General features: G+C 47.1%; 5 protein-coding genes and 1 pseudogene across 7 annotated transcripts; 5 read left to right on the top strand and 1 right to left on the bottom strand.

The window, feature by feature from the left end:
* The first annotated feature begins 8,335 nt into the window (after nt 1-8,335).
* LOC138810765 (myelin protein zero-like protein 2) lies at nt 8,336-21,717 on the top strand. The gene is made up of 6 exons (XM_069997970.1): nt 8,336-8,573; nt 8,975-9,141; nt 9,268-9,478; nt 12,240-12,387; nt 17,368-17,443; nt 19,903-21,717. Exons 1-5 carry the CDS (start codon nt 8,516-8,518, stop codon nt 17,429-17,431), a joined length of 648 nt encoding a protein of 215 aa, XP_069854071.1. The 5' UTR covers nt 8,336-8,515; the 3' UTR covers nt 17,432-17,443; nt 19,903-21,717.
* Nucleotides 21,718-22,621: 904 nt separating this feature from the next.
* On the top strand, nt 22,622-44,198 carry LOC138810764 (myelin protein zero-like protein 3). Its single transcript, XM_069997969.1, has 6 exons — nt 22,622-22,748; nt 28,598-28,764; nt 34,601-34,811; nt 36,810-36,978; nt 39,157-39,220; nt 41,035-44,198. Exons 1-6 carry the CDS (start codon nt 22,676-22,678, stop codon nt 41,059-41,061), a joined length of 711 nt encoding a protein of 236 aa, XP_069854070.1. The 5' UTR covers nt 22,622-22,675; the 3' UTR covers nt 41,062-44,198.
* Nucleotides 44,199-45,598: 1,400 nt separating this feature from the next.
* On the top strand, nt 45,599-70,359 carry LOC138810763 (junctional adhesion molecule-like). 3 transcript variants are annotated; one of them, XM_069997968.1, is made up of 11 exons: nt 45,674-45,702; nt 51,506-51,647; nt 52,704-52,765; nt 55,850-56,004; nt 57,215-57,440; nt 60,229-60,341; nt 61,159-61,396; nt 64,260-64,383; nt 65,965-66,025; nt 67,809-67,892; nt 69,912-70,359. In XM_069997968.1, exons 3-11 carry the CDS (start codon nt 52,723-52,725, stop codon nt 70,002-70,004), a joined length of 1,137 nt encoding a protein of 378 aa, XP_069854069.1. In that variant the 5' UTR covers nt 45,674-45,702; nt 51,506-51,647; nt 52,704-52,722; the 3' UTR covers nt 70,005-70,359. The 3 variants fall into 3 exon arrangements, with proteins under 3 accessions (XP_069854067.1, XP_069854069.1, XP_069854068.1); XM_069997966.1 differs by lacking the exon at nt 51,506-51,647 and having other exon boundaries at nt 45,599-45,702; XM_069997967.1 differs by lacking the exons at nt 45,674-45,702; nt 51,506-51,647 and adding an exon at nt 49,014-49,052.
* Nucleotides 48,298-48,772, bottom strand: LOC138810798 (ubiquitin-conjugating enzyme E2 D3 pseudogene; annotated as a pseudogene).
* An 11,157-nt stretch (nt 70,360-81,516) lies between the features above and the next one.
* LOC138810762 (sodium channel regulatory subunit beta-2) lies at nt 81,517-94,830 on the top strand. Its single transcript, XM_069997964.1, has 4 exons — nt 81,517-81,788; nt 88,865-89,031; nt 89,549-89,759; nt 91,173-94,830. Exons 1-4 carry the CDS (start codon nt 81,719-81,721, stop codon nt 91,370-91,372), a joined length of 648 nt encoding a protein of 215 aa, XP_069854065.1. The 5' UTR covers nt 81,517-81,718; the 3' UTR covers nt 91,373-94,830.
* Nucleotides 94,831-103,966: 9,136 nt separating this feature from the next.
* Nucleotides 103,967-118,962, top strand: LOC138810761 (sodium channel subunit beta-4-like). Its single transcript, XM_069997963.1, has 5 exons — nt 103,967-104,171; nt 111,176-111,351; nt 112,178-112,406; nt 114,035-114,164; nt 115,919-118,962. Exons 1-5 carry the CDS (start codon nt 104,084-104,086, stop codon nt 116,010-116,012), a joined length of 717 nt encoding a protein of 238 aa, XP_069854064.1. The 5' UTR covers nt 103,967-104,083; the 3' UTR covers nt 116,013-118,962.
* The last annotated feature ends 1,812 nt before the right edge of the window (nt 118,963-120,774 follow it).

Raw genomic sequence — 120,774 nt, 5'->3', positions numbered from 1 at the left:
GTGCTAAGGGAATAATTACTCTGGCTCCAGGGATCAGGGAATACTTCATGGAATGTGAAAGGCAAATAAATATCAGATGGTCAACAAAGACAGATTAATATGTACAAATACATCACAAGCAAGTAGTTTGACATTAGAAAAGAATAAGATTCAAGGAACCTGAGAGATAGGAGAAGAGGGGCTGGATAAGTTGGCAGAGATTAGGTCACAAAAGTCTGAAATTTGTGAAAAGAGTGAATGAATGTCCACATCCAAAACTCAATTAGGAGGGATCTTAAAGTAACTATGGGGGTATATACATCCTTTGTCATAGTTATGCACAAAATACATTTCAAGGAACTTTATCTTGTGTGTGTGTGTGTGTGTGTGTGTGTGTGTGTGTGGTGTTGGTTTAAATTCAGTCTTGAAATGGCTAGCTTGGCACTTTACCTCTTGAGCCACATCCCCAGACCATGGGACTTTATCTTTTAGGATTTGATTATAGGCTTCACAAAGTCATCATGCTCTTGACTTGGTAATCAGTGTTATTTATTTATTTATTTATTTATTTTATTTTTTTGGTCGGTCGTGGGGCTTGAACTCTGGGCCTGGGCGCTGTCCCTCAGCTCTTCAGCTCAAGGCGAGGGCTCTACCACTTGAGCTACAGCGCCACTTCCGGTTTTCTGGTGGTTTATTGGAGATAGGAGTCTCACAGTCTCTCCTGCCCGGACTGGCTTTGAACCACGATCCTCAGATCTCAGCCTCCTGAGTAGCTAGTATTACAGGCGTGAGCCACCAGCACCCGGCTTAATCAGTGTTATTTAATCCCATACTTTTCTGCCTCCTTTGGATTTGTACGACTTTTAAATTTGCCCAGAAACCAAGCCGGCCCTTAAAAACATTGTGAAATAAAAAAAAAAAAAAAAGAAAGTTCTGCCAGTTATTACAGAACTATTTGAAAGAATGCCTGCATTGTTACAATAAATACCCAGGTGACAATTATATATATGTATATATGTGTATATATGTATATATTTCTTTTAAAACTCCCATTTCCTCTGGGTTACTGCCGGTGTTGCTCAGCAGACCTTGGTGCTGGGTGAGATTTTCCCAATTCCTCCCCTTCCTGAAGCTGGGGTGGACCCTCGTTTGCTTGGACAAGCAGCTGGCTCCCTTCCCAGCCAGAAGCATTCTGCGCTAACAAGTCCAACCTGCTTGCTACCCCGAAGGCCTCAGATCTCAAAGGGAAATGAGAGGCCGGAATGCTTGGGTGTACTCAGCACCTGGGCTGAGTGAGATACTGAAGTAAGCTAAGTGCTCATAAGGGCCGCAGGCTCTAAGGATTTCCAGTAATACTGGGTTTTAAGATTGAGAGGCATTTCTAGTCTGTGAAGCATTTTGAGTCAGAAGCATAGGCTTACAATGTAAAGGACTGGCAGAGTCTTTAGAAATCACTTGCTCCAGTCTCAGCTTATAGATATAGAAATGAGAAGCTGGGACTTGAAATAGGTAACTCCACATGGTATGTTTGCCTGGGAGAGCCATTCTACTGGATAAAAACCCCAAACCCCAGGCACCTTCCATGCAGTTGATTTGCACCCAACCACCCACCTCAACTCCTTAAGATGGACTTTTGATTGGCTAATCACCCTTTGTGTATGTGTGTGTGTGGTGCTGGAGCTGAACTCAGGGCTAGGATGCTCTCTCTTTCTGAGCTTTTCTGCTCAAGGCTGGCATAGCTCTACCCCTTGAGCCACAGCTCAACTTTGGGCTTTTTGCTAGTTAATTGGAGATAAGAGTCTTATAGACCCTCCTGCCTGTAGGGTGGCTGCACGGTGATTCTCAGACCTCAGTCTCCTGTGTAGGTAAGGCTGACAGTAATTTTAAAAAATTTAAAGTAAATTTTTAAAAATTTGTTGAGACAGGGTCTCACTATGGAACACAAGCTGGCCTCAAACTTGTGATTTTCTGCCTCAGTTTTCTAAGTGCTGAGATTACAGGTGTATGACGCCATATAATTACTTCCAGTTTTTATATTCATCTTCTTGAGGATAAGTGATAAGTTCCTGGGTAATCTGCAGACTATATTTGGAAATGTAATGCCTTGGGGTTTTCGTTTGGTTTTGTTTTTGTCTTTTTTGTTGTTGTTGTTTTTTGTTAACAAGGAAGTTCTGGAGAGATTCACAGAGTGTAAAAAGACCGGTTGGTTCCATGTTAACATACTATAAAGGTCTGGAGGAAGTACTACAGATAAAAGCAAACCAAACACAGTTGCATTTAGTTTAAACTAGTATTTCCTCTTATGGAGAGTCTTTATGTTGTTGTTAATCACGGGGCTTGAACTCGGAGCTGTTCCTAAGTGCTTTTGCTCAAGGCTAGCACTCAAGGCTATACCACTTGCAGCCACAACTCCACTTCTGGTTTTCTGGAGCTAAAAGTCTCATGGGCTTTCCTGCCTGGGCTGGCTTTGAACCGCAATCCTCAGATCTCAGCCTAGGATTATAGGCATGAGACACCTGGCTTTGGAGAGTCTCTTTATTCAATACTTACTAACCCTGGTGTTTGTCCTAAGCTTGGTTCAGGATGTGGGAATGTGGCAGGGCTCCCAGGGTTTGCTGAAGTTCTAAGAATGTTCCTGATGCTGGTTCTCTTGTCCACATCTACCCTGGGAGCCACCCCTCCTGCCCCACTGCCCGAATGACAGATGCATACTTTCCCCACCCATGATGCCAGCTGCCGTGGCAGAAGACCACGTGTGTGCAGCCCCTTGCCCCTGACGACTGTGGTAGAAAGAGCACAGAACAAGAGGAGCTCCAGCAAGTCCAAGACCCTGGACAATGCTGCTGAGGCCAAGGCCTGGAAAACAGAATTGCTGATTGCATGTAAGGTCTTGCCTGGAGTGCTAGCCTCGCTTCTAGTTGCGTTTATTCTAATTGCAAGTTCAGCTTTCCTCCCTAAGTTAATGTCTGTTCTCAGAGGTAAGTGCACTGTCTCCGTGGTGTTTATGGAGCAAAATATTTGATGGTGTTGGCAGAGATAAAGCGTTCCTTTTGCCTGGCCCGGTGCTGTTCTTGTAGATTCTATCTTCTAATTAACCAACAGATTTTCTTCCAACCCCTCTCAGTGTTTATTCAAGGAGTGCTTCGTGTAAACACTTTTGCTCGCCGATGCTTTAATTTTTAATGTGTGTATGTAGGTGTAAAACCCCATAACAATGCCTGTAGCCTTTAGAAAAGAAAAAGAGCGAAACTTCTTTAGTATTCCGGGTAGGTGTCCATTGCCTTTTTCCCCCCACTCTCATTTAAAATTTCCATTACTTATTAGTGTTTCCCCTAAACGACTAGAATTTAATGAAAAATTAGAGACAATTTTTCCCCCTCTATGGCTCCTTTGCCGCTGTTCTGCCTCTTGGTCAAAAGCTTGTTTTGTAGAGGAAGGATCACAGGCTGAGGATGAAGGCACAGCTCTTCTGCTTGGTGGCCAAGTGATGCTGAGCAGGTACTTAGTGTCCTCATCTGTAGCATGGAAGCCTTCACAAAGTCTTTCAGAAGGTTGTGAGATGTAAAGACATGGTTTGACAGTTGCTAGTTACTATGTTCCCAGGCTTGAGTACTTGACCTGGGCTCCTACAAGGCCTTGTTACTGCATTCTCCCTAACTCTAGGCCTTGGCCCCAGGACCCTGCTCTCTTGTCAGCTGGACACTTAAAGATTTGACCTCCAGACCCTCAACCCAGGACCCTCAGGGTGAGTTGATCTTTCTTGCTGCTACGTGTACTGGTAGCTACTTTACTATACATATCACCTAGAGGTGACTTGCTTGTTTGCCTGAGAACTCCTTGAGGGCTAAGATTTCTATCGTTTTTCCTCATTGAATTCCTGAAGACAGTGTTTGGCACCTGCTAGCTACTTAAAATTTTTTTCTTCTTCCTTCCTTCCTTCCTTCCTTCCTCCTCCTCCTCCTCCTCCTCCTCCTCCTCCTCATCCTCCTCCTCCTCCTCCTCCTCCTCCTCCTCTTCCTCCTCTCTTTTCTCCTCTTCCTCCTTCTTCTTCATAATAGGAAAAGAACAAAATATGAGATTCTGACACAAGCTAAACCTCATTTTAGATAAAATTTTTTTTCTAAATTTTTCCCCATCCAACCTTTTTTTTTCCCCTGGCAGGACACTCAAGGGAGGATACATAATGTTTATTTCATTTATTTTTGCACCAAAAAAAAACTTCTGGAAGAATAGGGCATGACAGAATGTATTGCTGGCCAAACAATGACCTGTGCATATACAATGACTGGCTGACTGCACACATAACTGGTAGAGTCTAACAGGGAAGGAAAATTGGTGTGGAAGAGAACAACGTTGGCTGTGAAGCTGACTTGTGAGTCTGGCAGGCCTGGTTTTGAATCTGACCGGGTCACTAGCAAGGTAACCATGGTTATGCTACTTGATCTCCGAGTCTTAAGAGTTTGGCCAGTTTTCTCTCTTGTTCTAGTTTGAGCTCCTCTCTCTTCAAGATATCTGCTCCACCCTTCTTTTCCTCACTCTAGGACAGTGACTGTTCTTTCCTGTTATAGAAATAGAGTTAAAAATGCTAGGTGGAACTGCCTCATGGAGGAAGAAAGTCCACACACACACACACACACACACACACACACACACACACACACACACACATACTCCTACAGATTTTATTATACATATTACCATCGATACAAATAGGGAAAAGCACATGGGAAAGTTCGGAGAATTTCCATGCCTTCACCGGTGCCCCATCAACTTATATATTAACTATGCCATCCGGGATGTTTTTGAGGGTAAAGTCCACATTGATTGAATGGCCAGGGAGGCATTGCCCACCGGTGTCCAGCCTCTCACCTGGCCTGCTTGCTCCTCCCAATGCTATAGGGCTTGGTGCTGATCTCTGTGTGTGCTAAATTCCCATTCACTTGCCCCCCAAGGGGGGGGGCTTTGTTTCTCTTTGCTCCTTTTAGAATTTCAATTTATGACTTAAAGATGGAATTTAAATTGGAAAGTCATAAAGATGATAATACATACCTTCCTCCTCTCTGTGTTCTTCCCAGGTAAAGAAATACCTTGTTGGGATAGAAAGGTGGCTCAGTGGAAAAGCACTTGCCTTGCATGCATGAGGCCCTGGGTTTGATTCCTCAGCACCATATAAACAGAAAAAGCCAGAAGTGGTGCTGTGGCTCAAGTGGTAGAGTGCTAGCCTTGAGATGAAGAGCTGAGGGACAGTGCCCAGGCCCAGAGTTCAAGCCCCATGTCTGACCCTCCAAAAAAAAAAAAAAAAAGAAAAAGAAATGACTTGTTTTTCCATGTGCAGTCCAATATATAACAAGCATTTAGTATTTTTTTTTCCCTAATAGGACTTAGGGACTTTTGAGTAAACAAATGCTTTGTCTGAACTACCTAAAAGCTAAATTATGGTTTTTTTTTGTCTGTTTCACAGAACTCTGATTTCATCTTGTAGTGAAAAAAGTATTTTTACTTAGGGGGTGGAAAAAGACAATTTTTAGAAATTGGAGTTGGACCTGACTTATGTAACTGTAACCCCTCTGTACATCATCTTTATAATAGTAATAAAAAATACAATAAAAACCTAAATTGTTCAGCACCTCAAAAAATGGAGTTGGGAGTTTTTACTGGAGAAGTTTAAGGAAAAAAATGATGTCTTGAGCGTTTCTCCTCCTCCTTTTTGTCAGTACCGAAGACTGAACTCAAAGCCTTGAGCTTGCTAGGTGGGCACTCTACCTCTTGAGGCATGCCTCCAACTCCTTTTTACATTGGTTATTTTCAAGGTAGGGTCTTGCTTTGTGTCTGGGCCTACCTAGGCTGTAATTCTCTAGCTTGGGCATCTCTATTAGAGAGGAGAGGAAAACACCAGTCCTTGTATTTCCCTCTTCGCTGGGTCAACTGGTGCTTGCATTGTGCCAGCCATTTGCTCTTGGGAATTTGTTTTTGCCTGGGTTTCCTTTGAACCGCAGTCTTGAGATCTCTACCTCCAAAGCAGCCAGGACTACAGGCTTGAGCCAATCAGTCCAGCACTTTTCCCTTCTTTTTATCTTCAAACCTTCTCTGTGTCTCTCTCTGTCTCTGTCTCTCTTTCTCTCTCATTTGCCTAGACATCCACCACTACTTAAGATTGTATTCCTTCAGTTTTGACATTTGGGGAATGCTGGGAGTTGGTGGTCTTTTTATTTAGCACGTTTTCTTAGCCCTTGCCTCCTTGCATATCCAGGGTGGGGAAGAGTGACTCAGAGCCGCTCCTGCTAACTGGAAGGAATTGGGTGTTGCTGAGTACAAAGCCAGGAACTTGACCTAGGCTGAGGAATGGGATCTGAGCAGCTGTCTCTCTCAAAATAGGGCTTGCAGCCAACTCTCAGGGAGTCTGGCGACTGGGGAAGAATTCTTCTGCTTCAACAACAGGCAGTCTGTTCTATTTCTTCCTGCCCCGGTTCTTCACCTGCTGAGTTTCACTGTATCCTTCAGCTCCGTGTAACTCTACCTCACCAATTTTCACGATTTGCTGCAGACTTCAAAACCCCAGGCTCTACTATTTCTACCTCTGGAGATGCATTTATCTACAAAGTTGAAAGATTAAGTTTCCTTTATTTATTCTTCTAGGTTTCTAGAGTTGACCTCCTTCTCACCTATATACCAGAAACGTACAATGTATTCAGAATGTGTTCTCCCCCCTCCCCTGCCTCTGTCAAGATGTTTGCACTTAGGGCCTTGTACTGGAAGACATGTTCTAGAGGCGTTGGACCACCTGAGCCATACTAGATCTGCTTTTCGATAGTTTTGAGATAGGGTTTCACAAACTTTTCTACTGAGGCTAGCCTTGAACCATTAGCCTTCATCCAATGCATGCTTACAGCATGAGCCACAGATGCCCAGCTAATCTTTCTTTTCCTTCCTTTCTTTCCTTCTTTCCTTCCTTCCTTTTCTTTCTTTCTTTCTTTCTTTCTTTCTTTCTTTCTTTCTTTCTTTCTTTCTTTTCTTTCTTTCTTTTCTTTCTTTCTTTCTTTCTTTCTTTCTTTCTTTCTTTCTTTCTTTCTTTCTTTCTTTCTTTCTTTCTTTCTTTCTTTCTTTCACTGCTGGCAACTAAACTTAAGGTTGCTAGGCAGGTGTTCTACCTTGAACTATATCTCCAGCCCCAGAAACATGATCTTACCATTATTTTAAAGGCTCCTTGAACATTCCAGTGTTCTGAATTTAGGTTGCACAGAGAGTCCTAGAAACTGACAAATGGGCCACTCTTTTTTCAGAAACACTCATTGCAACATGTTCATTCTAGCACTTAGCGACTTCCATTTGAGGCAGCTCCTGGGCTTCTCTGCTGGTGTCAACCTGGTTTTGCTGCATGATCACATCATCTTTCTTTTATGCCCTTAATTTTCAATTCCATATTCGTCTTCTCTTTTGGTGGAATTTGTTTCTTTAAACTTTCTTTTGTGTGTGTGTGTGGGGGGAGTGGAGACTGAATCCAGGACCTTATATATCCTAGACATGTGCTTTATTACTGTACTACATCCCCAGCCTGAGGTTTTATTCTTCTCCTCAGCCTGGTCCTTGCTCTGCCTCCTGGCACCTTCTCTGTTCCAGGGTTCAGTTGAGGTACTGGATGAATCACTAAAGAGGTTCTAGCCGGCTAATCCAGGGGTCAGGGCCGGTCACCCGTCCCCTCCTCCTGTCCTGTCACTGCTGGGGCTCTGACCCAGGCCTCTTCCCAGACGCCCCTTTTCTCACTTAAATCCCTCGACCTTTTTGACCTCTCAAATAGAAGGCTGCCTGAGACATGGCAGATGACGTCTGAGGCCCAGGAGAGGTGAAGGATACGGGAATCCTCTGCTTGTCCATGCCCGCAGATATTTTGTGGAAAGAGAGTCGGGAAGGTTCTGGCTTTAACCGCCTGCTGCCTGTTCCCTGCACATCGCCAGACCCGGTGGAGAGCGTTTCTGGAAATGCTTGGATGGAGGGGAGGCGCAGGCGGGCAGGGCGCGCCGAAAACTCCTCCAGAGACGGTGTCCCAGCCCGGCCTGGGCCTCCGGGAAATCCACCCACCCCGGGGCGAGCGGAGGCTCACGCTCGGGTTTTAGAGGGTTGCGGGGATCTGGGTGGAGGCGGCCGAGGGGCCGGGGGCGCCCACATTCGCTTTCCAAACCCGGCCTACGGCGGGCGGCGGGGGCCGGCGCCGCCTCCCCGGGCCGGGCCTGCGGGAGCCGCTGTGGAGAGGGCTGGAGTTTGGGACCTTTGTGCAGACCTGCGGGGAGGGTGGAGGCGGGAGGGTGGGAGGGGCGGGGTGGGGTGGGGAGGGCGCCCAGCCCGGGCAGCCCCACCTTTCATTCCAGTCGGGAACGCGGGCCGCGGGTGTGAGTCACTGGCTCGTGCTCCGGGCCCCTCGGTGAGCGACCCGACCGGTCCCCGGGAAGAGGGGTCTGCGCCCCCGCTCCCCCGGCCCGGCCTTGGCGGGGTGCTGGAGCTCCGGTCCGCCCGGTCTGGGAGCCAGGGCTGGGTTTCCCTCATGTATGGCCCGGGCCCGACGCGTGCGGCGCTGCTCCTCCTGGGCGTGCGGCTCTCAGGTAAGCGCAGGTGGGCGCCCGGCCCGGCCCCGGCCCCGCGCCGGCCCCCGGGTCCCCGGTCCCCGGTCCCCGGCCCCGGCCCCCGCCCCCGCCCCGCGGGCCGGACTTGGCGCGCGCTCTGCCGTCCGGGCGCCTTGCCCCGGACTGCGCTCCGGTCTCAGGTGGCTCCGTGGCGGGACCCGGCCTGGGGCCGGGAGAGTTCTGCGGGGAGATCGGCCTAGTCGGGGCTGGGCCGTGCTCCAGGTCCCGGGTCCCCCAGTTCCGCGCGCAGCAGTTCTGGGGTCTGGACTGCACCTCGGGGCGGCGTCGCCGCGCGGGGCCCGGGACGCGGGAGCCACGCCGCGGGCGGGCGGGCGGGACGAGGCCAGGCCAGGCCGGTACCGCTGCTCTCCTCGCCCCAGCGCTGTGGTCCGCGGCGGCCGTGGAGATCTACACGTCCGGGGCGCTGGAGGCGGTCAACGGCACCGACCTGCGGCTCAAGTGCACCTTCTCCAGCTTCGCGCCGGTGGGCGACGCGCTGACCGTGACGTGGAACTTCCGGCCTCGGGATGGGGGCCCCGAGCAGTTCGTAAGTCGGTAACTTGGGGTGCTTCGGGGGAGACCCGCGCGGAGCTCGGAGAAGACGGGGCTAGTGATCCGGGGTCCGGCGGGCCCCTTCCGTCCCCGCGCCCAGCGCCTCCTCCCGCCTCCCTAGGTATTCTACTACCACTTGGATCCCTTCACACCCAAGAGCGGGCGGTTCAAGGACCGCGTGGTCTGGGTCGGGAACCCCGAGCGGTATGACGCCTCCATTATGCTGTGGAAGCTGCAGTTTGATGACAATGGCACCTACACCTGCCAGGTGAAGAACCCACCCGATGTGGATGGGCTGGTGGGGACCATCCGGCTCAGTGTTGTGCAGACGGGTAGGTCACGCCGGGGGAGCCGGGCGGGAGCTGGGGGCCCCCGCAGTCCGCGAGGCTGGGGCGGGCTGGCGCTTGGGGGCTGCCCTGCCGGGGCGGGCGGAGGGGCCTGGCAGGAGAAGAGCAAGGCTTTGTTGGGAGAGCGAAGGGATCTGGGGGATTCTGTGACAAAAACAGCCTTGAGCTCCTCCGAGACGGAGAGGAAGCAGCTCTGATAAACGACTAACAATTGGCCTGTTCATTCCCTGTCTACCTGCTCTGGGCCGGCAGGGTCTGAAGTGCTTGGCCAGTACTATCTCATTTAACCCGATTCGCTACAGATCTCTTCACGCTGTTGATCATGTTGTTTTCCATTTTTACCAACAATATATGTGAACTGTTTTTTTGGTTTTGCTTTTTAATAAGAACTTCATAAATGGATATTGTCGTCTCTGTCTTACAAAGGAGGAATCTCAAGCTTCAAGAAAGTTTGCAAGTTAATAATGCCAAAACAGGACCTGGTCTTGGACTTGTAATCCTCCTGTTGCAGCCTCCCAAGTGGGTGGCGCGTAACCCTTACACACCACTCCAGAGGTTGGAGCCTGTCAAGTGGCATGGCCTCCTCCTTTCATTCACAGTACGGTTTGAAACAATCTTCTCAAGTCCCTACCAATAGAAAGCAGTGCAATCTGGAGAACTGATTGAAATTCTGGAAGTAATGTACTTTCGACCTCAGTTTCTTTTCTTTTTTCGGTCATGTGGCTTGAACTCAGGGCACTGTCCCTGAGCTCTTCAGCTCAAGGCTAGTGCCCTATCATTGAACCACAGCACCATGTCTAGTTTTCTGGTGGTTTATTTAAGAGTCTCAGGGACTTTCCTGCCCTGTCTGGCTTTAAATCATGATCCTCAGAACTCAGCCTCTTGAGTATCTAGGATCACAGGTGTGAGCCACCAGTGCCCAGCGCAACCTAAATTTCTTTTGACGAACAGGTTAGACAAGAAATGAATAGTTCTTAAACATATTGGAATTACTACTTCTTAAGAATCAAATGAAAATAATCTATTGAGTATCTATGGCCCTGTTTCCCACACACAAAAAATGGAGGTAGGGGCTGGGAAGGTGGCTCAGTGGTAGAGCGCTTGCCTTGCATGCCTGAGGCCCTGGGTTAGATTCCTCAGCACCACATAAGCAAAAAGAAAAAAGCCAGAAGTGGCGCTGTGGCTCAAGTGGTAGAGCACTAGCCTTGAGCTGAAGAGCTGAGGGACAGCGCCCAGGCCAGAGTTCAGGCCCCACGACCAGATCGCCCCCCCCCCCCCAAAATGGAGATATACCCAATGAGACATGGGAGTATGTAGGTTCATAGATCATCTCAATTCTTTGTCCTCCTCACCTTTATTGAGATAGGGTCTGGCTTTGTAGCTGAGGCTGACATTGAACATGTGATCCACCTGCCTCTCCTTCCCAAGTGCTGTCTTTATGAGTGTACACACCTGGCTTCTTTCCATCTGTCTTGGGGGAGATTCTAGGCTGGAAACTCCTAGGTTTGACATTCTTGAATATCTTTTCTGGCTCTGAGTGTTTATTGATTTATTTTTTTGTTGGTCGTGGGGCCTGAACTCTGGGCCTGGGCGCTGTCCCTCAGCTCTTCAGCTCAGGGCTAGCACCCTACCACTTGAGCCACAGCACCACTTCCAGCCTTTCTGCTTATGTGGTGCTGAGGAATTGAACTCGGCCTCATGCATGCATGGCAAGCACTCTACTGCTGAGCCACCTTCCCAGCCCTCTGAGCGTTTATTGAAGAGCAAATCAGAAATCAAATGAAAGGACAGAAGCAGGTGTTATAGACTTGAGTCTAGTTAGGGACCCTTCTTCCCTCTGGGTTCCTTGTTTACTTGTTTCCTAGACTGTAGTTACTGATTTAGTTATCTTCCTAAGGAACAAGAACTCCTTGAAAATAATTTTTGTTTTGGCTTTCCTTGGCTATCACAGTGCTGGAAAATAGTAGGCCCTTAATAAATCTGAGTAAATGACTGACTGACTGATAGAGATGGCACATAAGGAAGAAATGGCTGGGCACTAGGTCTGATTCAGTTAGTAGTAACACTGCCCTTCTAGGCAGTCATCGGACTCACTGGTTCTCTAAGTTTTAGTGTCATCTTGGTCACCTGAAAGACATGTTGAAGCATAGGCTGCTGGCCCCATTTGTAATCCAGTAGAGCTGGGCCTGAGATTTTTCATTTCAGTTTTCAAGTGCTACTATTGCTGATCCCTAGGATTATGTTTTAAGAGCCACTGCAGCAGTTCTGTGGGGCTGTCTGTTATAGAGTTTAACAGGGTAACATGATATTTTATACATAGAGGCAGGAAAAAAAAAGGTTCCATTTAATGATGTATGCTATTTGCCTTCAGATTTCATCATAGTTCTTTTGTGTGTGTGGTGTGTGTGTGTGTGTGTGTGTGTATAGGCGTATGTGCATGTGCATTGTGCGCATGCATGCATGCCATGCCAGTCCTTGGCCTCAAACTCAGTGCCTGGATGCTGTCCTTGAGTTTCCTTTGCTTCAGGCTGGTGGTCTACCACTTGAGCTACAGCTCCACTTCTGGCTTTTTTGTTGGAGATGAGAGTCTCACAGACTTTCCTGCCCAGGCTGGCTTTGAAAAATGATCCTGAGATCTCAGCTTCCTGAATAGCTAGGATTACAGGCATAAACAACCAGTGCCTGACTGTCATAGTTCTTTATGGAATCTTGAGTTGATTACCTGATCTTTTTTCCCCCCTTATAGTGACCTTCTCTGAGATCTATTTCCTGGCTCTGGCCATTGGCTGTGCCTGTGCGCTGATGATCATCATAGTAATCCTGGTCGTCCTCTTCCAGCACTTTCGGAAAAAGCGACGGGCTGAGAGAGCTCATAGAGTGATGGAGATAAAATCGTAAGGCTGGGCGCTGATGGGAAAGTCTTTAACACTTTCTTATGGTGACTCTTGGTATTGTGTGATGGGGCCATATTGTTGAACATGTTTTTCCCTTTGAGTAAAGCCTGTGTGAAAGAATGCTAATTCATAGGACAGATTAATTAAGGAGCAAAGAGTAACTCTGCAAAAGGTTTTTTTATTTTGCAAAAGATTTCAATGTATACTTTCTTTACAATGTGGAATTTGGTGCTATAAAATTTGCTTGTCAAGTTTTTCTAAAATACCCCATGCTTTTAAAGTGAAATACACATTTCTAAAGACAGAGCTAGGAAGTCAGCAGGGTGGCTAAGTATTAGTGATCTGCAAAGCCTATAGCCAATTGAGAAATGCTTGAAAGGCATTTCTAAATTGAGATAAACTTAAATACTACAAAATTTGCAGTTGTGCAACAACCTTTTAATGTTAACCTTTAACCTGCTCACTTTTCTAACATCCCTACCGTTCCAAGAAACTGCATTCCTTTTAGCTATTACTCCCTATTCCCCTCTCTCACCAACCCCAGACCCGCTTATCTATGGGAGCTTGCCTGTCCTGGACATTTCCTGTTACTAGAATCATAAAATATGTAGCCTATTATATTTAAGTTTTTTCATTTAATATTTTTAACATTCATTAATGTATATATTAGTACTTCAACAATACTTTTTTGTGTGTTTGTGTGCCAGTCCTGGGGCTTGAACTCAGGGCTTGGGTGCTGTCCTTATGCTTCTTTTGGTCAAGGCTAGTTTTACCACTTAAGCCAAAGCTCCACTTTTAGCTTTTTTTTTTTTTTGGGTCCGGTTGTGGGGCCTGAACTCTGGGTCTGGGCACTGTCCCTCAGCCCTTCAGCTCAAGGCTAGCACTCTACCACTTGAGCCAGAGCGCCACTTCCGAGCTTTTTTCTTTTTGCTAATGTGGTGCTGAGGAATCGAACCCAGGGCCTCAGGCATGCAAGGCAAGTGCTCTACCACTGAGCCACCTTCCCAGCCCACTTCTAGCTTTTTATTCTTTATTGGAGAGGAGTCTCATAGACTTCCCTGCCTGGGCTTGCTTAGAATTGTCATCCTCAGATCTCAGCCTCCTGAGTAGCTAGGATTACAGATGTGAGCCACCAACATCTGGCTCATTAATACTTAATGGCTGCATAATCTTCCAGTGTAATGAGTATACTTACTACATATTATTTATCTATTTGTCAACTGATGGGCATTTAGGGTTTTATTCCCCCTTCTCTTTGGCTATATAACTAATGCTGCTATCAACAGACACCTACAAGTTTTTGTGTAGACCTGTTTTCAACTCTTTTGAGTCTTATGGTAATTGTCTCATTTTTTGGAGGAATAATAGCCAGACTGTTTCCCCAAACAGTTATATTTTACATCCCTGTCAGCAATGTATGGGAATTCTAACTTCTCCATACCCTCACTAAACCTGGTTATTGTCTTAAAACATTTTTTTTTTTAAATTAAAGCCATCTAGTGGACATGAAGTAGTATCTGACGTTTTAATCTGCATTTTCATAATGATGGATTATGCTGAGCTTCCTGTTTGTGGCTCTCTGTACAGCTTACCCGCAGAACTATTCAGAGCCTGCTTGCCTTATAACTGGGTTGGTTAATGTGTTTTTATTGTTTAGTTGAGTTTTTTTTATGTATTTTCAATACCAATCCCTTATCAAATATATGATTTATAATTGGTTTTCCTATTCTGTTTTTTACTTCTTTTGTTCAATGTCCTTTAAGGCACAAGTCTTACGTTTTGTTTAAGTCCAACTTAATCTGTTTCTTTTGTTGCTGGCTCTTTTGTGCCTAATCCAATATCATGAATGTTACACATTTTCTTCTAAGAGATATATAGTTTTAGTTCTTACAGTCAGGGCTTTGATCCATTTTGAATTTAAAAATACAATTCTATTGTTATTATTAAGGTGTACAGAGAGATTACAGTTTCATAAGTCAAATAGTGAATACACTGCTTTTTGGATGTTAGCTCTCCTTTTGCTTCCCCCCAATTTCTCCCTCCCATCCCTGCCTTGAATTAGATTTGTCTGTTGTTGAGGTAAGAGTTCCAATTCTTTCTTAAATGGAAAGATTACTTCTTTTTCTGGTTATATAGCTGTGCTGGCACCATTTGTTTCTTTTCCTCAGTAAGTATTTACTGAAATAAATTTAATCAATTTAAAGAGTTTAAGAAACCAACCTCCTAAAGGAGGATACTCCTAGAAGGGGAACACAAAGGTGCAGTACCTCTGATCATATAAAACAATATTTATTAGCCGGGCGCTGGTGGCTCATGCCTGTAATCCTAGCTACTCAGGAGGCTGAGATCTGAGGATCGCGGTTCAAAGCCAGCCCAGGCAGGAGAGACCATGAGACTCCTATCTCCAATAAACCACCAGAAAACCAGAAGTGGCGCTGTAGCTCAAGTGGTAGAGCCCTCGCCTTGAGCTGAAGAGCTGAGGGACAGCGTCCAGGCCCAGAGTTCAAGCCCCATGACCGACCAAAAAAACAAAACAAAACAAAAAACAATATTTATTGAAATGAACTCCAGGAAATAGAAACAAGGGACAAGTTCCTTATATGCACATTTATTTACTACTATTTATACTAATGCATCAAAATCTCCATTTATTAGAGCTCAAATACTTGACAACCAGAAAATGTCAGTCATCTTTTCTACTCATTACCCAACACCTAAATCAGTATGGTTTACATGTCTTCAAATAACGACTTCACCTCTCCTAGACTTTAGAAAACAAATTATTGACATTGAAGTAGGAAGAGATATCCACAGGACCAAATAAAAAACAAAAAACTTGGGGCTGAGAAGGTGGCTCAGTGGTAGAGCACTTGCCTTGCATGCTCGAGGCCCTGGGTTCGATTCCTCAGCACCACATAAGAAAAAAGCTGGAAGTGGCGCTGTGGCTCAAGTGGTAGAGTGCTAACCTTGAGCTGAAGAGCTGAGGGACAGCACCCAGGCCCAGAGTTCAGGCCCCACGACCGGACCCAAAAAACAAACAAAAAAAACTTGTGGATGGGGACAGGAGAGAGCGAGGGAAGGGAAGGGGTGACATGGTCCAAAAAGAAGTGTACTCTCTACCTGACTTATAAATGTAGCCCCTCTGTATATCATCTTCATAATAACAATAAAAATTTTCAAAAAAGAAAGGAAAAAAAAACTCAAAAAGCTAGAAAACCAAATCACAGGACGCACAGGATCTTCAAAATTATTGGCATATAAAATCAGTGTCTTGTAGCATCCAGGAGCTTTGACAATAGGTTATATTTAATTATCAAGTGATTGACACCTGTCACTTACTAGGACTCTTTGCCATTATTAGCCCCTAATCTTGCATTTTCTGAAGGGTCCCTATCATTAGTCAAGCAGAAGCTGCAGGTACATTGGAATGGCCTTTCTTTAGTTGGAGAAGATCTCCAGTTTGCCAGCTTTCGACTCCTCTGCCTTAAGGTCAATCCATCTCTGTTGCTCTGGGCCAGCATTTCTGGCCTGCTAAGGGGTGCAAGGTCAGGGAGCTTGCTGAACACAAAGCTGTGACATACCGCCGCCATGCTTTATGAGAATTCTGAGAGAGGATGGTGAGGATGGTGGACCACCACACATGGAGTTGTCCTTGTGGGCCATCTGAGAGGGCATCTGGGTGGAGTTTCGCAGAAGCACTATGGTGGGGTTCTCTAGAAGCTCTTGAATTTGTGAAGATCTGTTTTTAAGGGCATATCTCAAGTGGGCCAGATTTTTTTCCTGCTCCAATAACACTCTCTGGATCCCAGCATTAGGAAAGGCAGCATCTGCCGGCTGTAAGAGCCTTTCTTTCCTGATGCTGAGGGCCGGGCTTGAACTGATTGAGGAGACAGGAGGCTGGTCCACGGGTGCAGAGTCAACCTCTGAAGGTCTGTTATTAAGGACGTTGAGGATTCTGGAAGAAGAGGAGTGGGCTCTGGTCCACTTGGGGAATTCTCTTCCTCATCCACCAGAACAGATTCTGGGGTCAGGCTTTGGTTAAGGGTGTCTGAGAGGCCCACTGGCAGCAGAGAAGTTGCTCCTGAGAAGGCCAGGAAAATTTGCAGTCTTGAAAAAGCCAAAGATTCAGAAAATGTCATGAGCCTAAAGTCTGAGCTCCTGTTTCCTCTTTAAGCTACCCAGAAGTCAGCCTGTTGTTTTTCTTTTCTTTTTGTCTTGTTTGTTCATTTATCTGTCTTTGGGAAGTTGGGGCGGGACACAGAAATGGAGGGACAAAGGGTGAACAAATGCAGCAGTGGTACTCACTAGACACTATGTTGAAAATGAACTATACAACTTGTGAATGGGGACAGGAGGGAAAACTGGGAGAAAGTGAGGGAAGGGTGACATTGTCCAAAAAGAAATGTACACATTACCTGACTTGTGTAACTTAACGCTTCTGTATATCACTTTTACGAAAACAATTTTAAAAAAATTAGAGGAAAAAAACAAAAAAATAAACCCATCTCTGAATCCTAGTTTGAATAGAATATAAACAATAAGAAGTCTTCTAGTCAACACAAAACATATTCTGAACAAGAGTAGGAATGAGAGGCAAAATAACCAATGTTGAAGTAAAGTGTGCCCTATAAATTTCTAGACTTCCAAAATCAGATCTCAGACATTCTGAAAAGAATCTTAAGTTCGGATGGCCAAGACAGGTCAAGGAGTGTTAACTGGTTATGGGGCATGAGTAGTTGTTTCGCTCCCAGGTTTGTGTAATTCTTCCCAAGATATGGGGAAAAAACACATTACCTGATGTTGCTATAGGATTTCCCCGTTTTTCTTTCTTGGTCGGTTGTGGGTCTTAAACTTGGGGCCTGGGCGCTGTCCCTGCAGCCTTGTTCAAGGCTGGCACTCAATCACTTTGAGCCACAGCACCACTTCCCCCACTTTGTTTCTTGTCTATTCACTTGACGTCTGAGTTCTGTTTTGTTACAGAAAAGAAGAAGAAAAGCTCAACCAAGAAAACAAGGTCTCTGTGTTTTTAGAAGATACAGACTAACATTCCTAGATGGTAAGCTTCACTAAGGGGTTGATTCCTTTCCTCCACTTTTTGACCTATCTGGGCCATCTCCAGATTAACTTATGTGGCTATGAGTTGTTTCCTAAATGAAGTTAGAGGCAGTGGCCAGGGTATCTTATTAATAAAATGATGACATTCCTTTGCTGTACTTTCTCCAAGAATTAATAAACTAGACTTTGCCACTAAAGCTAAGATAATTCTCAAGGTTTTAGAAGCTTTGGGGTTATATATACTAACACCAATAAAATTCTTTAAAAATATAATTTTATTATTAATAATAAACTTTTAATGTGTCAATCATTTTTTAGGGGGCAGTATTAGATTTGAACTCAGGGCCTTGAACTTGCTAGACACTCTACCACTTGAACAACATCCTTAGCTCTTTTGGCAGTAGTTATTTTTCAGATAAGGCGTTTATGGGCTTGCTTATGTGAAGACTATCCTTTTTAGGGGTCCTACACACTGCAGTGACAGACATGAACCACTGAACCCAGATTTTCATTGGCTGAAATGGGGGAATCTAAGAACTTTTTTTTCCTAGGCTGGCCTCAAAACTGTATCTTTCTACTATAGGTCACCTGAGTAGCTAGGATTATAAGTGTGAGCAAATCGTAGCTACTATGACCAGCTAAAAATTTTTTTTTACATGAAGAGATTACTGTTTTTCAATACTGTAACCTAGTCATGACACTGAGAGAGCAAAATAATAAGATACTCATAGCATTTTGACAAAAGAACTTTTGTACTATTTGGAATTCATTTCAATTCCTCATTTAGCTATTATACTGTAAATCTAGTTCACTTATGATAAAGCTGTCTTTCTAGTTTTCTGGTTTACCATGCTTAAATGGAAAGATACAGTATTTTTCCTATGCTCAGAATTTCTCCCATTCTCTGAAGTCTAATACATTTGATCTCTAGCTGTAAATACAAACGACTTTATGACACAAGAATATTTTTGCTATTAATAACTTTAATCTGTAAAATCTCATTCTAATTGAGAGGACTTATTAGTTGACAGTCACATTTTATAGGCTAAAGCTACAATTTTATTTGTAAAACCTAATATAAAGTGACTTTTATAAAAATAGAAAACCAAATTTGGATTTCTTACCAAAGATAATTGTCTTTTAAAAGTCAAGCAGACTTGGATCAAATGAAAATAAAGCTTTTGTAGCAAAAAAAAAAAAAAAAAAAAAAGTCAAGCAGAGGTGCTGGGAAGGTGGCTCAGTGGTAGAGCACTTGTCTTGCATGTAGAGGCCCTGGGTTCGATTCCTCAGCACCACATAAGCAAAAAGAAAAAAGCTGGAAGTGGTGCTGTGGCTCACGTGGTAGAGTGCTAGCCTTGAGCTGAAGAGCTGAGGGACAGCACCCAGGCCCAGAGTTCAGGCCCTACAACTGGACACCCCCCAAAAAAAAACAAAATAAAAATCAAGCAGAATCTCTTAACAAGTCAGATTAAAAGTTGGGTGTATGGCTTAAGTTGTTTAACACTTACCTAGTAAACACCAGCTTCTGAAAAGAAAAAGAAGTAAGCTATCAGATTTTTAAAAAAAAGAGAGATAATATTAAATGCACTTTGATCCCTGATGGATGGACATAAGTTGGAATAAAGTAAATGTAAAAAAATCTGGATGGGCAATTAAGAAACTTTTAAATATGGAAATATTGAATATGGATAACTCTAGGGAATTATTTTTCATTACATAGGAAAATGTCTCTATTTAAAAACAGGCTGGGCATGGAGAAACATGCCTGTAATTCTAGCATTTGGGAGGCTGAGGACCAATGCAAGTTTAAGGCTCGCATGGCCCATATAGTGAATGTGAGGTGAATCTAGGCTATATACAGGAACCCCTACTCAAAGAAACTAAACAAACAACAGCAACATAAAAGCACCATGAAATTGTAAGGACCAGTAATTTGCTTAAAAACGTTTGCAGAAACAATCCTTAAAAATTAGGTGATAGAAGAATTCCATATATTGTCTTTTCTCCTTTTCTGAATCTTTGATTTTTATTTACTTGGGAGGAGGAGGGGCAGGCATGGAATGTAAACAGGTGACTGAACTGTGGATCATTCCAGTGTCCTTCCTAGATCCCCAGAGGCTATAAAATAAAGGGCACTGATCTGGGAACCATGTGACAAGGATTTTTTTTTTGTGTGTGAAAATACTGTACAGAGGGGTTACAATTATACGGGCAAGATAATGAGTACATTTTTTTATCAAGCATTGTAGCCTCCTCTTTTGCTTCCCCTTCCCATCCCTTCCCATGACAAGGATATTTTTTATTAAAAACTAAAACAGGAGAATAAGTTTAAGAATATTTTCCTTAGGCAATGGAGAATAGATTTAATAATAAATAGATTTAAGCATATAATCCATAATGCCAAGTATCCGTATGTAGTCTTCCCAAATATATAATCCATTTAAAACTTTTATATTTCAGGAAGCTGAAGAATTCCAAGAACAAGGATCCTAACATTCCTTGCAGTTAATACTGCCTGAAGTTAATGGAAATTTTCATTTGGCTTTTCCAGTTATGGCCTGTCTTCCTACAATTTCTGCAGTGTATACCCACCTGATAAGCAATGTCCCCCTGCAGGCAGCACAGGGCTCTTGAACAAACACAACAAGACTCACACAGACTCATTAGGAACATTTTATTTAATTTCAGAATGTGAATAGTTTTTCAAATGTTTTGTGTTAGTTTGTAAACTAACATTTTTGCCTTTAAACACTCCTGGAGTATGACTTTGTGCGCACACATACTAGCATCAAAAGGGGATAAAAGCCACTTATCTGCAGTTTCCTTTTACATACTGGTTTCTTTACAGCAGCATTCTTGCTACTAAAGTTAGAATTTGTTATCCTTCCTTCTCATATTTCAGTCTCTTGGTTTTGATTGACAGTAAATCCAAAATTTAAACCATTAATTTTGATTTTTATGGCTTTCCTAAGTATTCAATATATCTTGTTTTATTGGGTTTCTTTCAGTATTCCAGGTAGAAAGTTTTTTAGTTTTTATTGTGTGATTGTCATCAATGAATCCAAGGTTTACAACTGGTTGATGTAACACAAAAGGTTATGTCAATGATTACTGGCAAATGTTATCTCAGGATGAATCACTCATCACATTTTTCTATATTGTGAAAAACACAATGTAAATTTACAATCTACAATGTAGGTCTTTTCACAAGCAGTGACTGTGTAGCTTAATATGTCCCTCCCATGTATTGAATCTGTACCAAAACAGTGAACTTTGTGCTTATTGCAGACTGGAATGAATAAGCAGCTTACTAGGAGTGTGAACCAGTATGCTGTAACACAAAAAACTTAAGGCTGGTGAAAAAAGACCAGCCCCAAATGGTTGAGTTTTGTCTAGCATTACACAAACATCTGAAACTGGAAGAGATTACTTTTTTTTTCTTTTACTTAAAATGTCTTTTGGTTGAAATTTAGTTGCTTAAAAGAGTAAAAAATTTATACTGAGCAAAGAAACTGCTAAAATACTGTAACGAATAAAACTTCTTTTGCCCATAAATTTGTAGAAATAGTAAACTTTATAAGTGGGCTTTGGAGATACATGTGCTTTTTAAAAAAGAGTCTATTTACCTGATGCCATTCCAAACTTCAGCGTAGCAGCATTTGTTCAAAGGATAGAAAAGTTGAAAAGTCTCATCTGTACAGCCTGATATTTTGTTTGCATTGACTGGGTTGCATATGGATTTCCTTTTACCAAACCTCAGTATCCTTTATATCAATATATTTTCAAATAGATTGTTTCAGGATGTTAGAACTTGATTTTTTCCAATATTATTTTTTAAAATTTGGTATAATTTACATATGTACCATGATTCTGAGATCCATTCCATACCTGACTCCTGCTTTTATACAGCCTAAAAAGGTGAACTTTCACTGCTTGGTTTTGAGGCTAAAAATTGGATCTGGAGTCTGTATTACCTTTAATCCACATTTTTATATTTTTCTTCATAATTCAACCTATGTAAGTAAAACTGAGTATTTCTTCAAATAGATGACCTGCATGATATTCCATCGGTGTAACAAAGTAATGAAAAACTCATGGAGACTTTTTCCAGCATTCCTGTAGCTGTTTCTTGGCTAGACTGAAGGGGATAATATGACCTTGTTTAGTGTTTCGTTCTTGAAGGTTACTTTTGAAGGTCACTTTTGTATTGTAACTTATTTTTATGCCTTAAACTGTGTAAATAAAATATTAGTAATAAAGTTATTTGCTTATGTACACATCTGAAATTTTTATATAGCAGATAGCATAAAAACGGGGATATTGTACCTTCAGTAAAACTTTTTTTTATTAGAGATCACTTGGGAGTAAGTAATGGATTTTTGCTGGATAAATGAAAATATATGGGTTTCCGTAGAATTTTCACATTGCTCTGGCTAGATGGGAACTGAGCTTTATAAGCTATCTAGATGGGGAATATTTTCAGGCTGACGTGGAACTTGAGCCTGTACTGGCCTCAAACCTGTGATGGTCCTGCTAAAGCCTCCATCAGTGCTGAGATTAGAGGCATGTACCACCACGCCTGGCAAGTTTGAGGATTCCTGAACGGTACCAACGATTGTATCTGCTATTCTTGCATTTCTGTTAAGAGAGGTTAACTACTTTCAAGTGTAGTAAAGGGCTGGCAGTTGAAAAAATGTAAAACTGCAACACAAACCCCACTACCTTTACATCTTAATACGTGCTGTAAGAACTTGAACCATCATCACTGTCAACAGTAATTTAGTAAACACCTAATTTTGGACACTGTATTTGCAACATTTAAAAGGAAAGGAACCAAAGAAACATGAGTCACAAAAACATGTATTAGGCCCAATACATATTGATCTATTGACTGATCCAGTATGTACTGAGATCTCTATGAACTCTACATTTATGGGGTTTTTGAGGGTTCAATTAAATGATCTGTAAGAGTCAGGATCAAAATTAGAATATTACTACAGGTAAAAGCACAAGCTTCCCCAGAGTCTGTGGCCTCCTTCAGTGTTAAGCAAAAGCCAGCAGGCAGGTCCAAAGCACGGGCCAGGGAAACCAGGGAAAGATTTTGGGAAGGAGCCATTTTAGGTGTTCCCTCAGCCTCGCTCCCTGACGTCACTTCCGGCGCCACCAGTGTGCGTGGGGCCCACCTGCGAGCGAGCGGTAAACAAGGTGTGCAGGTACCTGAGGAGCAGCCGGGATGCCGCCGAGCCGAGCCGCTGGAGGCCGGGGCTGCGCCTTCTCTGCCCTCATGGGCGTCCTACTCCTCCGGGGTGAGTGCGCTCGCGGGCCGCCCCACTTCCGGTCGGGGGGGGTCCGGAAGATGGTCGCTCTTCCGGTTCCGGGTGTGTGTGGGGGGTCCGCGGAAAGCCCCCGCTCGGCTTCTGGGAAGGAAGAGTGGACGGAAGGACGGAAGGAAGGAGCGGGAGGGCGGGCGGGAGGGAGAGCGGACGCAGGGCAGACGGAAGGAAGGGTGCTCGCCGCGAGCCGAGCGGAGTCGGCGCTTCCCCAGGCGCCTGGGCGGCCGGGCCGCGGGTGGCTCGGCCCGGAATTGTAGTCAGGGCCCGGCGCGCCCGCCGCGGCGCCCGGCGGGGTCCGGCCGGACGCCCGACCCTGGTTGTCCGCCGTGGGTTTGCTCGGGCGTTCGTTGTCTTTATTTCCCTTGTGTTGCTAGGCTTTGTCGCTCTAGGGCCGACCTCCAGCCCGACCCTGCTTAGGAAGAGGAGAAGGGCAGCCCTAGTCAGTCACTGCAGCCGGCCTCCGTCCCGCGGTGTGTGGGCATTGTGAGGGAGCTGTGGACTTCACCGCACAAGCGCACAGGACCGTATGGTCCACGAAAAGCAACCCCCTTGGCATTCACCTTTTTTTAAGATATAAAAAAGGATGTTTTTAAATTGACCCTTTAGTGCCACAGGTACAGAGCTGACGGCCCGATGGTGTAAAAATTGGGCATGTTTGCTTTCATGCCATTTTCAGATGGCGTAAGTTTCAATCCGATCGCCTTCGGTTTAGGGTGCAATTATTTCCTGGATTGTGTATGCGTGTCCTTAGGAAATCGGTGGTATGGTTAGCATTAGAGTAAATTGTTAACTTCATAAAATTTCCCTGTAAGTGACGGGGATTTCTGAAAGGAGCGAGCGGAGAATCCCCGTGCAAAGCTAGCCTAGGCAGGAAAGTCTGTGAGACTCATCTTCAATTAGCCACCAGAAAATCAGGAGTGGAGCTGTCCCCCAAACCGGTAGCGCGCTAGCCTTGAGCACAAAAGCTCAGGAACAGTGTGCAGGCCCCGAGTTCAAGCCCTACAGCCGAGAAAAATAAATAAATAAATAAAATTCAGGTGTTCTCAACTCAACAGGTAAGGCTAGGAAGTTTTTATTTATCTGGTGACTAATATGCTGTCAGCACACTCCCTGATTCCACCCAGCTGCCTGTGTCATAAGTGTCCAGTTTTTCAGCTAAATTCTTTTGCAATCCAGTTTTCAGGCCCAGCCTACTGTCATTTCATATAACCCCCCCTCTCACAGACACTGAAAATAAAAGTTCAATTATTGTCCCAGAAAAAAAATCCAGAGCTTACAGATGTTTCCTTCTCAGTCTGTCTGTCTGTCTGTCTGTGTAAACTGAGGTAAATATTGCTCTACTGTCAAGCTATCCTCCCCGTCTTGGGGGAACAGTAATTACTAAAAATATAGCAACCATCATAATAAAATTGCATTTTATAATTACTTTTGTGATGCTGGGGATCAAATCCAGAACCTTACACATGCTGGCAAACTTGCTACCGCTGAGATATATCCCTAGCATGATGAGTTTTTCTTTTTTTTTCGGGGGTGGGGGTGGGGGTGGTGGGGTCTGGACCTGGCGCCTGAACCCTGGGCCTGGGCGCTGTCCCTCAGCTCTTCAGCTCAAGGCTAGCACTCTACCACTTGCGCCACAGCGCCACTTCCGGCCTTTTTTTTTTTTTTTTTTTTTTTGCTTATGTGGTGCTCAAGAACCAATCCAGGGCTTCATGAATGCAAGGCTAGAGCTCTACCACTTGAGCCACAGCGCCACTTCTGGCTTTTTTTTTTTTTTTTTTTTTGCTTATGTGGTGCTCAGGAACCAATCCAGGGCCTCATGCATGCAAGACAAGCACTCCACCACTGAGCCACCTTCCCAGCCCTGATGAGTTTTTCTTAAAGCCGTTTCATGTTGAAGAACTCCTGACAACGCCAGCACTGGTGGCTCACACCTGCAATGCTAGCTACTCAGGAGGCTGACATCTGAAGATTGCAGTTCAAAGCCAGCCCAGGCAAGAAAGTATGAGACTCTTTTCTCCAATAAACCACTAGAAAATGAAGTGACACTGTGGCTCAAGTGGTAGAGAACTGGCCTTGAGCTGAAGGGCTGACAGACAGCGCCCAGGCCCTGAGTTCAAGCCCCACAACTGGCCAAAAAATAAAAAGCCAGCAGATTAAATAATTGAAACATTAAATGTTAATTTTGTGATCTTGTACTTGTTGAATATATATTCTTCAAAAATAACAGGTTTAGTGATATAAATTACATGCTGGACAATTGACTCATTTGGATGTACAATTCAAATCCCATACCTATTTCCACCTCTGAGCCCTGGGAACCACCAATTTGCTTTATATTATTTACTTACTATTCTGGGCATTTAACATATAGGGAACCATTACAATGTGCTCTTTTATGACTGGCACATTTCATTTAGCATGTTTCCAGAATTTCTTCTGTGTATGTGTTTATGTTTTATCTTTTGAATCTGTCAGGCAGTAAACTTTGGCTTCACAGCAGTGTTTATTTGCTTCCCTTTTCAAAAATAGAGCTTCACTTATTAGCGTATTTAAATCTATAACACTGGTCCTCCTGTGTGAATTGTAGAAGTATGTAGAAATGATACACCAGAGATTCCATCAAATCTTACACTTTTTACTTTTTTCATGTGTGTAGCTAATGTGTGTTTGTGTGTATGTGTGTGTAGCAGCTGCTCAGTTCTGTGAAACATGCAAAAGGAGCATGGACAACTAAAAAATGAATAAGACATAGTAAAGCTTTGTTTACATAAACGTGTTGAAAATCTTTTTAGCTGTTTATCAGGTGAGCTGGGAGTAGGGTGTGTTGCCATTTACCTTTAGTTTGTTTTCCTCTCGTGAAAGCCATTTGCTTCCATTTGGCTCATGGGCCATAAGACTGCTGACTTTTACCCTTACCCTAAACCAGCTGTTCTTTGACATTTTCCCTTAGTTATCTTGAAGATAAAAAAAAAAGTGATGTTTCTTGCCACACCTGGTACTTTTCTGGCTTTTCCTCTCTGTGTGAATGTCATTAGCAAGTCAGAAACCTGGGAATCATTCTTGACATCTTGCTTTCCCTAATGTAACTTTCAGTGCAATTGTGTGATTTTTTTTTTTTCCTCCTTCAAAAGTATACAAAGCTCAATCTAGAAAGTGGTTACCAAGCTGAGCCTTTCTGGATGGACATAGTGGAAAGATAGAAACATGGGGAATTTAAGAGTGTTAAAAAATAGGGGTGGGGTTATAGCTTAGTGGGAGAGCCCTTGCTATGCATATAGGGTTCAATCTTCAACACTGCCAAACAAAGAGACCAATGAATAAAACCACCCAAAAGTGTTGAAAATACTGTAAAGGTCATAGGGAGTAGGTATGAGACTAATAAGTACTTTTGCTTTTTCTGTACTAGAATTTGTGGTAATTCACCACTACTTTGAGGCTCTCTGCCTGCTCCCTTGGCTCTGGATTTTTATCCTGGAGGCATTTCATTTCATGCCTTTGTAAACTGAACCTGTAGCATTTGTGCTTCAGTATTGTTACAGATTAACTGTCAGAGGAACATTAAAGAAAGGATGATCAATTTCATCAGGGAATCTGGGAAGGCATCCCCAAAATGACTGGTATTTGACTACATTTCAAAGGTGTGTGATACTGGAGGTGTGATAAGGTGGGAAACAACTCAGGCAGGAGTGGGGGGGTGGGGTATAGAGCATCTTCTAGAGAAGACACAAAAGTACTGGGACATTTGGGAAATGACTGAACGTTCCAGGCTTGGTGAAAGGGATGAGATGGATAGGTGGTAGAGTGAGAAGTTTGAGGCCAGATTGCTACACTTTGAATTTTATTTAATTGGCCAATAGGGAATTATTGAAGGGTTTTGGATATGTATAGTATTTATTTTAATAATGAGAACTAGTATTAAAATATTCTAGGTGCCATGTTAAGCATGTACTACTAATTTTTTTTTTTTGGTCGGTCATGGGGCTTGAACTCTGGGCCTGGGCGCTGTCCCTCAGCTCTTCAGCTCAAGGCTAAGTGCTCTACCACTTGAGCTACAGCGCCACTTCCAGTTTTCTGGTGGTTTATTGGAGATAAGAGTTTCATGGACTTTCCTGCCCAGGCTGGCTTTGAATGGAGATCCTCAGATCTCAGCTTCCTGAGTAGCTAGGATTACAGGTGTGAGCCACCGGTGCCTGGCTGGAGGGGGCAAGTTCTTAACTGAAGTTCTTATTAGTGAACTTAGTCTTGGTCTTTTAGAAGGAATGTGCCCAGACTAGATTGTCTAGAGAAGAGTGAGAAAAATGATTTAAGGTAGACAAAGGTAGTCTGTAAAATTAATGACTGAGAACTGTGGTAGGAAAGGTTGGAAGAGCAAATGATGGTAGTGATGATGATGATGATGATGATGATGATGATGATGATGATGATGATGATGTGCACATTGGTTTTGGTACGCTTCCAGTGTTGTACTTACCATTTAATCCTCACACCAACCTTCTGGGGTAAGCATTATATTCTCATAAAGATGAGAGGCTGAAGAATTGACTTGTTAAGGCTGCAGAGCCAGTAAGTAATAGGGAGGGCTGGGAGTTGAACCTGGGCCCACTGGCTTTGTTGTTTGTATGCTCAATCACTACACCATCCTGCCTCTACCAGAGGGAGGAGTGTTTTATGTTTTTTTTGTTTTTCCAGAACAGGATGTGGTTTTGCTGTTTTCTGAAATCTTGATGTTCTGTTTGCTTTTGGTGACCAGAAGAATGGTTACTTACTGAGGTGGATAAGGAAGTAGAAAATACAAATTGCTAGCAACTTAAAATTTTGAAATATGACTCCTGGTTGAAAACAAGTATCTATTAACTGTTTTCTGAAAGCAGAAGGGATTGTTCAGGGAAAAAATGTCAACTTTTGGGGACAATGGAGTATTGGACATGAATGGTTTGTAAAGACCATTGTCTGGAGGGTTTGAAGATGATAATCAGATTTTTACAATGTAGAGAACATTCAATTTTTGGTTCTTTTCCTCTCTAGTTTACTTTTTTTTTTTTTTTTGGTCGGTCATGGGGGTTGAACTCTGGGCTTGGGCACTGTCCCTGCTCTCTTCAGCTCAAGGCGGCACGCTCTACCACTTGAGGTCACAGTGCCACTTCCAATTTTCTAGTGGTTTTTATTGGAGATAAGAGTCTCACGGACTTTCCTTCCCAAGCTGGCTTTGAACTGTGATCCTCAGATCTCAGCCTCCTAAGCAGCTAGGTTTACAGGCTTGAGCCACTAGCGCCCGGCTCTAGTTTACCACCTTTAAGAAAGGGAGAAAAATAGATAAACCTTAGACCAGTTTTTTAAAATTCTGTAATTTATGTGTTCTATTTTTACTTTGCTGGTGCTCTATGCTGCGGCCCCGTTGTACTTGGGCTCAGTTGCTTAGACCTGCAAATGCTGCCATATTCCTGGAGCATATGGGAGTCTGGGACAGAGGTGAAAGTAAGCAATGGGCATTGTTGGCATTAGGCCTCTGTGGGGAGCCTGCTTCTTTGTACTTCATTTAGCTACAAGCCTGAGCCTGAAAAAATGCTGGTATGACTAGATTTTCAGTTTTTACCGCATGTTCAGTCTGTGATTTAAGATGGCAAAGTGATAAAAGCGCTACCCTGGATCGCTGCCAGTATCAGCCCCTTGTTCCTTGTGGGCTTGCCTGAGAGGAGATTGATCACCCTGGCTTTTTGGTGAAGGCGCTAAACATGATAACCAGCATGTCTATATTCTTTACCCAGACCTGCATGTCTCCCTGGAATCAACACATTTTAAGTGTTTGGGCTTGCTTTGATTAGGTATGCATACTGTGCTTTCCTTGGAGATTAGTGCAGATGCCCACATCCGAGGTTATGTTGGAGAAAAGGTCAAGTTGAGATGTACCTTCAAGTCATCTTCAGATGTCACTGACAAACTGACCATAGACTGGACGTACCGTCCTCCCAGCAGCAGTCGCACAGAATCTGTAAGTAACTGCAGAGTATTTCCATGAGTCCTCTGTTTTGGTTTTGTTTTGGTTTTGTTTTTGTTTTGCCAGTGCTGGAGCTTGAACTCAGGGCCTGGGAACTGTCCTGAGCTTCTTTTGCTCAAGGCAAGCGCTCTACCGCTTGAGCTACAGCACCACTTCCAGCTTTTTCTGTTTATGTGCTACTGAGTAATCAAACTCAGGGCTTCATGCATGCTAGGCAAGCACTCTACCACTAAGCTACATCCCCAGCCCCGTCCTCTGGTTCTATAGTTTGGGAATACTTGTATTGCAAGTCATAGGCCCACATGGTACTGCCTTTGAACAGATGAGCTTCTATGGAAGAATATGAGCTTCTTCCCTGTGTGACATTCATTTGACCACTCGGCCTTTTTTATTCTTCCCTATAAGAATCTGACATATGTGCCAGGAGCTGGCTGCTCATGCCTGTAATCCTAGCTGAGATCTGAGCATCCTGGTTTGAAGCAGGCAGGAAAGTCTGTGAGATTCTTATCCCTAGTTAACCATCAGAAGGTAGGAAGTGGAATTGTGGCTCAAAGTGGTAGAGTGCGAGCATTGAGCAGAAAAGCTCAGGGACAGAACCCAAGCCCCGAGTTCAAACCCTATCACCAACCAACTAACTAGCTAATTAACTAACTAACTAAATAAATATTTTTTCATATAACCTGCAGGAAAGAAAATTGTCAAAAGCATAAAGGAACTGTGGTTTATTTTTGTTTCCCCCTTGTTGTTTCCTTTTGCATGGTGTTACAGATTCATCTTTAGATTTGATGTACTAAAAAGGATATCTCTAATACTGTTAGCTAGAAAAACTTCTATAGGTACCAATCACAGACATTCTTTTTCTTTTCTTTTCTTTTTTCTTTTTGGTCAATTGTGAGGCTTAAACTCAGGGCCTGGGCTCTGTCTCTTAACTTTTCTACTCAAGACTAGGGCTCTACCACTTTGAGCCACAAGCCCCAATTCCAGTTTTTCGTGGTTAATTTGGACATGAGTCTCATGGACTTTCCTGCCTGGGCTGGCTTTGAACATTGATCCTCAGATCTCAGCCTCCTGAGTAAGCTAGGTTTACAGGCATGAGCCACCAGAGCCCACCTCATCCTTTCTCTTAAAAGTGCTCATAATCTGTCATTGAAAGTTGTCTCAGTGGGTGTATCTGTTTGTATTATCTATGCTCTGCAGATTTACCTTGGCTGCTTCTCCCAGCATGTAAACATCTGCAGTGATTTATACAGCTGCCTTTAAAGGAAATAGGAGTACTTTGTGTTGGTTACAGATGTTAGTACAGATAATCTTGCAGTGTTAGAAACAATATACTTTAGTCACACATACAAAACACATTTATGGTTTAAATGTTAGTGTTTGTTGAATTGAAGGTTACAATGCTATATGAAAAAAAAAAAGAACAAGACCTTTGCTGCATGCCAATGGCTCATGCTTGTAAATCCTAGCTACTCAGGAGGCTGAGATCTGAGAATCCTGAGTTGAAGCCAGCCCAGGCAGGAAAGCTCATGAAACTTACCCCCAATTAACTACCAAAAAATAAAGCCACAAGTGCAGCTGTGGCTGTGGCCAGAGTGCTGGCCTTGAGCACAGAAGCTCAAGAACAGAGTCTAGGCCCTAAGTTCAAGCCCCAGAACTAGTACCAAAAAGCAGAACAAAAGAAAACCCAAACCAAAAACAAACAACCCTTTTTCCTTATGACTCCAGCAGTATTTTCCTTAGTTCAGGACAGATGCCATCCAAGAATGTGAATGTCAAAGCCATATGTAAGATTGAATTTTTGAAAGTAGTCAATTAATTTATTTTCTTTTCCTTTTCTGGGAAAAAAATCTCTTTCACTTTAGTGTCTGACCTTTCAATTCTGTTTTAGGGGCCATTAAATTGGTGCAAGGTAGGTGACTGTAGTGAAGGATGTGAGGCTGTAGTTATGTTTCCTATTTTTGCAGATTTAAAATAGTTTGCTTTATTCTGAGTAGTTAGGAAACTATGGCTGACCTTATTTAGCTGTGTTTCCTTAGCCAAAAGTAGGACAGAACAAACACTGGGGAGCTTTTTAGGTTACAAATCCTACATACAACCTGGTGCTACTGGTTCCTGTAATCTTAGCTATTCAGCTACTCAGCAGGCTGAGATCCAGGGGATAGTGTGTAGTGGCAAGTTAGACACCAAAACTGCTAGACTTAAGAACAACCAGCCACCTATAATCCTAGCTACTTAATATTCAGGATTGTGGTTCAAAACCAGCCCAGGCTGGGGCTGGGAAGGTGGCTCAGTGGTAGAGCGCTTGCCTTGCATGCCTGAGGCCCTGGGTTCGATTCCTCAGCACCACATAAGCAAAAAAGCCAGAAGTGGCGCTGTGGCTCAAGTGGTAGAGTGCTAGCCTTGAGCTGAAGAGCTGAGGGACAGTGCCCAGGCCCAGAGTTCAAGGCCCCACAACTGGACCCCCCCAAAAAAAAACCCAGCCCAGGCAAGAAAGTCCATGAGACTAGTGCCTCCAATAAAACTACCAAAAAAGGTGGAAGTGGAGTGTGGCTCAAGTGGTAGAGTGCTAGCCTTGAACAAAAGAAGCTCAGGAACAGTGCCCAGGCCTTCAAACCCCAGGATTGGCACCAAAAATAAAAATAACTAGCAAAAAGCCAGACTGGAGGAATGGCCCAAATGGTAGAATGCCAGTCAAGCAAGGAAGCCAAGGAAGCAAGCTGAGCAAGAGTGAGGCTTTGTGCCTATACACTCATAGGAGCAGGGGATGTATTCTCTCTCTCTCTCTCTCTGACACACACACACACACACACACACTCACACTCACACACACACACACACACACACACACACACACACACACACACACTTTGCATGTAAATAGTAGTTCTCTAATAATACTGTCCTCTGAGCCTGGTCAGAAAATCAGCAAACTCACCAGAAAGGCTCTTTAAAGTCATGATGTAAGGTTCCAGTTACCTGGTTAGTCAGGATTCTAGCAGATAAATCAATTGCAAGGGTGTGAATATCAACAATTTACCATGGAATTTATGGGCTAAATTAATCTAGGAGATGAGTAGTATGCCTTTTGTCAATTATGAGTTTCCAACCTTTTAAATTCTTTTATCCTGATGCTGCTAATCAACAAGTAGGCCTCATCACACATACTGTTTCTTAGTATCATTATTTAGTACGAGAATGTAAACTCCATGAGAGTAGGGCCTATGACTGTGTGGCTCCTATATATCCTTTTGCTCAACACAGTACCTAAAACATAGTAGGTGTGCACTAAATATTTGTTGAGTGAATGCATGAGATAATTAACCAGTCAGTGATTCAGCATCTTTTCTGTAAAACAGTTCTTCAAATTGGGCAATTCAGTGGCTAGAAATGTTGGTTTCATAAGAGAGAATGTACCAAGTAAACAAAGAGAGAGACGCCTTGGATCTTGCATAATAAAGAAAAATTGTGTTTTTTTTTTTTTTGTTTTTTTGTTTTTTTTTTTTGGCTATGGGGCTTGAACTCTGGGCTTGCTTGGGCACTGTCCCTCAGTTCTTTAGCTCAAGGCGAGTACTCTACTGCTTGAGCCACAGTGCCACTTCCGGTTTTCTAGTGGTTTATTGGAGATACGAGTCTCACGGACTTTCCTGCCTGGGCTGGCTTTGAACCGTGATCCTCAGATCTCAGCCTCCTGAGTAGCTAGGATGACAGGCATGAGCCACCGGCGCTCAGCTAAATTGTGTTATTTTGTAGCTACCTGCCTGGTCCATCTCCAGGTACATTTAGGTGTTTTTGTTGAAGTGTGAAGCAGCATTGTTCTAATTTGACATACAGTCATTGAGTATTAACTGGCAGGATAGATAACTTGAGGGGGGCTAGATTATATTTTTCCCTTCTAATGATTTTGAGAATAAACAAAAATTTCCCCTTTGTCACATACCAGTTGTGTACCTTGGAATAATTAAAAAACATTTTTTTTGAGACAGTGCCTTACTGTGTATCTCAGGCTAACCTTAAACTTGCTGCAGAGCCCAGGCCTGCCTCATTCTCCTGAGGGATGTGATTATTGGCATGAACCACCATGCCCAGCTTTACTCACTTAAGTTTGTGTTTTGGGTCTCATTTCCCTTTAAGTAGTTATACCTACTTTGTACAACTTAGTGTTATGAGTGAGTAAATATGGGGACGTTATTTGAAAACTGTAAAGTGCTATATGAATAGAAGATGTTACTTTGGAGCAAAGGTTCTCTCACCTTTGACCTGTTTACATTTATAGTCAGATGGTCTTTGTGGTGGGCTGTTTTATGCCTTGTGGGAAGTTCAGCAGCATCCTTGGCCTCTACCAAGTCAGTTGTGACACCAAAAATGTCTCTAATTCAATAGCAAAGGAGCTGAGCAGATATTTCCCTAAAGAACTATTAATTGTCAACAAGTGTATGCAAGACAATATTTCTAGTCAACAAGAAGTATCAATTCCACTTGCAGAAGGCTATTATAAAAAGGAGAAATTATAACAAGGATTGGAGAAAAGGGAACCTGGTGTACCGTTGGAGCAAATGTAAGTTAGTCCAGCCATTTTGAGAAATAGTGTGGAGGTGCCTCTAAATAAGTAAGCAAAGCCGGGCGCTGGTGGCTCACGCCTGTAATCCTAGCTACTCAGGAGGCTGAGATCTGAGGATCGCGGTTCAAAGCCAGCCCGGGCAAGGAGAGACCGTGAGACTCCTATCTCCAATAAACCACCAGAAAACCGGAAGTGGCGCTGTAGCTCAAGTGGTAGAGCGCTCGCCTTGAGCTGAAGAGCTGAGGGACAGCGCCCAGGCCCAGAGTTCAAGCCCCACGACCGACAAAAAAAAAAAAAAAAAAAATAAGTAAGCAAATGAACAAATAAAGCTGAAGTGTAAGGCCCTGGGTTCAGTTCCCAGTACTTCAAAATAAATCATATTGTATTCTATAAATATGCAATTAAAAATAAATGGAAAAAAAATCTGCCACATAGTTTCAGGAGAGCAAAATTGCTCCTGGTTGGCAGATGTTATTTCAGAGTGTAAGGGAGAATTGAGAAGAGATGCCAGATAATAATCCTTGGATTATTTTGGGTGCCAGTGGCTCATATCTATAATCCTTGCTTCTTAGGAGGTCAAGATCTAAGGATCATGGTTCAAAGCCAGCATGGGCAGGAAAATCCATGAGACTCTTATCTCCAGTTAAATACACCTGTGTGCATACACACACACACACACACACACACACACACACACACACACACACACACACACACACACACACACACACACACACACACACACACACACACACACACACACACACACACACACACACACACAGAAGCAGAGCTCTGGCTCAAGTGGTAGGGTGCTAGCCTTGAACACAAAGCTCAGGGACAACACCTAGACCTTGAGTTCAAGCCTTAGGAACAGTGCACGCACACACAAAAGAATCCTTGATTCTCTCACCAGTCCTATCCCTGATCAGGTTTTTTCTTTGTTTTGTTTTTGTTTTTGTGACAGTGGTTTGCTTTGTAGTCCAGGCTGGTCTCAAGCTTGTGGTCTTCCTGTCTTACCCCCACTCCACCCAAGTGCTGAAATTACTGGTGTACCTCACCATACCTGGCTTTCTGATCACTTTTACTAATGTGTCTTTCTACTTGAAGAATGGAGGTTAAAAAACAAAACATCCCCCCCCCCCCCGCCCCGCCCCAACTCTCAAACCTAACAACCCTCAGCACAGTTGTTTATTACTTTAGACCTGCTTAGGTTTATATTGCATTATATTTTCTAAAGTAACTTTTCCTCTCTTGGTGTTGCTTTCTTAGATTTTTCACTATCAGTCTTTCCAGTACCCAACCACAGCAGGCACTTTTCGGGATCGGATCTCCTGGGCTGGAAATGTATACAAAGGGGATGCATCCATAAGCATAAGCAACCCTACTCTGAAGGACAATGGGACATTCAGCTGTGCTGTGAAGAATCCCCCAGATGTGCACCATAACATCCCTCTGACGGAACTAACAATCACAGAAAGAGGTAAGCCCATTGCCACTAGGCTAGGCTGCTTCTGTGCTGACTGCCCTGGCGCTGCCTGGAGGGCTCCTTGGAAGAGCCATTTGGGTTTGTGCCCTAGTTGAGTCATTGGATCTTTGTGTCAAATGATTTTTTTTTTCTGACATGCTGATAGTCTCTTGAAGGATAAAGTTTGAAAACTAAATGTTATCTTCAAATAGTGTTATCATTTCTTTCTCCTTTATCCCCTTTTCATTTTAATTTCAGTTGACCAAAGGTCTCTGAAATAGATGTCATTCCACTTTTCCTAATAAATGCATCCTCTCACTTATGAGAGTTTTCTTGTCTATGGCTTGAAAGGTTGTTCCCTCTGATGCTGAGAGGTAGTATACTTCTCTTATGCTGTGTAAAACAGGAAGAAAGGAAGTTGGAAATTATTTTGTTGTTATTATTTTTTGTGTTTCTTCCTGGTAACTATTAAGTGGTCATTTTACCTCGTAATTGAATTTGAACCAAAGACTTAGAGGTATATTATGAATCATTTCTTTCCTTCCTCCCTTCCAAACCCTTCCTTCCTCCCTTCCTCCCTTCTTTCCTTCTTTCTTTTCATCTTTCTTCTCTTTCTTCTTTTCCTATATTTTCTTTCCTCTCTTCCTCCCTCTTTCCTCTTTTCTTCTATCTTTCTTGATCTTTTTTTCTTTTTTTAAATACTTTTTTATTTTTTATTGTAGAGATACTATACAGAGGGTTACAGTTACATGAGTCAGGTAATGAGTACACTTCCTATTGAGCATTGTTACCCCCTCCATTGTTTTCCTCCTACCATCCCTTCCCTCCCTACCTTCCCCGAGGTTTTTTTTTTTTTTAATTGTGATTAAGTGATTACATAATTTCCCGAATTTCACAGTATTGTGGAATAATGATGCTCATTTAAAGTCAAGTCACAAGTTCATTCTAACTTTCCTGGAGCAAATTGTCTATCACAGTCTATAACATTTAACGGTGTACACATATACACCATACATGTGATCAGCAGCATGGGGATATTTAGTAGTGGTTCGACCAGATGAGTGGGAGTTCTTTGTTTCTTAAATCCTGTTAGTTTTGTTGTATCTTGATCATTTTTTCTTCATCTCTTTTGACAATACTCATAGGGGTCAAAGATGTGGCACAGTCATTCTTCTGGCAAGAATAGAAATGAATTGGGGCTGGGAAGGTGGCTCAGTGGTAGAGCGCTTGCCTTGCATGCCTGAGGCCCTGGGTTTGATTCCTCAGCACCACATAAGCAAAAAAAAAAAAAAGAAAAAAAAGCCGGAAGTGGCGCTGTGGCTCAAGTGGTAGAGCGCTAGCCTTGAGCTGAAGAGCTGAGGGATAGCGCCCAGGCCCAGAGTTCAGGCCCCACGACCGGACCCAAAAAAAAAAAAAAAAGAATAGAAATGAATATTAGTTTTCTGAAGGGTAGGTTGGTAGTAGGAGTCATATTACTTTAAATCATATGCCCTTTGATTCGGTAAAATCCCTTTAAAATATTTATCTTAAGGTAAAAGAGCTACATACAAAGCTTTATGTATAAGTATGGTTGTCTTAATATGTCTTACAGATTCACAAAAATTGAAACAACTTGAATATCCATTAGAGAATTGATTTAATAAATTATTCACTATTGTAGAATACCGCTCTTAAACATCATATCTGAAAGGAGGTTTTAATGACATGGAAATATATTTATCATATGTTAAGTACACATGTTAAACTAGTATATAATTATAGACAGTCTATCCCGATATGCACTCTTGTACTCCTTGAATTGACAAATATCAATCTGTTATCTATGTAGTGGAATTAGGGGTACATTTGTATCTTTCAGTACACTTTTAGTGTATTTTACCTTTTCTACAAAGAATTTGTTCCTTTTGTAATCAGAAGTATAAGAGCTAAGTAGAACTTACTTCATGTGAAAGCAAGCATGATGACATACCTTCTTTTTACCTTTGTTTCTGTGTCCCCCTTCCCCCCAACCAGGTTTTGGTACCATGCTGTCCTCTGTGGCCCTTCTTTCTATTCTTGTGTTCATTCCCTCAGCAGTAGTTATTGTTCTGCTGCTTGTGAGAATGTCGAGGAAGGCTGCAGGGATGAAGAAGAGGAGCAAGTCTGGCTATAAGAAGAAGTCTTCCATTGAAGTTTCAGATGAGTAAGTCCTGCTAGAGTCGTAGTGGTCAGCACATTTCTTGTTAGAGCCTTGCTTTGTGGGCCACACCCAGACTTCCATATTCACCACACACATCTGTCTCTGATTGAGATTAGTTCTGGGGAAATTTCCTTTCAAATGGAATACTCCTGCTGAGGACTTCCAGAAGGAAGCTTGAATGGGAAACATGTGGCTATTGATTTGGAGAGAGTGAAGGGGTTGGCAGTTTGGTCCTAGACCTCTGCTTTAGTAAGAAGATTGGACATTGCTACAGTTCTGAAGTATGTATCTTATTATCTTTGAAGTATGTCGCTTATTATTTCAAAATTAAAAGAAAATTCTAAGTCAGTTCCCCCCCCCCTTTCCACTGAGTTGACATCATATGACAGAAAATGCATGAGAAGTAAAGGAGGCTTTAAGAAGAGCTATAGATTTGTGCTGGTGGCTCATACCTATAATCCTAGCCACTCAGGAGTCTGAGATCTGAGGATTGCATTTCAAAGCCAGCCTGGGCAGGAAGGTCTATAGAATTCTATCTCTAATAAATCTCAAAAAAAGTCATGAGCAAAATGCTCAGGGATAGCACCCAAACTCTGACTTGAAGCCCTAGGACTGGTACAGAAAAATTCATAAAAAGAATAGCTATGAAGGGCAAGATAATTTAAATAAACCAGAACTATTCTTGGTCATCTGCTTTATAGTTATCAAAAGCATTTTTTTTCTTTTTTGCTGGTCCTTGGGCTTGAACTCAGGGCCTGGATTCTGTCCCTGAGTCACACCACCACTTCCAGCTTTTTCTGAGTAGTTTATTGGAGATAAGTCTCATAGACTTTCCTGCCTGGGCTGGCTTCAAACTGTGATCCTCAGATCTCAGCCTCCTGAGTAACATGTGTGAGTCACCTGTGCCAGGCTATCAAAAGCATTTTTTAAATTCCATTCTGCCAATGAATAGGTATGATCCTGTATTTTCCATAAAAAAAAATCTAAAAAACATAAGCAACAGATATCTACATTAAACCCATTAGTTCTACACTGTCTGTATCAGAGGTTCTTAGCCTGGGAAGGGAAGATATTACCTTGAGAGGGTCTAAAATCTTCAGTCTGTGTGTGTGTGTGTGTGTGTGTGTGTGTGTGTGTGTGTGTGTGTGTGTGTGTGTGTGTGTGTGTGTGTGTGTGTGTGTGTGTATGTGTGTGTGTGTGTGTGTGTGCGTGTGTGCATGTGTGCATGTGTGTTCATTTATTTCCTGGAGAAAGAACGTGCTTACAAGGAATCTCTGGCCCCAAAATGATAAAGTAAAAATACTAGTGTCTGTGCCTAACCATAGTCTATATTAAAACCTTTTATGGTCCCACTCTTCTCCACATTGTTTTCTGCCACTTGTTCTCATTCACCCTACAATCTAGCTAGAGAGAACTGTTTTTCCTCATAGATACATGACAGTCACAATGTGTGTACATATATGCTGTAGTCATATGTATATATACATATGCATATACAAATATACATATTTAAATTTATTGTTATTTACTGTTATCCCCTACTGACTGTTCTCTTGCATGGAATGTCCTATTTCCCTTTCTTCATTGTCTGAGGCTAGTTTTCATCTTGTAAGATCCAGCTAGGACACCCCTTATCTTGATACTCCCCGAGTTCTGAAGAGAGAATCAGTCACTCCCTACCCTTTGCTGCCACAGAAGCTTATAACTCTGCTAAAATATTTATCACAATGTATGATACCATCCTTATTAAATTCATAGTAGGCCTGGACACCTGTGAAAGTGTAAGCTCTTTAAGAGACCAGGTTTTATTTCTTTTGTAATCCCTAAAACCTAGCACAATGCCTTGAGAATACTGGTGCTCAGTACTTTTTTGAATGAGTGGAATGTTTATGACTAGTTGCTATTAATGGAGTGGTTACTATATACCAGGAACTGGGATTCATGTTTCATGTGTATTTATTTTGTACTTCTAACAACTATACTTAAAGATATATGGTCATATCTGCATTTTATAGATAAGGAAACAGGCTCCTGGAGTTGAAGTGATTTGTCCAGTTACCCAGAAAGCGGCAGAACTGGATCTAAAATCAAACTTGTATGATTTCAAATACTTGAACTTTTAGCTGATCCCCAATACTAAGGATAGCAGCAATTGGGATTTGGTTTGTGCTCTTTCCACAGCACTGACCAGGATGAGGAAGACGCGTGCATGTCAAGACTTTGTGTCCGTTGTGCTGAGTGTCTGGTAAGTCTGTCATTTCTCCCCCATTTACTAAAGGATGTCTTGCTTTTCTTCCTACTGGAGGGATTCTTTTGCTCTCACTGGCAATGAGGGATGTTCAGGTAGGTCCAAGGAAGGTTTGAACTTTCTTTCCCAAAAGCATTTTGGTCTCCAGGAATCCATAGTACACAGCATGATTTTGTGTTCTGCCCCATGGGCATAATATAGTGCTCTCAGGTTGGAAAGAAGACTGCAGACAAGTCCTGAAAAAGGAATGTCAATGCCACTGAACTCATTCTGTGGCCCTTCAACTCACTGGCCCCAGGACCCCAAATTTAACTTTTCTGCGAATCCTTCGTATTTCCCAGGGAGTCAGAGTGATGTAACCTCTTAGGCAACTTGATGTCTTTATCACCAAGAAAAGAACCCAGCTTTGATTTAAATCTCAAAAAGCTGTATTTCCCCCCCCCCCACTCCCCTCTTTGAAAACTTGTTTTGACTAATTGGTTTGTGTGGCTGTCCTGAGATGGAAGCTGGGGGAAGCCTCTCTGATGTGGTATAATTGGAAGCAGGTCAAAAGCAACCTGTGAGCTAATGTGGAACACACCCATCATTGCTGGAGGTAGACCTGGGCCGCCTTTGCACTTCCTGCCAGGCTCAGCACTGGCAGGTGGTGCAGCTGGATTACTCATGCGGCTCTGTTTCTCTGACTCCCATGCAATCATAGGTAAGATGAGAAAATGATTGCCAGTCCAGGGGAGAGGGAGTACCAACTTTGCAGGGTTTCAATGTTTCAGTAACACAAAATGAGTTCATGTTTGGGTGTCTATTACTCCCATTTCTGGTACTAACTCACTCATGGTTTATTTGTTGAGTGTATGACATGTGCTAGGTGCTCCATTCTAGGAAGTATTGGTGAACACAACTAATAAAAATTTCTGACCTCAAAGAACTACTTAATATTCTTTTTTTGGAATATTATAAAGCATTTATTTGAAAAGGATACATTTTATTAAAACCCATCTTCCACTTTAATGGTAGCTTGTCCCACATGGTTTTTCCAGTCTCCTTAAAATGTTCGTTATCAACTACTCAAACCTTCTTGCCCTTCTTGCCCTCCTCCTCCATGTCGCCGCGTGTGGCCCCCCCGCGGCCCGCCCCCGGGAGCCCCGCCACGAGCGGCCCCTACATGCTCACTCCCTCTACTTAATATTCTTCCCCTGAATATTTCTTTCTCCTCCTGTGATACCCAGCTGGAATGTCACTCATAATTAGGGTTAAAATGCTGACTAAAATTTTAAATAAGAAAAAACATGGTATATTGGGTGATATTTAATGGTACAGAAAAAAAATGAAATGGAAAAAATAGAATGGTTAGGGACACCCTCAGTAGGATGATATTTGAATGAACTCCTGAAAGAAGGGGATGGCAAGACAGTGGCTGTTGTAGAGGAGCACTTTGAGAAGAGGAAATTGCAGGTGCAAAAGCTCTGGGGCAGGGCCAGCATAGTCCTAGGAACAGCAAAAAGGTCATGTAGCAGGAAAGAAGGGAGAGACAAGAATATAATTTATTGAACCCAGAGAGAACCGGCAGCATACAGATTTCATAGACCCTTATAGAGGACTTGTATTCTGAATGGAGTAAACTCCATCGGGGTTGAGAAGAGAAGCAGAGTGGATACTTCTCTGTGCTGCCCTGGGAATGCACATTTGTGTGTCGTCAGTCACACCTGCTGTTGTCATTCCAGCGCAGGTTCCCACACATGTAACCTCTCCCTAAATTCTCACTGTGACATTGTATTTCACATAAATACCAAAGCTGCTGTTCTTCCCCTCAGGATTCAGACTATGAAGAGACATACTGAGGAAAATGCATAATGTAAGAAGAATTTCCTAATGATAGAAGATGTCCCATTGCCCTGGCCGCTAACGCCTCTCAGAGGAGTGGAGCTGGCCCCGGCAGCAGTGATGGAGGATTCTGGAGGTCATCAGTAAAGACTTTAGGGACCATTTATTTATTGAAAAAAAAATGTTCTTTTGTATTTATAAACTGCTCAACAACTTTCAGAAGAGACTCATGACTTTCCATTTTGATGTTATGTTCTCTGATTGAATGAAGAAATTCTTTTTCTGAATAGAAAGATACTTTTGGTTTACCTTCACTCTTGAATGTATTACATGTTTTTTTTTCAGTTATTTGAAGGAGAATCCTCAACGTTTGCCATGCTGCTAATGCCAAAATAATTTTTTTTAACTAAGTGGAGCCATAGCTTCCTGATAATATGCTGCTGGATAAGATGCTTTGGGGAATAGCTCTATCCTTTGTTTCATGCTCCACAAACATTTTCAGTTTTAGTATTCAGCATATGCTACTTGGTTTAATGATTTCACCAGCAATTGTATTTGGGTTACTTGGAGTCTATCACCCTAATTTCCTTAGAGTTGATAGTTTATTGGAGTTTACTGTGGTCTTTAAAGTATTAAATAGGAGCTGGGAATGTGGATCAGTGGTAGAGTGCTTGCCTAGCATGCATGAAGCCCTGGGTTTGATTCTTCAGTACTACATAAACAGAAAAAGCTGGAAGTGGCACTGTGGCTCAAAGTAGTAGAGTGCTAGCCTTGAGCAAAAAGAAGCTCAGGAACAGTGCCCAGGTCCTGAGAAGCCCCAGGACTGGCAAAAATAAATAAAGTATTAAATAAAGTGTCATTAATTTATAAGTTAAAGAAAAGAATGGTGAGATAGAGGAAGTCTTTTCTTTCATCTTGCTGGTTACAGTTTGAGCCAAGTAATCTTAGTTACTTTATTTTCCTATAGCTGACCAATTTGTGGTTTCCTTCATGACTTTTCAGGTTAGAGACCAGAAGAAACTGCTAAAGAGGTTTTTCGTGGGGACTTATAGAATATTTTAGTAGTTCTTTATAATTAAACTTTTTCACATATTGTTATTCAGATCTTTTTCAGTTTTTGAAATGCACTAGTTTCGAGTGAACCATGGTATTTGCAAGTTGTTTTGCATAATATTGGAGATGAGAAAGTGAGGTCAGGTGAAACGTACATCTCCAGTCTCTCAATACTTGCATTCCTCTATTCTTCTACAGCAACCTGATACAAATATTAATTTATGTTGGATTTTCTGTAAGCCACTAAGACATATGTCTGATGTGTTAGGAAGGAGTGACAGTTAAATGCAAGCAGTTCTCTTAGTAGAGTGATAGACTGGTTCACTTCTCAGGAGAGGCAAAGATGATCCCTTCCTCCACTTTCATTTTTCCAAAAAGATGGTCCATTTTATCCATGGTGCTTTCCTAGGTGGAGGTTTCCATATTTGTTTTTCAAATCCATCTTATTTTTATGAATGTTGAGTCATTAATTCTATTTCATAGGTTTGGCCTGGGCCCTTTGGTTAATCTAGTCCATAAACTAGAGACTGGTTAGTTGCTAGACAGTGTGCTTTACGTCTGTGTAGGTTCTGTGGAAGAGACCAGAAGAAATTGGCAGTTGAGGGGCTAGGAAGGTGGCTCAGTGGTAGAGTACTTGCCTCGCATGAATGAGGCCCTGGGTTTGATTCCTCAGCACCACACAAACAGAAAAAGCCAGAAGTGGGCGCTGTGGCTCAAGTGGTAGAGCGCTAGCCTTGAGCTGAAGAGCTGAGGGACAGCACTCAGGCCCAGAATTCAAGCCCCATGAGCTGAAGAGCTGAGGGACAGCGCCCAGGCTGAGTTCAAGCTCCATGAGCTGACAAAAAAAAAAAAAAAAGGAAATTGGCAGTTGACATTTCTAATGCTTATACTTTACAATCTTTTGGGCCACTTGCTAATTATGTTGTTGTCTCAACAGAAAGAAGGAAACAATTTGAACAAGAAATAAATAATTTGGGCTCTTGGAGAGTGCACAGCAGCTTGCAAGGGAAACATCTTGTGTGTTTCATTTATCTAAGAGAGAGAGATGGGAGAAACCCAGTTAGAAGTCACATCCCATTAAATGAAGAACCAGTTTTGATTAGGTCTTATAATTTCCTTGCAAATATGTTATGAAGACTTATTCAGCTTGAATTGTGGCCACTTCAGGTCTGTTGTGCTCAGTGAACACTCAGATGTGCTACTTTGTAGGCTTAAACATGATCTGAACCAGTCCTTTCTTTCTTAAAAGAACAGTAGAGTCCTTCATGGTGAGAGAGTGAACTGGTAATTCAGTCTGCTCTAAGGGATCATGGTTACATCCCTGCCAGTTGTAGGCTGCCCTCTGCTTCCCTCTTCACCTTTTACATCAAGGTTTAGATTTTTTTTTTCTCCAAAGGAAAGCAAAATGTGTAGACCCCTGCTTTTATAAGGATGGAAGGAAGACAAAAGTGTTTTTTGTTTTTTTGACAAACTGTTCTAAGGTGCTATGTTCTCCTAACTGCTCCCCTCTTTTGCTGGTCTGTGGGCTCACATCGCACCATTCAGAGACCAGCCTTGTCTACAAAGAGAATCTAATTCAAAAGGGACCTTTTAGAAATGTTTTCTGACTACACCAGTCTGTTCTTATGACTATAGTGCCTGATGAGTTTTATGCATTATTTCTTAATTCTTTCACAAAATGTGAACTTGTACTTTGTGTTTGTCCTTTGGCCTGTTAGTTCAGGCCACTCGGAAGAACACTTCAGTTCTCTGCTAGTACTGGTGCTTCAAGGTGGCAGATTGCATGTGTTTTAAAAAAAATTATGGAGGCTAAAATTCTGATCGTAAGCATTCAACGGTGTCACTCGTTATGGTTCTAAAGAGCCGCTGTAAGAAGATCCACCAAGGCTGTTATTTAATAGTACAACTCAAAACATTACTGCTGCAAGGGGTGGCTTCGCTCCTTTGACTACAGTATTAGACTGTTACCTGCTGCATCTTATTGCCTGTTGTCTTTGTTTTGTTTTTTGTTTTTGTAGGAGGGTACAAATTGTGCACAGACACTGTAACTCCTGATATATTTTGCTCCAACATAGTTAATAAACTTTTTGCACCTTCCTGACTTTTGGTGTATTTCTATATATAAATGATAGGTGTCATGTGAAAGAGAGGGGGTTTTGTGGTTTTTAGCACTGAGCAAACAGTTTGAGCTGTACCCCAGAAAAAGAAAAAACTTGCATAGATTTTCAGTGTGCTGGTGCTCCCAGCAGGAGCTGAGAGTTAAATTTTAGAAATTTTGTGAGTTGGTTAGCTTGAAACACACCATGGTGGAAATATTGAGGAGAATGAACAAAAGCTTTTCAAATGATACAGACAGGTTTTTTTAAATAGCAATTTTTTTATTATGATTAAGTGATTACATAAATTCACATATTGTGAGATATTGATACTTAGTTAAAGTCACAAACGCATTCTAACTTTTATGGGGCAAATTGTCTGTATCGTGGTCTATAAAGTTTATGAGTTCTATGAGCTTTGACAATAGTTATTTCTTCCACATCAGGTGATATATATATATATTTCTTTCCTTTTACAGACAAGTTTTTAAAAAATGAGCATACCAAGGCCTGGGTTAAAACAATCATACCCAAGGCCTAAAGTGAGAATCTTGAGAACATTTACTTTGAAATAGTGACTTAGAAAGACTGAGAGACAACTTAAAGTGAAGAATCCATGAGGTTTTTTTTTTTTTTTTTTAAATGGTTGGTCATGGGGCTTGAACTCTGGGCCTGGGCACTCTCCCTGCGCTCTTCAGCTTAAGGCCAATGCTCTATCACTTGAGCCACAGCACCATTTTTGGTTTTCTGGTGGTTAATTGGAGGTGAGTCTCACCTGACTTTCCTGTCCTGGCTGGCTTTGAACTGTGATGCTTAGATCTCAGCCTCCTGAGTAGCTAGGATTACAGGCTGAGCCACCACCGCCTGGCTTGAGTTCTTATCTAGGATGAGTCAACTCCTAGGTTCTCTAGGAGAATAACTAGAATCCTGTCTACTAGGAATGCTGGTAGCTCATGGTCATAGGATGTCTACAGTTGGAAGACTGGGCAGACATTCACATCTTTAGAAATAGGCATTGGATGATTGCCTGTACCATATCTCTGTATTGGGGGTGGGGGGGGGTGGGGAGAGGTTGCTATATCTTGAACACAGTGCCAAATGTTTTGTGTCAATCTTTGAATTACTGTAGTTGTGCTTGCATGCAGTTGATTTCTTTCTCAGCCAATGTTTGCCTAATGCCATTCAAGATGTTGTATATAAAAAGTTTGTCATCCAAATTGGAAGACCATATCTACAGAGCTCTGGGATGTACAGTAAGTTGAATACCATACTTTTTTTTTCAGAATGAAAACATAAGTAAAAATTGGGTACTGGGCCAAATGACTGAAAGGAGAACCTTGATTTAGAGGTTCCTGTTTGTGCCTCTTGCAGCTGTCTCAGAATGCACGCACATATGTGGTCTGCTTTGAGCCTGGCTTTATGTGCAGGCAGAAGTATTTTCAGTCAGTGTGGGAACTGCCGTGGTGAGAGATCTCAGTGCATCGCTTCTTCTGGGTACTGTCATCTTGGGTAAGCAATGACTTTGTGTGTTGTGTACTATTGTTTGAACTTTTCTCAGAGGAAGGCTGGTTCTCACTCAGAGGCAGGCTGGTTTAATTCGCAACTCTTTAGGAGCATGAGGGCAGTCACAGAAATGTCAGTTGCAGCAGAGGGACTATCATAAGGTATTCTAGTAGGTGCAGTTTAGTGTTTGTAGTGTAGAGTAATTAATGTCAACGTCCACAGAAAAAATGCAGAACAAGTATTGTTTACAGGTGGTTAGGGAATCTGACCTAGAACATAGATTTCCCTAAGGAAATGATATATAGCTTGACATACACACAAATAATGAGTGACCAATGATAAAGCTTGAACTTTCTTCCTTTCCTCCAGCTTTCTCCTTCTCTCTTTCCTTCCCTTTCTCTGTCTCTCTGTCTCTCTGTCTCTCTGTTTCTTCTCTCTCTCTCTCTCTCTCTCTCTCTCTCTCTCTCTCTCTCTCTCTCTTCCTCTCTCTCTCTCTCTTTGAAACAAACTGTAACCTAAACTTTCCTGCTTCAGCCTCATGATTGCAATTGCTGGAATTACATGTGTGCCATCATGCCTAGCAAGGTTTCAGCTTTTGTCTGTTGCTTTATGTAGAGCTGTGCCTGCTGTCCTTGAGCTCACAGAAACTCTTTCTTCATTGTTTTTCCTTTCTCCATGCTAGACCAATAGTTTACCTTGCCATGGTGGGTCAAATATCCAAACCTTTCAAAAGAGCCAAATTGTGTTTCTTTCTCATCACATCTGACCTCAAGAGAGACTCATACAATAACCTGGTTTTGAGGGAACAGGAGCATATAGCAGATTCCAAGGTCCCATACGAGTAGAGCATTGGCAGATGTAACCTGGACTGTATTACAGAAGCCATGTAATATCACAGTGTATATTACATGGTCTTGGGAGGAAACATGAAAGTGAATTTTAAGAGGTTTATATCTTGGAGTGATTACATGGACTGTATACCTAGAAACAACTGAGACCCTAAAGGTACAAGGAATAGGTAGGAAGGCTGAGAGGACTTAGAACCATGATGGAGTGGGTTATGAGTGAGGGGAAACTGTATAGTTGTCTGTGCTCAGTGATCAGTTGTCCTTAAGAAGGGCAAATACTGGGCCTTGGAGACAGCACCTTTCCCTTCCTTTGTCATATTTGGGGTCATTTTAATAGCCTGTGCAGTCTCATTATTATTAAGTCTCTTTTCTTTCCTTTTTTCTTTCCGCAATCGCATTGACTTTTATTCATTCATGTTAAGTCACCTGAAATGATATCTGTTGCATTTAAATGCTCATTAATGTAAATAGCTGAACAAACCCATTTCCATGGATGCCCATTATCTCATGGTTAAGTCATTTCAACATAGCCTCATGATAACTTCCACATTAATAGTACTTTTATTTGTAAATTGTGACCCACTATCACTCCTATTTTTCTCCCAGTTATCAAGTGATACATGATAAAAGAGAAGTTTTAGTTAGGGGATGCACCTGGAAAATAATAGAAGTTCCACATACACGTTCCAGAACTGTTAGGTCCCAACTCCATTTATGAACTCTAGGGCTGCCAGTATCATGCGCAGCATATTAAAGCTATACTACTTGAATATCTTATTAATTCTGCATAAATCAGGTTAAACAATCTGTCGACCTGTAACAGACTGTGCACTTTAACTGAACATGGCAAAATATTCACTCTCTGAACTTTACGTCATCATTTGATGTCAAACAATGAAGCAAATCCCATCAGTATATACAAAAAAACAGTTTTCCATTTGTAAAACATTGTTTCCCATACTAATTAATCCAGTCAGCTAACTCACTGGTGTATGCAACTTTATTGACGAAAAATAAATCATTTACTAGCAGAGCTATTAGTTGATCACTCATCCATTAACAACTTGCATCATTTATTCAGTGCTATATCAAACAGTGTATTGGAAGATAGATTAGTAGCTCCAAGCCTCCTAACAATATAAATGAAAACTATAAAGAGTTTGAGACCCTATTTTGGAATACAAAGGGTGTTTGACTTCCAATTTCCATTCTCTGTAGAACAAGAACACGTCATTCCTTTATTGACGTGCATAAAATACATCACAGTTTCTGTTCTGCTGATGCTATAAATCCAATACCAATTCTCCAGCCACATCAGTTATGAGCATAAAGTATATCATGTACCCTCAGATCTCTAACAGTGAAAGGCTTAAACAAGAATGGATGCTGCAAGGATGTTCTTTCCTTTGATGTGACAACTGAGCATCTGTCTCCCTCCCCCTCAGATGGCTTCTTTAGCATGTTAGAGCAGTGAGGAACGGTTTAGTCTCATAACTGAGTGAAGAGTGAAGATATTGGCCACATACTACACATGCTCCATTTTAAAAAAAAGTCTGAATCTTGGGCAACTGTTCTCTTGTAACTACTTTACAGTTTCTAAAAGTTATTATCCAAAGCTGGAAGAACTTAAGTCTTCTCAGATGAGCCTGTAAATGAATGGAGGGAGGTAAACAAAAAATAAAATTTGTCTGATAGGGGAGCAGCTAGATAAGAAATCATAAAAAGAACAGTAATTTAAAGTTTATTTCAGCTATAATGCAGGTTATTCTGACTTTAAGGTAGCATCACATGACATACTTCTGAATCCATTCCCAAGATATTCTGTTATACTTATCTCTGTCTGTTTTATAGATCCATGCAATCTCTGGCACAAGGGAGTCATCTGGGGTCGGATCACAAAGCAGTGAACAACTGGATAAAAGAACTTTAGAAATAATTAAAGCAGGAGACCACTGTGACCTTAGAATATCAAGACAAATGCTGCCATTACTGTCCATATTTGGACGGTAAATTCTTGTTGTAAATGCAACCTTAGGTGGTTTGAAGGGGTAGTCTGTAGGAAAATGAATTGTTACAAGGAATACACCGCCTTGAGATGGGCTGTCATTAGGTCCCGTAATTGTGGCTTGCCAGTGAAACATGTCATCCCCAACTGGACCTTCAGAGCACTGTGCAGGAGGGCCCTGGGCCAAATCACTAAGTTCCTTATTAATCCATTTCAGGGCCATAGTCTGTGCTTTTCGCTTGGCTTCTCACTCTATCTCGGTGTGTGCTCAAAGGGTCTGGCCAAAACTCTTGATTATCCAGGCGGCTGGGGAAGGACTGTATCTTCAACTCACACCGGTTCTGCCAGACACAGGCGCTTTCTTACTAAACACTTCTGAGGTTGGACTGGAAGGGCGGGGGATGGAGGCGGGTTATGGGATGAGGAGGGGGAAGGTAAACAAGCAGCGGAAACCCTTAGGCCCAGAGAAGCATTGAGAACTGGAAGGAGACCGTGGAAAGAAGGTAATGGAATAGTGGCAGCTGCCTTAAGTCTCTTTTCTGAAGTTTTTTTTCTGTCATAATTATACCAAGGATAGCTAGCCATACTATATACACCATCAATAATAGGAGAGAAGACCCTGATAGTCATACCCCTTGGGAGTGAGAAGGAGTTATTTTGTAAAAGAGTCATGAGCTCAGGTCTAAACATTTGATACATATGTTAGATATCTTACTATATAGTATTATTTCAATAATGTTGGATGAAGGGACGAATTGGTATCTGGAAAGAGAAGGAAGTGTGTGGGAGGAGTTTAAATGGTCATCTGTTGCCAGGGTGCTTAAGTGGCTTCTGAATGCTTTTGTTGTTTTTTTTTTTAACTGAGATTTATTTTATATACATACATGTAATTCATAATTTTGATATTCATACATACAGAATTCAGAATATATAGTCATGTGCTGAATAACATTTTAGTGAATGACAACCAAAGTATGACAATGATCCCCTGAGATTATCTAGTGAGTGATGAGGCCATCTCTGTTTGATGCTTATACAAGGATGGAATCACCAAATGACAATGTATCACCATTCAATGACATACAACTATAATAAGCATATGTGTATATATACATATTTGTGTGCGTGCAGAGAGAGAGTTCCACATGTGCATGGAGATATATGTATAAGAGTTTATGACTGTTTTCCTACCAACTAGGAAATTTAAACTTGAATGTTCTTGGTGAATGTCCAGAGTGTTGTGATCTCATGTGATGAAGTGTGTAAGTGCATCTCTGCACCTCACGTCATGCCGAACACTTGAGTAGTGCATAGGCACCGTGCTTGGCCACCTGGAGATTAGAGTCTTCATGTAGCAGAGATCAAGGCTTTAATTAGATAGTCACACGATAATTAATTGTAAGTTGTAACAAGTGCTTAACCTCACGTAAAGCTAACTAGTACCATTGAAGTGAGGCTAGGGGGCTCTGACTTAGGATGAGGAGGTTTCCCTGACAAAATGACATTTAACTTTACATCTGAAAGATGAACAGGAGTGAAGGGGATACAAGAATGTGCAATGAGGGTTAAGAGACCATCCATCCAGGAGGAGTAGATTAATTTTGTTTTGACAAGTAAAGTGCAGGGAAACTTGGCTTTAAAATACTGATGACTTTTACAAAGAAGGAGAAGCAGTACAGTGTGATGACACAGGCTCAGAACCAGATTTTCTGGGTTTGAATCATGGCTCTTGCCAGGTTCTTAGGCAAGTCACTGTATCCATCTGGGCCTTAGTTTCCTCTTCTGAAAACATTCGGTGTTGTGGGGAAGGTTAAGTGAGTCTTAGTATGTAAATTGCGCACAGCCTAGTGTTTAGCCTTCTGACATCTATTGTAGTTCTCTATTAAGTTGGGAAAAAAGAAAAGTCTGATCTTTTAATGCTGAAGGTGATATATAGAGAGACTGATTGTCCCCCAAATCAAGTAATCAACAGAAGGTCAGCCCATAGGAAAATTAAGACAAAACAAAACAAATTAAAACAAAATAAAAAAAATCTCTATCCCAATGCTCTTTCTGCTAAAACCATTGCTTCTCTCTTCACACAGAGCTTTAATGATGCATTTGAGTATTTAGGGCTGAAAGTAGGTATCTTCTGTTCATCAGATCTCACATTTTCTAGACTTTGAAGGTATTTGGGTGTGGCTCTCAAATGAGTCAGGCTTGGAAAATAGATTCAGTCTTTTTCAAGTGGCTGATTTCCTTCTAGAATAACAGTAGTGGGGTGGCAGGATGCCTTGAAGTTGACTTCAGTGTAATGGTCACATTGTTTAGTGATGAACATTTATCCAGTATGTATGAAGCACTTTACAGGCTTTCTAGCACAAGAACAGGACATAAGCACAACTAAGAATCCTGTCCTTGAGAGTGTAGAAACTTGAGTAGGAGTTGGTGACAGACATGTAAATCAACCATCACTCCTCCGCTCAAAGGAAACATTTCTGGGAAGGTTTTAAGTGCCAACAGCTTGCTGTCTGCTGGATGGAGGAGGGAACACAATTAACCTCCCAGGAACGATTCATCCAGAAGGTGACCAGGATCTCAGATGAGCTGACAGAACAAACTAAAGTGAGGATATGCTATAAAGGAAGCCCGTTTGGCCATCATCCATATATGTGTGGAGTAACTTGGGCTGCATGGCACAGGAATAAGGCTACGGCTGTCTTGAGATCTGTGTTTTCATTAGATTCCCTTCTGTCTGGTATCACTTAATGTGACCCCTGACATATCTAGATCAGTGATTATTAGAGGGTATTAAAAATGGAAACTTTAAAATTTCTAGTTCATTCTGCTTCATCTTTTGTGTTCTCGCAAAGGCAGGAGCTTAGAATTGGAAATCTTCCCCAATGCTATACACTTGCTTTCTGTCTGAGTTACAGAAAATGAGATTTTTCTATAGTAATACTTCCTCCTTCCAAAGCACCATTATCTACAAAAACTGATTCCTGCCCTGTTACGGACAAGCAAGCTGAGGTTCCATGAAGTCAGCTGGGATCTAAGAAAGAAAATGAAATAGTTTGACCCTGCTGTGCAGGTGGAGGATCTTGTTGATTAGAGTACAGGTAAGAAGTCTCTTAGGAAATCACTTTTTATAAGTGAAAGTAGCCAGGAGGGGCAGCTTGCTGTTAATTCTATAAAGATTCCCTTACTTAGCATATTCTGAGATAGAATTCTCCCAGTGGCAGGGGGGCCCATTTGCGATAAATAGGCATAGTTGCAGATAGGAACCCAGGACTGGATGTGGTGTTAACTCCTTGGTGTTAGGGTTCTCCTGGTTAGCTATAAATATTTGTGGCCATTATCTATAGCAGTGAATCTTGTTCCAGGAGCAGATATACTGTAATTAATATCAGAAATAATAGATATTAAAGGGTTGGAGACATGAGTTTAGTAGTAGAGCACTTGCTAGTAAGCAGAAAGCCCAGAATTCAATCCTCAATAATACCAAAAAATGGTATGTATACTCATACACACACACACACACACATACACACACGAGAATATATATGAAGACATTAGAAAAATATTGTCGTACATGCATAGGCTAGTTCTCAATTTTGCTTCCATTGCCCTCCCTTAAAATACTGGAAAAATTTAAAAGGTCACCTTTTCTATGGCTTTTTGCATTCTAAATTTCAAAAATATCCTTACCTGAGTTTGAGATTTCCCTGTCTTTGTGTATCCTCTCTTTCCCATGTGGGCTGAGCATTCCTCATATATATGTATATATGAAAGTAGTAATTTTTTTTTTGGGGGGGTCTGGTCGTGGGGCTTGAACTCTGGGCCTGGGCGCTGTCCCTCAGCTCTTCAGCTCAAGGCTAGTGCTCTCTACCACTTGAGCCACAGCGCCACTTCCGGCTTTTTTCTTTTTGCTTATGTGGTGCTGAGGAATCAAACCCAGGGCCTCAGGCATGCAAGGCAAGCGCTCTACCACTGAGCCACCTTCCCAGCCAGAAAGTAGTAAATTTTTGGTGGGAGGGGACAGAGAGTCTTACTATGTAGCCTAGGTTTGCCTTGAACTTGAGATTCAGCCCAGTTAGGTACTCATTATTGATTTGTTAAACTTATAAACTTCTCTTGACATGATTTTCTGATTATTTTTTTCTTTTATCTTAAAGTTGAAAAGTTGAATGCAGCATGTTTTGCCCACTGATTGCTACCCTGATTGCAGTGTTACTGAGTAAGTAGAAGCCAAGGGACCAAGGATGGATCTGATTTCTCTAAGTCTCATACGTTTTCAGAAATCTATTTTATGTATTTTCAACTCCTTTTGATTTGTGAAAACAAAACCTGGACATGGAACTTTATGCATTTGCTGGAGCAAGCGTTTTACAGGATACTCTTTCTTGAAGAAGTGAGCCTTCCTCTGGTTCTATCAGACACAGAATGTCTTTGGGTTCCTATTGGGTGTTCTTTGATATTCTGAGTTGAAGCAAGTTTCTCTATGGCATTCCTGTACTTTAACCACAGCTACTCTTTAGGGAACTGAAATAGTTACAGATCAGCCCAAGATCCCTTTCATTGTTTTCTTGCCGTATCTACCCCAGCCTTCTTGCGGTTTCCAAACACAGAACTGTTTCTCAGTACATGGTGGTTTCCTTTGCCTGGAACCTTCGCCTTCTTCCTCCAGCCTCTTACCCCAGAAAGCCTGCCCAAGGCTTCCTTAACCCTCAGATTTCCACTTAAGCTGCACTTCCTTCTACAAAGACTGCTCTGGCTTTCTCATACCTTACCCAAGTGCCTATGGTTGCTTCCTGATGCTTTTTTTCTCTCTCCTTCCTTCCTTCCTTCCTTCCTTCCTTCCTTCCTTCCTTCCTTTCTTGTTCTCTGTCATGGGGCTTACACTCATGGCCTGGACACTGTCTCTGAGCTCCTTTGCTTAAAAGTAGCACTTTAGGGGCTGGGAAGGTGGCTCAGTGGTAGAGAGCGCTTGCCTTGCATGCATGAGGCCCTGGGTTCAATTCTTCAGTATCACATAAGCAAAAAGAAAAAAAGCTGGAAGTGGCGTTGTGGCTTAAGTGGTAAGAGGGCTATCCTTGAGCTGAAGAGCTGAGGGACAGTGCCCAGGCCCAGAATTCAGGCCCCACGACCGGACCCGCCCCCCCCCCCAAAAAAAAAATAGCACTTTACCACTTTGCACCACAGTGCTCCTTCCTTCTTTCAGCCTCTTTTCCCTGTCTTTCTTCTTATTCTGTAGGTACAGCTTTTTAGGGAGAAGAAATTAGATAGTTTGTTCTCAAAAGCTTTTAATTATTTATTGATAGATAAACAGAAACACACAGACACACAGATAGATAGATAGATAGATAGATAGATAGATAGATAGATAGATAGATAGATAGATAGATAGATAGATAGAGTCCCATCACATAGGCCCAGCCAATTCTCCGACCTCTGCCTTTTGAGGGTTGGGATTACTGGTCTTCATCACCATATCTGGCTCTTTATCATTATTCATTATGTGGACAGTGAAGTAAACACTGACTCAGCAAAGCACCCAGAAAGGTTGCCTTTGCTTTGATTTAGGTGATGTGGAGGGTGCTCTAACATGTAGATACATACATGTATGCATATGAAAATTCTGTATATTAGGGATTTTCCCCCACAGAACCAGAGCACATTGGGATGGTTCCAGTAGATCTGTGAAGCAGCCTGCATTTGTTTACCCTTCCATCCAGGGAATTGCCAGTCCAACTCTTGTGTGTAATGATGATATTGTCATGGAGTTTTATACTTTTTTGTGGTATTAGAGGTTGAATTCAGGCCCTCCTACTTGCTTGGTAGGTGCTTTCCCCCTTGAGCTATGTCCTTAGCCCATTTGCTGTAGTTATTTTGACTGGGCTAGCCTGCACCAGTATCCTACTTGTGCTTCCCGCATAGCTGGTTTCACTGATGTACACTTTTACTACCTAGTTATTGGTTGAGATAGGGCTTCACTAACGTTTTGCCTAGGATGGCTTTGAACTGCCAGATCTCCATTTCCTGAGTAACTGGATTATAGATTGGAGCTCTGTGTGAGAGAGTTTGCCTCAGTTTCAGGCCTCAGTTTTTCCTTGCTTTGGTTGCTGCAGTTGCTTTTTAGCATATTTTTCCACTTAATTCTCCAAACAGTGCTGTTAATGTTGAATTCACCTCGTACACTTTTAGCTGCATTCAGGTGTACACACACATACACACACACGTACACACACACGTACACACACACACACACACACACACACGTTGCTCAGCTCTTCATCACAGGAAAATTCCAAATAATTGTTGGAGTAGATTTTTATTTCCTTCAAAATAACTGTCCAAAGGGTTTAGAGTTCTTGTTTTCTTTTCCATCCTTCCCACTGTGTGAGCCTGCTGTTGAACAGGAAGTTAGTAGCTCTCTTCTCTTAGGAAAACAGCTTGGATGAAAAACTGGCACTTCTTTTTTTTTTTTTTTTTTTTTTCTGTTCATTCCCATATGTGTTCTCTTGGCTCTTCTTTGATATGAGCTGGGCAGTATCTAAATTTGTCTCTTGATTTTGTTGTTTGTTAGTGACCTCTTATAGTTTGTTGAGCTACAAACAGATAATAGGTACATGTGTGCATGTGTACAAAAGCCTAGAGGCTGAAAAGCCAGGGACATGAGCTGGCAAAGCTGGTGGGTGTGAGTGTGAGAGAGGGCAAACCCAAAGGAAATTCAAGGGAAGGCTGTGCTCTGCTTTGGCCTACTTACAAGGATCTGTACCGTAGATAGAATCAGTCAGCAATGCAGAGATAAGCTTTTGTGAAGGAACTAAAAGGAACTTTTCAAGAGGAACTTATCTTTTGAAAAGGAGGAAGAAAACAAAAAAAAATGCCAATGAGTTGGCTATTCAGATAGGGAACAACTGAGAAAGTTAAGAGCAAGAAATATATCACTTCCTGCTTATGTTGAGTAGCTGTGTAAGTTGATGGTCAGGAAAGAGAGACTTCTGGATTTCCTTTCTTAGAAAGTTTGAGAGGAGAAATGCTGGAAAAATGGAAGAGACTAGATAGGAGAAGAGATCAAGATAGCATTTGTTACAATATGAAGATTGCCAACCCTTTCAGACTTGAACCACGCAGATACCCAGAGGATATTTCTCTTACCTGTGGGGATGCCATGCCAGTTGGAGTGAGGGGGCTCTGGGTGTATATAGTCTGTGCTGGATCATAGGAAGAGGAGCTGTATAATACTTGGTGACTGATATTGGCTTCCGTTGGAGATATTTATATAAATGAGATGCCCTCTTGCTTTTGAATTTTATAGGTTGTTCTTTGAGCCTGAGTGATTTGATTGCTTCCTCTCCTGAGCTAATGGTCCATATGGGTGATTCGGCTCTGCTGGGATGTAAGTTCCAGAGCACAGAAGAGAAACCTCTGATCAAAGTAGACTGGCTGTTCTCATCAGGAGAGCACGCGAAGGTAATGAGGAGGAAACCTCACTGTGGATGGTGGCCTTTGGCTGCTGGTGTAAGGACAAGGAGGGCAGAGACAGAATCAATCATCAGGTACCATAAGGTGGTGGTACCAGAGCTTAGGTTTCAACGGATGTCATCACTAAGCCTCCAGCTAGCACAGATACTTGGCTATATAATCCATAGGGCTTTGCCCATCTGTGCTGAGCTTCAGCTTCCTGAGCTGTGAAGAAGACAATCGTGACAATGGCGATGTTCAACTTTCAGGTGGTTGAGAGGATGATGGAAGAGAGGCACATAAAGTTCTTTTCATTTCCTTTCTCTACCTCCTGACCTTTGTAGAGTAGGGAAGGTGGGTGGGAGGGGTAAGTCCTGTGGTCTAGACAGAAGAACTTTGAGGTAGGCATAAGAACAATGTCCTGATTTGTGTGTGTTGTGTGTGTGTGTGTGTGTGTGTGTGTGTGTGTGTAGAGGAGGTATATTCTTTCTTTCTTTCTTTCTTTCTTTCTTTCTTTCTTTCTTTCTTTCTTTCTTTCTTTCCTTTCTTTCTTTCCTTTCTTTCTTTCTTTCTTTCTTTCTTTCTTTCTTTCTTTCTTTCTTTCTTTCTTTCTTTCTTTCTTTCTTTCGTTCTTTCTTTCTTTCTTTCTTTCTTTCTTTCGTTCTTTCTTTCGTTCTTTCTTTCGTTCTTGTCGGTCATGGGGCTTTTACTCTGGGCCTGGGCACTGTCCCTCAGTTCTTCAGCTCTAGGCTAGCACTCTACCGCTTGAGCCACAGCACCACTTCCAGCATTCTGGAGGTTTAGGAGGTAAGAGTCTCACAGACTTTCTTACTCAGGCTGGCTTTGAATTGCAATCCTCATATCTCAGCCTCCTGAGTAGCTAGGATTATAGCTGTGAGCCACCAGCACCTGGCCTTTTTTAATTTTTTGGGGGTGGGGGGGAAGTAGAAATTTTTTTAAAAGTCCCCAGGGTCCTTCGCCTAGTTTGTAACTAATTCCTGTTGGTGATTCCTTTTGTGGTGTGATATACTGGCTAGAGGAGGGCAGCCAGCACACTGAGAATACCAGCCTACAACAGCAGAAGAATTAGATCATACATCCGAACATCATCTAACTGTGGGGCCCAGAGTTCAAGCCCCATAACTGACCAAAAAAAAAAAATCTTGAGTCTGGCTCCTCTTTTGATTTATTTCTCCCCTGATGTTGTGTTGTCCTCCAGAATGAATATGTGATGTACTATTATTCCAACCTCAGTGTGCCTGTGGGGCGATTCAAGAACCGGGCACGCCTGGTGGGCGACATCTTGCGCAGCGACGGTTCTCTCCTGCTGGAAAACGTGCAAGAGGCTGACCGGGGAAACTTCAGCTGTGAAATCCGCAGGCAGGGGGAGAACGTGGTGGTGAAGAAAAAAGTGCAAGTGCACGTGCTGCCAGAGATGCTAAGAGGTACGGGGTACACCGACTTAGAGAGGGCCAGGGGCAAGAGAGACTCGGGAAGAAGCAAGGGAGCTGATTTTGTTGAACAAATGCCAGCCTTTGAGTGCAGTACTTAACCACGGGATGAGTCTTCAATAAATTATAACGATAAAAGCCATGATCGTCATTAGTTTAAATGTATTTTCTCTTCACCAGACCCTGTGATGTTCACATTGTCCTTTCCAGTTTACAGCTGAGGTGATGGAGGCTCAGAGAGCTTAAGTGATTTGCCTAAGGACACATATTTATTAAATGACATAAAGACAGCAAAGTTCTCTGATATCAATGTCCCTCTTGGTGTTACTGTACCCTGATGTTTCCTATCAGTCAGCCATATCAATGCCACCTCTGCATTTCATAGTTACCTATGTTAAGGTTTCTGGGAATTATAAAAAAAAAAAAAGTGAGTAGATCTCTAACTTGTTTGTACGTCATTTTCCCATCTCTAAATGGAGAAAGTGATTTCAGTAGATTCGTAGTTTTTAAATCTTTCCCTCTTTCTCTCCTTCCCTGGCCTCAAACAGGCTGGCCTCAAATTCTCAATCCTTCTGCCTCAAGACAGCCTCTTTAGGGATTATACTTGTGTACCAGGAGGCCTGGCTTTGTTGCTGCTGTCGCTCCTTCTGTTCCTCCTCTTCCTCCTCCTTCTCTTCCTCCTCTTTTTCCTCCACCTCCATCTCCTCCTCCTTTTTTGTGGGTTCTAACACTTGAACTCAGGGCATGGGTGCTATCCTTCAGCTTTTTTACTCAAGGTTAGTGCTCTACCACTTGAACCACAGCTCCACTTCTAGCTTTTTTTATCCTGGGGCTTGAACACTGGGCTTGGGCATTGACCCAGGCACTGTAGCTCAAGGGGAGTGCTCTACCACTTGAGCCACAGCACCACTTTTTGTTTTCTGGTGGTTAATTGGAGATAAGAGTCTTACGGACTTTCCTACCCAGGCTGGCTTTGAACTGTGATCCTCAGATCTCAGCCTCCTGAGTAGCTAGGATTACAGGTGTGAGCCACCAGTGCCTGGCTACTTCTAGCTTTTTGGTGCTTAATTGGAGATAAGAGTTTCATGGATTTTCCTGCCTACGCTGGCTTTGAATCTACATCCTCCGATCTCAGCCTCTTGAATAGCTAGGATTACAGATGTGAACCACTGATGCCTAGTGCTTTTCATTTCTTAGTTAACTTTGTGGTTGGTGTGTGTAGGACATTATGGAAGTCAGAAACTTCATGGCTCTTGTTTTCTTTTCAGGGACCTCTTGGAATGACTTAAACACTAAATATATGGTGAGGTCAGCTGCTTATACAACTAGGCAGAAGGAAGAGCCTGCAGTTGGAAAGGCAGAGCCAGTGGAAGGGGCTTCATGGAGGGAGAGTCAAGAAAGGAGAAGTCAGGACTGAAACAGAAAGAGACATCAAAGGAAAAGTTCCCCACTAGCTTGGCCTAATTCACAAAAAATCTTGTGACCTGTACTGAAGCCAGAACTAAGTCCTAAGCAAGTCCCAAGACAATTTATAAAAATAAAAGAAGAATTTGAACAAAGTCAGTGATACAGTTTTTTTTTTTTTTCAGTTAGAACAACCAGTGGGGTAAATAGAAGAATGAGTTTTTCAACTTTCCACTTCCTGTTTATGCTACACAGATGTGGGTGTCTTAAGCTGAAGAACAGACAGTGGGGGGCTTGGAGAATCTGTTCTTTCTTTCTTTCTTTCTTTCTTTCTTTCTTTCTTTCTTTCTTTCTTTCTTTCTTTTTTTCTCTCTTTCTCTTTCTTTCTTTCTTTCTTTCTTCTTTCTTTCTTTCTTTCTTTCTTCCTTCCTTCCTTCCTTCCTTCCTTCCTTCCTTCCTTCCTTCCTTCCTTCCTTCCTTCCTTCCTTTCTTTCTTTCTTTCTTTCTTTCTTTCTTTCTTTCTTTCTTTCTTTCTTTCTTTCTTTCTTTCTTTCTTTCTTCTCCTAGAACTTGAATTCAACCTGAGCATTCTCCCAGAGCTTTTTGCTCAAAACTAGTGCTCTGCTAATTGAGCCGCTGTGCTACGTCCAGTAGTGAATTGAAGATAAGAGTCTCCTGATCTTTCCTCAGATCTCAGTCTCCAGAGTAGTTAAGATTACAGGTGTGAGTCACCAGCACCTGGATTTCGGTACTTCTGCAATGCACACTTGATGCAGAGTTGGAATTCATGGGAAGAATTCTAGTAAAAGGGAGAGTCTGGTGCTGGTAGCTCACTCTAGTAATCTTAGCTACTCAGGAGGCTGAGATCTGAGGATCATGGTTCAAAGCCAGTGCATGCAGAAAAGACCCTGTGAGAATGAGACTCTTATCTCCAATTAACCACTCAAAAACAGGAAGTGATGTTATGGCTCAAAGTGGTAGAGTGCTGGTCTTGAGCAAAAGAGCTCAGGGACAGAGCCCAGGCCCCAAGTTCAAGCCCCATGACTGACAAAAACAAAGAGGGGGAGGTGGGAGAGAATGAATTTAAAGGTGACCAGAAAAAGTTCATTGCAGTATAAAGACAGAAGAAATATGTGACTTGATGTTTGTGGGTAGTTAGATATTCTGTTATCACTGAGGAGACCATATTGGATTGACTGAAGGCCTCTGAGTACTTGGCTCACAAAAAATCAATCATCTGGGTCACCTACGGAGGAATATGAACAGTAAAGTTACAGTGATTTTTGCTATTGAAGGTCTTTGGTTAAATTTTAAATCTTCTAGAAATTCTGTCGGTTATACCTTAAGATGTGACTGGGTTTACTGTTTTATCCCTTAGAGTTCGAGGTCCATGTGGGTGATTCGGCTCAGATGGGATGTGTTTTCCACAGCACAGAAAAGAAACAAATGACCGAAGTGAGGTGGACGTTCTCTTCAGGACAGGGTGCCAAGGCAAGGAAGAGAAGACCTTGGGGGGGGGGCAGTAGAAGCTCCTGGCTAGTAAGACAGAGCAGGGGGAGGGGACTCAGTCATCAGGTGCTGGTGCTGGTTTTCTTTGGCTTTGGAGCTTGTCAGACCTGGCTGCCTCGCTCAGCCCTTAAGGAATGATGTGGTATACATTACATTTTGAAAGATTCATCTGCTGAGAATGGATTATGGGGAAGAGCAAGCAGGGAGACAAGAAAGTCTATGCAGGAGTCCAGGTAAGAGAAGCGGGGTGGCTTGGACCAGAGGATAATGGGAGGTGAGATGTGTCTGGCTTCATGATGTGTTTTGAAGGTCGACACTATAGTGTTTGCTAAGGAGTTAGAGCTGAGCTGTTCAAGACAGAAAGGAGTCAAGGAGATTCCCAAGATCTTTAGCTTGAAAGAAGCCAGTACTCTTTACCGACATGGGATGGACTGGAGGGAACTGGCTTACAGAAACAAGTCAGAGCTCAGTTTTAGATGTGTTTCAGGTGCCAGTGAGAAATCCAGCTGGAAGTGCTATAGAAAGTAAAAGTATGCCTTTGCTTCATTTGCTGGGAGAAGGCGAAATTCCTTTATTCCAGCTTCTTTAAATCACCCTGTTCTGCTGGAATGGTTGTTCCTGGTTTGGTGATCTTGTTTGCCAGTAGACACAGGGATGTGCGTGTGTATACAACTGTGTTATCACATACTTTCCGATGGGGCCCTGTGACTCCGAGGGGTTCCACCCCCATCCCTATCCCCATCCCCCTCCCTTTCACTTTGCCAGCTTTGTGCCTTACTCTTGTGCCTTTCCCTTCTAGGAGGAGAGTGTTTTACACTATGACTACAAATTCAGCAAGCCCATGGGGTACCCTCAGGGCCAGGGCCGCTTCCAGAACCGTGTAGCCCTGGTGGGGGACACTTTCCACAATGATGCTTCCATCATGCTCCAAAGAGTGAAGGTGTCTGACCAAGGAAACTACACCTGCAGGATCTACCTGGGGAATGTGGTGTTCAGGAAAACCGTGACGCTGCAAGCAATCCAGAAAGATTCAAGATGTATACATTTGATTGGGCAAGGCGGGGTGGGGGTGGGGTAGGAGGACTGAGGGACCACAGCTGGTAGCAAGGCTAAGACTGGAGGGAGGCCAGAGTTCAAGAAGACACAGGTGAAGTGTCACTTCCAGCTGAGAGTGATACCTCCTATTCTCTCCTATTTTCTCTCCTCTTGTTCTCTCTGTCCTCTCATTCTCTCTCAACCTGGCTTCCTATGGTCTGGATTGCTTCACTCAAGTTCTGCACTGGTGCTAGTTAAGGAAGAGAGAGCTAGTATACAGTGAACACCAGCCCTGGCTAGTGTAGTTGACTGCTGTAAAGATCTAAGAGTTCAGAGGAGGACTGAGTTAAGTCTCAAGTTATTTTTACTTGGCTTTCTGGGAGTAGCTATGTGCTCTGTAGCAAAAGGGAAAATGACCTTGGGCTGGCAAGAGACAGGCAGGGATGGGGAAAAACCCCCCACAAAATAGAGGGCTTTTCTGATCACAGTTTCCGTATTCTGGCAAACCATGTGCATCAGGCTAGTGGTGGAGAATAAAGACTCGATTGTGATGTCTGAGAAAGGTTGGTCAGTGAGGAGTTAAAGTTAAACCAGGGCTCAGCAGTCAGGATGTGGCCGGTGGACTTTACCTCTCATGAAGATCTTCAGGCCTTGGCTGTAGTTGGATGGGGGAGGGGAGATAGTAGTAGACTGCGAGATGCCTCCTGGTCTTTACACAGGCAGCCTCTTAGTAGCAGAGTCCCACCTGGAGAGAGAAGCACTGGTGGATTTCTTAAGGCACCACCATCTCTATGCATGCTTTGTCCTCAGAAGACTTCCATCCACTTTGAAGAGAAAAAAACATACCATAGAAGGGGCACACTGATTTTTGACACCTCCCTACCCACAGACATAGTACTTCTGCCCTGCTCTGCCCTGTCCTGCCCTGTCCTGGGGATTGAAGCTAGGGCTTGGCACTTTCTAGGCAAGCATTTTACTACTTGAGCTACACCCTTAACCCATTTGTTTATTCATTTATCTTTACTTTTGAGATAAGATTTCACTAACTTCCCTTTGGATGACCTCAAACTCAAGATTGTCCGGCAACTACCTCCCATGTATCTGAGATTAGAGGCATGAGCCACCACACCTGCTAAATCTTTGTTTTTCTTGAAACAGCTTTACAATATTGAGATACAATTCACAAACTATACAGTTTGCTCATTCAGAGTACATAAATTAGTGATTTTAATATATTCAAAGTTGTGTAGCCATCACTACAGTCAGCCAAGTATCTGCACTTGGTGTCTTCCTGGCTCATCTCCCTTTAATTCCTCACTGCACCGCATGCAGGATCTGCTTCTGTTCTGTTTTATCTTAGATTACCAGGAGCATTTTAGTTACTCATCCTTGATGGTTTAGGACGCTGTTGTCTATATGCATTCTATGTTGAAATACACACACATAGACAAAATCATATATGCACAAATACATTGTATAATATTACTTGGCATCTGGGGGGAGTTGGTTCTAGGACTGCACCCCCCATTCCAAAATCTATATGTAAATCCTTTATATAAAATGGCATAATATTTGCATAAATATACACATGTGCCCTGTGTACTTTAAATCATTTTTAGATTACAGTATCTAATACAGTGTAAATAGTTGTTGTGCCCTGTTGCTTAGGGAATAGTGATAAGGGAATAAAAAGTTTGTACATGTTCAGCGTGATACAGTTTTTCTGCTGAATATTTTAAACCTGCATCTGGTTGAATCCATTATAGGAAGGGCTGATTGTATATGTCTAGCTAGGTATGCATGATGTGGAGATATGTATATATGCACACACAAATACGTATGTGTTCACATACGTACACATACATATAGTGTGTGGATCCACTCCACGCAAATTTCTCTCAGATCCTTTGAATACAGCATACTCAAACCTACCCCTACAGGTCCTTCCTCAGCCCATCCCTGCAAAGTCAGGGAAGTGTCACCACAGAACAGTACAGTTTCGTAACTGGATGCTTAGGAGCTTGTCTTGATTCTCTCATTTCCTGTAACCTATGATGTAATATGATCATGAGGCCTGACATTTCTCTTTCTAACTTTTGAAGCTGTCTTCCTTCTAGACCTTTGCCATCTTCTTAGTTCTGGCTGTCTTCTGCTTTCTGTCTCTGTTTTCATTCTCAGCCTAAATTACAAATCAGAATATTTTGGTTCCACTTGTCATCTTGTAGTGATTTCTCCATTGTCATCTGCTCTCCATAAAATGGGGCACCTTTGTCTCTGTGCTTCATACAGACTTGTGTCATGTCACCGATAGTAGTCCTAGATTCCTGTTTCACGTTTGTCTCCCTCCTTGCAGGCATTTGTCTTTGAGGCATCCTCTGTGCCTAGTGATGTCTGGCCCAGAGAAAGTGTTTGGTGTATGTCTGTAAGTGCCTCTGAGATCCCGATGGAGCACTAGGACCACAGGAGTGGAATGTGGTAGCCTGTGTTCTAGTCAAAAGAATCACTTGCTCATTGAAAAATTAGCAGCCTCTAAAGTGCCTGTTATTTCTAGGTCATTTGGCAATCCAGAATTTAGAATAGAATTGTTAAGGAGGAAGGGAGGTCTGCTGTAGGTGAAATACTAGTCTCTTCGCCCACCTACCTTCCTCTAGGGACAAGCAAGGGGCCCAGACTGTGGTTCTCAGTGGAATGGGCATAGTGCTCCCAGTAGCCCAATATGAGGTAGGGTCTGGCCTTCTCCTCTACTTCCTGACCTGGCTGCTCCTTTTTTAACATAGGGTTATTAGGGCTTTGGGCTCTTTTCTTGAGTTGTGAGACCCTCCCCCTCCCTTTTTTTCCCCTTTCCCCAAATGTTGGTGATTCCAGCAACTTCTGGACCTGAGGGCCTGGGCGGGAATCAGTTGGTGATCATTGTGGGGATCATCTGCACCACTCTCCTGCTGCTCCCTGTTTTGATATTGATTGTGAAGAGGAGCCACAGGAATACGAGGTACCTGCTGTGGTTTGGGAGGGTAGGGATGCAGAACTGCTCCAACCCAAAGTGGGAGAGTGATAGGGCACTAACGTTGCCATGGTCACAGGTGGGGATTCAACATCAATAAATCATCTTGTCACATTGGATGTCACTGTGGGTACTCTACCTCCTTTCTCATTGTACTTTCCTACCACCATCCTCATTCACTTTGGTATTAAGCATACCAATCTTGAGCCAGGTATTGGTGTTCACCCCTGTAGTCCTAGCTACTCAGGAGGCTGAGATCTGAGGATTGTGGTTGGAAGCCAGCCCAGGCAGAAAAGTCCATGAGACTCTACTCATCTCCAATAAGCTACTCAAAAAAAGTCAGACATGGTGCTGTGGCTCAAGTGGTAGAATGCTAACCTTGAGCACAAAGAGGCTCAGGGACAGACCCCTAAGCCCTGAGTTCAAACCCCAGGACTGGTTTAAAAAAAAAAAAAAAAGGAAAGAAAAAAATATACGTATGAACCCTAGCAGTATCATTCACTGCTTGAGGGGGTGGAGGGAAGGTTACTCTGGAGGGAGGGTTGAGACAAGGTCTCCCATTTTACAGTGAGAACATAAAACCTTACAATCAGAACATACAATAAAAAATATTTCTACTTTGAGGAAAACAGTAGTGTGTGTGTGTGTGTGTGTGTGTGTGTGTGTGTGTGTGTGTGTGTGACAGTAGTGTGTGTGTGTGTGTATGAGACCTCTATATATGTCCATAATTTAATCTCTACTTTAGCCAAAGAGGGAGTGGGGTACATTTAGAGGCAGAAGTGGGAGGTGATTGGTCTAGAGCTCAAAAGTGAAGACCCAGAAGGGGCCACAACACAGTTTGGGTGGGGGTGAGGCCATGTGCAATTGGAGCTGGCTCACCCTGAGAGAGGCCAGGAGCCCTGGTCTTATTGAACACCTGCTGCCCCCTGCTGGCTCACCCACATCCTCTGGGATGAATGATAAAGTAGAACCTCATAGTCCCTATACATTCATTTGAAATTATACTTCCCATATTTCTTGTCTTTTTTTTTTTATGGTATGTGTGTTGGGGTTTGAACTCTGTCCCTTAGTAGACTTTTCTGCCTGACAGTTTTTTTTACCCAAGGCTGGTGCTCTGTCACTTAAGCTACAACTCCAATTCCAGCTTTTTATTGGTTAGTTGGAAATAAGAAGCTAATGGACTTTTCCTGCCTAGATCTCAGCCTCCTTAGTAGCTAGGATTCCAAGTGTGAGCCTCTGGCACCCAGCTTTGACTTTTTAAAAAGTGAGTCTCACTGTGTTTCCCAAGCTGACCTTGACCTCCTGGGCTCCTGAGATCTTCCTTGAGCCGCCCTCTGAAGCAGCTGGGACTACAGGCACCCCTTTCCAGTGCCCTGTTGCACTGTACCTCCTACTGTAGACAGAAGGATGTTAGAATGATAATAGAAGAGATGTTTGGGTGGAACATTGTTCTAGAGAGCATAGTTCTCTCCTCAGGCCTCTTTTTACAGAGTGATGCAGGGGCCCGTGTAGGCATGCTTGAATAAACAGTGCTGCTGCTTAATTTCATGTGCTTTTCATGCCTTGCAGTTCAGTAAATTCTACAGCCATGGTGAAAAGCCTGGAGAAAACAGGGATGGATACTCCTGAGGTGAGAGATGCCCCCCCACCCTTTGCTGCCTGTCCTGTGAGGGGGAGGTCCCTGCACACTCCACCCAGGAACACTGCGAGATAGAGGGTGGTGGCTGTTTCCCCAGGAACCTGTCTTACTCGTTGTATAGCAGGGACATTAGAAGCTTTCATTTCTGCAGTAAGAACTCCTGTGGAATGGGGTGGGGCAGGGTGGACTGTGCCAGACCAGTTCTGGGCAACAAGCAGATATCCTGGGCAGCAAGAGGGCTGAGTCAAAAGCCCTGGACGTAGAATAGAAAACTCTCCCACTCTCTCTCATCAAAATGAGGATAAGGCCAAAGTTATTGATCTTTCCCGCCTGACAGTATTGTTGTAAGCCTCCAATGAGCTGATAATAGGCAAGTGCTTTATAATCCATGAGACACTGTGTAAATAGAAAGGAAAATCACAGGTCCAGTGTGGTGACTCATAGCTTTAATTCCAGCTACTCAGGAGGCAGAGACACATACATACATGCTGTACTTGGTTGTATATATACACACATACATGCATATCTATGTATGTATGTTTGTTTTTTTTTTTGTCGGTCATGGGGCTTGAACTCTGGGCCTGGGCGCTGTCCCTCAGCTCTTCAGCTCAAGGCGAGCGCTCTACCACTTGAGCTACAGCGCCACTTCCAGTTTTCTGGTGGTTTATTGGAGATAGGAGTCTCATGGTCTTTCCTGCCCGGGCTGGCTTTGAACCTCGATCCTCAGATCTCAGCCTCCTGAGTAGCTAGGATTACAGGCGTGAGCCACCAGCGCCCGGCGTATGTATGTATGTATGTATGTATATATATATATATATATATATATATATATATATATATATATATACACACACACACACACACACACACATCCTATACTTGGCTTTGAACAAGGTCTCTGTACTTTGTGCCTACCTCTAGCCCTTTGCACTTCAATTATTTTTTAAACAAGTTCTCACTCTTTTTGCCTGGGCCCGCCTCAGGCCATGATCCTCCTACCTTTGCCTCCCAGGTAGCTGCAGTTACAGACATGTGCCACCATGCCTGGAATCCTCTCCCTTTTTAACTTTCTGAAACTCCTCTTTTAATACTTACCTTTCTACCTTTTGGACTGTTTTCATCCCAACAGTAGAATTTTCCAAAAAAAAAATGCAATGCAGTGGCCCCTGGAAACCTGGGAATATGTCCTTATGTCACCAGGACAGGACTGGGTGACAAGATTGTGAATCACAAAATGACTATGAATGCCAAAATGTCCTCATAGATGCCAGGTTCAGGGAGGGCTGCTCCTGCCTCATAAACCCTCTGAGAGATTTTCACAATTAGCTGCTGATTAATGCCATCTTGCCCAGACTCTAATTAGGAGGAAATATCCACAGAATACAGGTCATTTAGGAAGGGAAGGGTTCCCTGCTAAGTCTGCCCACAGAAACAAAGACATTGGACTTTGGAACAAACTAGTTCTTTAGGTGGTACACTTTGTTAGGGAGGAAAGGAAGACTGAAGAGCAAATGCTTGTTCTTGGTGACAATTCTCTAGTGCTCTCTCTCTCTCTCTCTCTCTCTCTCTCTCTCTCTCTCTCTCTCTCTCTCTCTCTCTCTCTCTCTCTCTCTCTCTCTCTCTCTCTCTCTCTCTCTCTCTCCCTCTCCCTCTCCCTTCTCTCAGCTTACCAGCTTTGTTGATTGATGATCTGCTGATAGGAACAGGTAGTCTCTCCCCTGATGCAAGAGGTTTGCCCTATTCTTAGGAGCTTTTCTATCACTTTTCCCTCTAGAAGCACATCTACTTCTCAGTACCTCCATGGGATGTCGGGGAGGAAGAGCCAAGTGGACAGTCAGAGGCCACCTACATGACAATGGTGAGAATGCTTCTGGGTCTCAGCTGGGCTAGGCGTCTGGAGCAGGTGCCCGAGCTAGGAAGGATGTAGCAAGCTCTGGGTGGTGGGTGTGACTAGACTAGTGGGGAGGCTGATTACTGAAGGCAGGGATTTTACAAATAGTCACAAAGTTGAGGAAAACATGTAGGTAGCAGCCAGTGTGTTCATTAAACTCATCTTTATACTCAACCTCAAAATTACAAGTCATCACCACAAAGTACTGATTTTAGTGGCAAAAAAAAAGGTGAAGAATGGCATTCTTTGGGAATGGGGACAGGTCTTTGACTCATTAGCACAGCCTCAATGAAACAAGACCTAATGAAGAAAGTGGTTAGAATCCTTGGACAAGATACTGTTTTCTATCAAAAGGTCAAAGCATGGGGCATAGCAGTGCGTGCCCGTCATCTCTGCATGTAGCTGGCTAAGGCAGGAGGGTTGCAAATCTGAGGTTCACCTGTGCCTCATAATGAAATCTCCCTTCTCAATTGGTAATGGGGAGAAGCTAAAGTAGAATCCCCCTGACCCTTAGATTCGTTCTGTGCCTTATTGCTACCTTTGCATAATCTAACTGCCATACGGACTGAAGACATGAAGTCTCACTCTTTTCCTGGTTCAGACTTCTGCGGTTTCCCAAGGAAGTTCAGCACCCAGCAAAGGTACCTCGCCATGTAGGGACAAAAGGAGCTGGCAGGAAATAGCTCCCACAGTAGACCAGTTCTGGCCCCCAAACTGTGACAGAAGGAGAGCTGTTCTGCTGAGTTCAGGAAGGCTGGCCCCCTTTGTGCTTGTAGAATGATAGACTGTCATGTCTGCAAAGGACATATGACTCCCAGCTTATTGCCATGGAGCAAGGCCTACCAAAGGTGCAGCGAGATCACAGACCTGGCCTTGTGTCACCAAGCAAAACATTAGTTCCCTGGGAAGTTGCTGACAAGAGTCGCTCATCTCCCCTCCATCCTTCTTGTGTGAAGCTATGTGACGTGATGTGCTAGCAACTTGCCAGGTGTCATCAGCTAAAAAATTCAGAGACAGCACTAGGCCCTGAGTTCAAGCCCCAGGACAGGTACACACACACACACCAATTTACTTTAATGGACAACTAGCTTTCTGTGTCCGTGACTTCTTTTTTGTTTTTGGTTGGCCGTGGGGCTTGAACTTTGGGCCTGGGCGCTGTCCCTCAGCTCTTCAGTTCAAGGCGAGCGCTCTACCACTTGAGCTACAGCGCCACTTCCAGTTTTCTGGTGGTTTATTGGAGATAGGAGTCTCACAGTCTCTCCTGCCCGGGCTGGCTTTAAACTGCGATCCTCAGATCTCAGCCTCCTGAGTAGCTAGGATTACAGGCGTGAGCCACCAGCGCCCGGCTTGTGTCAGTGACTTCTTTATCTATAGATTCAACCAAGCACAGTTTGACAATATCTACAAAAAATATTGTGTCTGTAATGATCACATACAGACTTTTCCCTGTCTTTATTACCTAGACAATATCATATAGCACTTATTTGTAGAGCATTTACATTGTATTAAGCATTGTAAGTACTCGAGCTCATTTTAAGGGTAGAGGAGGATGTATGCAGATATATGCACACACACGTATGCAAATATATGCCAGTTGATATAAAGGACTTGAGTTTATGTGGGTTCTGGTGTCTAGAATTTCTGGACCCAATCTCCTGTGGATATCAAGGGACAGCACCGTGCTAAGTCCCTTTCCTAGGACCACACTCGGTGCTGAAGATCGCTGGCTGTGGCAGTAGAAGGACCTGGGTCCAGATCCTGGCTCAGGGGCTAGAATCTAACATAGAGGCAAGTGGTTTAAACTCTGTGAGCCTCAATTTCCTTACAGTGAAGGTGATTTTACTCCCTTCCCCTCACCAGGGGGAAGGGCCAAGTGTGAAAAGGCATGTGAAAGTCAGTATTGGGTCCGACACATGAAAAAATTGATGTTATTATTGAACGACTTCTTACACCTGTGTATTGTTTCTTTCTTCTCTTTCTGTACAGTATCCAATTCTTCCCTCTCTCAGGTCAGATCCAAATAACTCACTTGAAAAAAAGTCATCTGCGAGAACTCTGAAAACAGAGCCAACTTTCTGAGAAGAAAGGAGGGCCTCCATCATCTCAGTAGCGGTAGGAACCTGTCCTCTGTCACACTCCTGCCACTTGGCTGCCCTGGGCCTCCGTCCAGGGGACGAAGATGGAGGGTTTGGAACCTGGCAGGAAGACTGGACAGCTGGGAAGGAGGAACAGCGGTGATGAAGGAGGGAGGGGAGAGAGTGTGAACTTGGCCCCTGAAATGGGGCCTGGTCTGGGGAGCCTCAAGCACTCCACCTGACAGACCCTTCATGTGGATTATATTCTTTGTGGGTGAGCCCCTGGGGCAAATCACAGAGAATCAAAACAACCTGTTTCTTCTGATGAATTATTTCTAAATAAACATGATGTGTGGAAATCGTTCGCTTTCCTGCCTTGGTTGAGGGGCACGTGGTGTTCAGGTGAGGAATTTATGGCGTGGAACTCCTTGAAGTCTGTGAAGGAGAGTCACACTGTGCGCCACACACTGGTCCCAGGAAAGGCCTGGGCGACCGTGTTAGGAGTGACACATGAGTACCGCTCTGGGGTTTAACCCACTGGTGCTCCCTTCACGCTGGAGCTGCTGGTGGCTCCTTGTAGAGCCTCACCACAGCTCCTGTTCTGGAAGTCTTAGTAGAGCTTAAGCACCCATCTTTTCCTAAAGTGACACTCAGGGGCTGGGGTGTTGCTGAAGAATAGAGTACTTGCCTAGCAAGTGTGACGTCCTAATGAAAGGAGTGATATAAGCCAGTGGCTCACACCTGCAATCCTAGCAACTCAGAAGGCTGAGATCTGAGGATCAAGGTTGGAAGCCAACCTGAGCAGGGAAACCCTTGAGACTCTTATGTCCAGTTCACTACCAAAAAGCCAGAAGTAGAGCTGTGGTCAAGTGGTAGAGTGTCAGCCTTAAGCTAAAAAGCTCAGGGACAGCACCCAGGACCTGAGTTCAATTCCTAGTTTCTCTCTCTCTCCCTCTCTCTCTGTCTCTCTGTCTCTTTGTCTCTGTCTCTCTGTCTCTCCCTGTCTCTGTCTCTGTCTCTGTCTCTCTCTGTCTCTCTCTCTCTCTCTATCTCTCTCTCTCTCTCTCTCTCACACACACACACACACACACACACACACACACACACACACACACACACACACACACACACACACACACACACACACACACACACACACACACACACACACACACACACACACACACACACACACACACACAGACTTGTGCTCATGAATTACCAGAGTGAGCAATCACTGATTTAGCTCCTGGTCTGAAGCATTAGGTTCCTATACTTTTTGACTATTATTATGAGATTTATTTATTTATTTATTTATTATTATTATTATGGTAACTTTGATCTTAAAACTCCTTTGATTCTGAATTCTGACTTCTAGCCTCTAGGGGTCAATCTAGGCCACTCTGGTATCTTCCCTGTGACTGCCATGGGGCCTTTTTTTCATTCTCCACAAACCTTTCTTCTCACTTAGTCCAGGTAAGGGGTAAGAGGTCTTCTGGGGGAGGTTTCTGATTCTGAGCTGGTCTTAAGTGGAGCTATATTCTTAATGATTCTTTCAACTCTCCAGACATGAAGCCTATTTTGAACTCTCTTGTCCCAACTGTTCTTGGATAGCCATGAAAAAGAGTCCCTAGATATTTTCTTCATTGTTGTTTTTGAGACAGGGTCTTGCTATATACCCAGGCTGGTCTGGAACTCATGATCCTCCTGCTTCCATCTCCAGAGTGTCAGAATTATTGGTATACACTACCACTTTCAGCTAAGTATTCTCTTTTTGTTCTTGCTTATACACAGAATACCTGTTATCTCTAAATAAAGGAGTTGTCAATGTGCACATTGAAGGTATTATATCAGGAACACATATTGCCATGACAAATTGTGGTAGGAGGAAGGGGAAGCACACAGGCCATTCATAGCTTAAGTGTTCATGGAGAGGAAGTGGTTTCATCTCTGGCTGGGGGCCCCTTTCTACTTCCTCAAATAGTATATGCATGGGAGAATGTACTTTAGGATTCAGAATGAGGTTGGTTATATGATGATTGCACATCTATTGTTCTAGGCTGAAGAGAATAATTGGAATTGGAGCTGGGAGGTAGTTTGGGAGCTATCCCACAAGACCCTCACTTTCACTATGATTGTGGAAGTGTAGGCATGTCCAAATTTGAATTTGACTGGTTGATTGATTGATTGATTCATTCATTCATTCAGAGTTTGGCTTCCATTCTGGGTTTTCAGCAGTCGGGGCAGAGGAGGAGCTTGCCTTGTTTCCCCAGGCCTATTTCCCCACAAACTTTCCTCTAATACATTGGCATGGAGTTCAAGTTCAGGGTAGCATTCACAGCTGCCAAATTCTACTTTTGCTAAAACCAAAATAGTCCTTCAGGGGGCCCTGAAAGAGACCTGCTTGTTGTTTCCTGCTGTCTCCTATAGGCAATGGTCTTAAATCCAGGAACCTGCAAGCATGTGGCGTAGGGAGTGGGCTTCAAAATCAAATGGTTTGGTTTAAGCCCAGCTCTGCCACTTACTCTGCAGTCCTGAAGTTCTGTTGCAATTGGGGGTGACCTGGGACAAGACAATAATGGACACCAGACCGTAGAATTGAGGTTTGGGGCACCAGGAGCCTGAAGTCTTCTGACAGCTTCAGGTGCCCTGGGTCCATTTTACAAGGTATTTATTGAGTAGGATACAGGGGCATACATGCAGAAAGCAAGCAAGGTCACAATTTCCTTGGAGTCACAAGCAAAAATCATGTGATACAATCTTGATCGATATCCCTGAAATCACAAACACCAGTCATGTGGTATAATCTTACTCAAGTGATAAATAACTTCTTTATCTTAAGAAGCATATGTAAGCAGTGAATGACTTAGAATTAGCATAGATTTTTGTCTATCCCTCAAGTTCTCAGAAAATTTGGTGTGGAAGTAGCCGACACCCAGGATAGAAATCTGAATTCCCTTAGAGCCAGGACTGATTAACCTTTTTGGGAAACTCTCAGTATTCTGAGAGGTCATGTTGTGAGGAGGCATTCCATCCTCCCAATCCTTTGGGGTCTCTCAGCTCAGTTTGCGGGGACTCTCACACAGTACATGTGATTTGCGCTAATGAGATAGCTTCGGCAATATAGTGTCTGGTCTGAGCCATCTGGCCTCTTTAAGTGTATTCTCCCACTTAGATTTGCATTCCCAGCTCTCACCATTCAGAAACTGGTTATTATGTGTTTTTATCAAATGCTGCCAAGTCTGGGGCATTGTCTTAATGACAAAATTGAACAGTTCGGGGCTGGGAAGATAGCTCAGTGGTAGAATGCTTGCCTTGCATGCATGAGGCCCTGGGTTCGATTCCTCAGCACCACATAAGCAGAAAAAGCCATAAGTGGCGCTGTGACTCAAGTAGTAGTGCGATAGCCTTGAGCTGAAGAGCTGAGGGACAGCGCCCAGGCCCAGAGTTCAGGCCCATGACCAACAAAAACAAAACAAAACAAAATTGAACAGTTCGCATGACAGTATCTCCTGGCAACTCAATCCCCATCACTTATTAATTTTGGTTTTTATGGACAGGAAAATTCTTAAGCCAAAAACTCAAGTCTGCCTTTCAATCAAAAAAGAAAAAAAGAGGAGAGTTAGGAATTCAGGCAAGGACTTCACTCAGCAAAAGGCCAGGGTACATGTAGAAGGCCCTGGAGCTCCTGGTGACTGAACAAGCTTTAGTTTTATTGCTTGAATTTTCAGCACTTTAAATTCCTGGAACACCAGACACACCATGTTCAGAAGTAAACAGGCCCTGGCCAAGAGAAAGCCCTGCAGCAGAGATTGGTGGAGTCCACTATGAGTGATGGGACGTCTAGCAGCCCTGCAACGGGCCAATAGGAAGTGGAAGCAGCCTTTCTCCTGCGACCAGTCGATGATCCTCTTTTTAGAAGGCTATTAGTTCTTTGCTCTTTTGTTCTTCCTTGCCAAGGTACGCACATATCTATATTGGCAATTTTCTTAAAACAGAGGTAGGTGTGTGTGTGTGTGTGTGTGTGTGTGTGTGTGAGTGTGTGTGTGTGTGTGTGTGTGTGTGTGTGTGTGTGTGTCTGGAAGAGTCAACCGACACTAAATTACCTCAGTTTCTGCAGGCTTAGGTTTTAAGTAACCTGTATTCCAGCACAGACCTGTGATCCTCTTTCTAAGCATAAAAGAAGTTTCTTAGGACCACTGACCTGACTAGCTGGTTTGCAGGTGTAGTTTCGGCTTCTTCAAGAGAGGTTAATACATGACCACTTCTATAAAGTCCAATTTGCAAAACACTTCTTTATTTCTTTTTTTTTTTTTTAAAGAAACTCAAATTTCTCACAAAGAGAAGACATGGTGAGAACTATGGTGATTTTCTGGAACTTTCAAAGGCACCACGTTATATGTAGTTGTCTGAGTTTGGTCTCATCTTGCCTGTCTATATCCTCATTTTCTTCTTTAATAAAAGAAAACTTCTGCCTCCCATATATATATATATATATATATATATATATATATATACACACACACACACACATATACATATATGTATACACACACATATTTGTCTTTCCTGCTTCATGGCTTTGCTTTAGTGAGTCCTGGTTACCCTTTCCCTTCTTGGCTGCTCAAATCCATAGTCTTTCAAGACCTGTGTAAGTCTTGCCTGGTGATGATGATCTTAATTCTTCCTAGAGGTTTTTACACTTAGCCAGATCTTGTCTTCCATTTTACAAGCATGACTTTGCTTTAGATGTTTTCAGTGACCTTTGCTGTTTCTGACCCTTCAGGACAGCTCCCTGTAGAATGGAATTCCTAGGTGGAGTGGAGCAGCCTGCTCAGGGCATCACTGGACTTGCCTGGACCAGAGTCACTTCCCCCTCACTACACCCCTGGCCAGGTAAGGTCATACTGACTCCTGATTCCAGCCTGGAATTTCTGCTCTTTTCCTGGATGTGACACAGCCATTGACTCATTCTCTTCTGCTCAGGGACCAACAGAGGCTCAGAATGTACTCAGGATAACACAATCTACTCAAAGAGATTCAGTCTAGTTGGAAAGAAAGTTTCATGAATAAATAATGACAACACTCTCACTGCTGTTAGCACAGAGACCGCAGCAATAGCCGGGCAGTTTTGTTCTGATACCACTAGCCATCGGGTAGCTTGTATGCACGCATTTTCTATGTTTATCTTCTGTGTAGAATAGGAGCTCTCAAAGGTAGCTGCACCTCATCATTTCTAGCACACTGGACCATAGTTTTTCTTTCTGTGTTTAGTCATGGTCAACAGCAGTTGACATTATTAGATGGAAAATTCTGGAAATGAATATGAGGGTTTTTTTTGGGGGGGTCAGTTATGGGGCTTGAACTTAGGGCCTGGAAGCTGTCCCTAAGCTTTTTTGCTCAAAATGAGTGCTTACTGCTTGAGTCACAGCTCCACTTCCTGTTTTTTTGGTGGTTAATTGGGGATAAGCGTCTCATGGACTTTCCTTCCTGGGCTAGCTTGGAGCCACTATCCTCAGATCTCGGCTCCTGAGTAGCTAGGATTATGGGCATGAGCCACCAGCATCCAGCTCATTCATAAGTTTTCCATTGAGTAGCATGGTGAAATCTGTGCCTTCCTGCTTCTTCTCAGACAAAATACGGATTGATATCCTTTGTCCCTTGTACCCATGCTATATGTGCCACCTAGCTGCCCCTAGACCGTTTGGAGCTGTGTCTGTGACCAGCCAAGGTCTGTGGTATTGTTACCAGAACTGATTTGTTCTCATTCTAGTGGAGTTGCCCAACAACAACAGTTAACAGATCAGAAGCAGGGAGGCTCCAGGGAGGAGCTATCCAGAAAGGACAAGGCTTCTGCCTTACCCTTGGGAACCGAGTTTGGGATGTTATCTCAAAAAGAATTTTTAAGATACATCAAGATAGAAGACTTAGAAAAGTTATTAGTAAAGCAAAGCAAAAGAAAGATAGAAAGATAATACATAACCCAGTTGTGGTTAGCGGCACATCTGATAACAGGTGCTATGGGTATTCTACGATCATGGGTGTTGATGGGGAAAAAATAGGTTGGTGCTTAAGATAAGTGCTCCCCTTTGACATAACACCTGGTACATTCTGTCACATTTACTCTTTCACTGTTTGTTTGTTTGCTTTATCAATTAGGCCCTGAGATTTTCAGGTTGAGCTGCTCACTAAACTTGGTGTCATAGATACCTGAGCATCTCTTCAAGCAATGGAATTTGGCACATATTCGCTTCATGACAGGTATCCATCTTGGACATGATATCTTTTTTGTGTTGTGTGTGTGTATGCCTAAAGGAGTTATTTTCCCAGCAGTTTTTTCCTCCCCTAAGATAAGTGACTTTCTTTAATATATCCTTGCTCAGTTCTCAAGGTACGATAATTATTTGGGATAAGTAGGCAAAGTCAGAGGGAGAGAGATGCTCTGCCACTTTAAAAAAACAACAACTGGGCTGGGAAGGTGCCTCAGTAGTAGAGCGCTTGCCTTGCATGCCTGAGGCCCTGGGTTCGATTCCTCAGTACCACATAAACAGAAAAAGCCAGAAGTGGCGCTGTGGCTTAAGCAGTAGAGCGCTCGCCTTGAGCTGAAGAGCTGAGGGACAGCGCCTAGGCCCAGAGTTCAGGTCCACGACCGGCAAAATAAATAAATAAATAATAAATAAATTAAAATAAATTAAAAAAAAACAACTAAATGTAGATTATGAGGGAGTGTAAAGCAAAGAAAATAGTATTTATGTGTTTTGTTTTCTTTCATTTTTTACTTGCTGGATTTGTGTGTGTGTGTGTGTGTGTGTGTGTGTGTGTGTGTGTGTGTGTGTGTGTGTGTGTGTGTGTGTGTGTGTGTGTGTGTGTGTGTATGGGTCATGGAGCTTGAACTTTGGGCCTAGGCACTGTCCCTCAGCTCTTCAGCTCAAGGCTAATACTCTACCACTTGAGCCACAGCACTAGTTCTGGTTTTCTGGTGGTTTATTGGAGATAAATGACATGGACTTTCCTGCTTGGGCTGGCTGTGAACTGTAATCCTCAGATCTCAGCTTTCTGAGTAGCTAGGATTACAGGCGTGAGCCACCAGCACCTGACTGCTAGATTTTTTTTTTTTATTATAGGAAAACATAGTAGTGCAGAGACCAGTGTGATTGCCAGCATTTTGCTTGTGTATTTTAAATCAAGCTATTCATAAACAAAAGTGTTTGAATCAAAAGGAGCATGGCATAAGGTAATAAGAAGAATGAAATAGTGTAACTAATTGAGGTCAAATGAGAAGTTCTCTTGTACTGGATGAAATGTATGATTCCATTTCTGCCTTCTACTCAAAGCTGTTTTCTGCCTAGAAGTAACTGAACCTTTGTGACCCAGACCTGAGGGAAGGACCGACTCTGGCAGCCAGAACTTGTGGTATTTACATTTGCCTTCCCCAGCTGAGAGTTATCATGTGATATTCTGTGCAAAATGAATCTCCATCTTGGAACTCATCAGCAGGCCACTGTATGTGCTGCAGACCAACGGGGACTGTCATTTAGCTCAAGGCCTGTTCCTCTCCCCCAAACTCCAAAACCTCACTTTTTATTGCCTCTTGTAGGCCTTTTAGTATTGGTTAAAGATGATACTTTTTACATTTTAACATGCTCAGGAATCACCTAGAAGTTTTGTTTAAAAATGTAGGTTCTGGGGGCTGGGAAGATGGCTCAGTGGTAGAGCGCTTGCCTTGCATGCCTGAGGCCCTGGGTTCGATTCCTCAGCAGCACATAAGAAAAAAAAGCCGGAAGTGGCACTGTGGCTCAAGTGGTAGAGTGCTAGCCTTGAGCTGAAGAGCTGAGGGACAGCGCCCAGGCCCAGAGTTCAGGCCCCATGACCGGACCAAAAAAAAAATGTAGGTTCTGTGCTTGGCCCAGCAGCACATGCCTATAATCTCAGCGACTCAGGAGGCAAACGTATGAGACCCTACTTCAAAAACAACTAGAGCAAAGAGGACTAGGAGAATGACTAAAGTGGTAAAAATGCCCCTCTAGCAAGTGGAGGCCATAAATTCAAACCTCAGTACCACCCAAAACACATAAACGAATAAAATGCAGATTCTGATTCCTTGGGCTTGGGGCGGGCCCTGTAACTCTTCATTTCCAGAGTTCCCAGAGGACAGCAGTGACTCTGGTGGTAGGGGATGGGGCTTAGGGACTTGGAGAAGTCCTGCTCTGAGGCAAACACCTGCAGAATCAACTGGGTAATCCAAAGGCAAAAAGGAAACTGCTTTCCATTGGATTCTTTGTTGCCCTGCTGTTCCCAGCAGGGTAGGTAATTGAGTGCTGTCCAATACAATCTTCAGTGATAAATGGCACCAGGAAGAAATGCCAAAACCACAAGGCTTTACTCCTCTCCAAAAAAATAAAAATCAAAATAAAATAAAATCCCATCTTTGATCCTGGTGTCTGTGAAACACCTCTTTCAATTTCTGCTTACCAGATTCCATAGCTCCCAGGAAAGGCTCAGCTTTTGGAAACCCAGGCCACAGGGGTCTCTGGGACAGCTCTCCTCCTGTGTCTGCTGGCCTCCGGCTGCCAGGGCACCTGCCCTGCCTCTCACCGGCCTCCCACTGACCCTTGGCTCCGAAGGTCTGCGTGGGACTGAGGTAATTCTTAGTCTGGATACTTAGTTTCTTTGAGCCACAGTCTAGAGAGAAACATCAAGAACTTCTGGATTCCTTTCTTGCTTCAGTTGATGACACAATCGAAGCTTCTTTACTGAGGATGAGGTCAAATGAGAAAGGAAAGCTAAGCATCCATCAGGAACTCTTGACTGCCTTCAAGGGGGAAAAAAAAAGGAGGCGGCTACGACAAACCAAAAATCTCTGGCAATAGGACTGGGCTGAAAAGTGTCTGCGGCAGCCAGCGGCAGGCAAGCTGCACGGCTGGTGGTGCATGGGCCAGAGCCGAGCTCGGGCTTGGATGGTGCCAGCCTAGCCCTCCGGGCACACCTGTGAGCTCCAGCGGCTGGAAGACCCCGCCAGGGCTGAGAGGGCTGGGGAAGAGACAGCTTTGTTTGCTAATCCTTCCTTTTCCCTGGGATTCCTTCCCCCCCCCCCCCCCAGTGTACATTCTGTGGATCAGTTCTTCCGAGCCAGACCCTCCTGAAGGGACAGACACCTGGGGCTGAGTCTGTGCGAGATCAGGGCAGGGGAAATGCAGGGGCTCTTAGACCCGAGCCCCTCTGCCTTCTGGCTACTAGGTGTCTGACTTCTGGCCCCCTTTGCTCATCCCCTGCCCAGATCACTTTCTTCCTCTTTCCCCATTCCTTCTCCAGTGCCTCAGTTCCTCCTGGAGTGTCCCTCTTCCTGTGTCTGTGATCCCCGCCACCCCCCCTCCCCCCACTATGTGGGACTCCCATTTTGCACCTGTGGGGGTGGGGCATTCCTGGTCTGCTTGCCTAGGTGATAGAAGTCATACTTAGCATCTCGCAAAGAGCCTAGTTTGGTTCTAGGCCCTACTGGGTATAAACTGGGTAAACTGGATGGGTTAAGTCCCAGGAGCATCTAGTTCATCATTTGCATTTTAAAAAGAAAGAAAGGAAGCTGGATGCTGGTGGCTCACACCTGTGTTCCTACCTACTCAAGATTGGCTGAGATCTGAAGACCTGTGGTTCAAAGCCAGCCAGAGCAGCCAAGTCCATGAGACTCTTCTCCAATTGACCACCAGGAAACTGAAAGTGGTGGAGTGTTAGCCTTGAGAGAAAGAGTTCAGGGGCAGCTCCCAGGCACTAGTTCAAGCCCCACAACAGACAAAAAAAAAAGTGTGAGGATCAGGCCCTCCCACCGACAAAAAGAAAAAAAAGGTAAGGAGGAAAGGAAAGCAGAAAGGAAACAGGGGAAAAGAAGGAAGAACAGAAATCTACCCTAGAGTTAAGATTGAATTGCGATATCACACCTACAATCCTAGTTTTGCAGGAAGCTGAGACTGAGAATCTGCTGGAACCCAGTCTAGGCAGGCACATTTGAGAGACTTTTTATCTCCAATATACAAGCAAAAAGCCAGAAGTAGAGGTGTGGCTTAAGTGGTAGAGTGCCAGCCCAGAGTTCAAGCTCCTGTACAAGCATCACACACACACACACACACACACACACACACACACACACACACACACACACACACACACACACACACACACACGAGTAAAAAAAAGGTGAAAGGAGATATCACATGTAAAATAATTATGCAGATTTAATGCCCCCATTCAGTGACTCCCTGGCCCTTCCCAAAATCATGAGAAACTCCTACTCTACTGGTGATACCCACTTTTCCCACCTTCTTTCCTTTTTTTTTTTGGTTCCTGGAATATTTTAAAGCAAACTTCATATGTCTCATATTTCACCTATAAACATTCCAGTGTGCATCTCCAACAGGTAAAGATGTTAAAGAACATAACCACAATGTTAGTATCTCATAGAAACGAACACTTTAACCCAATTGTCTTCAAAATGTCTTTTTTTTTTTCTGTTGATTTGTTTGAGTCAGGAGTCCCCCAAATATTACATTTGATTATAAAATCTCTTAGAGGTGTTTTTGTTCCTGCCTTTTTTTTTTTTTAACTTTACGTCATTTTTCTGTGGAAATGCTAAAACAATAAAGAAGTCAGACTTCCTGAAAATCTCTTCCCCTCAACCTCCCTTCCTCAACCCTTCCCAAACAACTCTGTCCTTCTGCGGTCTTTTAGGAGAGTGTTCTTTTTGGTTTGTTTGTTTGTGTACCTGCCAGTCCTGAAGCTTGAACTTAGGGCCTGGGCACTGCCCCTGAGCTTTTGGGCTCAAGGCTAGCACTTGAGCCACTGAGCCACAGCTTTACTCCTGGCTTTTTGGTGGTTATAGGCGATATCATGGACTTCCCTGCCTGGGCTGGCTTTGAACCACAGTCCTCAGATCTCAGCCTCCTGAGTAGCTAGGATTACAGGCATGAGCTACCCAGGCTCACCTAGCTAGGATGGTATTCTTTTTTTTTTTTTTTTGCCATGGGGCTTGAACTCTGGGCTTGGGCGCTGTTCTTGTGCTCTTCAGCTCAAAGCTAATGCTCTACCGCTTGAGCCACAGCACCACTTCTGGTTTTCTAGCGGTTTATTGGAGATAAGAGTCTCATGAACTTTCCTGCCTGGGCTGGCTTTGAGCCGTGATCCTCAGATCTCAGCCTCCTGAATAGCTAGGATTACAGGTGCCCAGCTGAGGATGGGATTCTTAAATGATGAAAAGAACTTCCCTGTTACAGGCAGCTTTGAAATAATAAATGGATTCCTCTAATAGTTATTTGAAATCCAAAAGCTAATCCAAGTGCAGTAGAAAGGCAAGATTTGATTTAGTTCTTATTTCAGAGGGTAAAAATATCTGGCTACTTAGTTCTTTCTAGGAAGACTTTTTATGCCCTCCCACCTGCTTTTTGAAATCCACTAACCACAATATTTACTCCATCCCCCCTCTTTTTTTTCTCCCTCTCTCCCTTATACACTCCCCCCCTCCACCTCTCTTTTTAGCAGCCACAGATAAGTCGGCCATATTAGAGAGATGGAAATAAAGCTTCCTTAATGTTGTATATTTATCTTTGAAGTCCATCTGTGCATTTTCTTTTTCTTTTGGTTTTTGTTTTCGTTTTAGCATCAACCACTCCTCTCTTGGGTCCTGGGTCTCTCAAATCACCCTCTCCCCTAGCCCACCCTCAGTCTCTGAAAATGCACAGGGACGCCTGGTTACCTCGCCCTGCCTTCAGTCTCACGGGGCTCAGTCTCTTTTTCACTTTGGGTAAGTTAGACCCACCTCTGCATGCTCCGAGGGTTCAAAGGTGCAGCAGCTGGAGAGGAGTGGGGGGGGGGGGGGGCCAACAGATGCTGCTGGGCTTCCCTCCGTGTCCTTGGGAAGGGAGGAGCCGCGCCGGGGACAGGACGCGGCTGGGGCTGCAGAATGCCGACACTTACCTTGGTCCCAGCAATGTGGGGTCAGGGAATGAGTGTGGCTAGGGGTGAAAAATTACCCAGGGCAGTGAGTTTTCTTTGGGTTTCCCTGTCGTGGACGGGCGTGGGGGTGGGGCGCAGGGCCGGCCAGCCACAGAGTCTCCCCAAGGTGTTCTATTTATTTATTTTTTAAGTTTTTGACTGTTGTCGATGCGAGACTAACTGGCATCTTCAAAACCAAACCAAACAACCACCACCAACTTCTACCAGGTTCTTGGGATCTGGTGGATGTAGAGCCTTCGGCTGAGTGGGAGTGGGAGAGCTGGGGATGGAAAAGTTGAGCGTGGGTCTGGCTTCTGGAAGCTCTTCCGGGCTGGGTAGTTGGAGTATGTGGGGGCAGGCGGGAAGCAGGCTGTGGGGTGGTCTGGGGTGGGGGGAGGACTCTTGGAGCTTGTGCTCCAGGAGAAAGCAACATCCCTGGCTTGGGCGAGGTGCTGAGGAGGAGGAGAGAGAAGGCATCCAGGAAAACAATCCAACCCATGGCTTGAGGGAGGTTGTGGTCCTCTAAAACCACACGTAGACTTTCCGGCCCCAAAGATGGCCCCAGATGTCAACTTCATATTTGATCATTTATAGACTTCCTAGGGCGGGTGGGGGGGGGGAACTGGTCTAGAAAGTTGTTTTTAAGCCTGCTTTATAGTTTCATTCTTGCTCCTAAACTTAATCATTGCTGGACAAGTGGCAGAGGGTCAAATCCAAGGATTGTGGATGGGAATAAATGACAAGTCTGTCTGTCTATCTAAGTCTCTGGTGGGTATTGGGCAGAAGTACAAAACAGAGACCTGCAGAGCTTCTGGCAGCCTGTATAAAAACTGTTACCTTTGTTGTCTTATTTGGCATATTTAACAACAGAATAGCAATGCTGGAATCGGAGCTGGGTTTAAAGCCACATTTGTTTTTCTTCATGACTGTGGGCAAGTTACTAAACTTCTCTGAGCTTCTGGTAACTGGGGGTGTCACCTGCCTGGTGAGCTTGTGACCTGATGCCCAGCAAGGACCAACAGTAGCTGACCTTTCTGAAGGCTTTGTACCAGCTCAGGCAAGACATGTCATGTTTAGTCTTGACGGCAACCATTTGAGGTAGCTACGTGATTATTAGTGTGGAAGGAAGGAAACAGACATGGAGAAGTTAAGATCACACGACTAGCATAAAGTGAGCTGAGATTTGAACCTCCACTTGCCTGATTTCAGCACATGCTCTCAAACATTGGGCTCTACCGCCCCCAATGTTCAAGAAATGGAACTGCTATATTAATGGAAATGGACCCAAGACAGGTGAAGGGAAGAGGGGGAGGTGAATGGCCTACACGTGAGGAGCCAGAGCTGGAAACCAAGCCTTTAGGTGCAGCAAGGCTGAGGGCAGCCATATCTAAGTGAAGAGAGTGAGAGGCTCCAGGATCAGGCCCAGGAGTCCAGGCTTGGGAGGGGATGGAGTTTGGGATGAAGAGATCGAGGTGTAAGGGCTCTGAGGGTTGGAAGAAGGAAGCAAAAGCTTTAACAGACCTGAGTAAGGGAGGTGTGTGCAGGGATGGAGGCCTTGAACTTGAAGCTGTGATGTCACGTGCTCCTGGCACTCAGGGCTAAGGTTTTGTGGACAGGAGGCTTGGATGGTTGTCGTAGTACTGATCACCAGGATGGAAAGTTTTTTTTTTTTTTTTTTTGCCAGTCCTGGGGCTTGAACTCAGGGCCTGGGCTCTGTCCCTGGGCCTCTCTGTGCTCAAGGCTAGCACTCTATTACTTGAGCCACAGCACAACTTCTGGCTTTTTTTGTGTATGTAGTACTGAGGAATTGAACCCAGGGCTTCATGCGTGCAAGGCAAGCACTCTACCACTGAACCACCTTCCCAGCCTGGAAGGATGTCTTAAATGCTGGGTGACAGTGGGTGAAGAGAGGTAGGTGGAGGCAGATGGCTGTATTTGTGACAGAGAGACTAGATTTTAGTTCATCATGTTCAGAATGCTGTGTGCTCTAGAGTTTTTCTCAAGACCATTGACTTTGCAGTCAGTGGCCTGGTCACCAAAGTCTGGGTGGTGTTTGGAAAGTAGAATCCAGTATCCTTCATCTCCAGCTGGCTGCACATTGCTCCTGGGGCAGGGTTGCAGACAGTGAGGGAGAAATGTCTTCCTTTCTGGCAACAGAATTCCATTGAACGCTTCGGTGTGTGCTATCTACTACTCCACATGCCAAGGATACCAGATGAATAAGAAGCCATTCCCCAGAGCCCCTTGAGGTCCACAGGCAATGTACAACACTGGAAGAGCCATAACAATGGTGATCAGAGCAGCCATCTTTTGCCAAGGACTATGGACCAGGCACCATGCCAGGCTCTCTGTATGTAGGAAGTCATTTAATCCTCTCCACAGCCCTCCAACCTAAGTCCTGAAATTGTCCCTTGTGTGATAGATGAGGAAACCGATGTGCTGGAAACTTAGCGACCTTGCCAAGCCTCCTAGAACCCCTGCCTCGATCACTTTGCTCTTCTGTCTCCAAGTCATGTGGAAAAGCTAGACACAGGGCTGGGAGAGGACAGGGACCCCACGTTGTGATGCAAGAGGTAACGGTTTCACGGGAGAACCCCAGGGCAGTGTGACAGAGCCTCCCACGGGAAGCTAAAACACGTGCCAAGGCCTGGAGGAGGGAAGGAAAGGTGCTGACAGGAAAAATCACAACTCTGGGGTCACTGGAGTGCAGCATACACGGACAAACCGGAGTCCAGGCTGGAATGGGGGCTGCCCTGCGGCAGCAAAAGGGTTGAAAGCCACATCTAGGAGCTGGGCCTTATTCCTGACAGCAGAAGAGGGAGCCCCTGGAGGAGTGGGGGTGGGAAGCAGGAGGTCAGGTGGGCTGGGCAGGGGGAGGAGCTCCTGGGCAGGGGGAGGAGCTGAGTGGTGGGGCAGGCAGGTGAAGCTTTCCACAGGGAAGAGGGGCTGGATGTTTCACTCACCTGGGATGCAGGAGCAGTTCTGGGTGCTGCCTAGGTATAATTTAAATCAAGAGCAAAAGGAATGTACCTTGTAGATTGCCGGAAGAACCGAGGACAATTAACTTCCAGTCTCTGCAAGACATGGTGTTTGTCAGAGGAGTGAATTTTCAGGATCTCTGCAAGATGGGCCAGTTGGAACCATGGGTGGCAGGGACGGTGTCTGTGGCCCGAGGGGGCAGATGTGCGTTGGAGAAGAGGGGCGGAGGATCCTATGTGACATAGGGAGCTAAGACCAGAAACCACATTCTTACTGCCTCTCTGTGATCACCGTTTCCTTTCTGTGAGTTGGAAGTCTCAGGCCCTGGTCTGGTCTCAGTTCTAGTCTAAGGAGGAACTTTAGGAAGATGGTGACTCCTCATAGGGGACGGTCCTTACAACAGAATGATTGCCAGCTGTAGTGCTGCACAGAGAAGGGGGAGGGCTGGCAGGTCTGGGGCTGGACCTGCCTGTGGGCAGCAGGAGACCTTGATTCCTGTGGTACCTCTGAATAACAACCATCCTCCTACTCAGCTCAGACCCCTCAATCCTGTCTGGAAGCCAGGCAGCACGAGTTCAAAGTCTAGCTTTTTCACTTACTAGCTGGGAGCTTGGGCTGTTTGTTTGATTCCTGCACTCTGTCTCCTCATCAGGAAAGGATTGTTGTTAAAGGAGGTGACATGGACCCCAAGTTACCTTCCCGAAGCAGCAGAACTCACCAAGACACCAGGATTATGCTCATAGTTCCCACCATGAGTGATGAGTTCCTGATTTTTAATTAATTAATTTAAAAAATTTTTTGGTTGGTTGTGGGGCTTGAACTCAGGGCCTGGGCACTGTCCCTGAGCTCTTTTGCCCAAAGCTAGTGCTCTACCATGTTGAGCCATAGCTCCACTTCTAGTTTTCTGGTGGTTAATTGTAGAAAAGCGTCTCACAGACTTTCCTGCCCAGGTTGGCTTTGAACTGCAATCCTCAGATCTCAGTCGCCTGAGTAGGTAGAATTACAGACATGAGCCACCAGGGCCTGGCTCCTGATTTTTTTTAATGAGATGCTAGACAGCTAGAAGGCCTGAGGCCTCGCCCCTGAGCCTCCCGAGCCTCTGTTTGGGGGTATAGGCTGAATCTTGGACTAACAGACAGGAACAGTTATTGTGGTGTCAGCTTGGCCTTATTCTTGGCATCTCTCTGATGGCCCCTCTTAGCAGATCTACAGCCCTGAAAGCCCCTCCCCCTTCCCCACCCCACCCCACCCCCCTGCTCTGGCTGGCTTCCTCTAGTTTGCTGATCCTTTTCCTCTCTGTGCAGATGGGACTTGATGTTTGACCTCTACCACCACTAGAGGGCACGCACGTCCCTCCTGGTCTTCTGCAGGACCCGCATTGCACCTGCCGCTGGTCAGAAAAGAAACCTCCCTATAGTTCTTCCCTCTTACCCAGCAGAGTGCTGGCTCCTTAAGATGAAGTGAATTGGGGATGGAGGGAGGAGGTGCGAGTCCACAACCAGAGTGCTGCCCAGGGTGGCGGAGGTGAGAAGGAAGCCCAAGGAAAGTAGATTGCACTGGTCCAGTCATCTTCACAGAGCAGTTTGTTCTGGAGAAGAGGGGCAGAGGGGCTGAGGGCCCGTGCAGGGGAAGGGGATAGAGAGGCATGGCATTCCTGGGTCAAAGGTAAACTCAGGACAAGCCTTTATTAGCTCCTTCCCTCAGATCTCAGCCTCTGCAGTGGGTGGTGCTGTACACCTCCTCCTTGCTGGTGCTGTGCCAGGTGCTTTCAGACTGGATCTGAAAGAGCAGGGAAGGGAACTAGGGCTTTGTTCCTCCTGGTGGGGGCCCCCGCAGCCTTCCTGATGGCTGCTCCTCTAATGAACACTTTCAACACATAACTGGAGTCCTTGGCCCTGCAGGTCTGCATCACCTGTCCCTCTAGCCAGGGCTCCATAGCGACTTCCAGAGTCAGAGCAGTGCAGATCATCTCTGGTCCTCCATTCGTGCTGCTTGCTCTGGCCCCTCGCCCGCCGGGATGGGCTGAGCAGAAGGATGCTCGGAGCAGGCTCTGGTTTCTCTGCTTGCAGGCCTGCAGAGCAGGCAGCCCTGGGCCCGGCTGGGGCCAGCAGTGGGGCCAGTTTGCAAACCAGGAGCCCCTCCTTGTGTCAGATCCAGGGGGTTTGTGAGGGATTGCTGGAGATGCAGTCTCCAAGGTGCCCTTAGGCCCAGAGCCTCCCCCACCTCTCCTCCGAAACCCTTCCTATTCCCGAGGAGAATTTAGGGGAACAGCAGTTACCACTTGCTGAACACTTACTGCTTATTTTAGTTATCATCACAGCCCAGAGATGGGTGTCATCGGCTGGGTTTTACGGAGGAGGCGGCTGAGGCTCAGAGAGGTGAAGGAGCTTGCCCACGTTCTCCCAGCTGACTGAGGCTGGGGCTGAGATGGAAACCAAGCGGAATGAAGCTTCCTTCTCTGTGCTGTTCCCCTGTCAGCAGCCCTTATTCCTCCCCAGCCGCCCCGCCCTCAGGCCCTCCAGGGACCGGGTATGCCCCCCCCCTCCCCGGGGAAGAGCACCTCCCACTCTGTGCTCTGGCCTCCTGTGGCCTGGTCCCTGCCTCTCTTTGACCTCAAGCCCCACCACACACCACCTTGCTCATTCTGCTGCTTCTTCCTCAGATGTCTGCCCTTTATGCTCCTGCTGCCTTGGAACCTGATTCCTTCCAAACTTCTAATGGCTTCCTCCCTTGACTTAGGCGCTGCCTGAATGCCGTCCTCTGGGATCATCTTCCCTGACCATAGCAACTCCTCACACGCCATACCACATGTGAATCCTCCTAACTAAATTCTTCCTTTTTCTTTGTTGTGGTCTGTCCTCCTCACCAAAATACAAGTCCCAGGCTGCAGTGACTCTATGTCCTTGTGAGCCTCATGGTAACCTCAGGGCTTAACGAAGGGCCTGGCACTGAGTGCCTGGTGGATTCTTTGTAAATATGTGGTGAGTGAATGAATGATGCTGATGGTTACTATGCTGGGCACAGGGTCTCATTTCTGCCAGGAACCCCCCCAGCCCTATTCATCTTAATTTTGTCATTGGGGATGAGAACCTTGGAGTCAAGCCTAGGAGAATAGGGTCAGGCAATGGGCTTGTCTGATGTGACATTTAAAGAGGTGTTTTCCTAGCCCTGAAAACAGTTCATCCTTCAACGGCATGTCCTCGATACCTCACTTCCCTCCCCTAGACTCTGCCCTGCTTTACTGTGAGGAAGACCTAGTAGTCTGCCTCAGCTCCTGCACCTAGGCCTTGGGCCATATCTAGTCCTCATCCAGGACTCCACAGAATCTGCGGGACCTACTTTCTGCCTCCTGCGTCTCCTCTGCCCCCTGTCAGCCTGCACCAGCTCTTTGCTGTGGTGTTTTCAGGCCTGATAACTCCAGGATGTTCTCTGTCCCTATAGCCCATCCATGGGTCCTTGGAATGGGGCCTTTTCCGGGTCACCTTGCCTCTCTTACTGCTTGCTGCCCTCTTTCCTGCCTGTCAGAGCAGGAAATGAAGACTTCTGACAGAGGGCGTTGGCCCACTGAGGATGATTGGAAGTGGTGCAGAATGGGGGAAACTGAGGCAAGCACCACGAAGCCCCTTGTTCAGCCGGCAAGCAGCCTTGACAAGACAGGGGTGAGGTAGACAGGCTTTGTGGCGATGGTCTTAGAAGAGGCTTTGGTGTCTCTCCCTCCCCCTCTGTTCCTCACTCTCCTTGACCGTAAGGACCACATCCGGTCCCCGATTTGCTCTGCCTCCCTGCTCCTGACTAAGTGCAGATACAGGGGACCCAGCCCTGCTCTGTGGCCACCCTCTGGTTACAGAGGGCCGAGCCCTCCTCCGCCCCATCAGCATCCTCCTCAGCGCATGGCTTTGTCTGCAGTGCCGTCGGGGCGGAGCATGGAAGTCACGGTCCCCACCACGCTCAACATCATGAACGGCTCGGATGCCCGCCTGTCCTGCACCTTCAACTCTTGCTACACCGTGAACCACAAACAGTTCTCCCTGAACTGGACTTACCAGGAGTGTAGCAACTGCTCGGAGGAGATGGTGAGTCCTGTGGGTAGGGAGGTGGGGAGACTACAGCCCTGCAGCATGAAACCCATTTTCTCTTCACCTGCTCTGGCCCTGGACACAGCCCCAGAGGACTCTGGGTAAGCTGTCTGCTCCTGAGAGCTCTGGCACCCCTGTGTATCTGGGTACACACGGGAGGCCAGGGTAGCTGTTTTAGGGGTAACTGTCTCTGGCTAGGTGAGCATGGTTGGGGGAGGGTGTGTCTCCCAGTCCTTGTAGCTTCTTTTTTGTTGTTGGTGGTGGTCGTGAGGCTTGAACTCAGTGCCTTGAGCTCCTTTTGCTCAAGGCTAGTGCTCTACCACTTTGAGCCACAGCACCACGTCTGGTTTTCTGGTGGTTCGTTGGAGATGAGTCTCACGTCCTTTCCTGCCCAGGCTGGCTTTGAACTGCCATCCTCAGATCTCAGCCTCCTTACAGGTGTGAGCCGCCAGCCACTGGCCCGTGGTGCTTCTTACTCACCCAACCATCCTTCTTGTCCTCTGCGGTCCCCCAGTTTCTCCAGTTTCGAATGAAGATCATTAACTTGAAGCTGGATCGGTTCCAAGGCCGTCTAGAGTTCTCAGGGAACCCCAGCAAGTACGATGTGTCAGTGACACTGAAAAATGTGAGGTTGGAAGACGAGGGCATCTACAACTGCTACATCATGAACCCGCCCGACCGCCATCGAGGCCACGGCAAGATCAACCTGCAGGTCCTTCTGGAAGGTGAGGGCCTGGGGGCCAGGCTGCTGGGTCCCTGGACTTCTTCCACCCAGTTAGCTCTTCAGGCACTTCGGGAAGGCTGGGGATGGAGCGACAGCTTGTGTGAGCAAGTGAACCTGGGGCTTTTCTCAGTCCCTGACGGAACACACCTGAGAGTCCTTAGGATGGTATTGATCTTGATCCCCATTTTAATGATAGTCATGCAGCTAAGTGCTGGTGTAACCCTAGCTACTCAGGAGCTGAGGCCCGAGGATTGCAGTTCAAAGCCAGCCCGGGTAGAAAAATCCCCATGAGACTCTTATCTCCACTCAGAAACTGGAAGTGATGCTGTGGCTCAAGTGGTAGAGCCCTAGCCTTGAGCACAAAGAGGCTCAGGGACAGCACCAGGCCCTGGGTTCAAGCCCCACAACTGACAAAAACAAAGCAAAAACAAAATAATAGTAATGCAGCTTCTACTGTCTGGTCACTTACCCTATCTCAGGCATAGGGCTAAGACCTCTATATGCCTTAACTTATTTTATCTTCATCAAACTTCATCAGGAAGCTGGGTGCTGGTGGCTCATGCCTCTAATCCTAGTTACTCAGGAGGCTGAGATCTGAGGGTTGTAGTTCAAAGCCAGCCCAGGTGGGAGTCTGTAGGACTCTTATCTCCAATGGACCACCAGAAAACCAGAAGTGGCACTGTGGCTCAAGTGGTAGAGCGCTCGCCTTGAGCTGAAGAGCTGAGGGACAGTGCCCAGGCCCAGAGTTCAAACCCCATGACTGGCCAAAAAACAAAACAAAAAACCCCACTTCATCAGGGAGAAACTATTATTAACCCCATTTTACAGATGAGAAAACCAAGGCGAGAGAGTTGCATAGTTCTGAAATTGCATCATCAGGACTCACACTTGGGTCTGTTTGGGCTCAGGGTCCGTGCTGTTAAACGCTCCATCCTACTGTCTCCTCTGGAGGCGCTGGGGAGGTAGATGCCCTAGAGGTCACTTGTGTGTGTGTGTGTGTGTGTGTGTGTGTGTGTGTGTGTGTGTGTGTATTTCTTTGTTTGCTCTTATTTTGGTGCCAATACTGGGCCTTGAACTCTCGGCCTTGTGTTCTTCAGCTTTCTTTCTTTCTTTTTTTTTTTTTTGCTCAAGGCTGGTGCTCATTTGAGCCACATATTCATTTCCTGCTTTTTGATGATTAATTAAAGCTAGGAGTCTTACAGACTTTCCTGCCTGTGTGGCCTGTGAACCAGGATCCTCAGATCTCAGCCTCCTGAGTAGCTAGGGTGACAGGCGTGGGCCCCTGATGCGGGGCCTGGGTTTTGGTTTTGACTAAAATCCTGTACCTGGAGAAGAATCAAGTTGGGACCACTCTACTTTGGGGAGACCGGGGAGAGGCTCTTGCTCAGCCCGTCTGCTTCTCTTCTATCTCCAGCGCCCCCACAGCGGGACTCCACTGTGGCAGTGATCGTGGGGGCCTCTGTGGGGGGCTTCCTGGCTGTGGTCATCCTGGTGCTGATGGTGGTCAAGTGTGTGAGAAGGAAAAAAGAGCAGAAGCTGAGCACGGACGACCTGAAGACGGAGGAGGAGGGCAAGACGGATGGCGAGGGCAACGCAGACGATGGTGCCAAGTAACGGGAGGCTACCCTGCGACCGCCCCGTCCCTGCCCCCTCCCACTCTGCCCTGTACAGCGTGACCCTGCCTGCCCTCTCTTGGTGTGCTTATCTCAACCAGGAGCTCAGGACCAACCTGGGGCCTCCTGAACCCCTCACTTTATGTCTCCCACCCTGCCCCAAGAGTGACCCACCTCGTCCATCTGACAACTCCCATGGCATTTGGGCTGTGTGGGGCCCTGGGAGAGGGGAGAAGGGGCTCCAACTTGCCAGTCCCAGAGAGGAGGCAGGAGGCCTGTGGGGGGTCCCACAAAGACCATGGGGGAGGGTGAGCAGTGGTCAGCCAGCCAGACTGTCCAGGGCTTGGTCTGGGGGTGGCTTTAGAGAGCACCTGGGCCGGGGCTGGGGGTGTTCCGTGCCGAGGGCGGTCTGGAGCTGCATCAGAAAGGCCCTGCGCTGGCCTCGCTGCTCTCTGGCTCCTCTTGGCCCGAGCAGCCGCCCAGCTGGGGCTGAGGCTGGGTTCCTTTTCTGTGTGGGGCGTGATCAAGGATGACTGCCTTTCCAGAGTGCTGGAGGGAAGTGAGGGCTGAAACAAAGCTAGCCCTGAGCCTCCGCCACGGAGCTCTGTTTTGGCGTCATTTCCATGGCTGGCCATTCCCCTAGGAGGCTCAGGAGGTTCGTGGTTTGCTGTGGGGATGTTGGGGACAGTACTGGACAAACAGCTCGCCGAAGGGTCGTGCCTCATCGTTGGGATCCACCAACAGGAGGCCCCTGTCAAGGTGGCTGAGGGACGAGGGCTGGGAGTTTGGCCTCAGTCTACCTTCTTCCACTGGTGGCCCCTCGGCCTGGGCTGAGGATAGCCGAGGTTTAGAGTGGGGTGGTGAGGTACCCGGGGCGGCTTCCTTGGGGACTTCTGGGGACCTCTGCTGCTACCCTCAGCCCAGCTTCCATGAAGGAGGGAAGGAAGGCTAAGGGACGTGTGAAGAAGCCATGGCACCTTGTATCCCTACCCCCCCCCCCCCCCACGTCGAGGGACAGAAAGCAGCACTTGAGGGAGCCAACTTTCACTGCCATTTTACTTACATTCAAAGGGAATTGTTGAAGCCTGGAGAGAAAGGGCAAGACAGGGACAGAAACTGCCAACTCAGAGAACATGACCTCAGAAGACCCTCAGAGGTCAATAGCCAAGTCTCACGTGCCATAGATGGGGAAACTGAGGCTCCAGGTGGCAAAAGCAGAGGGTTCTGTCCCTTTCCTAGGTCTCAAGTATGAATCAACAGAGCCATAGCTTTCCTCTTAGAAGGGCTTCCCGGGCCTGGTGGGTGAAGGAGGTAGATTGAAGGGTGCCCCTGCAGGCTCAGGGAGTCAGGTGTCTGGGCCGGGTTTGGGGAGAAGAGGGTGGAGACAGGACAGTGAGGCTCAGGGATCGATCCCAGCTCCTGCCCATGCCATGGTCAATCTGGGGAGAGAATACTAGCCTAGGGGGAAAGAGGGCTCAGCTGCACTCACTTCAGCAACCATTCACTGAGTATCTGCTTGGTGCCGGGCACTGCTGCCAGGTTCCGGGGATACACACAAAGCCATAACGGGGTTGGGGGGCTGCCGGCCAGCACTGTAGGACCAAGATCAAGTTTTTGGTGCATCTCCTCCCTACCCCCCAACCCCCACAGCCATAACTTCGAGAAGGAGAGCTGGGGAAGAAGGAAGGGACTCTAGAGTCTGGACCTTGGGAAGGGAGGAAAAGAAGCATGGCGCAGAGGTGCCACTGGCTCAGGGGTGTGGAGGCCAGGCAAGGTGGGCACAGAGTGGAAGGTGGGAAACCAGCTAGAGAACTCCTGGGTAAGGTGAGTCGAGCCCTTTTGGGAATTCTAAGTTCATCAGCTCAAGATCTAACTGCCAATCCACACACTGCCAATGGGTATGAGTTAGCTCCAGGGTGCCTGGAGCTACCAGCTGGGAGTGGACACCACCAGCGTGCTGGGACCAAGTTGCAGTGTACATACCTACAGTCCACGCATTTCATTTTGTGGCCACCTCCTGTGCTCTCCTCCCTGAGGCTGAGTGAGGCTCTGGGCTGGGCACCTTGTGGGGTTTGTTTTTGTTCTTGTTGTTGTTCCCTCCTCCAGAACTGGAAGCATTTAGGTGGATTCTTTGCAAGATTCCCTAGGGTCATTCTCAGAGGTCCTAAATCTCCTTCAGGAAGCTGAAGACTCCCTGAGTCTTTTCCTTCCCTGTCCCATGCAGATCCCAGGGAGAGCCATGCGTGTCCCATTTCCGTCCAGCAGCCCAAGCGGGTGGGGGTGGGGTCAGGAGCCATCTCCGCCCCCCGGTGCTTGAATTGCACATGCACTTTTCTTCTCAAGCCTCTTAGACTCTCCTCAGGGCCAGGGAGATGGGGAGCAAAAGGAGGCTTCCTGTGAGTTGAGGTGGGAAAGCGGCCAGATGTTTCCACAGCAGCTACTGGTCTACCCTGCTTCCTGCTTTATCCTCTTGCTGCAGGCTGGGGTTCGAGCCCCACTTCTGGCTGCATGCTCCCACCACTGCTGGTTTCAGTCTGCTGGGTTCTCAGCTGCTCTTGCCTCTCCTGCTCTCTTAGACCCCCCCACCCCTCTGTCCTTCCCTCTTAATTAAGGGCCACTGCCAAGAGCAACAGGCTGGCTAACCTGTGGGGTTTAGCTCATAAGAACCAAGCACATTTGTTTTCAGGATTGAAATGCCTTGAGGTGCCTTGGAGCTGGCTTTGGAAATGGCTCACTCTGCCCCTCCAGCAATGGACTCATCACTTATTCCCAGTGTATAAAAAAAAGGAGAAAGCTCTTTTGGGTCCATCTTTCTTTCTGCGAGTCTCCTTAGGGCAGTTGGGCTGGAAAATATGGACAAGGTCAGGTGAAGCGGGTAGACAATTGGATACAGTGGCCAGGTGTTTTTTTAAAAAAAGTTCCAGGCTAATCAGAATGGCTTGGCGGAGTTAGAATGGATAATAAATGAAGAAATCTTTCTTCCTACTGATGTCTTAAGGTTAGACAGCCTGTGTCCCTTGCTGTGCCTCTTGCTAGTGTCTTCGTTTAATGAAGCTTGCTGATGCACTTGTACATAGCTTTTCTGTATAGGGATAGATATATTATATATACAAATATAAAACATCTCACTACACCCACCCCAACATTACATTGCTGGGGGGAGGGTGTAATCACTTCTTAGTGTTTTGAGTTGATTCACCAAAGGCAAATTCTGGAATGTGCTTTCTGCTCTCCATGTGTTTGGAGGGGAAAGCCCAGATACTTAACAAGGACAGATGCTCGGATGCTGGCCAGCTCTTACCCGTGCGGCGGCGGCGGTCAGAAGGGGGAAAGAGAAGCTGAAGTGGTTCCCCTGGGACTCAGCTGCTGGGCTGGGTCTACTTCTGGGAGAAGACTGGGTTTCTTTAGCAGTTTGTCCAATTGCTTGGAGCTGTTGGCTACAATAAACACACGGTCTCCCCTGAACACCTCTGGAGTGTGGCTTTTTTTTTTTTTTAGGAGTGTAGAGCAGAGTAGGAGGCAGAGACTTTGCCAGGAGCTGATGGGAAGCCCGGAGGCAGGGGATCCCATCTACTCTGCCACAGATTTGAGGACCTCAAAGTTCGTGACTGGTGAGGTGGACTACTTCATTCTGATGAAATAAGCAAACCCCATTGGCAGGGCTGGAGACCAAACCCAGGGCCTTGAGAACGGGAGGCAAATGCTCTCCCACTGAGCCGCATCCCCAGCCCCAGGCTCTCCCTGGGAAGCATGCTGGGGGGAGCGCAGGGGGCTGGTGGCTGAACACTGCCTTCTGGGAGAGCTCACAGCGTGTGCATGCGTGCGTGCGTGCGTGCGGGTGGTTCTTATTCTTTCCGTAGCCAGATAGGCCACCTTTCCTGCTCCCCGCGTCTCATCAGCTGACTAGAGACAGCTCTTGCGCCGCCTATGGACTCCAAAAAAAAAATAGATAACAGCTGGTCAGCGTCTGCCCTCCTGCGGCTTCGCGGGGAGGGCAGCTGGTGGGAAGTCAGGTTGTGCCTCTCCCAACTCCATACGTCCGGCTGTACCCTAGTTACACAGTGCTGAGTCAGCCGTCATTAGTACAAGACCAAAGCCGACCATTGAGAGGGGCTCTGCACCCCAAATCCTCCCTGATCTCTTTCTTCCTTGCTCCTTGCTCTTACAGATTCTGCATCTCTTTACACACACACACACACACACACACACACACACACACCCTTCCTTACCTAGGAAGCATGACAGATGCACTTTGCTTCAAGTTGCTGAGTGGCAAAGAATCCCTCTGTTACTAGTTTCTACAGTCCGTTCCTGGGTGACCCACAGACCCACACTAGGGGCTGGCAGTGAGGAATATGCCTGGTGTGCAGACTTCTGTGTGTCTCAGTTGAGGTGAAGGTAATCACTGCTTCTTCCCTGTCCTGGGACCACCACTGTGGGACAGAAACCTGGGCTAAAAGAAATAGGAGACCTCAGAGACAGGAGGGCCCGGTGGAGCCTGGTCGAGCCTCTTCACTGAGGACCAGAACTTGCCAAGGGGCATAGGCTGAGTTAAGTTCAAAGCCAGCATCTTGCAGTGGGCTCCGGCTTGGCAGTTCTTCCCATATCTCCATCTAGCACTGGGCCTGGCACTCAGCACAGCCCAATACAACAGCTCAGCGCCCTGCCCTGGCTCTGGCCAGTGGTTTGGGTTGATCTAGAAGATGTTCACCCTTTCCTGAGGGCTTGGTTTTCAAAGCAGAGGTTCAGAAGGGTAAAAGGATTCGTCCAAAGTTACTGGGCTGAACAGGGAATGGAACCCAAGTCTTCCAGGTAAAGGCAGGAAGACTCCTGTCTTCTAGCCAGACTTCTGAGTCCTGTTCTTACACCCCCTCAGAACTAGGCACATGGTGATGGGGTGGTGGGTGGTAGCGATGACCCCTCTTAGGGGTCAGGGTGGCTTCCAGAGAAAACATTTCAGGTGAGAGGAGTCTGGGGCAGGCTGTGTTGGCATGCAGCATGGGTAGCCAAGTTGGGATGGGAAGGTGAATCCTGCCAGGTGTCCTGGCCTTGACCATGGGTCCCTGCTGGTGTGTGTGTGTGTGTGTGTGTGTGTGTGTGTGTGTGTGTGTGTGTGTGTGTGTGTGTGTGTGTGTCTTTCTGTCTGTCTGTCTGTCTGTCTGTTAGGACTCATCAGCGAGCCCCGATGGCTTGTCTTCCCCATTCTATATATTCTCACCCCCAAAGCCTACCAAGTGTCAATTATTCCAACCTTCCTGCTGATGTCCAACTCTCAGGAGAGGCTCTGACTGCCCAGTGGTAAAAGTTCCAGGGACACCCAGCCAAGACCCATTTCCTGCTTCCTGACATGGCACACGGACTCAGAAAGGAGGACAGGAGGGTCAGGCCAGGACCCTGTGGCCCTGGCCAGGGAGGGCAGAGGTGAGGAGCAGATGTCCGGCGAGAAGGAGAGCAAGGTGGCGGTGGGGGAGGGCACGGAAGTGACTCAGCTGCCAACAATGACCTTGAGAGTCCAGGAGTGCTGGAGAGGCGGGGGGGGGGGGGGGGGAGTGGACACTGGATGCTCAGTGTGGCTACTTGCGATTCCAGAGGGGGCCTTTCCTTTCTAGCCCTGGCAACGTCTTCCTGACCCGCACCACAGCTGCCTCGACTTTGCAGCTGGTCAGATTCCTTGGAACAGGTGGCAAAGGCACAGGAAGTATTTGCCTTAACCAACAGAGAACCCTCCTGCAGACCGGCGGGCAGAGGAGGGCGTGCTCAGCCAGGAGGGAAGTAGACATTGTTGGCCAACACAATAGCCCTGGCTGTGGCTGTGGCTGTGGCCACAGGGGAGAGGGATTAGGTTCATCCCAGTCTGTGCCAAGGCGGACATTAAGACTGGCTGGCAGAGGAAGGTATTGATCCATGCAAGTCAGGTTGAGTTTCTTGAGGTAAGGAGATCGCCGTCCCGGAAGGCATGCAAGCAGAGCTTGGCGGAGGTGTTGAAAAGATGATTCATATATCAGCGCCTACTTTTAGATGGCCTTTACGACTACTGACCCAGGGCCTCTCAAGCCTTCATGTGAAGGCCCAAATGAGCGAAGCAGGATCAACTCTTTTTTTGTTGTTGGTCATGGGGCCTGAACTCTGGGCCTGGGCACTGTCCCTCAGCTCTTCAGCTCAAGGCTAGCGCTCTACCACTAGAGCCACAGCACCACTTCCAGCTTTTTCTGCTTACGTGCTGCTGAGGAATCGAACCCAGAGCCTCATGCATGCGAGGCAAGCACTCTACCACTGAACCACCTTCCCAGCCCCAGGATCAACTCTTGTTTATCTAAACATAAACGTGACTCATGCCTGTCCCTTTGCCATCTTGCTCACTTATAGTTCACACCCCCCACTCCCCTGGCCATCTCGGTGCCTTTACCTAACTCTTCTTTACCTGATTCGAAGTGACAAGAGTGAGGGTGTTGATAAACCCCAACATCCAGCAAGAAATAGACTATGAGGGATTTGAAACGGGGGAGCCAGAAAGAAGCTTCTTCCCAAAGATCAAGCCAAGTCTAACTTGCTTTCCTCAGCCTCCCAGCACGGTAAGACTACATACAGAACCAAAAGTCCTGCCGGGTCCCAGTGGCTCATGCCTGTAATCTTAGCCCCTCAGGAGGTTGAGAGCTGAGAATGATGGTTCGAAGCCATCTTAGGTGGAAAGTCTATGAGACTTATCTCTAATTAACCACTTAAAAAAAAGCTGGAAATGGAACAAAGGCTCAAGTGGTAGAAACGTTAAGTGAAAAGGCTCAAGGACAGTGTCCAGGCCCTCAATTCAAGCTCCAGGATGAGTACAAATGAAGGAATGAGTGAATGAATAAATAAATAAGTGTCCTCTCTGTCTGCCGTCTTCTCTCTGAGCTCTTCCAACTTTGCTATCCTGCCACACCCCTGTCACATCTCATGGCCTATCATATTGTATGACTCTCCTTGCTCAGAAGGGCTTGAATGACAGTTGGGAAGACCAATAGGAATAGCCATTATTTATTAAAGCACCTGCCCACTGCCTGGCATTTCTATCAGATTACTTAATCCTCAGGACAGACCCCCAAATACACCTTCCTCGGTACCAAGGACTGAGCCTGGGTCCTCACACACGTTAGGCAAGTGCTTGGTGATGGAACCGCATTCCCCAGCCCTCCTGTCTCCTTTTCCTTGGAAAGCGAGTTTCTGCAGTAGCAAGCAAAGGAGGTACAACCAAGGTGACATGGCTAGAAACTGGAGAGCTGAACTGAGACCCACATGAGGCCCAAACCATCCCATCGCGCCAGCAGAAAAGACAGTGTGCTGGAATCCCGGAAGCCGAAGAAGGACGTAGGGTGGGTGAGGGAAAGGCAGCTTGGGCCAACTTGAAAAATGACCATGGACTGCAATGGAAGGGTGAAAGGATCCTGAAGCAGAGGGGTGCTTTCCCCGCAGTCCTCTGCCGTCCCGTTGGGCTCTGGGATTCTATGCAAGCAACTGTGGCTTTTGCTGGCCACAGCGTCCTCTCCTGACATCCACCTCCTCTTCCTTCTTGCTGAAAGCCCGCGAGCGTCCTCCGCTTCTCCTGCCGGCCAGCTCCTGCTCTGTGCCACCCCTCCCTAGCCCGAGTCTCACTCCAACTTCCAGAAGTTTCCTTCTCCTCTGCAAAGACTCCCACTGCACTCATGCTTCTCTTTGGTTCCTCTCTGGCCACAGGGTGTGTCGACCCTCTTGGTCTACACTGCCCCCCTCACTTTATAAGACCCCCTGTTCCCATACTGACATGCTCAAGGAGAACCAGGGGTCCAGGCTGTTTGGGAAGTCCTGCTTGTACTCAACATCATTTTATGCGTCCATCTCAGGTGTCCACTTCCAGGAGGACATTCGGTCATTTCTTTTCTGGACCCCAGGCCGCAGGGAGTAATACATCTCCCCATACCTCCAGCTCCAACCCTCCGAGCCCCATCCTTCACAGTAACCCCACAGACAAAGTAGGATGGTCAAGATTCTGCCCAGGAGGGTTTCCAAGCCCACCCCAATGTGGTCCCAAATAAAAAGATGGCCAGAACTCACCCCATCTCTGAGCTGCAGCAAGGGACCTATGTGCCCGCTCCTGGAAGTGGGCACACCCCCTCTCCGGCCTGGGACTGTCCCGGGAGCAGCCTCTGGTTGAGATTCTTCTGCTCCCTCCTCCCTCTGCTCTCCTCCTGCCAATGAGCTCATCTGTCTGGGGCTCCCCCTCCCCCTCCCCCTTTGCCTGAAAGGATATTTGGACAGAACCTGGCAGAAAACAGAAAATGAGGAAGGATGGAGTGGAGGAGGTGATGTCTACCTGCCTGTGCCCAGAGCCCCTAGAAAGTAGAGCTAGGTGCAAAGAGATGAAGTCTTTTCTGTGGGTCAGGAAGAATTTATCTTCGTGATAACTTGCTGATGCCCCCAGAGGCTCTGGGGAGCCAGGATGGAGGCTGAAGTAGCCAAGGGCAGCACCCCCATTCCTGGCTGAACTGCCAGCCACGTGTCTGCCCTGCGGTTGGTTTGGTGCATGCTGCTTGTTAACCCCCTCAGCACCTGCCGAACTTCAGTGGATGTTGTGTGTGTGTGTGTGGGGGGCATCCCACGCTATAGGAGAGGGTGGTGAGTGAGCAGGAAGGGGCAGAGAGCAGATCTAGGTTGTGCCCAAACACCGGGCCAGGTAATGGCTGGCGGGGTGGGGTGGGGGGCTGCCCCACCCCCAGACTCTGAGTAGCAGAGGAGTTTGTGCGCTTTAAGCTTTAATGCAGAGAATCTCATGCCTGAAGTTCCCTGGTCCAGAGGCTGGGAATCTGTTTACAAGCAGAAGGGAGATGGGGGTACAGATGCAGCTCCCAGGTCCCAGAGGAGCTGTGAAGTGTGGGTGTGGGGCAAGATCCCTGCAGAGCCTAAGTCCTTTGGCCCCTAGAGCTGAGCCAGCGCCACTGAGTGCCTCCTTTACCTGCAGTGCCCTGGCAGGAGCGCGAGGATTTCTGGGAGAGGAGGCGGTAGAGGGAGGAGGCTGGCAAGGGCAATAGGGGAGGGGGGGGAGAGGGGGAGGGCTCCCTGCCAGGCTCCCATGCTTAAGAGGAACTCCTCTCAAAATAGCCCAGGAGACCTCAGCCAGCCCTCCAGTTCCCTTCCTCCCTGCTGGGGTCTGTGCTGGCTGGCTGGCTGGGAACCGACACCGGAGAAGCAGCATCTTCCTGTCCTGGTCACCTGTAGGTGACCCCGCAGCATGAGCGAGGGCCTGCTGGTGTAAGAGCAGCTCTGAGGCCGGGCTCTGCCCTCACTGCTGCCCATCCCTCCTTCCTGATCCACGGACTTCGCTTTCCTTCCTAGCTCTGGTCACTTAGCTCAAGGAAGTGCTTGGCTTGATCTGGGAGAAGACTGTTGGGCTGACGATTTCAAAGAGCCTCCCTGTCCCTGAGGAAATGGCTTCCTCCCTCTTAAACCCAGACTCTGTCTGCACCAGCCTGGGAGTGGACCTTGCTCTGGCAGCCCCCTCAGCAAAGGCCCACACCATCTCTACCCCTCAACACTTGCTCTTCCGAGCCAGGCCACCTAGACCCCAGTGCATCACCCTAGCCCCAGGAATCAGGCCAGTCTGGCCACAAGAGAAGTGGGGGTAGGGGTGGGTGGGAGTGAGGGGTGGAGCTCTGTCCCCAGACCCTCTCCCTGCCCTTCCTGTAGGGACATTCAGTAGGGAATGGGAAAGATCCAAGGCAGTGTCCCTTAAGTCCAAGTCCTCTGGTAACAAGAGGCACAGTGACCCACGCAAGGAGGAACTGAACTCCAGAGAAGTCTGGCCTTCGTCCCCCCCTGGCCTCCCCCACTAAGCTCCATCACGGGCCTAGGTTTCTGAGCATTTGTAAAGAAGATGCTTTATACCTGTGAAAGTCCTCTAGCCACGAATGCATTCTGCCCCACTGGCGTTCTGTAGAGGAAGGCCAGAGCAGGGAGTGGGGGAAAGTTCCGGATCTGGCTTTACCAGTAACTTTCTGGGTGACCTTGGCTCTACACCTCCCCTTTCTCTGGCCCACCTCCATCTGTGAGTTTCTTCTAGACCCTTCTAGTTCTAAGAGTCAGTGAGCAGAGACAGCAAGGACGGAGAAAAGGACACTGGAGGGAACTGGCCATCTTGGGTGACCAGGGTCTAAAGATAACCCTGGAGCTCTGCTCCCCTCCCTCCCCCCCTTCTCTGAACTGGGGTCACTTTCCTTCCCTCTGGCTTACCTCCTCTTGCACCTCAGTCTACTGCTTGGGGAAATATGACCTGCTGTAAAAATAAAGCAGCGGTGTGGCTGCCTGGCCTTTGAGTAAAGGGTGGGGGGTGCCTGGGGGTACAGAGGCCAAACCTTAGGCCTGGAGATGGCTTCAACTTTGGGGTCACAGATGTTGGGCCTTTTTGAGTTCTAATGTGCAAAGTGGGCTCAAAGATGCTGGTGCCTCACACCTGTAATCCCAGCTACTCAGAAGGCTTAGATCTGAGGATCACGGTTCAAAGCCAGCCTAGGCCAGAATTTCTATGAGACTCTAATCTCCAAGGAAACAGAAAAAAACTGGAAGGTGTGGCTCAAGTGGTAGGACACCGGCCTTGAGTGAAAAAGCTAAGGAAGGGACAGGGGCCTACGCCCTGAGTGCAAGCCCCAGTACCAGCGCGAAATAAATTTAAAGAAAGAAAGAAAGAAAATTATACAGTGCTTACCCGGTCCCCAGCACTCTGCTAATCCTTCCATAATCTCATTCATCTACAAAGTTCATCTACTTTTGAGGACGTTTTTGAGGCATGAAGCCAGATTAAAAAAGGACCTGAACATATAGATCCTATGTTTTAAATCTGGTTAGGTTGTTGAAATGTGTCTTTTATCCTGTCTTTGATGTTCTTTTATGATGTCTTAAGAGGCCAGGTCCAAAATGGGGTTTTCAGACCTTGGGAGGGTCCCAGCTACCCCCTTTCTCCTCGGATCCTGTGTAGGGGGGCTCTGGTGCCTGCCCGGGGACGCTCTCGCTAGGCCGGATACCGCCTGGAAGCAAGTGTCTTAGCTCACTTCCTGGGCCTCGGGAGCATTCTTGGTGAGGCACACTTCCCCATGGACTCAGGGAAGAGACCTCTGGACACTAAGCAGGGAATTCCGAGGAAGTGCCTGCATCCTGCCATCCCTGGGTTGAGTGGTGAGTGAGGGGGAGTATGCTGGAGGAGGGGCATGAGGCCTTCTTTCTACTCTCACCAGCCCAGGCCCCTGTTGTTGTAGTTGGGGGGGGGCGACAGGAAGGGCTTATCCCCTCTTGACAACTTTCAGAGGTGAACTGTATTTACTCCCCGGGTACCAGGCAGTGGGGGGTGAAGTGGGGGGGGATGGACCAGAGACGTCTGCAGAAGGCTGTGTGGTGCTCAGGGTTTCCCCAGTAGCAGCTGGAGGAGCCCCAGAGCTGCGGGCCGTCATGCTGGCATGGAAGAAGGCAACACAATGCCTCAGAAACCCACACTCTGCCTTTTGCATACAGCCTGCCGGGTCCCCAGGGAGAAACCTGGGGGGTGGGGTGGGAGGGAGGGAGAGAGGGAGGGCTGGGGGAGGGACTCGGGTTGGGTGGCAGCCACTTTGGCGGGTGCCTGCAGCGGCGCCGGGCGAACCCCCAGGTTTAAGTGGGTCTCCGCGCTGCAAAGGGAATGTGCCTCGGAGCGAGGCTGGGCGCGGGCCGCGGCGGTGCCGACCGACCTGGGCCAAGGCCCCCCCACCCTTCTAACCGGGTTGTGACCCTGGGTTCCCGTGGCCACGGCCCCAGGGGGAGGCAGAGGGGCGCTGAGGATCGGGCTCTGAGGAAGCCTTTGGCGGACAGTGGCTGCGGTGTCGGTGGGGACACGAGAAGTCGGGGTGCTGTGGGCGGACGAAGTGGGGCGATGGCCACGGGCCAGCTTCCTCCCCGGGACCACGGCGATGGTCGCGAAATCCAGGAAGACGTGGGGGAAGCGACCGAGCGGCTCGCCCCGGGGTGCGGGGTGGCGGGGAAGCCCGCACCCCGGGCCCGCCGGCGGCGGCGGGGTCCGCGGGGCGCTCCCGGGAGACGCGGCGGCGGAGCCCAACCTCTCCCGACGCCCCGCGCGCCCCACCTCGGCCGCACCCCGCCCGCACCGCGCCGCTAATTGGCAGCTCGGCGCACGGGGTGCTGCGCACGGCTGCGGGCCGGCCCTGCAGTGCCAAGCCGCAGGAGCCCGAGCCGGCTGCAGAGAGATCGGGGAGCCCAGCCGGATCCCCGGGGGCTCCTGGACCGCGAGCCGGGCGCGCGGGGCCGGGGCGGGGTGTGGAGCCAGGTGTAGGGGGCGGGGGCGCGCGCGGGGCCGGGGGCGCAGCCGGGTGGGGGCGCGCGGGGCTCCGCGGCGGCCACCGCCCCTCCTGCGGCTGGAGCAGCGCCGCGTCGCTCGGCGCGCCCTCCCCCTCGGGCCCGCCCCCCCTCCACGTCCCCTCCTCCCCTTCCCTCCTTTCCCTCCTGCCCCCCCCCTCCCCGGGCCCCGCGTCCTCCCCTCCCCTCGGCCCCGCTCCCGGAGGCGGGCCCGGCCCGCGCGCGCTCTCCGCTTCCCCGCCCCCCTCTCCCCCCAGCCCGGTCTCGCGCTCTCCCCGCGAACTTTCCCGGGGTGCAGAGCTCCCCGGCGGCTGGCGGGGCCGACTCCCCGACCTCGGGCGGAGAGCGCGGCGGTGCCCAGTCCCCCATGGCCGCGCTCCGCAGAGAACCGGACATGTCCCGGGCCGGGGACCGCGGCGGAGCGCCGGCCAGATGGCTGGGCACGGGGCTTTTGGGTAAGGCAGCCCCGGCTGGGGCTCCCCTCGCGCCTCTGCGGTCCCCCGCCCCGCCGCCGAGGCGGGCACCCCCGGGGAGAGGGGGGCGCCGTGGGCGGGCTGGGCGCCGGAGTGCCGCGTGGAGCGCGGACGGGGTGGGGGGGGTGTCCCCCGTCTTCCCGCCGCTGGGCATCCAGCCCGGGGAGCGGGGGAGGCCCGGGGATCCTGGGTGTGACCCCCACTCCAGCAGCCCGCCAGCCTCGCCCGGAGTTGGTTTTTGGGTGTTTTATTTGTTACTGGTTTCTGCAGTCTCTGACGCCTTGGGCTCCAGACTTTTGGAGCCGGGTCTTGGTGGGGCCGCAGCGGGGAGTTCCGAGGTTCACGCGCCGGGGCTGCGCCGCGGGGGCGCGGGTGCCGAATGCGTTGCACGTGGGATCGTCGGGGCGTGGGGTGTTTTCCACCCCGGTCTGGAACTGTTGGCTTGTTTGCTGGGCATCTGGGAACTAGGAGACCACCCTTTCCTCGGGCCCCTTTTCTGCTAGACTCCTCTGCCTTCTCCCTTCCACCTTCCGTCTTCCCCTGCCCTGCAGCTCCAGGTACTGGAAGGGCTTGGAGGGGCTGCAAGACCCCGTCCCTCCAGCCACCTTTTAGGAAGAGCCTTGTCTCTTCGGAGAGACCTGAATGGAGGGCCTGTTTGGCCAGCTCTTGGCGCTTGGTTTTGGGGGTGACTACTAAGACCAAAGAGCCATGTCTAGAGCTCCCAGAGAGAACCGAGTCGTATTAATTAATATCTATTCAGGTGGCGCTGGTCGTTCTGAGTGTCACACTCTAAAGAGATTAGGGAATGATATTTTATTAGTCCGGAATTTAATCTCATAAATCACAGCCAGACTTCATTGTAAGCCGACCCCGTCGCTGGCGCCTGTGATTTGGCTTTTGGCAGCTCCCTTCCCTGGTCAGGCCCATGGTAGAGGGCTGTGCGCTGGAGGCAGGCACCCCAGACCTGGGGTGGGGAGGGACGGGGAGACACATCTGCCCCTGAACCTCTGGTTTATTTACATCCTTGCAGCGGTTTGGACTACAAGTGTGATGTGCAGTCCACAGTGCCGCTAAAGAAGCCGCGCTCCTGAGTGCTCAGGCTCCTCCTCGTGGGAAGTGCATAGAGCTACGTTGCCCCGTTCCCCTCTGCCATCAGCTCTGGTCCCCATGGTGGCCATAGCAAGGGGAAGGGGGTCACTCCACCGGGCGGGCTGCCGCCTCTGCCGTGCCTGGTTGGCTGATGGGATGCCAGGCCCTGGGTTGTTGGGATCTCCATGGCGCCAGGCTTCTGTGGGCAACCACCAGGGTCCTGGACACAGGGTGGAGGTGGCTGAGCAGTGGGATTGGGGCTCTTTGTAGTTTCTCCAGATGGAGGACCCCCCCCCCACAGTTCCTGTTCTGCTGGAGTATCAAGTGGAGGTGGGGCCCCACTTGGACCAGGCTAGGAGAGAACCAAGCAGCTCCAGACTGCTCCCACTCCCGCCAGGCCCTGTCCTGGAAGCCACTTGTAGATCCCTCTCCGAGGCAAGCAGCTGACATCTTTGACAGTCTAACAGGAGACTGAGAGGACAGTACAACCAGCTGACTCTGTCCCCTGGGAGCACGGGGTGGGCAGGGACTCTGGAAACGAAGGCACCGAGAAGAGCTCTCCTGAGGACGAGGAGGCCCTGTCAGAGACGAGGGTGACTAGCCCAGGGCTGCCTGGTCAACAGGACAGAGGCCGGGCCTCCCAGGCTCTGCCTCTTAGCTACCAGAAGTGGGTGACCAGGAAGGGTCAGAGGGCTTTGCTTAGGGCTGGAGGATGAGTAAAGTTTCGGGGGACATGACATAGATGATACGGTTTTGGGGAGGCAGAGCTGATGATGTCTCTGCAGCTGGGGAGACTGGGCCCCAGGAGTCCTCCTGCCCTACACCGTATCAAACCCAGAGTCTCATAGACTGAGACTATAGCGATTTCTGCTGACAACCCAACCAAGGTACCCTTTCCCGAACTGCAGGAACTCCTTTCAAAGCCGCAACCGAAGTGTATGCGGTCCCTGTTCCTCCCTAAGTGCCTAACTGACAATGGATCTGTCCTGCCCACCCCTTCCTTGTTCCCTGATTTGCTTAATTGCTGTGATCTGTGTTTAATTATCACTTGTGAGGGTGTTGTGTTGCACCACCGGCTTTCCCTTGGTGTGTATTTATTAAGGGCCTGTTTAATGAGAGTGCAATTAAGGAGAGGGTGTTCAGTTCCACTCAGGAAGCAACCAGCCAGGGTGAATGAATCAGGAGTTACTGTAGGAAAGGAGAGGAGAAGGGAGCAGTGGAGGGTAATGGCAGGTTTGGATCTGGAAAGGATGATTGGTGTTTTGGTTCTTTATTTTTTCTGAATCTTGCTGAAGGCAGGCCTATGGAGACAGAGAAGCCTGAGTCCTTGGATCCTGATCATGGCTGGATTCTACTCCATCTTTCACCGTGGTTGGGCCTTGGGGATAGCCGCATAGACGGTGGATGGGCCTGGCCATCACAACCGTTCGGTAGTCTTGGAGAGGAGGGCCAGGCATATTGCTGGGGCTCATTTGCAGAGCTGGGCCTGCTGGGCAGCATCTCCGGGGCACATACTTCTACCCCAGCAAAGCTCCTGGGGGTGGGCAGGAAGCAGGCAGGTTGCCCAGGGTGAGGGAGCTGCATTCCTTCTATCTGTGGGCCCAGGGGCCCTGCTTTGCCCAGCCCTGCCTCCCACCGTCTCCAGGGCTTGCGTCCCAGGAGGGGTCTCTCGTCCTGCTGTTCTCGGCCCACTTTCTGGCTCCCAGCTCTCACTCTGAGCTTCTCTGACTCCCTGGGGCCAGAATGTCTCAGCTGAATTTGCCTGCTTGCCATGCCAGAAGCTCAGAGAGCTAAACTTAGAGTTTAGGACCATCCTGCCCTGGTTCTTCCCTCCGCTTGGAGGAGGATGAGTTGGATTCCTGGTTGTGGGAAAAGATGGAGCAATAGTTCCTGCCTGGCCTTGACCTTGGAGTCTGTGATAGTGACCGTCAGATTCCTGCTGGTGTGAATATTTAATAACAGTTGTCTGTGTTCAATGCTTTTCCCTCTTCCCCCCCCCTTTTTTTTTTTTTTTTTTTACTTTAATGCAACTTGAGAATCTATCCTTGATCCTTAGCAGGTTGGCAGGGGGCTGGAGACTTCCAAAGATGGCAGGGGTGGCTAAGGCTGTGGGACCAAGGATGGAATACCTTGGGGCCCAGCGGGAAGACATATTCTCTGACTCCATGGTGCCAGGAAGAGAGGCTCCACTCCCAAACACGCATGCCCACACGGCTGCCCTAAGCAGTGAACTTTAGGGCAAGGCAAGCCCTTCACTTAGGGAAACAGCCACATGGCAAGAATCCAAGCTGTGGTGCAGGGTTGAACGTATAAATCAATGCACGAGCAGCCTGGAGGCCCTCTCTGGCTGGCCCTGATCATTAAGGCAAGCAGGCAGTGGCCTGGTTACATCCACGCTGGAAGGGGACAGCCCCGCCCCGCCCCCCTTTGAAAGACCCTTCTCTTCTCCCTGGCGGAAGCTCTTTTTCGGTTTTAAAATCTTGGTTGTTTTTTTTTTTGTTGTTGTTCTTGTTGTTTTGTTTTTTGGCTTCCCACCAAGCGGAGGGAGGCAGGAAAGTTTTCAGCCTTTCCCGTGCCCGTTTGGGAATCTGCATCCGGATGTAGCATCTCTGACTTTGTCAAGGTCAGCAGCATGGGGCCGGCCTGGCGTCTGCTCCCAAGTCAGATCCTGGCCATCCTGCTGAAGCAGCCTAGGGAGGGGTGGGGTGGGGGCTGGGGGGGGCTTTGGTGGATCACAGGCCCCCACTTTCTCTTCTTCCTGAAGCACAGTCTTACTGGGGGGGTGCAGGAGGCAGGCCCTTGTGCTTTCCTGTGCGCCATTCTCCCACGCATAGCTGGCAGGACTTCCTGACACCTGGCTAGGCGGCTGGGCGGTAGAGTAGCCAGGCTTGCCTACCTTCGCTGATGCCTTAGTGGAGGCAGGGCAGACTCGGTGGAAACCATCCCTGCATTTCCCTCTGTCCCCTCCAGGCTACAGAGAAAATAGCAATGCTTCCTTCAGAGAGTCCTGAGTGTATTAGAGTGAAGTCATCCACGTCCAGCAGAAATGCAACGCACCATGCTGTCAGCTAGACTTTAAAGGAATAGGGTTCTCTCTTCTGGACCCTTCCTTTGCTCTCCTTTTTTTTTTGTTTGTTTCTAATCTGTGTAAAATGATGAAAAGCATTTCCCTTTTGTGATGTGCATCTTTTGGGTCTTGAAGTGTGTATGTGTGTGTGTGCACAAGCGTGTGCGTGTGCACGCGTGTGCTAGTACTGAGGCTTGAACTTAGGACCTGAGACTGGTCCCTTAGCTTTCTTGCTCAAGTTTGGTGCTCTGTCACTTGAGCTACAGTCCCATTTTCTGTCTTTTGGTGGTTAATGAGAGTTGGGTTTCGCTGCTGGCAGATCTCAGCATCCCAAATAGCTAGGATTATAGATAGGTGTGAACCACCAGCACCTGGCATGAATTTTTTTTTTGCCAGTCCTGGGGCTTGAACTCAGGGCCTGGGCACTGTTCCTGAGCTTCTTTTGCTCAAGGCTAGCACTCTACTACTTGAGCCACAGCACCACTTCTGGATTTTTCTGTGTATGTGGTATTGAGGAATCAAACCCAGGGCTTCCTGCATGCTAGGCAAGCACTCTGTCACTGAGACACATAACCAACCCCTAATTTTTTATTTAATTTTTTGAGGCAATGTTTTGCTAAGTCCCTCAAGGCTGTCCTGAACCTTCAGCCTTTCAGGTGCTATGATTGATTCCAGATGTATACCACCTGCCTGGCTTTCTTTTTTCAGGGGAATTTGGCCCTGATTTGAATTCCTACACCTTCCCAAGGACCCCAGTTCCTGGGCCAGGTTGCCCATGGCTATTGGAATGGGAGCTGTTGGACTCCCTGCAGTTCTGAACGAGCCCAGTGGCTACCGGGAAGTTACCTTCTGTGCTTCCCTGTCGTCCGCCTTGCACCCTAATTTTCTTGGTTTGTGGGGCTATGGGAGGGGTGAGAAGCAGAGCTGGGGTCCCCCACAAGGCCATCTTCTAGTGCTTGCAGTAGGCTAGAGACTGGAATCTTATGTCTGAGTCTGCTTCTGCTTCTTGGGTTTCTAGAGGGAGTCAGAGTAGAGGAGGGTGAGGCCGGAAGGAAACCAGGAATTCTAGGGAATCGTGTGTATGTATGTTTGTGTGTGTGTGTGTGTGTGTGTGTGTGTGTGTGTGTGTGTGTGTGTGTGTGAGTGTGTGTGCGTGCGCATGAGTGCATGCATGTGCACACGCTTGTGCAGGCATACATGCTGGCACTGGAGCTTGATCTCAGGGCCTGGGCACTGTCCTTGAGCATTTTTGCTCAAGGCTGGCACATTACCACTTGAGCCATACCTCCATGTCTGGCTTTTTGGTGGTTAATTAGAGATGAAAGTGTCACAGACTTCCCTGTCTGGGCTGGCTTTGAACTGTGATCTTCAGATTGGGGCCTTCTGAGTAGCTAGGGTTCAGCCACCCAGCTGAATCTGTCTATTTGGGGGTGTTTGGAGGGAATTCCTTGCTGATACTGACCTGCTTCTCTTGTTGGCTTTAGCAAGTTCCCTAACCTCTAAGCCCAATTGCTTTGTTCGTACTGAGGGCCTGTAATAGTACACTACTCACAGGGAAGGTGTGAGGAGGAAATATGCCCGGCTTATGGTAAATGCTCAGTCAATGTCAGCCATTACTGCTCTTACTGACTCTGGCAGGGGGTGGTGATTGGGTTTCCTGTGATTTCTGAGTGGGGTGGTGGGGGTAGGGTATGAGCTCTTCACTTTCCAGCCAGAAGCAAGGGGGAGGGGCAGGCCAGGAGGCCCTGAGAACAGCACCAGGCTGCCTGCATTCCTTGGCGCTGGTCTCTGGCATGTAGAACACAACGTTGTGTGGAAGCAACTACATCACCATTGTCTCCTGTGGGCAAAACAAGAGGAAACTAGCTTATGACACTGCACGGGGGAATTGTGCTAGACAACAGAGCGCTTTCCTTGGGAGTAGCTTTTCATTTCCCCTAGATGCCCGAAGTTAATCATACAATCTGATCCAATGACCTTGAGGCAAATGGGGGTTCCTTGAGGAATGTGCGGGACTTGGGGGACAAGGCTCGGGTGTCATTTCAAGGATGCAGGAGGATCAAGGGGAGTCGAGGCGAGGCAAAGCACAGGGATGCACTATAATGATTCCCCACGTGGGGGTGGGGGAGTAAGAGGCTGGAGCCCCAGGGGCCTCCCCGTGGAGGCCAGGAGGGGACCAGAAGCTGCTGGCCGCTACCGCCTTGCACGGATATTTTCACAGCCTCGACTTCCCCCTCCATGCTTGCCTTGCTGGCTTGGCCCTAGTACTGCTGGCAAGGTCCAGCCTGCAGGTGTCCCTCTGCCCCTCTGCCCTCCCCGCCCCCCTCGGGCAGGGCAGGGAACAATGCATGACTGTCTTTTTCTTTCACCTTAGGGATCTACCCCATTTCCCCTCCCTCCCCCAATCCTGTCGAACCTGGGGAGCCTGTGCAGTCTTAGGGGAAGTGCTCACACAGAGAAGGAGAAGGGCTCCCACACTGTTCCGATGGGGTGGGGTGGGGCTGCGGCCCCAGGTGAGTGGACCGGGTAGGGTAGATTGCCAGGGCCTCCTTTTCTTGGATTCGGGCGACCCCTAGTGGTTGCCTAGGATGCTACAAGGACTACGGAGCAGCCCAGAATGATATCCCTTCCCCACCAAAGGGTGAAATAGTGTTGTGGGGGAGGGGAGCGGGGAGAGGAGTAGAGTGGCAGGGTCGAGTGCCCAGGTGGTGTTAGAGAGAGCTGCTCACCTGCAGTGGACTACGAGGAGGACAGAGGCCTCCCTGCCCAGCTGAGCGCTCCTCCCAGCTCTCCTGCATGGGCTTCTGCTAAGGGGGGCTGCCCCTCACAGGGCTTGTCCTGCTGCTCCCCGCATCCCTGTCGCTGGAGGTGTCCGTGGGGAAGGCCACCACCATCTACGCGGTCAACGACTCCCAGGTGCTGCTGCCCTGCACCTTCTCCAGCTGCTTCGGCTTTGAGGACCTCCACTTCTGGTGGGCTTACAACCACAGCGACACATACAAGATCGTAAGTCCCGCAGGAGTTCAGGACATCTGGGCCTCCCGCCCTGGGCCCTGCCCCTTCGATGCCCCCCTTGCCACAACCCTCAGAACCTACCTTTTGTTCCCTTTTCTCCCCATATGCCTTCCAGACAGATGGCCTTGCCAGAATTTGGGGGTCCTTTGGACTTCTTGGCTAGAGTCCTCCGTCTGGCTTTAAGGAAAGCCTGGAATTTGGATTGCTTGTGTAAAAAGTTAATAGTTGAACATCCAGATGTGGTGATGTACACCTGTAATCCCAGCTCCTTGGGAGCCAGAGGATTATGGTCTTTGGCTGGCCAGGGCAAACACTCCAGATTATGTCTTAAAAAAAAAAAAAAAAGCAAAAAGGTGCTTAGGGTATGACCAAAGTGGTAGAGTGCTTGTCTAACAAGTGTGAGTCCTTAGAGGGAATGAGAAAAGTTCAATGAAGAAGAGCTGGAGGCTGAACTTGGAAGGAAGGGGGAGCGGGGTAGAGTGGGGTATTTACAGTGATTATGTAGAACAGCTTTTATGAAGAGAAAGAACTGTGTTGCATTCCAGGGACACTTTAATCAAAAAAGGAAATGGATTTCCCTTGAAACAGGTGTAAATTCAAGTTTAACAGGCAGAGCTGGTAGAAGAGGGAGAGGGTGGATGCAACCGGTATAGGCTCTTCTTAGACCTGCAGGTGTCCAGCAGTCGGTGGGTGGGTCAGTCGGTCTTGGGAAGGAAGAGGTCGAGGGAAGGAAGAGAGGACAGGGCTGGAGGGGGAAGGGGCGGGGCTGGAGGGAGCTCTGGACCCTTACTGACTGATTCTCCATTGGTTGTCTCAGCTCATTGATGGGATTGTGAAGAATGAGAAATCTGACCCCAGGGTGAGGTTTAAAGATGATGCGCGCCTCACCCTGGTGGGTAGCACCAAGAACAAGATGAACAACATTTCCATTCAGCTGAGTAACCTGGAATTCAGTGACACTGGCAAATATACCTGCCACGTGAAGAACCCCAAGGAGAAGAATCTGGAGCACAGTGCCACCATCTTCCTCCAAGTTGTTGACAAACGTAGGTTGACAAATGTAGGCCGTGGGGCTGGGGACAGGGACAGCAGGAGAGTGGGAAGGACTCCAGGGTGCCGGGCCTGCCTCAGTGTTAGTGTGAAATGGAGAAACTAAGCTGGCCAGACGCTAATCCTGACTACTCAGGAGGCTGAGATCTGAGGATCAGCCCAGTTCAAAGCCAGCCTGGGTAGGAAAGTCTGTGTGACTCTTCTCTCCAAGTAACCAGCAAAAACCAGAAGTGGAGGCCTGGCTCAAGTGGTAGAGTACCAAGTCTTGAGCAAAACAGCTAAGTGAGAGGGCAAAGCCTTGAGTTCAGTACTAGTGCAGACAGACAGACAAAAGGGATATGCTAGCCACTTCCTTCCGGAATGCTTGTGAGGGTGAGGGAGTGAGGCAACCTCCCCCCCACCCCCCGCTGCTCCTGGTGCATAGTCTGTTAGCACCCATTGGTGGAATGCCAGCTGTTAACCCCAAAACCTGTTGGGAACAGATCTAGCATTGCAGTTCCGGGTAGAGCACAGGATAACAGAACGAGGAGTAGTGACACACGGAGGGAGATGACCACGCCAGGGTCCCTCCGTCCCTCCCCCCCTGGGAGCCATCTTCTAGTCGGGGACTCCAGTGTGACACAGGAGGCCCAAGGAGCCAGGTGGCCACCAGAATCCAGCTTTGCGGGGAGGTAGAGAAGCGGGAGGTGATCCGCAAGTGGGATAGCCTGGTGCTGCAGAGGAGTCTGGGAGACAGAGTGCAGGAGCCAGGGGAAGAGAAAGGGAGTGAGTGGTTCAAGGGTTTGTCCTCTGTCGCCATCCTGGATGATGGGGTTCGGTTTGGGCTGGGCCAAGGGCCGAGCCAGGGGCCTTTGCTGAGCCTGGAGCCTTGTCTTCCAGTCAGTATGTGGGGTTCCTCTGTCCCTCCCACCCACCCCCCACCCGATTCCTCTCATTGGCTTTGTGCTCAGCAAGGGATGGTTGGGACCAATTAGCTTGGAAGTCAGGCCTTGAGATAGAACTCTTCACCTTTGCTCCTTAGCTCTCCCAGAATGCCTGGTCAGGTGGATCTGTGTGGTTTTATAAGTCTGTGGTTCACTTCATTCAACACTTATTTCTTGAGCAGCTACTTAGTGATGGGTGTTGTTCTAGATGCTTAGAAATGGCAGGTGTGAGGAAGACAGACCCCGTCCTGCCCCTCAGGGAGGCTGCCTGCCCCCTCCCCTGCTTTCTAGGCCAGGGCAGTGGTATTAAGCCAAGGGATTGCATTGTGTGTGAACATGGGGTGCTGGGCAGAAAAGATAAAGTGGCGGAGGAAGCCTGTGTTTGCAGGAAGGCCAGGGTGTCCAGAACTGGCTGGAAAACGTGTTGAAGAAGGCAAGATGGGAAGTCCTGAGGGGTTTTTGGCTAGAAAGCCACATTAAATGCTCACAGGCATAGTCATGAGTCAAGGCTGGGCATCCAGGGCTCCCATTCTGAGTTATTCCCGAACTTGCACACGAGTCTGTGGGAGGTTGGGGAAGCTAAGCTTGGTGGCTGCCTTGTTCCTGCTTCTCCTGCATCTGTAGGCCTGGGAGGGCTGGTGCCTGGGGCTGGCTCCTGGTGACTGTGGTGTCCTCTTCCCCTCCCTCCCCTGGCCGGGCAGTGGAAGTAGTGGACAATACGGTGACGCTCATCATCCTGGCCGTGGTGGGCGGGGTCATCGGCCTCCTCATCTTCATCCTGCTCTTGAAGAAGCTCATCACCTTCATCATCAAGAAGACCCAGGAGAAGAAGTGAGTCAGCCTCCTCTCTGTGCCCCTTCCTGCACCTCTAATCTCCTGGTCCCCTGGTTCTGTCTTTATCTGTCCCTTTGTCAACTTATTGAAGCCTGTCATCCTAGCTATTCAGGAGGCTGAGATCTGAGGATCGTGGTTCAAAGCCAGCCTGGGCAGGAAAGTCTGTGAGACACTTATCTCCAATGAACCACCAGAAATCTGGAAATGCTGCTGTGGCTCAAGTGATAGAGTGCTCACCTTAAGCTGAAGAGCTGAGGGACAGCGCCCAGGCCCAGAGTTCAAGACCCACTACCCCCCCCAAATCAACTTATTGATACTTGTATATATGTGTATTTTTAGTACTAGGCTTTGAACTTAGAGCCTCATACTTGTTCAGTTTGTGCTCTGCCCCTTGAGCCACATCTCCAACCCTGCTTTTTGCTGGTTATGTTTGGATGGATTCTTGTGATTTTTCTACCCAGGGCTGGTTTTGAGTTTCTGTTCTGCATCTTAGTTGCTGGAGTAGCAGGGATGACAGGTGTGAGCCACCAGCACAGGGTTTGCATGGGTTATTTTTGAAGAAGGGTATCGCTTTATGTCTGGGCTCGGATCTTTCCTGTGTCTCTGAGAATGGAGCATGTGGCTCACTGTGTCTAGCCGTTGGTTGGGATGGAGTCTTACAAGCTTCCCATTGAATAGGCCTCAAACCACGATCCCCCGAACTCCAGCCACAAGTAGCTAGGATTACAGACTTTGAGCTTTGGAACCCAGCTAGTGAATATATATAGTTGATTAAGTTTGTAAATATCCTCCATTCATTCCTCCTCTCCTTGCTGTCTTCTTTCCCATCCTGTTTCTATCCTCTCCCTTTTCATTGGTACTTACACCTGCTGGAAAGATCTACTAAAACGTTTAGGAAGCTCCATCCCTCCTTTGTTTGTTTGTTTGTTTGTGGTGTTCCTGGGGCTTGAACCCTGGGCCCCTGGGCACTGTCCCTGACCTTCTTTTTGAGCCACAGCTCCATTTCTGGCTTGTTTGGTAGTTTATTGGAGATAAGAGTCTTATAGACGTTCCTGCCTGGGCTGGCTTCAAACCGCGATCCTCAGATGTCAGCTTCCTAAGTAGCTAGGATGACAGGCGTGAGCCACAGGTGCCCGGAAGAGACAGTTTACACAAGCTCTGCGCCTCCCATCCGGGCACTGGCATGGAAGTGGGCCAGGCTTACATTGGAGCCCACCCAGCCTGGGCAGTCGGGGTGTGGATCCCAGGAGGTGCCCTTTACCACGTGTGATTCCTCTGCTTCTGCCCTGTCTGCCACCCTCTGCCCGCCCTCCCCTTCCTCCTGCAGGGTCCTAGCTGTTTGTTCTCCCTCTCCTCCAGAGCTCGGGGAGGGAGGGAGGGACCAGTGGCCCTGTGAGGAGGAATTCTATATCCCCAGCCTATTCCTTCCTCCTATTCCCTGGGGTGGCGTAGCCCGGATGTAACCCCTGGACACAGTGCCCGCCCTCATTGGCCTCCATTGTGAGTAGCCAGGCTGTGGCTAATTAGGCCACTGCCAACCCTTCCATGCGCCCCTACTCCAAAGAGGAAGCTGCTCCCACGGTGGCTGGCTTATCCAGCTATAGAGACCCAGAGAGCTAAGATGACTTAGCCGTTGGCTCTCTTGGCTCTTAGAAGCCTGGGCCCAGGGCTGGGCACGGGGTGGGGTAGGGCACAGCTCGGCTCTCCTGTTCACCTCTTCCCCTCACCATGACCCCTTTCCCCCTCTGCAGGAAGGAGTGTCTCGTGAGCTCCTCTGGGAACGACAACACTGAGAACGGGCTGCCGGGCTCCAAGGCGGAGGAGAAGCCACCGACAAAAGTGTGAGGCCCCGCGGGGGGCCCAGCAGCGTGGGGAGCCCCGCTTTCTGATGGCCACCTTGACGCTTGAGCCCTGTCAGTAGAACCCACGTGCCCGATCTATCTGCTGCTTGGCTCCAACTGTAGTCTCTCTGGGCAGGAGGGAACCGGCGTCCTTCCTCGCTTGTCTCCGCTTCCTCTTCCCTTCCCCAGCTGTCCAGGCACGAGGGCTGGCCAGCGGAGCGGCCTGCAGAGGGTTGAGGAGAGGGAAAGGAGGGGGCTTGTGGTGTGAAGGGGCTGGTCCCCAGCACCTGGGAAGATGGGCTCTCCGACCTGAGTGACCAGAACCTTGGTTTTCCTCCTGATTTATTTTTTTCTTCACCGATTGGGTCCTGGGCGGTGGGGTCAGAAAGGATTCCCTCAAAAGCTGGACCGTGTAGATGGGTTGAAGGAAGAGCCCTGTATGGACAGTAAATGCTTTTGATGGTGGAAGCCAGCTGGCGGACTCTGGAGAGGACCTGGGAGCAGGGCTGAGGGTCACACCAGAGGCAAACTAGGCTTTTGGGGATACCTGATCTTTCAAGGCTGTCTCCAAGCCGACCCCCTCCCCCCAGCTGGGGAACTTCCCTCCCCCCCCACTTCCCTGTCATGGGGGCGGGGTGTTGGCCTTGTCCCAGCCTCCGCTTCCAGGTCCATACCCTGCTCCGAGTTTCTAACCATCCCAAGTTTTCCCAAGGTTTTTCCAGCTGCTTCTGCTCAGCTGGACCTCTTCTCCCTGCCCAGGACTGAGGAAGGGCAGAGGGAGGCTGGCCTCCACTTGTCTCCTGCTTTCTACACCGCTGGTTTGCACACCCCTTCGTTGTGGGGCTAGACTGTGCCTTAGCTCCCCGAGTCCTGGCTTTACCCTCTCCTCTTTGGCTCCGCGGCCCAGCCCTCGGAACTGTACACCTCCCAGTCTTCCACACGGTGGGGAAGGCCGTGAGGCTGGAGGCAGGTTGGTGGAATGCTCCTGTCAAGAACAGGAGCTGTGGTGGTGAGGCTGGGTCTTCTGATGGGTCTGACTTCAGGATCCCAGTGAGGTGGACACCGGGAGGGGTGAGGGCGGGTCCTCTGTCTGCTCTCTCCCCTCCTCTCCCCTGCTGCACGTCTGACTTTGTCCTGGGGCCTGGGGTGGTCCTAGGGGAATGGAAAGGAGCAGTTCTTTTCTGGAAGGTGAGGACTGCCTGGGGTTCTGCCACAGGCTCCCCATGGTGACAGCTGGAGGGACGAACAGCCGTACCCACGGGCGCCCGTGGCTGTGGACAATGCCCCCATCTCAGTCAAATCCCCTCTGATCTGCCTCTTCCTCCTCTCCTCCGAGAACCCCTGCAGGGCTCAAGTTCAGATCTCCGTGGTTTCCAGAGCAGCCAGACATTCAGGAAACTTCTAGCTGCCTTCACGCACAACTGCTGTGTTCTCCTTTCCCTGCACTAGCACGGGGAGAGGCAGAGTGTTTGGGGTCGTCTCTGTCTCCCCAACGACAGCTAGTGTGCGGGCGGCTCCTGCAGCTCCCTCCCAGCCTTTGCCATCTGTCTGATGGGCGTTATAACTTACCTACCTCACGGTCTGTGGTGAGGCTTGGCGAGTTCGGGCTTTGATAGAGCGGTTTGGCTTGAAAAGGCATCTGGGAAGCAGGTTTTATAAATGGAGTGATGGTTCCAAGTCTTTCTTGTCCTCATCTTGTGACCCATTCCTGCATACATTCTCTCTCTCTCTCTCTCTCTCTCTCTCTCTCTCTCTCTCTCTCTCTCTCTCTCTTTCTCTCTCTTTCTTTGTCTCTCCACTCCTCCCCCCTGCAGCTCTCCAGTCTTTGTCATCTTAGCAACATCAACTCCAATGGATGCTTTAGGTTTCTTAACCACAGCTTTTTTTCCCCCTTCTTTTTTGGTGGTTTTCAGCAGAGGGATTGGAACTGGCGGCAGGGCAGGGGAGGGGATAGTTTTGGTCATTCCAATGTCTGGGACACCCCTGGCACTTAGTGGGTGGGGACGAAGAATGTGAGGTCTGACATTTTTGCAACACAGACTGCCAGGTCCCCAGAGCCAGTGTTGTGCCCCTGGAGAATCACTGTGTCAGATTGGCAATCATCTGTAAAGAGGTGAAGCTGTTTTTCCCACGCATGGCAGTCTCCCTGAGTGGCCTCCAGGACCAGTGAGCTGACCAAGGTGATCCTGAACCTAGTGAACCAGAACCGAGCATGCGCGTGCTGACAGCGCCATCCATGAGAAGAAGTTCAGAGCTCCTCGCCCTTGACCTTAGAACAGGACATTATTGGAGGCCCTGGGTTCTCAGCCAGGATGGAATTGTGTGGGGGGAGCGGGGTGCTGGCTTTTCTGGCTTCCTTTGACAGATCTGGCTGCAGGTGTGTGCTTGTGAGCACCTGTGTGGACGGCGGGTCTGCGGAGGGGGGGGGTGGGCTGTGCAGATGCCAGGTAGGGGGCTCCACACGGGCCAGGCGCCATCTTCCCTAGCTCGAGTTGGAAACTGAGGAAGAATAAGAGATGGGGCCAGTCATGCTCGATTCTGTCCGTCTGCAACCCCATCCATCAGTGATAAAACAGATGCCAGTGGAGGGGTGGAGGGAGTGGGGTTCTGGGGGACACCTTTCAGCTTGCTGCACTCTGACCCAGGCTGGAGTCCCGCCCCTCCCACCTGACCTGGGCGCTTCTGACTATCTTATGCATGGTTTATTCCTCTGGCTTGGAAGACAATTCCCATAGCGAACTTTCCTATATAACTATAGATCTAAGGACACTGACAGGCCTTGGGGGCGGGGGGGCCCTCTGGGACGTGTGCACCCTCCTGCCCTGTCCCCCCAGTACTGACTCCCTGTTCAAGCACAGAATGAACACGATCAGACTGTTCTGCTTCTACAAACGATTTGCATTGTAGAATTGTACTTAGCTTTGCTTTGGATGAAATAAAAACTATTTTTAATACGTTGTGAGGTTTGTGTTTCCTCTGGGGCTAGCTGGGAGCTGCTAAGGGCCGGTGGGCTCTTCTGGATGGTGGAGGGAGGGGATCCTGAGAAGGAGGAGGCCCAAAGAGGGCTGGGGAGGAAGGGCCCAAAGGCAAGGTGCAGCCATGCCTTCTACCTCAAGGTAGCCAAAGAACAGAGGAGCCCCTGCTCAGTGCAGCGCGGGTCCTGATCATGGTCATCAGAGGCCCCAGTAAGTCCGGCAGAGTGAGCTGGGATGGCCAGGTGAATGGTAGAAACTTGGTTCCAGATTGCGGAGGAGTGGGGGCCTGGGGGGATGGGCGGCAGCAGCGCATAAGGTTATAGCTCTTGAGTTCAAGCTCCAGAGCTGCACCAGAAAAATGAAACGACTGCACAGAGATGTTTTCAGATTAAAAAAAGAATTTCCCTAGCATCCAACCCCAGAGACAACCTAATTATCCTTTGACAGGCAGGTGGATGTATTAGGTTGATGTTATAACCCCAAGATGGAGTACTTTATGCAGAAAAGGGTTTTGTGCAGTTTGTAGTGCAGGAGGTGTAAACATGGCTTCTGCTCGCCGGCCCTGCTGGTGGATGGGACCACGATGGCAGAGACACGGGGAGGAGTCAGTTTTACCTGAAGAACCACTCTTGAAGTACTGGTCTGTGACTCCCATGATGAGTGTTCCATGGCCTAACTACCTCCCATAAAGCTCCTCCTCTTAAAGGGCCTGACACTCCCAACACTGGGAATCTGTTAGGCCTTACCATTCTAGCTTCTATTCCTCATGGCCAGGTTTTCATATTCTATCTAACTCCTTATCTCTTTCTGCTATAATCTAAGTGGCTATCATAGTTCACTTATTCTCTCTCTCTTTTTCTGTCTCTCTCTTGCCAGTATTATTTTTTGAACTGAGAGCCTCCTTGTACCTGCTCAGTTTGTATGCTCAAGTGGTGCTCTACCATTTGAACCTTGCCTTAAGCCTGACTTTTTGCAATTTTTGGGGGGGTCTGGTCATGGGACCTGAACTCGGCCTGGATGCTGTCCCTCAGCTCTTCAGCTCAAGGCTAGCGCTCTACCACTTGAGCCACAGTGCCACTCCCAGCTTTTTTCTTTTTGCTTATGTGGTGCTGAGGAATGGAACCCAGGGCCTCAGGCATGCAAGGCAAGCACTCTACCACTGAGCCACCTTCCCAGCCCTGCAATTATTTTTGGAGATGGAGTGTTGTAGACTTTTCTGGCTGGACTGGCTTTGAGCCTTGATCTTCGTATTCTAGCTTCCTGAGTAGCTAGGATGACAGGCATGAGACATCGGTGCCTAACTCACTTCTTTCTTACTCTGTGTCTTATATGATTTTTTACCACCCACAATTACAGTGTTTACTTCTAAGAGTGCTATTGTGTTTTCCTTGGAATCTCCTTGTCCTATTTTCTGATTGCTAAAACACTTTTTCAACAGCAAGTTGCAAGTGTTGGCGAGGAAGGAGATTTAAGTTCTTGTGGACTGTCGTTCCACATAAAGCCCCTGGTAAAAGGGTGGGTAACGGTAGCAGCTACAGGCGTGAGGTGATGACGTTTACATTGCAACTCGTTTCTTGCTGCAGTGGGCTTAGGAATAGATGAAGGAGGGGAGGGCCGGTCAGACTCTCCTCCTCCACTCAGCGTTGGTGACCTGGGCTCCCACGATGGAGTCACTGTCCATTCAGTAGAGAAGAAGTGTTCCTTCTTGGCCTGCCATGGGGGTCCACAGGTTGCTTCTCTGGGATTCTGGGAGCCTGGGCGTGGCTGAGGTCACAGCGCTGCCTTCCGCAG

Source organism: Dipodomys merriami, unplaced genomic scaffold, assembly GCF_024711535.1.
Source record: "Dipodomys merriami isolate MVZ:Mamm:240054 unplaced genomic scaffold, mDipMer1.0.p SCAF_509, whole genome shotgun sequence".
NCBI classification, from domain to species: domain Eukaryota; kingdom Metazoa; phylum Chordata; class Mammalia; order Rodentia; family Heteromyidae; genus Dipodomys; species Dipodomys merriami.
This window is presented reverse-complemented; position numbering and strand designations above follow the sequence as displayed.

Bases quoted from the DNA above. Each gene is read 5' to 3' on its own strand.
- LOC138810764 (XM_069997969.1), top strand. From the start codon at position 22,676: ATGCCGCCGAGCCGAGCCGCTGGAGGCCGGGGCTGCGCCTTCTCTGCC. The intron at 28,765-34,600 runs GTAAGTAACTGC...TTGCTTTCTTAG, and splicing joins GCAGCAGTCGCACAGAATCT to ATTTTTCACTATCAGTCTTT. The intron at 39,221-41,034 runs GTAAGTCTGTCA...TCTTCCCCTCAG, and splicing joins TCCGTTGTGCTGAGTGTCTG to GATTCAGACTATGAAGAGAC.
- LOC138810762 (XM_069997964.1), top strand. From the start codon at position 81,719: ATGCACAGGGACGCCTGGTTACCTCGCCCTGCCTTCAGTCTCACGGGG. The intron at 89,032-89,548 runs GTGAGTCCTGTG...GCGGTCCCCCAG, and splicing joins GCAACTGCTCGGAGGAGATG to TTTCTCCAGTTTCGAATGAA. The intron at 89,760-91,172 runs GTGAGGGCCTGG...TTCTATCTCCAG, and splicing joins CCTGCAGGTCCTTCTGGAAG to CGCCCCCACAGCGGGACTCC.
- LOC138810761 (XM_069997963.1), top strand. From the start codon at position 104,084: ATGGCCGCGCTCCGCAGAGAACCGGACATGTCCCGGGCCGGGGACCGC. The intron at 104,172-111,175 runs GTAAGGCAGCCC...TGCCCCTCACAG, and splicing joins GCTGGGCACGGGGCTTTTGG to GGCTTGTCCTGCTGCTCCCC. The intron at 111,352-112,177 runs GTAAGTCCCGCA...TGGTTGTCTCAG, and splicing joins ACAGCGACACATACAAGATC to CTCATTGATGGGATTGTGAA.
- LOC138810763 (XM_069997966.1), top strand. From the start codon at position 52,723: ATGTTTTGCCCACTGATTGCTACCCTGATTGCAGTGTTACTGA. The intron at 57,441-60,228 runs GTACGGGGTACA...TTTATCCCTTAG, and splicing joins GCTGCCAGAGATGCTAAGAG to AGTTCGAGGTCCATGTGGGT. The intron at 61,397-64,259 runs GTATACATTTGA...TGGTGATTCCAG, and splicing joins AATCCAGAAAGATTCAAGAT to CAACTTCTGGACCTGAGGGC.
- LOC138810765 (XM_069997970.1), top strand. From the start codon at position 8,516: ATGTATGGCCCGGGCCCGACGCGTGCGGCGCTGCTCCTCCTGGGCGTG. The intron at 8,574-8,974 runs GTAAGCGCAGGT...TCCTCGCCCCAG, and splicing joins CCTGGGCGTGCGGCTCTCAG to CGCTGTGGTCCGCGGCGGCC. The intron at 9,142-9,267 runs GTAAGTCGGTAA...CCGCCTCCCTAG, and splicing joins ATGGGGGCCCCGAGCAGTTC to GTATTCTACTACCACTTGGA.